At 29.7% G+C, this 144,179-nt stretch overlaps 10 protein-coding genes and 1 long non-coding RNA gene across 21 annotated transcripts; 3 read left to right on the top strand and 8 right to left on the bottom strand.

Moving 5' to 3' along the window:
- Nucleotides 1-31,146: 31,146 nt before the first annotated feature.
- On the bottom strand, nucleotides 31,147-47,335 carry LOC106694286 (uncharacterized). 10 transcript variants are annotated; one of them, XR_008403407.1, is made up of 4 exons: nucleotides 47,039-47,335; nucleotides 46,759-46,913; nucleotides 46,200-46,443; nucleotides 36,656-37,384 (listed from the first exon to the last, which is right to left on the bottom strand). XR_008403407.1 is itself a non-coding variant. In XM_053737470.1 (2 exons), the coding sequence occupies exon 2, from the start codon at nucleotides 37,332-37,334 to the stop codon at nucleotides 36,693-36,695; it is 642 nt and encodes a 213-aa protein (XP_053593445.1). In that variant the 5' UTR covers nucleotides 37,335-37,384; nucleotides 47,039-47,335; the 3' UTR covers nucleotides 36,656-36,692. The 10 variants fall into 10 exon arrangements, 2 of the variants coding, with proteins under 2 accessions (XP_053593445.1, XP_053593446.1); XR_008403411.1 differs by having other exon boundaries at nucleotides 46,200-46,336; XR_008403408.1 differs by having other exon boundaries at nucleotides 46,200-46,905; nucleotides 47,039-47,085; nucleotides 47,185-47,335.
- Nucleotides 47,336-50,177: 2,842 nt separating this feature from the next.
- On the top strand, nucleotides 50,178-51,569 carry LOC103574436 (transmembrane protein 147). Its single transcript, XM_008553882.3, has 3 exons — nucleotides 50,178-50,456; nucleotides 50,536-50,674; nucleotides 50,993-51,569. Exons 1-3 carry the CDS (start codon nucleotides 50,380-50,382, stop codon nucleotides 51,464-51,466), a joined length of 690 nt encoding a protein of 229 aa, XP_008552104.1. The 5' UTR covers nucleotides 50,178-50,379; the 3' UTR covers nucleotides 51,467-51,569.
- A 95-nt stretch (nucleotides 51,570-51,664) lies between these two features.
- On the bottom strand, nucleotides 51,665-60,089 carry LOC103574437 (DDB1- and CUL4-associated factor 8). The gene is made up of 9 exons (XM_014445228.2): nucleotides 59,258-60,089; nucleotides 57,944-58,300; nucleotides 57,659-57,876; nucleotides 57,220-57,587; nucleotides 56,986-57,151; nucleotides 56,624-56,923; nucleotides 55,261-55,380; nucleotides 55,069-55,185; nucleotides 51,665-54,232 (listed from the first exon to the last, which is right to left on the bottom strand). Exons 1-9 carry the CDS (start codon nucleotides 59,646-59,648, stop codon nucleotides 54,089-54,091), a joined length of 2,181 nt encoding a protein of 726 aa, XP_014300714.1. The 5' UTR covers nucleotides 59,649-60,089; the 3' UTR covers nucleotides 51,665-54,088.
- Nucleotides 60,090-61,733: 1,644 nt separating this feature from the next.
- LOC103574438 (protein claret segregational) lies at nucleotides 61,734-64,415 on the top strand. Its single transcript, XM_008553884.3, has 2 exons — nucleotides 61,734-62,086; nucleotides 62,357-64,415. Exon 2 carries the CDS (start codon nucleotides 62,357-62,359, stop codon nucleotides 64,406-64,408), a length of 2,052 nt encoding a protein of 683 aa, XP_008552106.1. The 5' UTR covers nucleotides 61,734-62,086; the 3' UTR covers nucleotides 64,409-64,415.
- Nucleotides 64,416-64,658: 243 nt separating this feature from the next.
- Nucleotides 64,659-66,734, bottom strand: LOC106694285 (uncharacterized). Its single transcript, XM_014445227.2, has 3 exons — nucleotides 65,731-66,734; nucleotides 65,014-65,647; nucleotides 64,659-64,691 (listed from the first exon to the last, which is right to left on the bottom strand). The coding sequence occupies exons 1-3, from the start codon at nucleotides 65,916-65,918 to the stop codon at nucleotides 64,659-64,661; spliced, it is 855 nt and encodes a 284-aa protein (XP_014300713.2). The 5' UTR covers nucleotides 65,919-66,734.
- Nucleotides 66,735-67,772: 1,038 nt separating this feature from the next.
- On the bottom strand, nucleotides 67,773-69,367 carry LOC103574439 (uncharacterized). The gene is made up of 3 exons (XM_053737557.1): nucleotides 68,815-69,367; nucleotides 68,534-68,734; nucleotides 67,773-68,224 (listed from the first exon to the last, which is right to left on the bottom strand). Exons 1-3 carry the CDS (start codon nucleotides 68,902-68,904, stop codon nucleotides 68,171-68,173), a joined length of 345 nt encoding a protein of 114 aa, XP_053593532.1. The 5' UTR covers nucleotides 68,905-69,367; the 3' UTR covers nucleotides 67,773-68,170.
- A 5,590-nt stretch (nucleotides 69,368-74,957) lies between these two features.
- On the bottom strand, nucleotides 74,958-81,521 carry LOC103574440 (transmembrane GTPase Marf). Its single transcript, XM_014445226.2, has 12 exons — nucleotides 81,113-81,521; nucleotides 80,023-80,341; nucleotides 79,419-79,545; nucleotides 78,935-79,328; nucleotides 78,742-78,849; nucleotides 77,786-77,939; nucleotides 77,580-77,718; nucleotides 77,185-77,498; nucleotides 76,799-77,094; nucleotides 76,559-76,726; nucleotides 75,700-75,896; nucleotides 74,958-75,617 (listed from the first exon to the last, which is right to left on the bottom strand). The coding sequence occupies exons 2-12, from the start codon at nucleotides 80,198-80,200 to the stop codon at nucleotides 75,413-75,415; spliced, it is 2,280 nt and encodes a 759-aa protein (XP_014300712.1). The 5' UTR covers nucleotides 80,201-80,341; nucleotides 81,113-81,521; the 3' UTR covers nucleotides 74,958-75,412.
- Nucleotides 81,522-82,885: 1,364 nt separating this feature from the next.
- On the bottom strand, nucleotides 82,886-83,374 carry LOC128667465 (uncharacterized). Its single transcript, XR_008403429.1, has 3 exons — nucleotides 83,277-83,374; nucleotides 83,119-83,187; nucleotides 82,886-83,017 (listed from the first exon to the last, which is right to left on the bottom strand). It is a non-coding gene; the product is annotated as an uncharacterized LOC128667465 (long non-coding RNA).
- Nucleotides 83,375-85,170: 1,796 nt separating this feature from the next.
- Nucleotides 85,171-87,394, top strand: LOC103574442 (esterase OVCA2). Its single transcript, XM_014445223.2, has 5 exons — nucleotides 85,171-85,535; nucleotides 86,523-86,688; nucleotides 86,760-86,954; nucleotides 87,017-87,163; nucleotides 87,232-87,394. The coding sequence occupies exons 1-5, from the start codon at nucleotides 85,509-85,511 to the stop codon at nucleotides 87,372-87,374; spliced, it is 678 nt and encodes a 225-aa protein (XP_014300709.2). The 5' UTR covers nucleotides 85,171-85,508; the 3' UTR covers nucleotides 87,375-87,394.
- A 2,838-nt stretch (nucleotides 87,395-90,232) lies between these two features.
- LOC103574441 (elongin-B) lies at nucleotides 90,233-91,463 on the bottom strand. Its single transcript, XM_008553888.3, has 3 exons — nucleotides 91,082-91,463; nucleotides 90,899-90,992; nucleotides 90,233-90,714 (listed from the first exon to the last, which is right to left on the bottom strand). The coding sequence occupies exons 1-3, from the start codon at nucleotides 91,082-91,084 to the stop codon at nucleotides 90,458-90,460; spliced, it is 354 nt and encodes a 117-aa protein (XP_008552110.1). The 5' UTR covers nucleotides 91,085-91,463; the 3' UTR covers nucleotides 90,233-90,457.
- A 44,565-nt stretch (nucleotides 91,464-136,028) lies between these two features.
- On the bottom strand, nucleotides 136,029-139,397 carry LOC128667438 (leucine-rich repeat and coiled-coil domain-containing protein PF3D7_0703800-like). Of its 2 annotated transcripts, XM_053737357.1 has the most exons (8): nucleotides 138,733-139,397; nucleotides 138,585-138,623; nucleotides 137,764-138,005; nucleotides 137,501-137,695; nucleotides 137,042-137,431; nucleotides 136,601-136,938; nucleotides 136,341-136,518; nucleotides 136,029-136,255 (listed from the first exon to the last, which is right to left on the bottom strand). In XM_053737357.1, exons 2-8 carry the CDS (start codon nucleotides 138,596-138,598, stop codon nucleotides 136,089-136,091), a joined length of 1,524 nt encoding a protein of 507 aa, XP_053593332.1. In that variant the 5' UTR covers nucleotides 138,599-138,623; nucleotides 138,733-139,397; the 3' UTR covers nucleotides 136,029-136,088. The 2 variants fall into 2 exon arrangements, with proteins under 2 accessions (XP_053593332.1, XP_053593331.1); XM_053737356.1 differs by having other exon boundaries at nucleotides 138,585-139,397.
- Between the last annotated feature and the right edge of the window lie 4,782 nt (nucleotides 139,398-144,179).

Raw genomic sequence — 144,179 nt, 5'->3', positions numbered from 1 at the left:
CTCTTGGTCAGTGTCGAGTCTGTTTTCGATAAGACCTTTACACATAATTCATTATTATGTGTCGGAGACGTTGAAGGTAAAGCTTCGATTATTGCTGTAAGATTTTGGTCGACCCCGTCGTCGACTATGATGCTTCTTCGATAAGTCGATTTAGTGCTTACAACAGGAGAACCGTTCCTAGTATAACAAAGAAATAGTTTGTAAGTTAGTTTTCGTGTTAGAAAGATTAAATACACCGTTAAGAGTAAGGTAGTAATTAATATTCCATGCAAGAGATAAAGTTGTAAATCTTCATGCGTTTGGATTGGTTCGATTAGTTGTAATTCTTGTTCTATTTGTTTTAAGTTGTAGTCGTAGGAAAGAAATCCATAGGAGTCGATGAGTGATACGGGCGTTGGACTATCGTCGCTGTAATTGACCGAGCTGAGAGGTCGATATTTGTGAATTTCAGGAAATAATTGTGTAATATTAAGCCCGATCTTCGGTTGAGGTTGTAGTAGGGCCGTTGAGTCTTCTGACCCATACAGGGTAGTATAACCGATTCTTGCAGAAAAACCAGGGCTAAGGGTGAGAGCTCCCATACCGGATATTTTTATGTATTCAGTGGAACTTCCATGACGTGAGACTTGAAGCAAGCTTAGATGAGGTATGGAGTATATCCATCCCTTAATTTCTTTTAAGGATTTCCAGAACAGATAATGAGTTTTACTCAATCTGATGTCACATCTGCTGAACGAATCGAGTCTTGAATTTGCGAACAAATCAGCTTCACATGAAGGGTGGATAGCGGTTTCGTATATTACAAAGTTGGGTTTGCATATATAGAGATTCCTTAGTTCTTGACATTGCTTAAGTTCGTCCTCTTGAACTAATGTGTACCATTCATGATTTGAGGACATCATCAGATAATCGGATCGGGGTTGTATATAGGCGGATCCTTTAGAATTATTTCCAAAAATTTGACGAACCGGATAAGGATGAAGTTTGTACAAATTGTATTTAAGTAACTGCACTAAAGGTAGGCGAAGTGTCAGAATTAGGTTATCCTTGTAAAACTTATGCTCGAACTTAATTAATTTGGAGACTTCCTCATTATACAGATCTTCTGTTTCTATTGGGATCCGGTACTGCGGATTCTTATTGAGAAACGTTTCCATAGCTTCAAAGATTCTTTTTGGGCTAAGAAGCTGTGGTGGGAATTTTCCAACCAGAACGAGGTTTATTGCTTCAATGACATTTTTCATGAGATTAAGATATTCCTCAAAATAAGCTTGAGTATATACGCTCCAAGCACTTAGGTGTTCAATATACCTTGAGTGTGATATATTTTGTTCAGACAATGGACCAGTCATATTCTTTATAGGCTCCGAAAATTTGTAGTAAGTCTTGTGTCGAAATGCTAGCTGTATCAGGTCCTCGTATATGTCAGAATAAATGATTTGCCCTTTATTTTCAGTCATCAACGCATCATCTGATTGAGAGGCGGAAATAATTTCATCGAATTTTCGGAGAAAGTCTTGGAGGAGGGATTTCACGCTTGGGTCTTTTGGCGAAGAACGGTTTTGTGCTTGGTCTGTATCAACCAATTGTCTTATTACTTCCATCTGCTTGAATAATTTTCGAGACATGCGCTTGTAGTCTTCGAGCCTAATGTAGTATCGGCATTCCGATTCTGCAATTGATGTCAGGCAATGCTGATAAAGTCCAAGAATTTCCATGTCTGTTATAGAGGGAATTCGTTGTTCCAGAAAGTCCAAGTTCATTACAGTAGTTAGTTTCCATTCTTCTGGAGCAAGGTAAACATCCTTCAAATGCTCATAATAGAGTCCTGCGCTGGGTTCCATGGGTCTTAAGTGGACTGCACTTCCCCTTACGTTGGACACAATGACGATGACATTTATGAGAATCCATTGTAATGCCGCCATGTTGTTTGCTAAAAGTAGTTATTTTAAATTCTTACTGTATTTTTGACGTTGAGAGAGCTTACACTAATCTTAAAATTAAATTAAAGAAGATGGGCATGCGGCATGCATGGGATTAGTTTGGAGGTTGTCGTGGATTTTCATTTGGAACCTGGAGTTCATTAGGGTCAGCTACTCCAGTAATGTTAGACTGAGTGTTCACTGTTCGGGTTCTAGGGGCAGCATAGATAACTTCCTTAGTGTGATCTGGCGGTGCATATGGCAAGTACGGATAGATAGGTCGAGCATGGTTTGCATCTTGACTTCCTTCCTTCTTTTGTGATGACTCTTCGTCCTCAGGTATATAACCTTTTCCAGTCTTTGGTAGATGTAGAAAAAGGTTGGTTACAGAGTCCCATAATGCTCCTATTAACCACACGCTCCATCCGTAGACAGTATGCAGCGCATAGCCGTGGATTAAAGTGTCCATTGCGAACTTTATCGCTTTGAACGTAAGGTAGACTCCAAAGAGTGTTACGCTGAATGTGCCTATGGTGTTGAAGAAATTATACACCTTTCCCCAGGCTTTCGCGAGAGACAGCCTAATGGCTTCTTCATCCAGTAGATTATTAATTTTGATATTGTTGTCAGCCACGAATTGACCCGTCGCACCTCTGGCGATAGTGTTTAGTACCGCAGTTCGTTCCAATGGGAACATCATGTAGTCCTTGAGCTTTACAATGTCGTTGTCTGAATAGATACCGCCTGTTGCCAATCCTTGGGCGGGAATATACTTCCAAGAATGATTTGTTGAAGCAGTGAGCTGTTCCGGATTGGGGACTGATGACAGTTTCGGATTCAACTCATACCATGAGTCTTCTAGTCGATACATTGGCGCTAATAGAGGATTACAGTCTATTTGCGTTCCAGTTTTGACTAATATGTGCGTTCGTGGCAACATATAGTATGTATCATTGCCTCGGAGTACCGGCAATTCTTGATAGCATTCTTTCGTGTCCCGTCGTCTTACATCAACAGCTATACATTTAGCGAATCTTATTACTTCGCCTGACACGTGCGCTATGTATCCAGGCTTCTTCATAAACTGGAATGCGAATTCGTCAGGTGCCAGTGTGGCTAGGATGAGTGCATTTTGTAGGACCTTCTTTTCGAGTTCACATTCTTGTCTGATCATGTCATGGTAAAGCATCATAACTTGACTCTGCACATGTCGTTCGAGGTAGACAAACTTCGTATTTACGTATGTGAAGAGGTCCATTGATTTTGTGTCTATGCGATTGGCGTCGTGGAAGAATTCACTATTGTCAGAGTCGAGTATAAAGAGTCTCGGATGTTCTGTCTTGATTAATTTAGTTGCACAGTTGGAAATATGACCTTTAGCTGTTAGTGCGAATGTTACACCTCCAGTAGTGACTGAATATACTTCCTCTCCAAACTTCCGGTTGGTACGATCTTGTATTTTATTTGCAGATCCTTCGTAGAGTATGGAGAACTTGCGTGAATTACATTGATCTGGAGGCAGTAAATCCCAGAAGGTATTTCCTCCTTCGATATCCATACACTTACCGCGTTGATATTTGCAGCGAACTCCAGATCTTAATATTACTTCGTTTTGATCCAAATTAATTGGAGTGTAGTAGTCTTGTAAAGTGAAGGTGGCATACCCGGTTACAGTAACATCTTCCCAGTTACCGTAAGCGTCGGAGTATGTTCCCCTATTACACCAACCACCGGCCGTAAATGAGCCTGCTAGGGTAATTGGGAATCTGCTCGTTGCGTTCTTTTGTATCCCTGCATGTGTTGCATCGCGATACATAAAAAGTCCGGTTTCATGGATGGTCTTACAAGTTTCGTGGCTCAATTCATGAACAAATTCCATGTTATTATTTACTTCTCCAAATAGATGATCAAGCTTTCCGCAATGATAAATAGTGCGTTGAATAGTAAGTTTGCATTGAATGATTTTAATGTTCGAAAAACTAGTGGATTGCAGTAACTGGACTCGGGTGTCTTTTATTGTAGGGTTCCCAGTAGGTATGTTGCAATCCTTAATATCTAGCAAGGATAGCGAAGTGACATTTATCGACGGAGTCCCGCAATCATAAGCGATGAATCCGCGTGCCAGTTGGATTACAGATGTTAACCAGAGAATAATCCTTGTAAGCTCCATAATGTTTACCTGTAGTAATTTATTTAACTAAAACGTGATGATTAATAGAACAAAATAGGAAGTAGTAATTGCGTTAGTCAGATTGGGTATCAGTGTTAGAGTTAGTTGAATTTCTAGTATTACATATTTTTAACTTATCCACATGCTTAAGTGATCGTTTACCCTTTTCATCCTCTATTATAGCTGTATTATTGTCTAATAGTTCAACTATAACATAAGGGCCTTTATAGTGTGAATCAAATTTACCTTTTCGTGGTTCTTTCATAGCATAAACCTGATCTCCAACATTCAGGGTACTGGGGTTCAGGTGAGCGTCATAGTAACGTTTAGATCGGTGTTTAGATTTAATTAAACTAGAAGCCGCGAATTGTCTCATGTCATCCATACGGTTGACTAGATCATGTAAATACGAACCATAAGTTTCGGTTTTATCAGGTGGTGGAAAGGAACTAGGTATACGAGCTCGTTTACCGTATATAAGTTCGAAAGGAGTGAAATTTGTGGATTCGTGTACAGAAGTGTTATATGAAAACATTGCAAAAGGAACGAGTTTGTCCCAGTCATCATATTTATTTACATAATGTTTAATAAATTCTGCCAACACGATGTGACTACGCTCTAGGGCTCCATTAGTTTGTGGATGATACCCTGAGGTAGTAACCTGTTTAATTTTAAAGATTTTAGCCAAATGATGAAATATTTTACCAACGAATGATCGACCTTGGTCGCTCAATATTACACGAGGTGATCCGAACTGAATTATTACATTTCGCGCAAGTGCATCTGCAATGGTTTCAGCTTTTATGTTAGGAATCGGCACAGCTATACAATATTTTGTGAGATTGTCTTGTACAGTCAAAATATGCATATTACCTGATGGTGTTAAGGGTAATGGACCAACTGTATCGATTGATATTTTATCAAAGGGTTCTGCTGGAGTGTCAGTGATTATCATTGGCTCCTTAGTCTTAATTCGGACTAATTTTTGCTCTTGACAACTTCTGCAGGTTCGGATGAATTCCGTGACGTCATCTCGCATGTTAGGCCAGTAGAAACGTTCACGGATTCTTCGATATGTTTTGGTGATGCCTTTATGACCACCCGTCAAACTTTCATGATACTCTGCAATGATATCTCGACGGACATCTTCATCAGGCATTGTTACACTTCCATGACAAATAGTCAGCGAACATTCACAGTCACTCAGGCATTCTTTGAGAAGGTCAATGACGATTGATTGGCTCAAGCCTTCCAGCATATCTCCTGGCTTTGAGATTCGTAATGATTTTATGTTATAATGGTTTAATACATTTTTGACAGTTTTTAGTACGTCTTTCAATTCTTGTATGGAAAATGAGTCAAAGTGGTTCCTTTTCAACACCGCGCTAAGAATTCTATGCTTACCATGCGGTGTTATAAGTACCTGATTAACTTTTGGCTTTTTCAATTTTAGATCTTGAGGATCTATTTTGTCTGTCTCTATCAATAGTCGTGAGGTAATAGTTGTAAACTCGCAGTCAGCGGAAATAAAGTGCAAGTAGTTGTCCCTGAAATATGTCAGATTTTCATTAGATGTATGCAGGGTTAGTTTACTCTCAATATTTTTCATTCCAGGATAAAACAATTCACAAGGAACAGTTTCAGCTACGGATTTTCTTCGTTCTAGCTGTGGTTGGGGTACTTCAATTTCTTCATCCGTATCTGTACTTGAAAAACTTTCGTTGATGGGTGGTAAATTAGCCCATCGTCTACTTGCTGATCCTGGCGGTATTCTTTCGTCAATTTCTGATCCTGATGTTGATCCTTCAGAAGTTACTGCGGGGGTTGATCGTCCTGCAGGATGTCGAAAGGTTATGCCAGATGGTCTGCCGGGCTGAGGTTCTGGTGCCTTACCAGGACCCTCAGGTCGTGGAGATTCATATGATGGATTTTCAGCACGTCGATCCCAATAGTAGTTTTCATTTTCTGATGACGGTCCAGGTGACATTTCGACAATATTTTTAGGTAGCGGTACCTGGACAGGTTCAGTTAATGAAGGAGTTTCTTCGTCTTCCTGATTATTCACATACGTCAATTGGTAATCAGTCGATCGAGTTTTTGTGGATAATGGTCCTGATTTATCAGAACTTTTGGAAGGTGGAATACGATTAGTTGTGAGGCTAGGAAAAGCACTACTTCTACCGTGAGCCACTGGTGGTGCTGGAGCCACTGGTTGAGTGGTCTGTGATTGCTTTGAAGGTCGACCAACCTTACGTGTTTCTGGCTGAGATATTGGAATTCGGGCTATCGTTTTTGCACGCTGGATTGGAGGCGGAGGTGCTAAAGAAGGGTTACTTGCTAATCTTCGCAACCTTACTCTCTCACCTATAGTGCTAGCGTTCGCTATTGCTGCATTTGTAGCGGATGATCGCAATCGCTCTAAATGCTTGGCGATTGAGCTAGATTGTCTGGCGGCTGTTTCAGACTTGGTCGTAGGTAATACCATAATAACAGGATTTCTTGACAATGCATCTGCATTTAAATTCAATCGTCCTGGCTTGTAATAGAAAACATACTCATACTCTCTGAGTCTTGTTCTCCATCGAACCAAGCGTTGAACAGGTGGCTTAACAGAGTCGATCCATTTCAATGGTTCGTGATCACATACAAGAGTGAATCTCCGACCGTATAAGTATGGTCGAAAGTGTAGAATACCATAAATAACTGCCAAACATTCTTTCTCAGTTGTCGTATAGTTTCTTTCGGCTGGTTTAAGAAGTCTTGATAAATATGCTATTGGCCTATCTTCACCAATTTTTCCTTGACTTAGTACGGCACCGATGGCGAGATCTGAAGCGTCAGTAGTAAGTATAAAAGGTTGAGAAAAGTCAGGATATTGCAGAACTGGAGATGTGCATAATGCTTTACGCAAGTCATCAAAACTCTCTTGTTGAGCTGTAGTCCAGATGAACGGATTATCTTTCTTTAGCAATTCTGTTAGCGGTTTTGCACGCCCCGAGAAATTTTCGATAAAACGCCGATAGTATCCAGCTAGACCGAGAAACTGTCTAATGTTTGTTACGGTTTTTGGTCTAGGAAACTTCTCGATGGCTTCTGTTTTCTTTGGATCTGGGCGCACACCACCATTGCCAATAATATGACCAAGGTATGCGACTTCGAGATTCAAAAATTCACACTTATCAGATTGTAGGACTAGATTAGCCTGAACTAGCCTATTAAAAAGTCGCCGGACACGTTTGCCATGCTCTTCGAGTGATGATGCAAAAATAACAACGTCATCGAGATATACGAAAAGTTCGACGTCTTGTAAACCTAGAAGAACTCTGTCCATAAGTCGCTGGAAGGTAGCTGGAGCATTTTTCAGTCCAAATGGCATTCTAGTATATTCATAGTGGCCATTAGGGGTACTAAATGCAGTTTTCTGCTGGTCTTTTGGATCCATTTTAATTTGATGGAAACCACTAGCTAAATCAAATACTGAAAAATACTTAGCTCCTCCGAGTCTGTCAAGAATTTCGACTATGTTTGGAAGGGGATAAGCGTCGCCTATGGTTTTCTCATTTAATTGACGAAAATCGATTACCATACGCCAACGTTTATTACCTTTGGAATCTGGTTTCTTTGGAACTATCCAAAGTGGTGAATTATATGGGGAAACAGATTCAGTTATTACACCGTCATTTAACAGCTTATTCACCTGTCGGGCAATTTCTTCCTTATGTACAGGTGGAAAACGATATTGTCTGACAGATATAGGAACTTCGTCGACAGTCGGAATAGAATGTGTCATCATCGTAGTAGCAGGAAGATCGTCTCCAGGGAGGTGAAAAAGAAGCGGAAATTCTCTGATAAGTTCATGCACATGCTCTCTTTCTAGTACGTTTAAATGATCAAGTCGGAGACTGGCGCATATTCGCTCAAATCTATCTTGATCGGTTTCTGGAACATCACTTTCTTCAGAATCATCAAAGAAATCTTCAGAGCTACCGTCACATTCAAAGGGAATAATTTCTTGAGGAGGTATAACTAATTCTATGTCATCTTCATAGGCATTAATTGCATAAACGCAGCAAGTATTATTATTATTTGTAACCAAAGCATTACCAATAAAGATATTCTCGCGAGTTTCAATGCGGGGCAAAAATCCAGTTTTCAAATCTGTTTTGCAGAGATTGATTGGAACTATTGTGCGAGTTCGTGCTTTTAATACAAGTATCGAGGGTTCGTCTTCTAATTGGAGTGTGGTTATTTGTGGTGTATCGAATGGGTCACCGTTAGTATTTTCGAGCGGAATCGGATGTATAGGTTCGGAATCTGCGACTATGGTATTATGATGAAAAGATATTTCAACCTTTTCATTTGTTAGAAAGTCAATACCAATTATTCCGTCAGTTGGAATAGGTAGTGGATTCTCGAGAACATGAAATTTCTCGGGATTTGAGAAGAATGTGATCTCTGTTGTACCCAGAGTATCAAGTCGTTCCGTAGTGATCCCTTTTATTGAAACAGAGTCCCAGGTATCAATTACTGTGCGAGGGGCCAATGCATCTTTTCTAATTACGTTTATGTCAGCACCTGTGTCAACTAGGAAGCGAGCTCTGCCGTTTCGCAACTCAGGGGCTGTTAGAGTGACGACTGGTCCTCTACCCTGGACTTCAGACCACATTATGAATTTTCGACTGTTAAGAATCTGATTGTTGGGGGACGCGCTTCCATGAGGTTCGCGCTGTTCGGCGTCGCGTCGTTCCGCCGAACCGCGTTGGAGTTTAAAGGCTCCTTGGGAGGTGCAGGGGAGTTTGGTCTCGAATTATTTTGTTGGTTTTGGGGATTACCGGAATTATTGTTATTCCCGTAATTATTTCTGTTGTAATTATTATAACCGTTATTGCCATATCTTTGATTATTATTGTTATTATTATTATCGTAATTATTACGACTATTGTAGTAGTTGGGGTTACTATTGTTGTAATTATTATTGGGACTACATTGATTGTTGTCTTGAGGAGGATAATTTGGGTAGTATGGTGGGTTATAAGAAACTGGAGGTGGATATGCTCCAGGGGGTGGATATTGGTATGGCATGGGGGGTATATATGGCATTGGAGGGAAGTAGCCCGGTGGAGGATAATATGGGTAGTAACTTCCAGGTGATCGACTTCGTGAACGATAAGGTTCTGAGCTACTACGCTCAGAATAATTACGTTTATCACGTGGTGTTGTCGTATCTCGCACCGGAGATCTACTATACGAGTTAGAAGATCTAGTATTGTCTTCGCGAGCGAATCTAAACGGTATTGTGTTTCGACGCTCCTCGTCTTGAAAACTGACCATTCGAGTTCTACGCGGTAGGTCAAGATTCGCGGATTCAGATTGCGCGTAAGCTAAATAATTAGAATTACGGTGAGAGCTACCTCTCAGGTCTTCCTCGAGCCGTAATGCAATTTTATATGCATCGTCGAGAGTACCAGGATTTTGGACACTTACTCCGTATATTAAATCGTCCGGTAGTCCGCGTTTAAATGACTCGAGTGCTAATCCGTCTAACATTTTCTTCATCGCAGCTACCTCAGCGTCATTGTTAAAGCTCTCGTTTAGTGCAGTTATTGCATTAGCGCGAATTTTCTTTATTCGGGTATAATAACTCAGGATCGACTCATTTTGCTTGAGTCGAATGGCTTGAATATCCGCGCAATATTGTGGATACGTTTTCTTAGTGGCGAAATATTCTTTAAGCGCGTCTCTAAGAGTATTCATTGTATTGATTGTCTTATCCGCGATCGCGTCTCTAGCTGTGTCCTTGAGCTTAGATTTTACTCCGTTAAAATAAGTGTTTACGAGATTTTCTGGTACGATTGTAAGGCCATTTTCTACGTCCTGTAAGAACGCTTGTAAAGGCATGTTTTTACCGTCAAAACTCGGGACTTGCATTAACGCTTGATGCAATGTCATACTTTCCCCGAGGGACGTGATCATTTGATCCGTAATGTTCGCGTGGCGGGTGATATTATGGACTTGTTGGTCTAAATCATTATTGTTAGCCTGTGGATCTAATCCATCATTGGCTGGTGGATTCATTTTGATTAATTACTTAGGAAAAGGTTATAGGAGTAATATAGAGATAGTAAAAATGAGAATTTTGGTAAATAGTACGAAGTTAGCAAGAAAATCTGCAATGGTCAAACGCAGGTGAAAGTTGCGTTAATCAGAACAAAAATTATTTACCAATTAATTGTTACCAAATTAAAAATAACGTTGAATTGAATTTATAATTGTCTCTTGTAAAGTGAGTAGTGTTTGAGATTTGTTAATTGCTTGAATGAAGTGTTGTGTCTGTTTGTGTTTGTTGATCTTTAGTTTTAGGATTCTTATCGACACTACTGGTGGGTGAATTATCTGTTTCCTGAATGTTTACAGTATTTGTTAAATTTTCCCTTTTTACAGGATACGGACCCAGTGATCCTTTATCCAGTATCGCTATTAACTTTCGTATCTGAAATTTTCTCCCGGCGCGTTTACCGCGTTTCATTGAGTGTTTGAAATGTGAGTAAAAATAGGTTTATTTTATGGAACTACAGTTATTTTCTCCTCCGAATCTGGATGATTTATTTCCTGATTTTGTAAAGTGTTCGTTGGATTTTGTAAAGATAACGGTATTGTTACGGGAGTGTATGATAACTCTCCCCTATGGTAAATTGCAACTAATTTTCGCAACTGATACTTTCTTCCAGCACGCTTTCTGCGTCTCATCAAATATTTCCAAGTTGTACGTGCAAGTCACCCTTCTCAATTGCTCCAATGATCAATTAAAGAGTAAGCGTACTACAATAACTGATCTTACGAAACACTACAAGCTCTCATGGGTTTTTGAAAATGAGTGGATGAGTGAATAATGAATGAATCGCCTGGAATCCGACAAAAAGTCTGCGGTCTCCCAATTGATTCGATGAAAGATTGAATAGAATCCGTCAAAAAGTCTGCGGTCTTCTAAACAACCGTGATTAATGAGATGAGTAATGAATAAATAATAACTGATCCAAAGTACCAAAAATAACTTGCGATTTCGGGCGCAAGAAGGTGGCAAGTTATTTGCACGTAAAACGCAGTAGTACTATAGAATGAAGAATCACTTTAGGAAATCACAATTTATTTTCACTGAAATTGATTCTAATTTTAATAATTAAATTTATCGATAATAAATTGATTTTTGTCTGATACTTGCATACGCGGGTCTAGAGGCGATAATCTATAATTAAATTTCAAAAATCTTTTAGGTATGTCGATTGATGTAAGTTTGTAGTTAATAGAACTTTGTGACCGATTTGCGTGTAAATATTTTTTTGTATAAAAGGGCACGATGGTGCGTCTTCTATGATTGCAACTAATCTTTCGATGTGATATTTAATTTTAGTTCGTTTAGTGCGTTTTAGTGTAGATGAGTTGGGCATGAACGTGTAGTAGTGATAATTTGTGTAGCTAGTAAAATTGTAGGTAACAATAAATTTGAATTTATTAAACTGAAGGTACAGCACTTTTCAACTAAAGCCTTTAATTTTTTCTTTTCGAAAATATAGTAAAGGTTAAAGATTTTTTTTTTTTTAAAGATAAATGAAAATAAGTTTTAAGAACAGAATAAAGAAAAAAAATTTATTGCACAAGAATTTTAAGGTAAGAGTCTTAGGAGTGATTTAAAGATTTACTCCAGGATTTTATTAAAAAGATTAACAGAAATTAGTATAGAAAAAGATTTCAGATAAAGTTTATAGGTTTTGACGTTCAAATATTTTTAATTTATTTAAATTGATTTCGATGCGTTTTGATTTTCTGCGATTTTTAGCGAAATTATTTAAAAAATTTGAGATAATTGTTTCGGTAATTAATTTCAATGATGGAGTTAAGAAAACTGAATCTGAGTTATTTTTATTTTTAAATGTTAGGAGAAAGATTTCGCTTTTTAAATTCAATACGAATGTTTTTAAATTTGTAAAAGAGATTCCTTTTGAAACAAATAGTGAATATTTTTATCTTCAATTTTGAATGGTTTTTATTTTGAAATCTAGGAAAAAAAAAAATTTTGTATTAAAAATTTTGAGGATTAAGATTTAGAAATTGAATACTTAAAATTACAAGTTGAAATCTAACTCAGAAATTTCAACAAGGCAGAACGTTTATTTTGTTAAAATTACAAGAATCGAATAATATTATAAATTTTTAGTGAAAAGAACAATTCACCAGCGTATCCCACCGCTGTCACCAAATTTTTCGACTGTCACGATCGAAGTGAGTGAAGGCGACGGGCGAAAGGGTAATTTTAAATCTATTATTTAATATCAGAATGCTGATTTTCCCCTTTCTATAACTCAGCCAAGGAGTTCGATTGAACCTCACGTGGTTAGTGTGAGAATATAGGGATTTGAGCACCGATTATTAATTAATAGATTAATGCATGGAATTATTTTTATTCTGTCATCCAACCAAGGAATTACAATCACGTGGCTGATATAAGAATGTTATAATTTCGTGTTGCTTTACAACTTATTTGTCTATTTGTACCGAGCGGATGTACTATAGACAGTCCCGTTCAATGACCTGCGTGGCGTTAGGGTAGGTCAGGGATTTTCTAAGCGAGAGGGATAGTGGGTCGATGAATATGGGCCCTCGAGAAGACCGTGTTCTTTCTCTGTCTTACTTTAAAGTTACTATGACTTAAATTACCAGCACTCGAATGCCAGAGAAAAGGACAGTAAATGAAAAGACAAATGTATACAAAAACATGTGTAGTATATTGACAGATTTTAATTTTACAAAATATTATAATAATGAACTTACCCCAATGGGTTGATATACCTGCACACACACTCACTTCAGATTCACCAATTTGAATCTTGTGTATACAAGAATTTACAATGTTTTACGGTTTTATCGAGATTTACAGATTAAATCTTTTCACGGGAATGCTATGCACGCTGAACCGATAGGCCGGCTTTGCTTTCTAGTGAATTTACGATGATATATATATGTTCTTTAAATGATTTTTATAAAAAGTATTAACTATTCCCGAACAAGGACTCCGATTGCCTAAGCGTTGGACGTCACGTGAAAGAGTTTAGTTAATTTTATCGCGAACTCAAATGATTTTACTCTAGGTATCCAACCTAGGAGTCCAGATGCCTAGGCGTAGGACCTCACGAGGAAAGGTTTTAAGAATAAAATTCAAGTCGCGTAATTTATATTTTAAATAAAAGAATCGAGTTACGATTATCGATCTAGGACCCTCGATTGCCTAAGCGTGGAGCGTCACGAGAACGAATTTTGAAATCGACTCAGTGAGTCTTACTCGTGGATGAATCCGATTATCGATCTAGGACCCCCGATTGCCTAGGCGTGGAGCGTCACGAGAACGAATTTTGGATTCTTACTCGCGGATAGATCCGACAAGGATTTTAGTTGCGGCGGTAATGACTTTTCGATGTTTAATAAAAGAATCGAATTTCGATTATCGAACTAGGACCTCCGATTGCCTAGGCGTGGAGCGTCACGAGAACGAATTTCGAAATCAACTCAGTGAGTCTTACTCGCGGATAGATCCGACAAGGGTTTTAGTTGCGGCGGTAATGACTGACTTTGATTATTTTTCCGGGGTTTTTATATGAAAAAGTTTGAAAGAAAAGTGGGGCCGAAGATGCCTCTTGCATAGGTTAAAGACGAAGAAGGCAATAATATAGAAGGGTTTGATTTCTTTTGGACAGCTGAGAATGACATTTTATTACGGAAGTTCTTGGAATTTTGTAGTAAACAGGATGTAAATAGAAAAATAAGTCCGTGGTGTACTGCTTAAAAATAAAGTAATGAATATATGATGACATTTGTGATCGATATATTACATACTCTAGGAAAATATAATTTTAAAAATAATACAAAATTGAGATGAAAAATCTTTAGTGATAAGTGAAGGAACGGAGAGGTTCTGTGGGGGACCATATAAATTTTTAGAGACTGCGTGTCTATGATGACATTTATTATCAATATTTTTTTTAGGTGATTCCGAGAAATGTAATTAAAATTTAAAATAGAAGAGCTTCCTATGGTGGAAAAGGGAAAAGTAAGGATCCGCGGGAGACCGTGAGATTCTGTAAAAACGATGTTTCTCCAAAATATATAGTGACATTTATTATCGATATTTTGGACACTTCTGAGAAATGCAATTAAAAATTAAAAATAAAATAAAATTAGAGATAGATTTCTATATTGGAAAAGAAATAGTAAGGATCCGCGGGAGACGTGAGGCCCATTGGTAACAGATGGTTAAAATAGAAAGGTCGTAAAAATTTGAGTTGAACTAGAACAGAGAAATGTTTTGACAAATTTATTGAGCCCTTTTCGGTGACTTTTATGATGACAAGGGACTCGGAGCCGCGGAAGATTCAGAGAAATCTTTTCGTGGGACATCTGGAAGACATTGAGTCGGTGGATTCTTTATAAGGGATCGGCCGTAGTGGTGCAGCTGTGCATAGAGAAAGAAAGACGTACTATTTCCTAGTTGCTTGTTCTTATCTACGTCTCTCTTTCTTGTAACTTGACCGCTCATACTCGCATATCTTTCTGTGGGAATTCAGAGCAAGCCCAAAATACGTCATAGATATCTATATATGGTCAACGTACGCATACATAACACACACATACATATGTACAAAACTCATGCACATATACGTATGTACGGATACCCCTGTATTATTGTATCTTTGGTGAGTGTGCTCCGAATTCTCCAGGTTAATTCTCATAATATACATATATATAAAAAAAAATTAACGAAAAAATTTTACTGATCTTAAGGTTCAGTTGAGTGGTGACTCAGGTGTACCGATTGTTACACAATCAATCAATCAATGATGAGGCATGAATTTTTTTCTATTGGACTGAGAAAAAAATAAAAAACTGAGATGAGCAGGATCTTCCTATTAAAATTAAAAGCTCATATTTGGTGAGAATTTTTTGAAGGTGTTTCGCAACCCATTTTTCCGTGACGCTTGTAAAAAACAAAATATTTGATTTTTTTAACCGACCCTAATACACGTTTAAATAATATATAAAATATTAGTGTTTTAGTCAAATTTAGCTAATTAACTTTCAGAGGTTGTTATGGATTTCAAAGTAAAAATTTAGAATAAAATATGAATTCTGATTATTTTTGTAATTTTAAAAATTTGCAAGCAATTCTTCTACATGTTTTATCGACTGGATTTTTGAGAAAGGTTTTTAAAACGTGTTATATAACCGAACTTTCATACAGGTTTCGAAAAAATTTTGAATTAAATTTTTTTGGGCCACAGTACAGCATACACTCAATGTAAAACGTTGTTCCGATCTTCTTTAATCTTAACTTTATTGGAAAATTCATTCGATAACTCTTTCAATCATCTCATTTGAATCTTCTTGACACAAAATTTCCTATTATAATTTTTTTAAATTCATTGGGATTATAATATTCTTATCTAATGGCTAAGGAACATGTAGCCATTGTGTTAAATTTCGCACCACCTAGCAATCTTTAGATCATATTTTTTTATGAATATACCAACACATCCATAACTCATTTACATTTCTGGTCCTAATATATGATATTATGAGGACAGTCCTCGAACTATCGGTTTAATAGTGAAATGATGATAACAATTTTTTTTCTACAGTACATAAAAAAAAATTCGATGCAGCGACTTTATAACATCATATATCACGTAAAAAAAAAACAAAAAAAGGTGGCTCAAACTATCGTGTATAAAAAAGTATAAACGTCTTTGATAGTTTGGAGCCGTCCTCAAAATATCGGACCTCAAAGTATCGGTTAGATATAAGCAATCTTTGAGCCAGTCCTCAAACAATCAAAGTGTCCTCAAAGAATCGGTTTAATCGGAGAATTGTCTTCAAACTATCGGTTTAATATGCATATATATATATATATATATATATATATATATATATATACCTTCAGTATAGTATATATAAGCATGAAAAAGTGATTTAATTTTTAATCAAGTGACCAGCAATTTTTTAGAACAAAACAATAATATGATACTGAAGTTAGCCGACGTCTCAATTTTTCAAAAAACGATTGATTAAAAAAAAAATAATGAACTAAAAATATCCATATGTACAAAGGAAATAAAAACTACAGGGGCAATTTGTTCAAATATTATGTTTATAATAATTTATCGTTTTTAAAAATATAGAAAAATTATTGGATCTTAAAATACAAAAAACATTACATCTCTTCACCACAGGGTGAAAAACTCATGAGCATCGTATTTCTGCTACTGTAAACAACATAAAATTCCTACAACAATCACTAAACCATTTATTGGTTAATATTATATCACATTATGCATATATACAGAATGTGTAACGATACGAAATGAAAAAATAAATAATCATGATGCATTATTAACTAAAAAAATCACGAGATAAAATAAAAAAAAATTAAAAAATATATGAAAAATTTCAGATAATTATGTACAACAATAAAAGCCAGGTAAGCAACCATAAGCTAGAAGAAAAAATCTTTAAAACAAAAGTTCGAATGATCCTGAAGTTAGCAGACAACTGACAACTTTCGAATTTTTTTTTTTTTTTTAAATCATCCAAAAATATAAAATCTAATAGTATGCACATGAAAAAAAAATTATAAAGCTATAGGTGTAATGTTTAGAATTTATAGTTTTTAAAAAAATTATTGGATATCGGCTAACTACAGTATTATTAAAAAATAATGATTTTTAAATACAAAATTGTAAATACAGAATTCCCAGTTAATTTTAAAGTGATTTTTAACAATTAAATTACAATAATTATCACAGATAATAAATAATTGCATTATTATTGTTACTGAATTTGCGAAAATCGAAAATTTATTGAAGCAATTTCAAAGCTGGTCACTAAATAGAAAAAGAAATTTATTTTAATAAAAAAATATGAACTTTTAATTTAGATTAAGCACAGCCATTCACATAAAATTTGATGGCTAAATAGAAAATTTTAATCGAATAAACGAAGAATAATAAGAGAAACTAACCTCCTTCTGACTTACTGACATCGTAATATAGTACCCTCACGCTTTTGATTCACCCTGGAAACACCCCGGAAACACGATGGAATCACGGCGGTTACACGGTAGGTTTTTTGTCATTTTATCACCGTGATTCCACTGTGATTACACGGTGTATCCACCGTGATTCCACGGTGGTTACACGGTGTACCCACCGTGATTCCACGTACACCGCGTAATCACCGTGGATACACTGTGGAATCTCGGTGAATACACCGTGGAATCAAGGTGGGTACACCGTGTTACCATCGTGGAAACACCATGTAACCACTGTGTATACACGGTGATAAAATGGCACAAACCCACCCTGTAACCACCCTGGATCCACCGTGATTCCACCGTGTTTCCACTCCCAGGGTGTTTCCAGGCTGATTCCAGGCTGATTTAAAACCGTCAGGGAAATTTAATACCAATCAAAATATTCAATGGTATTCAAAGAAAAATTTGTAAAGTATTGTGTGATTTAGAAAAATAATAGTTTTATAAGGAATAAAGAGAAATTAAATGTACAGACAGGTTACAACAAAACTGTTATGGCGTCAAGTGCTGAATCTGAGGCGCTTACATTTACAATGAGGTACATGGTACATTCATCTCGAGCAGTGCAGATCGCCGTTAGTCTTGAGCGCCTATTCGCTTTCTGCACAATGTATATATATATATATATATATATATATATATATATACATACATATAGATATTTATATATAGATATTTATATATATATATATATATATATATATATATATACATACATATAGATATTTATATATAGATATTTATATATATATATATATATATATATATATATATCTATATATATATATATATATAAATATATTGATGACGAAATTCCGTAGAGAAAATGGCGTCGCTTCATGGGGGTCTCGCTTTAAAGAGTATACTATACGCATGCGCAGACATGCGTATGCATACAAAAGTATAGCAATAAAAGAGAATTCAGAATAGTCTACATTCCGCAGGAGACATATGTACAGTATGTGTATATACAGTGTGGATGTGAGCTATATTATCTAGGACGATAATATAAAAAATACATTGGTGTACCTGCTATGTAATATATATTTATATTTAACATTGTTCTATTTATATTTATATTTATCTGTTTATTCGAAAGGTGTGAATTTAACAAGAAAAAGATTTTTAGATTTAAATTACAGGTAAGCGAATTTCATTCTCTTTATTATCTAATATAAAATGAATTTTCAAACTATTTGCCAGGTTACTTACCAAATATTTTGGTAAAAAAAAAAGAAAAATTAAATAATAAGGTTAGAGACCCAGTATCTGATCACTCATGCCTGTGTATATCCATATTTACTAAATTTTACAAATTTGAAATGATTTTAAATAAATTTTACATATATTTTCAAATTTGAAATGATTTATAATTCAAAATAATTTGAAGTTATCAAGTTCTTATTATTTATAATTCAAAATTAATGTTTAAAATAATTTAAAATAATTTGAAGCTATCAAGGTCTTATTATTTTTAATTGAAAATTAATATTTGAAATAATTCAAAATAATTTGAAGTTATCAACTTCTTATTATTTTTAATTGAAAATTAATAATTGAAATAATTCAAAATAATTTGAATCTTCAATATTGCAAATCTGCCCACATCGTTACATCACGTTGCTTTCGAGTATAATTTTCAAATAAATCATTATTAATTACATAGAATCATGAAAATGGAGCATTTAATTTGAAAATTTATAAAATTATTTGTAATGATTCGAATTATTTCAACAACCTTCGTTACTCAGTGCAGAATTATTTCCTCCTGAAAATCATAATAATCAACAAATTCTTGTTCCGAATTCTCGCGATACTAGTCATGAAAACATTAACGTTGAAGATAATGAAAACATTAATTACGATGATAATAATAATAATTTCAAAAGTAATAGCAATTTAAAGCAACCACATTCTTCTGCTGGCCAAAACGACAACAATTATAATTATTCGTTCAATGAACAAACTTTTCAAAATAAGCTAGCTAAATGTTTAGTTGATAATTAAATTAATCAATCGCAAATGAAAGCATTATTAGATGTTTTACGCACTCATCCTCAATTACAATTCTTACCGAAAGATCCTCGAACACTTGTAAAAACACCTCGCGAAAAAATAGTAACAAAAATAATAGCTCCAGGAGAGTATCTTCATATTGGTCTGGAATCAAAGCTTAAATCGTTAATATCACGTATACCATTAGAATCCATTCCTAATGAATTATTAATTTATTTTAGTATTGACGGAGCAGAATTAAATAAAAAAATTCAAATTTGGCCCATTCAAATTCGTATTATTAACTTACCTTCCTGTGAGAATCCCGAGCTCGTCGGTATCTACAAACGGGAAAGTAAGCCCTTAAATTTCGAAGATTTTTTTGAAGATTTTCTATCTGAAGCCGAACTTATTATTTCAAAAGGCGGTATAAATTTCAGTAATAAATTGATCGGAGTTAAATTTCGTTGTTTTATCGGGGATGCTCCTGCTCGCGCATACGTTTTAAATCATGTATCTCATGTCGCAAATAATCCTTGTTCAAAATGTAAGGTTGAGGGTTTAACTTATAAAAAATCGAGGCGATTTCCTAGTATAAATCATGAATTAAGAACGGATATAAAATACAGAAATCTACAAGATGTTGATCATCACAATGGTTTATCCGCAATACGTAAATTGCCAATCGACTTAGTTAACGATGTACCTTTTGATTATATACATCTCGTTTGTTTAGGTATCATGAAAAAATTCATAGAATCAGTAGTATTCGGGAAATGTCAAGCGGATAAATTGCAACAATTTGAAATTGACTTTTTAGCAAATCGTTTAACAACTTTACAAAATTATTGTCCTCGTGAGTTTGCCAGAATTCCGCAAGAATTAGATAAATATTATACATTTAAAGCTACCGAATTTCGTCAGTTATTATTATATACTTTAATTGTTGTATCCTCCGGAATAATTCGTGCTGATCATTATAATCATTTTTTACTTATTCATACATCAATGCGCGTATTATTGAATGAAGCTTCATCAGAAGAAGACGTAAATTTTGTAGAGGTAGCGTTGCAAAAATTTGTTGTAGATGCAGAAAATATTCACGGATTAGAATTTATAACATATAACACCACGGTGTTCTTCATCTTGTATCTGATTATAAACGTCATGGCTGATTGCAATCTACATCCGCTTTTACCTATGAAAATAGTATCAGACTATGCCGTCCGTTTGTAAGAAAATCTAACCAACCTTTACAACAAATTAATAAAAGAATACAAGAGCAAGCAAACTTTGAAACTGAAAATACAGAATATAATAACCCTAGTACTTCTAAAGCTTATGACACTCATGAAAATGGTCCGATAAACGATTTACTGCTAGCTGATTCAGAGCAATATGAAAATTTAAAGTCACCAAAGTTTTTTTATTCAATTCACAATAACGATAGTACAATAATAACGAATGATGAGCGAATTGGCTTAATTCAAAATATAATTTTCAAAAACAGTAAATATTTTTTTGCTGTTCGATTTTTCCGAAAATTAAAGCCTTTCTACTCTGTATTAGATCGGTCATCAGAAGACTTTGGAGTTTAGTTATGTACTGAACAAGAAAAATCCATTTCAATTATAGTATTTGATGAGATAAAGACTAAATGTTACCGAATGCCAATGTGGGTAAATAAAACCTAAGTAAAGTCCACATGTCAATGATGAGCAATTGAACAATGCATTTGTTGTGATAGAAATGTTATTATAAATGAAGAATGATTAAGTTAGAATTCAATGATTTATTATTTAAAAATGTAGATGCAATGATCAGCTAATATACGTAGCAAATATAGTAAATTGTCAACATTTAGTTTTTATCTTACAAATATTATAAACTAAATTATTTTATAATAAATTGTCATATTTTGTGATCATAAAATTATTTCTATTTAAATACAGATCGAATATCCAATAGTTACTCAAGTATTTAAAAGAAATATATACATTAGACTATGTGAAAACATAATTTTTTTTTTAATTAAATTATAGAAGTCACTTTAATAAAAAAAGAAAAGTTTTTCATAAAATTTCAGCTCTGTATTTCAGAAATTAAACTGGCGCAGGGGGGGGGTCCTTTTCCCATTTCAAATACTTAAAAAAATTCTCTTTATTTTTTATTCGTTAATTACCAGGATTTTTCTATTTTATTTCAATAAATGTTCGTTTAGAAAATTAATATATAAAAGTAGTCCTTAGGATTGTTCTGATAGAACTTATAGAAAGAAAATTACCGAGCTCTAAAGATACGGGAAATTAAATTATTGACAAAATTATTTTTATTTCATTTCAAAAAATTTCAATTGTACTTAAAATTAAAAATTTAGGTTCATTGCACCTATGCTCTTAAAGTTTATCATTCTTTAAAATTATATAAGACTTCAAAATTTTTTTCTCAATAATTCAATTTTTCCTAACTTTAGAGCTCTGTAACTATCGTACTATGAGCTCTATTAAAATGACTGTAACGATCATTATTATAGATGATTAAGTTTTCTGGAAGAACTTCAATTGCAAAATAACAAAAAAGAAAAATCCTACTAGTTAATGAATGAAAAACACAAAAATATTTTTATCCTCAAAATTCGATTTTTGCCCTTTAAGTTCTGATCTCTATAGCTTTTTTTCAATCAACTTTGAACGTATGACACAAGATACATTTTTTGTAGAGAATATAATTTTCTACAAGATTGCAGAAAACGAAAATCAAACAAAATATTTTTTTACACAGTTATTTACACAATGAAACAAAAAATTTTTTCTAAAACATTTGAAACGGAAAAGCCCCACTCCCCTGCGCCAACTCAATTTTTGAGATACATAGCTGAAATTTTTTGAGGATTATTCTTTTTAATTTAAGTAAATTTTGAAATATATCTAATAAAAAAAATTGGTTTTTCCTCAAACAGTTTAATATATATTTTATATAAGTATGAATTTAAAAGTTCGATGCTATTTTCAAAATATTTATTTGCAGCAATAATTTTAAAAAAAATCAAACAAATAGTTAAAATGAGAAAAAGAAAATTGTTTATTATTATGATAATAGAAATTAAGAAACAAACTTTATATTCATTATCTTTTCTATAAAACTGTACTGAGTTTCCTTGTTTTTGCTCTTTTTATTTTCAATTTTGATTGCATGTTTAAGTATCAGACAATTGCTGAGAAACGGATTTTAATTTGATTTTTTTTTGTTATTTTGTTTCAGTTCAATGACTATTGACACCGCCACAGCACTTCATACTTACAAAGGTAAAAAATTACGATGAATATATCCCATGTAACAATATGGTAGCAATCTTGCCCAAAGCTGTTCACCAGTACACTAATTGTCGAGATCTTTATATAACTGTGGATCTTGCTGCCGACACTGGTGCAAAGTTTTTAATTGCAAGTCTAGCCTAAGACTTAAAAAAAATTTAGTGTTAAATTGTATTTGAAGAATTGGGCAAGGATATTGAAGATATATTGCTCAAGGTGCATTGGTGCAATGACTTTAGCTGAACTTGCACTAAAAATAGTTTGCATATACTAACGCATATCTTGCGACGAATTTGCTCCAGAAGTGTCATAGTACACTGTCTGTCTCATTTCTTTCTATGTCATTTTATTCCCTCCATTAGCATATGATACAGGATCTTGGGGTAAAGTGATAGATATAGAAGAAAAATATATAGATAGTGTGATATGACACTTCTGGATCAGATCTGGCGCAGGATATGGTAGTGTCTGCAAGTAATTTCCGGGTCAAAAAATTTGATCTGATTTTAGTCTAACTAGACTGTATTTGTACTAATTAGTCTGTTATTGAACTTCTATAAAAATTTTGTACTGTTTTTAATCTACTCGGACCGAAAAATTTAATTCGATTTTAGTCTAGTTTGACTATTTGATGTGTTTTTGATCTTTTACAAAAATTTTAAGCTGTTTTCGACCTGTTATTTTAATAAACAATAAACGCAGTACACTGCGTTACGGGAAGACCAAACTAGATCAATTCTTGGATTTCAAAAAATTTTAGTTATGAAAAGCACAAAACTAGATTAAATCATGGACTTATAAAATTCTTATTCATAGGCAATATTTATAAAAAATATATCAAGTTGCAGAATTGATTATGTTTTGTTTACTATTTATTTAATATCTTTTGTTTAAAAATGTCGGCAGTTAAGGAAAATTTGACAGCTTAATTTTTAGTTGTCTTGACTGGATATTTATGGCATTGAATAAAAGTCATATAACAACTCTTAAAATGTCCAGAAATTTTTCTTATTTACTAGATAAAATCGAGAATACGTTGGCATTACAAAACATAAAAATTCTTGTGCTACGGAGAAAAATTTTGGCTCCAAATCTACCAATTTTTCAATGCTGTCGACCAAACTTGAAACAGAAAGTAAAGCATCCAAAAAATTACTATACTCTTATAAAAAATTATTATGCTGCATCAAAATTATTATAAGGCATGAAAGAAATTGATATTAAAGCTCATCGAAAAGTTTCTCGCGTATAATAAGTATTGCGATACAGCATAATTATTTTTTATAAGAGCACATTAATTTTTTGGATGCTTCACTTCCTGTTTCAAGTTTAGTCGACAGCATTGTAAAAATTGGTAGGTTTCGAGCCAACTTTTTTCTCCTTGTGACATCTTATTTCAGAAGTCCATTAGCATATTTCAGATACCAAGAAAATAGAAATAAATTAATAAATCTAGATTATAATAATTATTATTATTATTATTACTATTATTATTATTATGTATACACTGATAGAAGGATTTCTTAGTATTAAAAAAGATTTGTTAATATTTAACAAATTATTTCTTAACGGAGCTTTATTTAAGAAATATTTATTAATATTTAACAAATCATTTCTTAAACATCATTTTTTCGTATTTAATAAATATTTCTTAGCATCTAATAAACGATTTGTTAATATTTAATAAACGATTTCTTTCCATTTAAAAAATGATTTATTAGTATTTAATAAATCACTTTTTAACATTTAATGAATCACTTTTTAATAATTAATAAATGAATATTTTATATTTAATATATTTTTTATTATTTGAACCATTATTATTTGAAAATTTTTTTTTTATATTTAAGAAATTATCTATTAACTTATTTATTAAAATTTAATTCATAAAATCACACAGTTCAAGAATATATATCTATATATGTTTTTGCATGCAGCTACACACATTCATTAATATTTGTATTTATAAACAAAAATAACTAAAACAACCATCGTATAAAATTTTCTGTTCTTTTAATTTCAAAATACAATTTCATAGTAATTAACACTATAACTAGAATAAACAAATTAAAATTTCTTATATTAAACTACGCTGAGAAATAACATAAAATCCGTTTGATAGTACATGTGTTTTTAATGGTTTTATATTTGATTAAAATTGAACTGAATAAAATTAACAAGGCTTCCATATTTTCATAGTTATAATATGGATGACAATTTACAAAAAACTTCTGATATAAATATTATTTAAGTATATGAGAGCTTCAGTTGTAGGTTACGTTTAACCAACAATGCAAGCTAGAACGGAGTAAACAATATGACGTCGCAACGACACACACATATAGCTTTTTTAATACTTGTACACCACTACAGGCTCGTGTGTAGCCCTCTACCGACAAATTCGTCTAAGAAATATTTATTAAATATTAACAAGCCTTGTTTGGTGCTAACAAATATTTCTTTTATGTTAATAAGGCTTTGTTAGCATTAAAAATACTTCTTAATAATAAAGAAGTTACTTATTTCATTATAATATATATTGTTAATAATTACTAAATATTTGTTAAATCCAAAAAAGTCAGTTGAGAAAAATTTAATAAATCAATTTATTACTCCTAAACAAATCCTTCTATCAGTGTATTTATATAAGTCCTGTTTTTGTCCTAAAAAACAATTGAACACAAACTAAAAATTATAGCAAATAAAGTCTGTTTTTGTCCTTAAAAACAATTGAGCACAGACCAATCATTAGAATAAAAAAGTCGGTTTTTAGTCTAAACCCGATTTAAAACAGGCTAAATATCATACGAAAATAAGTCTGAATTTGGCCTGGATAATGACTAGTACGGATAAAAACAGATTAAATTCCTATATAAAATAAATACGATTTATAAACTTGAATTAAAGAAAAATATTTGAATTTATCATTTATTTTAAAACAGATCTAATTTTTTGACCCGGGTTGCTCAAGATATGCGTAAGTAACTTTACAAACTTACCTTGAGCAAGACATCTTCAATGTTCTTTTGTACGATATCATGTGCAAGTCCTAGTAAAATCTAGTCTTCAAATCTCGCATAAATATTTTGTGATAGATCGATAGGAACTTAAAGATGTAGACACCTAGGGGCATTTCTCGAGACAGTTTCATAAAAGAAGTACATGTCATCTTGGGCAAGTCTATGTAGTATCTATCAACAGATTCTTGTGATCAGTGCTTTGAGTAGCAACTTGTGACAGAAATTGTTACATGGGATTACTATTATATGCGAGTCCGTCTCTTAATGTTGTTATTGAAAGCTGAAAGATAAATGTTTTATTGAAAAAACTGTTGTTTTTGTTTATTAAAGACCAACATTTAATGCTATTTTGTTTCAGAAATAATTTGAATTTCAATTCAACACGCCGAGAAGAAAAATATGCCAGTTGTCTGGGGTTAAACCAGTGAACATAAAATCTTATACCTAATAATAAATGTATGCATATGAATAACGTATGTATATAAATTAGACCGATTCAAAAAAATGTCGTTTTTTTTTTATTTTTTTCATCAAGAACATGTTCAACAGTTTCAGTAAAATAAAAGAAGACTGCTATTAGAATTTGAGTTCTGAATATTAATATTAAGTACTCACGGATTGCAATTTTCTATATATTCCGTATAAATAACAAGGGAAAAAAGAATGTTAACTTTAAAATTTCATACCTCGGTTATAGTGTATTGTACAACAAAGCCGAGGAAACATTAGAGTAGAGAATTTAACGCTCTACAAAAAGGTCTATTATGATTTTTTTATAAATCTATCTGTTAAAAAATAATTTGAGCTTGAAGTCAAATTTACAGTAAATATCGAGATCGGTTTGCTTTCTTAGCGAAACTATGATATGTCTCAGATATGTCTCAAAATGACATTTTTTGAGAGCTTAATATTAAAATAGAATTAAATAGAAAGTTATGCAGAGTTTGAAAAAACTTTATGAAAGGTAATTTTTAGGGATTAAAATAGTCCACAAAAAATAATCAATAACATTTTGTGATAAGTCTGATGGTTTCGCTGGAAGAGTAAAAAGATTCAGGCATTTACTATAAAATTGAGTTCAAGATCCAATAATTTGTAAACAGATGTATTTATCGAAAAATCTCAAGACTCTTTTTTTGTAGAGCGTTAAATTCCATACAATAATTTGTTGTGGGCTTATTAGTACAGTACGCCGTTACCGAGGTATGGAATTCCGAACTTAAAAATTTTTTTTTGTTCCCCATGTTGTTTAAATGGGAAATAGAAAATCGTAATTAGAGAGTACTTAATATTATTATTAACGTCTCAAATTTTAACAGTCGTTTTCTTTTATCCTACTGGAACTTTTGAGTGTGTCCTTGAAAAAAAAAAAGATGACTTTTTTAAATTGGCCTAATGTAAATATGTAAATAATGTATAGTTGTAAGTTAATGTGAATATGTATATTTCTGATAGTAATATAAGTACTCAAGTCGCTTGGGTGAATAAATTAAATAAACATTTATTCTTAAATATAAATCAAATTAAAAAATTAAATTTTGTCAATTACATAGGTTTTAAGTATTAATAAAAAACGAAAATATATTTAACAATATTGTAATTAATTTTATAATAAATATGAAAAACACTTTTCTCTAAAAATGAATAGTTTCATAATAAAAGCTGTTATTTTTTTTATACCAATAAATAATTTCAAAATTAATAGTGAAAATAAAAAAATACACTGATAGAAATGTTTTTAATTCGACACTTTTCCCACTCATTGAACTCTAATGATTTTTCTTTAATTTAAGGAAGTCAGATAATTATAAACATGTATTATTTAAAAAAAATGAAAATACATTGCTTTAGATTTGACAATTTTTTTATTGATAAGTAACAAGCTAGGTTATTTTAAAAAAAAAAAATCGGTTAATTACAATATTATAGAAAAAAAATGTCAAGACTATGTGTTTTCAAATTTTTAATTTCTTGCAGCTTTTTTTGTTCCCAAATTTCTCACATTTTTAAGTCAAATTCTTTCTAGCTAACTAATACTGGAAACTTGCTGTCAGAAAAATACTGATAAACTTTTGACGGAAAGCTGTGCGCTATTTGTCAACCGAAACTGACTTCAACTTTTGCAGTCCGACTGTTGATAGAAAACTGCTCACAATATGCTAGAAAACCTTGATGACAACTTTCCGTCAACTTTTGCTGTTTTTTTTCTGCGAGTAGTTTGCCTTCAGATTGCGGCAGTAGATTGTCGCCATGTTTCTCAGTAAGTTGAAGGCAAATTGTCGTCAACAGCTGCTGAGTATAAAGTTGCCCACAAGATGTCGACAATTGGCGCGCAACTAGTGCCGTCAACTTTTCTGACGAGCAACTTGTGCTATCATGGTATAATATACGTCCGACTCATTTTTTTTAATCGTTTTTATTTTTTTATTTACTGTTAACCCATTCATATATGAACTTTATACCTCTCCTTATATCAAAAAAAATTCCTATAATCAGTACACCTACATTTTTCATTATCTTTAGCTCATTTATCTATACTTCAAACCATAGTCATTTTTTATTAAAACGTCGACGCTTTCGTGAACAAAGCGACCGACGTTTCGGTGTCGCTCGCATCCACCAGGGGATTAAAAACGATTTAAAACGATTAAAAGTTTGATCGTTTTTAATCCTCTTGAATCATCAATTGACGATTCATGATAATTAAAAACGATTAAAATAGTTTTAATCGTCACAAATCGTTTTGTTTAATCAGGGCTGATTGAATCTGATTAAATTATTTCAATGGAATCCAAGCGGAAATAAATCGAAAAATAAATTTATTGTTTTTTAATTCAATCTGATTGAAGAATTTTAATCGGATTTAATCCGAAAATATTAAATATTTGTTTCTAATAGAAATTCAATGAGTAAATCAGAATGCTCCCGGACAATTCTGAGTGACTGATTAAATTTGATTGAGTTTCTATCAGATTTAATCTAAGTTTTCAATCAGAAGATTACCTCAGAATATTCACCCAAAATTGAAAAAAGTGTAATAATTCAGCATTGAATTAAAGCCCGAATAAAAATATCTTTTATATTTCGCAACAGAACGAATTAAAAATAATACTGTCATTTACAATCAAATATAATTACAATTAAAAATTTTAATCCCAAATACTGGAATAAAAAATAACTTTTCAATGATTAATACCATGTTTTTCAACGGGAAAGTGAATTTCAAATATGAACTAGAAATAAATTTTATAATTTTTAATTCAAGTTTTTATATTAAAATTACTTTATAATAAATTATTTTTAAATATCCAGTATCTCAATTAAAAGTTCGATTAACAACTTTCAATTTCAGAGTCCTTCATTTAACAATCACTTTTTTAGTTTTTTATTCCAAATTTTTCAATTATTAATTGAAAATCTCATTTTCCATTGTAAATATTTCAATTGAAGAATTCACTAGCCTGTTTTCACTAGAGTACAGCACGAACTTGTCACTATCGTTGACTATAAATATTTATTATCTTTGAATGCCAATTTAATATCTACTTTATCAACAATATTCTATAGCTGAAATAGTTGGCACCACTGCTTATTCGGAAACCAAGTACACTTGACTTACCATTAGAGTGCAACTAAATCACAACGGAATAAACTCACATTCTCAACAACTTCAATATCGCAAAACTGTAAGCAACACTTAATGAATGACTTTATCATAATATGAATATACATCGCATTGATGACAAGTACAATTGATTTAAAGTTGACTTCGTTTTACATCGATTAGTATAATAGTCGTGTCGACTCCACCATTCATACCAACTTCGGATCCGTGACGATTTGCACAAAACTAGATTTAATGTCCCTAGATCGAGGTTGCTATAGTAATGTTTCCAACCTATGAAATAGTAAAATAGTAAGAGAGACTACATTACAAGAAAAATAATATTGAGTGTTTTCATGAAGTGTCAAAAAGTTAGAAATCTGAAATAATTGTTATCATATGTTGAAATAAAATAGTGTTCTTATAACAATGTTACATTTTTTTTATAGATGGCGAGTAAATCTGTAAAATTGAATAAATAACAAAATACAAATATTTTCGTGGTTAAGTCTGATAATTATATGTATATTCAATATACGTGAATTAAGTATATTGTACATTGATATAGTGGTAAATAAAGAAAAAAAATATTTACTGAATGTTTAATTCAATTGCTATTCATTTATAATATAATTTAAGTGGGTAATTTCAATAATATTAAATAATGAAATAACAATAACATAATTATTTTGTAGTTGTTATAGTGAAAAGTTTTTCATTAAAAAAATGACGAATAACTTCTAAACTAATACAATAAAAAATGTATTATAAATAAATAATGTCAAAGTCAGTTAATGAGAAAGTTGTTACGAGTTAATTTTTTGTTGTAGTTGTATTGACGAGTAATTTTAATTGATACATACATTTTGTAGTTATCCTAATAAATAAAACATTATATATATAAATTGTTTATATGCCATAAAAGTGAACATAACTGTTTAAATAACTAATAATAGTATTATTATTATTTTATTTTTTTAAATTTATTCATCAATTGATACTTAATGTAGTAGTATTTATAGTGGAAATTATAATCAAAGTAAATAACTTCAATGTTGGTAAAAAATAACATTATCGATAAATTATGTATTTTAACGTCTTTGGAATAAAAAATGAAATCTTTATTGACATATAAATTTCTTTAAATCGTAAAATATGTACATATATATGTATATATAAATTATAACTAAATAATTGTATTATTTATACAGTCGTAAATATATTTTACTTTAATATATACATTAAGTTTGTGACTAATATTATGCATTTCTCAAAAATAAACAATTTGGTGATAGTTATAACGTGATATTTAATGCAACGAGCAAAATTATTGGAAACAATGTTTTAAGCAATATACATATATCAATTTATTAATTGTAGTTTTACCTCTTAGATTACTTTAATGGCATTTGAAAATTTTGTAAACACCAATGGGGCAATTAAAATTTTCATATTTATTGAAAAATGTAAAAAATTATGAAATCCATAAAAAAACGATTGTTTATTAAAATAAAAAAAATGATACATCATTTATTTTATCAACCATTTTTATTTTTAATTTTAAGTAAATATTTACAAATATTGTAATATTTTAATCGAATTTTCGTACATGTTTCACTCAAATGTTTTGTTAACTTCTTAAATTTGATTGAATTTCAAATTTTTATCTTACGGTAAATAATAATTTAAGTTAATAATATTTCTAATTCTTTTAATTTTAATTTTTGTTTCTTTAATTATTCAAAGATATTTTTTCTTTACTTCTTAAACGAGTTTAACACCAAGTGTACTGTTTAATTTAAAACGGGTATTAAAATTTTTTTTTTTTTTTTTTTTTTAATATGTATTCAAAAACATCTTTTCGAGCTCCAAAACCGTATGAAATTTGGAAGTTGGTTTGTACGGTTAACGGTTCTTCGATTTTTTTCTTTTTTTTTTTTTCAAGATGAATAAGTGTATTTTTATTCAAAAAATTTTGTTCTTTCAAATGTAAATTGAAAATAAACCTACAAAAAAATAGGTCATACAGTTGTGTAATTTTGGTCGGTTTTTGAGAGTTGTCCGAGATTGAAATTTTCTTTAAAATTTCAATTTTTAGTTTAAAATAAATATTGATATGAGTTTTTTTTCTAAGGTACGAAATTGATTTAAAAAAATAAGATTTAATCGTTGTTTTTTAACTTACCGCTATGAAAATTGATAATTAAAAAAAAAAGAAAATTATTGGTTTCGGTCCAATTTTCAAAAATAAAGCTTTCATCAGAGCCACTTGAAAAATGCATTTTTTTGACGGTCTAATAGTTTTTTGAGTTCGAAGAGCCGAAAAATTTTCAAGTAATTATGTTTTCGAGCTCAAGGAGCTCAAAAACAGTGGGAAGTTTTGGGGCTGGTCTGCAGGGTTTACCGGTACACAGATGTTTTTTTCTCTTTTCTTCACATTTACTGAGTAACCGACGTAAAAATATAAGAAAAGTCCAAAACAAATAATTTTTTTATTTTGATGATGATTACTTTTTTTAAGAAACAAAACTCGTTCCTTCAATTCTTTTGCAAAACTTTAATTAATCACCCCGAAAAAAACGGTTCGATACATCAATTGAAAAATTTACAGGGTTATTGGGGGTACATCAAGCTAAAAAAAGAAATTAGAAACATTAGTCTTTTCATTGATATTTACAAAATAACGTTTAATTTACGAAAAAACTCAAAAAAGGTATTTTCTTTTGTATTTACTTCTAATGAGTGTTAAAAATAAAAAAAAAAATTTTTTTTTAAAAAATGATGAAAGGCTCTTATAAGAAATTTATTCTAGTTTTTAACGCCGATCTTCAATTTACTGTGCGATCATTAGTACCTGAAATATTGACTGTCAAAACAAAAAGGATCATTTTTCGTTTGACGGCTGATATCTTAGCGACAAGTTGTTGTACGAATCTCTAAAAAAATACAGATTGCAGCAAAATAAATTCGCTAACTGGCTCATGCATTGTTTTATCTGGAAATATTTTTCCACGGCCCATAGACTCTTTGGAAAAAAAAAATTTTAAAAACTTTTGTTTCGCGATATTTCTTATGTTTGCGCAATAGCTATAGCTCTAAAAAATTATTTATAAAAATGCACCAAAATAAGAGATTTTAAGCTACAAAATGTTATTTTTTCAATTTTAATACGATCATTTTTCACGGAGTTACAGCTTTGCAAAAATGATTAAAAAATTTTAAGAATTTTTTGGTTTCTTTAATTTTTGGCATGAGTATATCGCGTTACTAAAACCATAAGGGCGTATCTCAAAATATACGCCCTTTTGGTTCTGCAGAACCAAAAGGGCGTATAAAAAAACTTTTTTGCTTCAATCAATGTAAAAATGTTGACAACATTAGAATCTATTGAAAAAACGAAAGAAATTTTTTTTTTGTTTTACGCCTTTTTGGTTTTAAGAAAAAATTTTTTTAAAATCATAAGGGCGTATCCTGTTTTTTCGATTTATTATCAATTATAGGTAAGAGTAAGAAAAAAAATTGCCAGCGTAATAAAAATTATCATTCCACAATTTAATTTATATGAACAAATATTTATTTAAGTGAAAAAACAAATAAAAAATAGAGAAAAAATAAATTCATCAGGGTATTAGTCCTATACCATCTTCATCGTCAGAATCATCTGTACCTAAGAGTATGAAAAAATTTTTTTTAATTTTTTTTAGAACATAACTTGACAATAATTTATAAACTATTACCATCGCTGAAAATTAATCTTTAATAATATTGATAATATTTTTGAGGGACGGTGCCTGATGCACAAAAATGATTATGTCATTAAACTTGCTTTGATATATTGGTATTATAGAACCATAACAATTCTCCAGGAACAACGGTAATTGATTTTTGAAAATAAAAAGAAAAAAAAAAAACAGGAAACAGAAAATGAAACCTTGATTGAAAAATGAAAAAATGCACCTTTGAAAAATTGAGCAATCTAAATGTGCATTTTTTTAATTTGATTAAATTAAATTTCACAGCACTCATAGAATTTAGAATTTTTTCGTTCCCGAATTATACATATTTTTTACATTAATTGTTGAATTAAAAAAATTGTGACAAACTTAAGATTCGATCAAAATTAAATAAAGAAATTTGGTTTTTTATTCAAATAAATATCCGTTCAGATAAATTAAGTTGTGGAGTGATAATTCTTATTACCCTTGCAATTTTTTTTCTTACTCTGATCTATAATTAATAATAAACCGAAAAAATAGGATACGCCCTTATGACTTTAAAAAAATTTTTGCTTAAAACCAAAAGGGCATAAAACAAAAAAATTTTTTTTTTCGTTTTTTCCATAGATTTTAATGTTTTCAATATTTTTACATTGATTGGAGCAAAAAAAAAAAATTTTATACGCCCTTTTGGTTCTGCAGAACCAAAAGGGCGTATATTTTGAGATACGCCCTTTTGGTTTTAGTAACGCGATATTTAAAAGGGAAAATGTATTTTGGGTCCTGGTAAAATAAAGATATTTGTTTACATTTTTCAATATCAATAAATTTCTCGAATTAATTGAAGTATTCATTAGAGTATTGTTTTATTTTGTGGAAATATTTCAGGTCGTGTATGACGGTTACAGGATGAGTTTATCTTATTAAATTCTCATTTTTTATTTCCCTTCCAAATTATCAATCACTTAGTGATGATAGATTGTACTTGGCTGACACGGGCCAATTTAGTATAAGGAGAATCTATAATAGAAAAAATTTATAAAATATTTTTATTTTGATATTGAATTTTTATTTTGTCAACTATCAATCAAACTTAAATCCCCATTATTTAAAAAATGTTCAAAAAATTTCATACATGCATATATATCGTGTGATATACATTAGTGTATAGTAATGATATAAAATTAGGCTCGTTTTCGAAGAGTGAGAGTAAAAAGAGAGAACGACTAATTTTTTATAGAGAACTTCGGATAGTTGATTTGACTAAACATTATATAGGTAATGTACCAAACTAACTTTCACATAAACAAAGTATAGAAAATTTAATTAGTATGAGATTATAATTGTAATTACTATTACGATGACAAGATCAGATATAATTATCAGACGTACAGGTACGTACGAACCATTAAAAGTAATAAAATAAATACTTTTTAAATACATAATAGTTGTGAAATTTACAGGTTATTTTATGCACAATAAAATACAACTGACGAAACTAAATTATAATGGGACATGTATAAGTTATGTGAAATGAAAACCATATTTTCAACATTTTTTGATTTCATTAGAATTTTCAAGGCTATTAAATTATTGAAAGAAATGGTCAAAATATAAAGCTAAAGGTCATAAATTGAAGCATATCAAACAAGCTTTAAGATAATTTTTACTGGAATCGTTTATCAGTTTTAGTTTTAATGTTATATGAACTTAAATAGTGAATAACAATTGATTTTTTCAAACAACCATAATTTAAAAACTAATCAATCGATTCAGCCCATCTTCGAATCTGATCAAGATAATCGCTTATAGAATAATTGTAGAAAATTTCATTAAGCTCCGATAAGAACTGTAGGTGCTATCGTAATGATAAGAGCAGTGATAATCATCGGGATTAGAGGTACGTTTGATACATTACAAATAATAAAAAAAATACTTTTAAAATATACAATAACTATAATATTTACAGGTTATTTTGTGCACAATAAAATACAACTGACGAAACTAAATTATAATGGGACATGTATAAGTTATGTGGGATGAAAACCATATTTTTAACATTTTTTTATTTAATTAAAATTTTCAAGACAATCAAATTATTGGAAGAAATGGCCAAAACATAAAGTTAAAGGCCATAAATTGAAGCTTATTAGACAAGCTTTCAGATACTTTTTTACGGAAATTGTCTATGGGTATTAGTTTTAAAATTTTATGAACTTGAAAGTGGATAAAAACTGATATTTTCGAAAAATCATGGAAATTTCAAACAGCCATAACTTTTAAACTAATCGAACAATTTATCCCATCTTCGAACTTATCCGTGATATTCGCCCATAAAATAAATGTGAAAAATTTCATTAGGATCCGCTAAGAATTGTAGGCGCAATCGTGTTCTCAAAACTTGGTTCTATTACATATATATATATATATATATATATATATATATATATATATATATATATATATAATATAACCAGCTTTGTCATCATGATAGTGCCTACAATTCTTATCGGACCTTAATGAAATTTCCCATATTTATTCTATGAGCGATTGTCTTGATGAAGTTCGAAGATGGGCTAAATCGGTCGATTAGTTAAGAAGTGATGGCTATTAGAAATTTTCACGATTCTTCGAAAAAATCAGTTTTTTACTGTTAAAGTTCAAATAGTTTTTAAACTGAAAGTCATAGACAATTTTCGTGAAAAGTATCTAAAAGCTTGTTAAATACGCTTTGATTTTTGTCCTCGAACTTGACGATTCGAGTATTTCTTCCGATCATTTGGTGACCTTGAATGTTTGCAAAAACTTAAGAAAATTACTATTGACGATTTCAATCTCCCATAATTTATGTGTTTTACATCATAATCTAATTCCATCAGTTTCATTTTATAGTGAAGAAAATAATCTTTAAATTTCACTATTATTTTATATTTTCAAGGTACATTTTTTATTACTTAAGATGTTTCAAATGCGCATGCATGTCCTATGAATATAACCAGCTTTGTCATCACGATAGCGTCTACAATTATAATCTGATTTTAATAAAATTTCTTACACTAATTTACTAGGTAATTACCTTGATCAAGTTCGAAGATGGGCTGAATTGGTCTATTAGTTTAAAAGTTAAGGCTATTTGAACTTTTCGCGATTTTTCGAAAAATTAATTTTTTTATTATTCACGTTCATATAACTGTAGAAGTAACACTTATAGACGGTTTCTACAAAGAAGTGTCTGAAAGCTTTTTTAAGAAGCCTTTATTTTCACCCTTAAACTTAACACTCTTGAAAAATCTACCTTCCATTTTGACTGCCAGATGGCATTTTTGTTTTAATTGTACGTGTATAACAGACTAGGGGATCAGACTACAATCCAGCAATCACCAGAGTTAAACAGCATCAACATAGGTCATTAATTGGACGGGTGATCCCTTAGTACAATAATAGTTAACCCATGATCATTTTTTTTCTTCATTCAAATTTAACCGACATTTAATATTAATGAAGCCATTAAATCCTAATTAAATTACTTAATTAATAATTTACAAATATTGTAAATGAGATTTAAAACATGACTATATTCATTCATGCATTATTATGTATAATTATATTTGATTATATATTATCAGATCTGGTCAATTTTCAGATCTGATTATATGTGGAGTCATATATAATTAAATACAATATATAATTATACAAATTTTTTTTATCGGGGATAAGAATTTTTATATTCAAAATTATTTTTATTTTTTTTTTATAAAAATATATTTTGCATACTTTATTGTTAGTGTAATAAAAAATACACAGCATACTTTATTATTATATTATTTCATTTTCTATATTTATCTCCAAACCTTTGCCGTTTTTTGCAATGCCATTTTTTTCTTTTTTTAAAACAAATACATATGGAGTTGTTTGTGTAAAATTTGAATTTTCAAATATGTAGTAATTATATTTACTTTCTTTTTTTAAATTTTCTGAAAATGATAATTCTTTTTCGTTGCTGTTAACTAAATTTGAAGGTAAATCGATTACTTTAAAAGCTATTTTAGTATCATCGTATTCATTTAGTTTTCTTCGCACTGATTTTATTTGTTCTACTAATAATTCGGGGTGTTCATTGTCATTTACTATGCAATAATAGTCATCAACAGTAAGATTTTCTTCGTTCTCTTTTGTTTTTTGTTTTTTATTATCTTTTTTTTTTCCATCTGTATTTAATTCTTTTTCAGTTTCTTCTAATTTCTTTTCATTTTTCATCATTTCTATTACTAGATTAGTTTCGCTATCTTCTAATTTTTTTAAAGTTGATAATTCTTTGATTAGTGGTAACAAATTAATATTTTCTTTGCTGTCTGAGTTACTAATTTTTTCATCTATTTTTTGCCAAAAATAGCTGTATTCTTCATTATTAATTATAGTTTGACGTTTTTTTTCAGATGCTGTTAATTTTTTTTCCATCAAGTCTTCTAAATTGCTTCGTGCTTCTCGCAATAAGAATTTCAAAGTGCCTGAAAAAAAAGAAAGTAATAATTTTTCTTTCAATTTCATTTTTAAAGCCTAAAGAGCCCAACAAAATTAGACTATTGTAGACTATTCTTAGATTTTAATAGTTCAAGTACATATATGTTGGAGGATCAGCAGATAGTTGGACGCCATCCCGAGTATCGGCCTAATTATTATTGCCTTTCATTTTTATTTAAATATAAATAAATAATAGTTATATAATACGGTGATTTAGTGTTAAAGTATTGTTCACAAACAATAATAGCTAGATAAATAGTATAATACCCCGTGAAAAAATTTTCTGATCAAGCCATATATGACCTGATATGGCCATATTAAAAAATTTGATATATTCATATCTGACCTGATAAGTCCATTTTTAATTTTTGATATATTCTGATATAGTCTGATATGAAAATTGGCCATATCAAGCCATATCAACTTGATATGTCCATATCAAATTTGATATGCTTGCATATAATTTTTAACTTCCCCCTAAGAAAATCGACGATTTTCAAAAATTTCGGGAAGTTATTGTTTTCACCCCGATTTTCGAAAATCGAGTTTTCATCGGATGTCGACGTTTTGAGGTCCTAGGAAGCTATTCTGACTATTTTCAGAATGATGTCCGAGTGTGTGTATGTATGTATGTATGTATGTATGTATGTACGTACGGATGCAAATATCTATAACTTTTGAACGGATGAACCGATTTTGATCATCAAGGTGTCATTCGACGCGGCTTGCGAATATCTTGAAGCTGAAAAAAATGAAATTTGAAAAGAAATGGTGAAAAACGGTTTTTTCTAAATATTTTCGAAACGACTGACGCGATCGATTTCAAATTTTAATCAGCTCTAGAATTCAATAAAACGCGCCGATTGCCACGTCAACTATCAAAATCGATTGATTAGTTCAAAAGATATCGGCGTTGAAATGTTAAAAAAATAACATTTTATGTTATTTTTTCCGGATAAATCATAATATAACGTAACAAAATGTGCCTGATATCATACCAACTCATCTTTTTTATGGTTTCTTTTGATCATATAATGTCATCGAACTTGGTTTTTAGTTTAAATCATATTATCAACAAAAAAATCGATAAAACGTAGTTTTTAATATTTTTATCGGATATTTCATATTTTCTTGTTTCTTACATGAGTCAAAATTTATTTAAATCTTGATTTTGATCCTCGACATTGATTTCTGCCTCAATACACTTATTTTACAGAACATAATCAGGAACTAAATTTTAAAAACCGCTTCATTGATGATTTTCGATTCTTAAATTTTCAAACTTCAGCATAACAGGTAACCTGTTAGAGCTTGAAAGGATCATAAAAAAACAATTGCATGTGATAGCTTTTTCGAGCTCGAAGAGCTCGAAAATATATCTACACTAATGTTTTCGAGCTCTTTGAGGTCGAAAACAACGGGAAGTTTTGGGGCTGGCCCGCAGGGTCAACCGACAGACCGATTTTTTTTTATATGTCCTCATATGACCTGATATAACCTGATAAGGGTATATATATTTTGATATGCTTGTGAAAATAAATCTTGATCAGGTTTGATATGGCTTGATATGCCCTGATATGGGCACATATACTAGTGTTTTCGAGTTTTCCGTACACATTACGTTTGGTAAAATAATTTAAAAATGACCAAATAAGGTAACATTGTTTGGAAAAACCCGGTTTTATAATGATTTATAAAATCTTATGAAGTATGTTAAATATTTTAATTTACCGCATTTATAAATATTATAAAATATACAAACTTTGTTGAAAAATTTTTCCAATAAACTAACGAGACAAATTTTGGAATATCTAAGAGAATTTAAAATTTTTGTAATTATATAAAAATGGGTTTTTCCAAATATCTTTGAAATGACTGAACCAATCGATTTCAAATTTCAATCAGCTATAGAATTCAACAAAGCGCGTCAATTACAACATTAAATGCAAGAATCAGTTGATTAGTTCAATAGACATCGGCGCTAAAATGTTAAGAAAATAACATTTTTATGTTTTTTCTCAGGATCAGTCATAATTTAATGTACTAAAATATGTCCAAAATCATACCAACTTTTCGTCTTTAAGGTCTCTTTCGATCCCCATATAATTTCATCTAACTCGTTTTTTAGTTTGAATCATATTATCAACCAAAAAATCTGGGCGACGGTTGGCCCTGCGGGTCAGCCCCAAAACTTCCCGCTTTTTTCGAGCTCAAGCAACTCGAAAATATTAATGAGAATATATTTTCGAGCTGTTCGAGCTTGAAAATCCTATTGTATACGATTGTTTTTTTATGAGCTTTTCTAACTCTAACAAGTTACGTTTTATGCTACTCTTATAGAAGAATTCCTTTGAATTTGTTAACATCTAACAAATGGTTTATTAATGAACAGGCTCAAATAAATATTTATTAACAGTCAATAAATTATTTATTGGAAAGTATTTTCTTGCAACAAAAAAATTTTTATTAATATATAATAGATGATTTACGAATATTTAATAAATCATTTATTTGACGCAATTTGACGTATTTGAAAATCTAACTTCATTCTCTCAACATATAAATAATAAAAAAATTAAAAGAAATTTATTTTAAGTGGGAAGATGAGTATACTATAACCTGAATAAAAATGATATTTGACGAATAAAAAATTAAATTTTTATCTTCTGCCGCAACACCGATGCACCACAGTCGTTTGGAGGACAAAATCGCCACACGCTAAATTCTTATTCTCTGCCGTCATAGCCGCAACACCGCCGCAACACAGCTGCACGCTATTGAAATTTTGTTAAACTCTCTGCCGCAACACCGCCGTAACACCGCCACAACACAGCGGCCCCGGGTGAAAAAATTTATTTTTATTATTATTATTATTATTTCATTTGATTAAATAGAATAGAAATAATTGTAATTATCAAATATTTATTTAATTATCCGGAAAAAGAGAATTATATATGGCCATATATTAAAATTTCGAATATATACATAGCTATGTACTGAAATTTCAAATAAATTTTTAAAAAAAGATTTACTCGATGTTTTTTTTTTTTTTTTTTTTTTTTTCGGTCAACCATTTTTGTGATGCGGGAGTTGTGATCAATTTAATTTCTAACCGAGTAGAAATTTTCAAATTAGGGAAAAAACGCTAGAATTATAAACCGACCGCTCACGCTTTAGTGGGATTCGAACCCGGGACCTTACGAACAAAAGATCGATGCTTTAACGACTAGGCTACACTACCGACAGTGACTAGCAAGTTTACTTGTTCTATATGAGAAAATTCTTTCAAAAATGATAAAATATCTACGATTCGTTTGTCGAGTGGTGCGGCGGTGTTGCGGCAGTCATTATTTTATTTTTTCATAAACGTTGCAGCGATATTGCGGCGGTGTTGCGGCAATCATAATTTTATTTTATCATAACTTTGTTGCAGCGGTATTGCGGCGGTGTTGCGGAATTTGAGAAGTTTTTTCAGAAAATATTAATATAGTCCTATCGTGTTGCGGAAATTACAATTTTATTATTTTGTTGTAAGTTTGTTGCTGCAGTGTTGCGGCGGTGTTGCGGGCATTGAGAGCCCGTGTTGCGGCTATTTTACGTTTTTACTCGAGAATAAAAAAATTATTTTTATTGCATAATTAACAAACAGTTATTTAAAATTATTTTTATATTTCATACAAAATATGGCCGTGCAGCAACGTTACTACTATCCAGTTAGTCTCTTGCTAATATATACAACTACATATGATTATGTTCAGCCATCTATCGATAATTCTCGCTGAAGAATTATTTGGTAACTATTAAAAAATATTTATTTGTCTGAAAGAAGCTTCTCACAATAGATAAAATAAATCTAGTTTATTACTCTCAAATAAATCAGGAGACACGGTAGTGTCTCGCGCCAAGTACACGTTCAAACACATGTATATGTGTGAAGTGTCATGGCGCTAGCCTACCGTGTCTCTATACCGTAGACAGAACGGTATTTAGCTCCAATTTTTAAAAACTTTTTTAAAAAACAAAATATCTAGAAAATTCCTTTTGCAATCGAAAGATGATTGATTGTTCGTCATAAAATTATGAACCTTTACCCATTTTAGTTATGAGAACTAATTTAAATAATTAAATTAGGCCAGCATATACTATAGTACCCCCATTTTTAATCCTTTTACGAATTTTTTCATGCGAAAAGGGCACTGCCAGAGAATAAAAAGTTGTAAGAAACGCCATGATTCAGTAAATATTGAAATTTTTCTGTAGCAGTGATTTGTTTTTTCGCCACCAGCGGTGCTTCAGTCTGTATTTTTTACTATTCGCTATGAGTGTGACTGCAGCGCCAGACAAAATATGAACTACGGGAGGCTGTCAGAGTATGTTTTTATACGTATGTCAATAGCAAGAAACATAAAAATAAATAAATATTATAAATAATAGTAAAAAAAAAAGTTGTAAAAAATATGTGACAGTTTTATAGTAATTGCAGTTTTGTTTTTTAGCTAAACGGACCATCAATAAGTAAGTATAATGATAAAAAATAAAAAAGATTGCAGTAAGCATTTAGGTTAAGTTGTTTGAAATTCATATCAAAATCAAAATATGATACTAAGGAAAAAATCAAAATGAAAAATAAATAATTAAATAATAACAAAATAAATACTTTCACGTGTGCTTGCTTACAATTTCAGTAATCATAGCCTCCCGTAACTCCGAAAGTAACCACTGCAAACGTTTCAGTCAATTTGATTTCCCCTACCATGGCTTCACTCAGAGCGAATAGTTTCGTATGCAAATTTTTTATGAGCATAAATAAATTCGTTTCATAATCATAAATTTTATGGAAAATTCAAGGAAAATTTTATAAGTAAACTTTTGCTAAAGCAAACTGTGCTGTTAGGAATGCTTTTATATAGTTGCAAAAAAAACTTTTACGATTATGTAAAACTCATGTTTAACGTCCTTATGGTGTAGTTCTATTCGCTAAGCAGTATCAACCTTGATAGCCAAGCTGACAGCAAGCTAACGACAATCTATTGCCGCAACTTGTCATCAAGTTGACCGCAGAAATTGGCATTTCCTTAAATTAGCCGCAACTGGTTGCCAAGTTATAAGAAACTTGATAACAACTTATAGGAACTCTTCCAAAAGTTGAAAGTTGTCACCAATTTGATCACATTTAATTGACACTAACTTTTTCATTAGTGCTATGTATATATATTTATGTAGTGATCAAATAAAGTATAATGTTTACTTAGTGATTGCGTTGAAAATCCGTATGATTATCTCTAATTAAGTTATTATTATTGACTAAAACTAAATTTTGCGTCAAATAATACCCTTCATTTAAGAAATATAATTTGTTGATTGCTAAAAAATTTTGAATGTTGTATGTTCTCTCTAGTTATATTCGCGAGGTCCCTGATAGCCTCCAACCGTCAGTTAACTTCAAGCTACTGCCGTATCAGCCAATTCGAAGGAAAAGTGTTGGAGAGCAAACAGTTACCTTCAAGTTGACAGTAAATTGTCTGTAACTTGAATTCAATTTGACCAAGTGTTACTGTCAGACAATGACGTTAAGTTGACTGTAAGTTTCACTTCAAATTGATGGCAAGTTTTTCTGTCAAATTACGTTCAGACGGTAGTTGATTTGCATCAATTTGCACGCAAGTATTATCCAGCCAAGACTTCCCAGAAACTTATTGTTAAGTTACCCGTAAATGTTCCACTGCAGAACTTGCTAAGCAATTATATTCAGAGTGTGGCTTTTAAAGGTGGTACCAAAATCGTGTCATTTAGCGCGATGATAGGTACAGATGTTGTCATTAATGGCCGTATTCGGCCGAACTAAATCCTGTACGTGTACCTAATAAGATTTAGTTAAGATTTAGTCTAATAAGTATGCTTTGCTTCTACTATGCTAAATCTTAACTTAATTTACAGAGGACTTAATTCAGCTAAGCACGGTCAATACCTGGAATTACTAAACTTACCCTAATAGCATTGAAATTGATAGTAATTTGATGTTGAAATTACCTGAAATCTGCTGCCTGAATCTGCAGACAATATCACAGCAAAAGTTGAAAATAAAAGTTTGCGGTTAATTTTTCTTCAATTTTAAGATAAACTTGTACGAAAAAAAATGGTCGATAATGTTCATTCTTACCATTTCAGAAGGTATGCAAATTTATACGTAAAATTGTCTACAATTTGAGCGTAAAAATATACTTAACAATTTTTCAAGTCAAATTAACGATAAATTGACATAAAATTTGCCTGAAAATTAAAGACAACTTTTTTCTAGTCAACTTTTGAAGTGAATTTGCATTCAAATTCGGGCAGTAAATTTACGTCAAATTCAATAGTAAGTTGCATACAACTTGTCGTAAAAAATGGAAAAGTCCAAAGTTGACGGAAATTTGAGGAAAAATTCAACGAAACTTTTGTACAGTAAACTTTTGCTCAAGCAAATTGTGCTATTAGGGTTAGTTGACGTCTGCCGTAACTGCCCTAACGGTCACTCCAGATTGAAATCGACAGTAATTTGACAGTTGAAATTACCGAAATTTGCCGCCCGCATCTGCCGACAATTTGATAGCAAACGTTGGAAAAAAAAAATTAGCTGTTAATTTTGTTTTTTTATTTAGAGGTTACTTTTTTTGGCTACAAAAAAACCCTAGGGAAAGTTTCTATGAAATTGTTCTCAAATGTCTGTCAACTTCGGGCTATTCCGTTTTTGACGAGAATGTGCATACAACTTGCTATACAATTTGACGTAAATTGACTACCCGAATTCGAATGCAAATTCATTTTGAAAGTCGTATATGAATTATCGTCAAAAACGGAAAAGCCCGAATTTGACAGACATTTGACAAAAATTTCATGGGAACTTTTATTAGGGTTTTTTTCTAGTAAAAAAAGTAACCTCTAAATAAAAAAAAAAATTAACCGCTAATTTTATTTTCAAGTTTGAAAAATGTTCATGTTTGGAATAAAAAGTATGCATTTATAGACGATTCCTACCACGAACAAACTGTGCAAATTTAAAACTCCAACAAATTTCGTTTTTGACCGCCAACTAAATTGGTAGATTACTGAAGTCAATTTGGTAATTTTTTCTTGGAATCTGTTCGGATTCTAGTAAATTGTGAAATTTACGTCAATACGTGTGTTGTTCGTCAATTTGCTGTTGATATTTGTCGATAGAGATCAATAAACATGAAATTTTTCGCTGGAATGAACAAGAAATCCTGATATCTTGAAAAATGTTCATGTTTGGAATAAAAAGTATGCATTTATAGACGATTCCTACCACGAACAAACTGTGCAAATATAAAACTCCAACAAATTATATTTTTGACCGCCAAAAAAATTGTTAGACTACTGACGTCAATTTGATAGTTTTTTGTTAGAGTATCTGCGGGTTCCATCATTTGTAAATTTCAGTTCAATATATGTGTTGTTTATAAATTTGCCGTTGTTATTTTCCAATATACATTAATAACCACGGAATGGTCAACTTGAATGACTGAGAAATCCTATTATTTTGATACATATTCAAATATAAAAAATAAATTATATAGTTTTACAGGATTTGCATGACGGACAATCTCTGCAAAGCTTTATTTCTGTCGTTGATCATTTTTGAATGCTAAGTGGTGTACGAATTGTTTACAGCTAATTTGAAAGTGTTAGAACGGACTTTGGTTTGTTTCAGCCTGAATGAGGATTTATAGTCTATTGATATTTTATTAACGCATTTACAGTTATTATTTTTCAATAATATATTTAATTTTCACTGCACAAAAACATTGTAGAATTTTTAAAAATATTGATATTTAATAAGATTATTATATACCTTGAAACTATTTTCATTACGAAGAAACTGTGCTAAGGAGTAAACTTTTAGCAAATAATTTTGAATCAATGGACTACATATGCGGTTTTGTTTTCTTATTTAACTTTAATCAGAATTTCTAGATTTTTCACTAGCTTTTTTAGAATTCGCAGCTATTGCGAATCGATATATATCATTAATCATAAAATTCTCACTTCATAGAACCAAATTCACCGTATCATGGACATTGCATTCCAATACAGATATATACTTTCAAACGGTTTTCATTTCAAACAATTTGTCAAAATCTTTAATTTGCGCCGAGAACATTTCTATACCCCAACTCAGAAAATAACTTTTGCCAAGCAATTCTACAGTAACGGGGTAAACTTGTCTTTTCGTTTCGATTCGAATCAACTCAAGTTTTCCAGCCTACTTTTAGGCTGCTACTGAATTAACGATTTTTATGTTTCGATATAGATTATTATACACTAAGTTTATTTGGTTAGAAAAAAAAAAATTTCAATAACTTTTACTCTATCATTTTATCCCAGACAAAAAATAATGTATTTTTAAAGTATTCTCTACACCTACACACGATTTTAATTTCAAATGTGGCTAGATGAAAAATGAAATATATGTAATACAAAACAAAATCAAATTTACGACAAATTTCTCCTTTAAATATTCGCATCCAATTTACCATCTCATATTCCGAACATACATTCCAGTAAAATTGAATTTTTAACTTAACAATAATTAGCAGTCAAACTAACCATTAAAATGAGAACTATTTGAAATGAATTTTTCTATTAAAGTATTTTATGTATGGATAAATGTAACTATTGCAGACTTCCAAAATCTTCTAAATTTCCAACAAATCAATTAATGAAAATAATAGAATTGGAAACAATGATTTTACAAGTCATACATTTATTTAAAAAAGCATTTTTTAATATTACTATACTTACATTTTATTCATTCATCTCAAAATAAATAAATTCCGTATCATTAGCTACATCCACATTCACTTGTATTGTCATTTTTTAAATATAAATTTTTGCATAGAAATAGAGGATATATAATTTGCATAATTAATCACATTAACCTTAAACATGTTTTTGTTAGTTTAAATTAGCCAAGAAAGTCATTTCAGTTTTTATTATTCGCTATGAGTGTGACTGCAGCGCCAGACAAAATATGAACTACGGGAGGCTGTCAGAGTATGTTTTTATACGTATGTCAATAGCAAGAAACATAAAAATAAATAAATATTATAAATAATAGTAAAAAAAAAAGTTGTAAAAAATATGTGACAGTTTTATAGTAATTGCAGTTTTGTTTTTTAGCTAAACGGACCATCAATAAGTAAGTATAATGATAAAAAATAAAAAAGATTGCAGTAAGCATTTAGGTTAAGTTGTTTGAAATTCATATCAAAGTCAAAATATGATACTAAGGAAAAAATCAAAATGAAAAATAAATAATTAAATAATAACAAAATAAATACTTTCACGTGTGCTTGCTTACAATTTCAGTAATCATAGCCTCCCGTAACTCCGAAAGTAACCACTGCAAACGCTTCAGTCAATTTGATTTCCTCTACCATGGCTTTACTCAGAGCGAATAGCAGCTATATTTTAATTAACAAAATGATATTGTTCATCATCATGGCATCTGAAAAACTTTATTATTTTTCATTTGTCAAGATAACTACATAATTTATTATTAATTGAAATTATATTCATTGATGTTTCTACCATTAAATACTTAAAAAAAATCATGCAATTCATTTAATTTATCTACTTACCTTCACATTATTTATCAATTTTAAAACTACATTTTCCACATTAACGCCTACAAAATTGTTAAATTATAATTATCTTACTATTTAAGATTTATTAACTTGACTACTTATATTTAAAAAGGTAACCATTAAGTCATTATGTTAATTACTTAGAGAAAATTTGTTTTTTTATTAACACATCATTAACAATGTCTTCTCAACATATTTATTATTTATTTAATCAAATTTGACCATCAAATCGTTTTGTTTTCAAATGAAAAACAGAAAAGAGTTACAATATACCTTAACACATCAAAATCTAAATAATTTTGTAAATTAGTCAATTTCAAGGATTAGTTGCCATCTTTCAGAAAAACGTTACATTAATATAAACCCTCTACTTTATCTTAACATTATTCGGTAACAAGAATTATAGTTAGTAATATTTTTAATCTATAACATGTAAACACTGGATGGCAGCACTTGTATTATTATATGACGTCTAGGTCTCCCTTCTTAGTCCCTACTTGTACTATGTATATGCCTACGACTACCAGCTACCAACACTAGTCTAGTTTTGTGCAAATCGTCACGGATCCCCAGCTTCACATATAAGGTATCAAACAGAAATGATTAAATATATGTTCTCCTCAAATGTTTACTAAAATTAACAGCAATCGTGCCTAAAATAAATTGCCTCCTCGTTCTACGGAGATAATATTCAATTGATACTTTAAAAGGCAGAAAATAATGTATGTTTAGGACAAGTGAATGGCACCCGCATAAAAATATCGTCGATATATCGATAATTTAGTTCCTCAAACATCCACACCCTCTTTATTGTCCTATTTTTTTTTTCTAAGGGTGCGTTCCACTTGACGTTCACAACGCCATGCTCACCTGTTTTTAGTTAGGATTTTGAGCAGCGTTCGGAACCGTACGATAATTATCGTATCCATACGATAATTTCGTGCCTACGTACGATGTACGATAGCACATTATTATCGTACGCAGATTGTACGATAATTGCTATCATGATGCAAAATTTAAGAATTTATTTTATTTTATGCAATATAAAGTGCCTACTTTATGCAATATAAAGGCACTCAATATAGTTAACACTTTCAGAAGTTACATTTCCCCTGCTCGATTATTTTGTCCAATAAAATCTTGGAAAAATACCAGGAAATACAAATTCTCTATTTCTATTGGTTCTTATGATCCGCTGTGAGAAGTTACACCACCACCTGGATTGTAACTTTATTCTGCTATACATGTCTTCTCATTGGTTAGCATCTACTAATGCAAACAACAGAATAAGTTTGATATTCGATATTTCGAACATTTCGATTATGTTCGCACTTCATACGTATCGTATATTGTGTAGAAATGTTGGCAGTTGTTCGTCCGTAGACGTTCGTCATAATGATGGGAAAAGATAACTCTGTAGCTTCGAGATTTCTTGAAAAATGCCTTGGCATCTATATTTTTAAATGTATATGCCACTTGTATACGCAAAACGACAGCACTTATTCAAAAAGTTTCAAACATTTTTAGACATTGACATTCACAAAATTCTCCGCCCAGCGCAAATGCGGTTGTTTCAAGGATAATCGAACAGTGGCCTGCACTCGAATTATACTTTAAAGACCAAATGCTGACTATTCGATTAAAATCTGTTGAACAGATTGTTCAAGCTCTCAACAATCCGATCATCAAACTATTTTATCTTTTTCTGGACTATATACTACCTAAATTTACCAAACTGAATGAACTCTTCCAGTCATCGTCGGTAGTCGTTACGAGCCTCCATGATAGAATGTGTAAAAACTATCAAGAGCTTTTGGAAACATACATGTCCAGAGATTATATTTATCGGACTGATTTAAGCGAACTAGATCGATGCAATGAGTCGCATCGTTTACGACCGGAAAATATTTACTTCGGCGTTGAAGTCAAAAAAATTCTAGATCAGGTATATAGAGATTCGCAACAATGAAAAATTAAAATCAGATTTCACAACGACTTGTGTCGATTTTCTAATGGAAGGCTGTAAAGAAATTAAAGAGCGCTTCGATTTTTCGGATCCTGTTTTAAAATTAGTGTCAAATCTAAATCCGTCGAAAGCAATTTTGAGAAAGACCAGGGATATTGTCCCCAGTTTGCTTCCCTTGATGAAATCTTTGCTCCGCATTGCATCAATTGAACAACATCAAATAATCGATGACGAGTGGCGTCAATTACCGTCTTTTAAGCTCCCGGCAGATATTGATGTAAATAATCCGGTCGATATTTTTTGGGCAAAGCTATTGGAATGTGAAGAAGGAGATCAAGGAATGACCTTTAAAAACGTGTCAAAATTTATGCTCGAAGTAATTTCACTTCCACATTCGAATGCTGACAGCGAACGCATATTCAGCCAAATCAACTTAATTAAAACTAAGACTCGCAATAAAATGGCAATTTCGACGGTAAACGGTGTGCTCTTAGCGAAACAACGAGTTAAAGGTAAAAAAAACAATTGCACAACATATGATCCATCACAGAGCGAGTGCAGTCGCATGACCAAAGCATTACACTCTACAAAAAAAAAATCACAACTGAAATCACTGCCAGAACGGTTCAAGATTTGTATGGTGACACGGATGTAGAGGAATTTAATAGTATTTTGATGCCAAACGATTTTTAAGTGACATGGTGATAAATGAATATTTATTAATACGTTGATTATATTAATAGATTTTAAAAATATTATATTAAAAAAGAGTAATTTTATTTTCTGTTTTTATAAATAAAGTATATATTGATATATAAAAAAATTATTTCATTTTATTTGTCACTACCGTTTCATATTCATTTCTTCTTTATAAATACGAAGTGTTGGCGTATTGCTTACAGAACTTGCATGGGAACAGCGAAATTTTGTAAGCTAATTTCAAATTTGGCGCGTTTATTGAACTTATAGTGGAAAGGGAGTCTGTTCAGGTTTGTACCATGCGTAAAATATTTGTTCCATTGATTTAAAAGCGGTCACTTAAAAAAAATAAACTATAGAGTTATTGCATACATATCAATATTACTTATTTATTTATGATAGACATTATCTTGATAAGTACGATACTTTGGGTCCATGTACGATATTTCTACGCCCCTGGTACGATAGTCAGCTCGCTTCAAGTTGCTAACGCTGATTTTGAGGCGTTTCGAGTTTTGTGAACGCTTAGTGGAACGCAGCCTAAATCATCTCATATCTATTTTTGATGATTTGGAGTTTAACAATTAAATTAAAGTATATGTTTCATGTATAGTAGAAGTAGGTTATGATAAACTAATAATTTATTAATCTTAGTAATTATCACATAAAAATGACATTATATCACTTTGGTAATTGTGTAGCACTAGTCTATGTGCCATACCACTTAACATATAAATATTCTGGACTGTAAGTAAAAGAAAAAAAAAATTTTTAATTTAGTTGTATTGTACTTTTATCATTATCTATTAAAATAATTAATGTATAGGTCAGAATATGGGGCGTTTTGGAAATGCATTCAAGCTGGTGGTATTTATATATTTACTCAACTTGTAAAAATGTTAGCACTTGCTACATTTTTTCCTACTGCTGACAATGTTAGTCAAGAAGGTTTCGATCTTTTCGGGGTATGTATTGAAAAATTCAATTTATTCCTATAAAATTTTTAATTACTTCTAAATTCTAATGCAACAATCGCTTCGAATAATTTTTCAAATTTCTTTATTCCAAGTAATACATTCACCAAAAAGACATTGAAACGAAAACCAACTAATAGTTTCTTTAAATTACCTAAAAATTATCTCATAAATATGTTTCCCAGTTATTAATACATGAATAATATAAAATTCATTAAAATATTAAAACCCCCTTCTACTGTTGGTGCTTCTATGTCATTAATTACAATACATTGATTAATTTATTAATTGTTAATTTTTATCTTTCAGGAATTTTTGAAATACTCAATAGACTTAGCCGATCTTGTAGGAATATTAATAGTCTTAAAAGGAATACCGGGCAAAGGACATGCTAAAGTTTTAACAGCAGGAATCGGTTGGGCTGGAGCAGAAGTACTTTTAACAAGATTTTTACTACTCTGGGTAGGAGCTCGGGGCGCTGAATTTGACTGGAAGTATATACGAAAGAGTTTAGAATCAAATATATCCCTTGTCCAACATATATCAACAGCAACGTTGGTCTGGTTATGGTCTCGACATGATTTAAAAAAAAGTTTAGTACCATTGGTTATTAGTATGCTGTTGTTGACTGTATACAGACCATTGATATTAGATTTATTAACGTCATTATTACTTGCTGGGCCTTGGTCTTCCCTACTCATCAAAGCTGTAACAACTCTTTCCATGGGTGTGGTTACACTTCATATCTATGCTGGATTTGCTCATTCCATTGGAATTTTTTAAACATACCAAAACAATTACCTTTGATTAATATTAATTAATTACTGTTAAATTATTAACTCATCTATTGCCTCTTTCATTTTTTTAATTAATTCCATTAAAAATATTTAATGCATTGATTTTTTTTCACCTTTAAAAAACTTCGTAGTCAATAATCATTTACTAAATGCTTATGTATTATTAAGATTTTTTTTTTCTGATTTTTTTTTTTTTTTTCAAAAATGTATACATGTCGATTTATATATTATTATTTTTTGTTTTTTTAACTTCCCGCTAAGAAAATTGCAAATTTTTAAAAATTCGGGAAGTTATTGGTTTCAGTCCGATTTTCGAAAATCGAATTTCTAAGAGATCTTGACGTTTTGAGGTTCTAGGAAGCTATTCTGACTAATTTCACGATGATGGCCGAGTGTATGTATGTATGTATGTATGTATGTATGTATGTATGTATGTATGTATGTATGTATGTATGTACGTACGTATGCAAATATCTATAACTTTTGAACGGATGAACCGATTTTGATCATCAAGGTGTCATTCGACGCGGCTTGCGAATATCTTGAAGCTGAAAAAAATGAAATTTGATCGGTACGGCTTGTTCAGAGATATTCCAAAAATAAACGTTTTTCAAAAATGATTTTTTTGGATAACTTTTTATGTTCTCGATGGATTGATTCCAAAATCAACTGGGCTCTAAAGCTTCATAATCTGCTTCGAATGCCACCTTAAACATCAAAATCGGTCAATTCTTTCAAGAGAAACCGTTGTCGAAAGAATTAAAAAAAAAAAAAACTTTTTAGTATTTTGAAAATTTCTCAAAAACGACTCGATAAATCAATTTCAAAATCTGATCAGTTGTAGAACTCAATGAAATGCGTCGATTGCCAGCTTAAACGTCTCAATCGGTATATTCGTTCGAGAGATATCGTTTGAGAAAAAATGGTGAAAAACTTTTTTTTTCGAAAACAAAGGCATACAAAAGTATTTAAGAACTCGAAGAGCTCGAAAATGTATCTACAACAATTTTTCGAGCTACAGAAGCTCTAAATAGGCGGGAAGTTTTGGAGCTGGCCCGCAGGGTCAACCGACAGACCGATTTTTTTTTTGTTTTCCTTACAATAAAAAATGAAAATGGAAAAAATTTATTGTACAAACTAATCTTATTTCTAAAGCATGTATTCAAAATCTTGCAAATAATGTATATATATGTATATTAGAGTGGCCCAAAAAAACCAACTATTTTTTTTTTTCGAATCTCTTATGAAAATTTGTTGGTTTACGATGTTTTAAGAAGCCTCTTCAAAAATGAGCTCGATAAAAAATTTTCAAGAGGTCGCTCACGAATTTTGAAAATGTCAAAAATGATTGAATTTTGAATTTTTATTTCTAAATTTTTTTGTTTCTCGTGGCAATAATAGTTTATATTTGTGAAATCATGACTACGCTGAAAATATAAGCCCAAAATTTAAATATTTAAACGTCGCTCAAGAATTTTGAATGTTTCCGAGTCCTGTCTTTTGAAGGTTTTCGAGCGACCCTTAAATATTGATAATCCCTATCCTAAAATTTCCAGAGAATCGAATCAAATGCGACAAAAACCGCATAGAAACCAATACAGTCTATAGGATTCTATGTGGTTTTTGTCGCATTTGAGTGGATTCTATGGGAATTGTTGAATAGGAATAAAGCTTCTCGATTTTTTCACCACCAATTTGCATCACGATGAATGGAAATATAACCTGAGAAATAGAAATAATAAGTTATTTACATACTTTTTTATTTTTTAATTCAATTTTTAGGTTTTTTCGCTTTTTACAAAACTTACCAAATTTCATTGTTTAAGACTGTCCTGTATATCTTTGGTTATGCAAAAGTTATATTTTAGTGAAATGACAATAATTGAGTTATAAACAAATACAAAAACTTATTCAAAGTATTAGTCCAATATTATCAGTTAATATTCAAAATTCTTGAGCGCCGTTCAAATATTAAAATTTTGGGCTGAAATTTTCAGCCTAGTCATGATTTTACAAATATGAACTAATGCTGCCACGAGAAAGAAAAAATCCAAATTTCAATCATTTTTGATATTTTCAAAATTCGTGAGCGACCTCTTGAAAATTTTTTATCGAGCTGACTTTTGGAGAGGCTTCTTAAAACATCGTAAGCCAACAAATTTTCATAAGAGACTCGAAAAAAAAATAGTCGGATTTTTTGGGCCTCCCTTAATGTATATATATTTTTTTAAAATTTAATTAATAATCAACATACACTAAAAAATAAACGCTTTAAGTAATTCTATAATTGGTAGAAACAGTAATTACTTATTTTGTATTGGCATTCACTAAAAGAAAATATTATTTTTTTTTTTTTTATTTATGGAACATGAATAATCATAATATATATATTTGAAATTCAATTATTTCTATTCTCAGATTAATTCAAATACCGTTGCCTATATCGGCTATTTTCTTTTAACAGAATAATTAATAATGATAAGTATTTAAGTATAAAATGCATGAGAAAACAAAAGGAAAAAAAAATGTCAAACATCTTATTATGATTTGAAAAAATATACTCACGAGTAAATAACTCATAACTTTATAATTAAAAATAAAAATAATTTTACGAGGTTGTACACTGAGGACCATCCATAGCATCATCATCAGAGTGACTATCACTGTCTAATGATCTACTTGAGTTATTCGATGAATCAGAATTATCGTCATATGAACGAGCGTGTACTAATCTTCGAGCACGTGACGCAGGCTGTAATTAAAAAAAAATAATTGTTTTCTAATCAATTTAAATTCCAACAAAATTTTTTTTTAGTAATTTTAATTATTTTTAATTACTATCGCGGACTTAAAAGAATAGTCAGAGAAATTCATTCCAAAAAATAAAATTGAAATTAATTATCTAATTTTTAATATACATTTACTGACATCAATATATGACTTCTCATCAAAAAGTAATTTACACATCTACACTATACATATACGTATATATCCAAATGATAATAAATTTAAAAAAAGCTTGTGATGATAAAGCATCTAATGCTTCGCATAAGAGTCATGCAATAAAAAATAATAAATAGATATTTTCGATACGCAAGATTAAAACGAGGGTTTGCTTGTATCGCTAATGCAAGCCTCCCGCGAACCCTCATTTTTATCCTATTATCGAAAAAGCTTTTTTTATATCGTACATTTCTTCTATAAAAATTATCGTAACGCCCAATGAGTGAATGATTAAATAAACATTTTAATTCAAAACATATTAAATAATTTAAGTAATTATCCTTGAGTAAGGGCTGCGCAGGTTATTAGTTATTAAGAGGGGTTCGCACATTTTTCTCTTTTGCATTCGAGTAGACGAACAACATTTTCCTTATTGCACTCATACAGTACATGGAGGTTCCGTCCAAATTTTTCGTGCAACCGAACGAAAACTTTAAATAAATTAGACCGAGGATCGATAATAGATTACAAAGTAGCGCATCGAACCTTAGTATCTATCTTGTGATAAAAGCTTTCGTTCAGGAAAAAAAACTTGGACAAAATTATCCACAAACTGCTTTTAAATAAATAAAGTAATAAACTTACACTATATCTGCCGTAACGACTTATATGACGCAGAAAAACTGCAAGCATTCGTGAGTCAAATTGATCTGGTTCACGCGTTGTATCATCAGAACGTGTTTTCATATTAGTTTTAACGCACTGAAATATATTTTGTCTGTCTTAATTAATTGAAAATAAGGAAATATTAATAGCTTCAATAAAATAAAGACTTACAACATCTAAATTAGTCATTGGAGGTTCAAGTTCACAAGAAGGAGCCCAAATTTTAACATCACTATCTAAACCACTTGTAGCTAAGATTGGTACATAGGGATGTGGTTCTAAACGATTAACCTATAGACAGTTGATATATTATTATTATTTTTTTTTTTTTTTTTTTTTTTTTTTTAGTGAAATAATTCAAGTTAAAGTAATATATATTAGGGTGCTTCACTTCCGGCGAAAGTATTTTTTTCGTTGTTCATAAAGTAAAATATAGTTTTTTATGCTAAAACAAAGATCCTGCCAAGTTTGAGCTCCTAATTCCAATCCTGAGTACTTTCCATTTGATTTTAAAGATTTTCCATTTAAAATACACGTAAATTAAGTTACTTTTTTTTTAACTTTCTAATACTCAGCTACGTTTTGTGATATCGAAGCGGTTTTGGTCGCAAATTATAGGGCATTCGGTGTTCTTCAAAAGTGCCCGTAGTAACTTAGCTGTAATTCCAGCTGTTTCGCTTGTGTCCGTTGCGGAAGTCATTTTCCCTATGAAATTGACCTTTATTGGCTTGCAAAACGTAAACCAATGAAAGTACACTGAAAATGTTATCGGGAATTTTATAGAAAATTTTATTCCCTTCAAAAAAAGTCCTATGAGTCAAGTCGCTAAAGTCCATTGTTTCCGAGTTATAGTAATTTTAATAATTTGAAAAATAAAATATCCATTGTCATTCTTTTTTTATGATATTATATTTTTCAAATTATTAAAATTACTATAACTCGGAAACAATGGACTTTAGCGACTTGACTCATAGGACTTTGTTTGAAGGGAATAAAATTTTCTATAAAATTCCCGATAACATTTTCAGTGTACTTTCATTGGTTTACGTTCTGCAAGCCAATAAAGGTCAATTTCATAGGGAAAATGACTTCCGCAATGGACACAAGCGAAACAGCTGGAATTACAGCTAAGTTACTACGGGCACTTTTGAAGAACACCGAATGCCCTATAATTTGCGACCAAAACCGCTTCGATATCACAAAACGTAGCTGAGTATTAGAAAGTTAAAAAAAAAGTAACTTAATTTACGTGTATTTTAAATGGAAAATCTTTAAAATCAAATGGAAAGTACTCAGGATTGGAATTAGGAGCTCAAACTTGGCAGGATCTTTGTTTTAGCATAAAAAACTATATTTTACTTTATGAACAACGAAAAAAATACTTTCGCCGGAAACGAAGCACCCTAGTATACATATATATATATATATATATATATATATATATATATATATATATATATATATATATATATATATATATATATATGTATAATATATATTAAAATTAGTAAATAATTTTTATATTTATTCATACCACTCCTTGGTCATCTCCTGGCATCCACTGAACAATAGCTTCTGTACTTTTATCCCAAAAGAAAATATTTCCGCAATCAGAACCGGATACAATGAATTCACTTTTTGGTCCAAAAAAATTAACGCTTTTAACTGTAGCACTATTACGATGACCCTCGTATTTATGAGCGTAATCTCTCGTTGGATTTGGCGAAACAGTATCAAATAAATAAATATCATCATCATTATAGGAAGTAACTATTTCGGTTCCATTGTAATTATACACTGCTGATGTTACGTACGCTGATTGTCCATCTACAGACTGTATAAAAATTAATTTCAATAAATTTATAAAAATATTATGAGTAATTTATTTATTATTACCAAATTTCTTGGGCACAGTTTGTGAACAGGTTCAAGAACTCTTCGTCGGTCAAATATTTTCACCTTTTGGGATCGACCACCGACACAAAAATAATTACTATCACGTGGATTTATATGAATAGTATAAAGCAAAGTATGAGATCCATCTTCTTTAACCGTTAACAATCTATAATGATAATAATAATAATAACTAATAATTATTAAATTTATTAATTAATATTTTTAAAAACTAACCGAGTTGGTTTTTCAGCACGAATATCTATTGATAATATTTTTCCATCATCACCAACAGATAAAACATTATAAGGATGATCAAAATGAGTTGCAAGTCTTCTTGCTTCCTCCCGATGACTAGCCAACTTTTTATTTACACCTGTATTTAAATCTAGTAATCTAATTTGGCCATCGCGTGCACAAGTTACTATAAATGATTCATAATCAATTGGTAACCATTTAACTTCAAAAACATTTAAACTATGACCAGTTTCAAAAACACCACGTTTTTTTCCTACTGCCCAGTCCCAAATGACAACTTCTAAATCATCAGAACCACTAGCTAATCTACTTCCATCTTCGTTGAAGTTTAATGCATTAACACAACCCTACAACACAATTAAATTAATAATTGAAATAATAACTAAAAAAAAAATAAAATTTATTTCATTTTACATACCTCGTGCTCATCTAACTTGTGCATTATTTCAAGTCGCTGTACAGTACGTAAAGAACCATAAAATTTACGATTAAAAAATCTATTGTTACCAATCTCACGACTTCTCATCTCTGGTAACATGAACCACTTTGGTTTTGGTTTTGCTTTAGTCAATACTTCAGGTATTTCTAAACCTACTTCTTCTTCACTAGCTGTTGACCATTCATCTGAATCATCATCTAAAGTAAAATAAAAAAAAATTATCATCTTTATTTTATAAAATCATAAAATAAAAATATCTTTTACCTTTTACGCTACTTATCATATTATCGGCATCATCAGAATCAGAATTTTTATCGTGGTCACTTTTTTTTGAATTTTCTGATTCAAGAACATGTGACTCATCATCAACCGAGGAATCTAATTCTTGTGAACTCGAATTAGAGTCACGTGCTTTTTTACCAGACTTTGAATCCAAATCTTCATTATTATCAGAACTTTTTCTATAGTGGCGTTTTTTTAATTCTGACTTAGGTTTTGTGATTTTAACATTACTACAACTTGGCTCATCTTTATTGACATTAGGGGACTCAAGACTTTTATCATTATCTTTTGTTTCACTTAATATTTTATTAGAAGTATCTCCAGTATTATTTGACATATCTGTAAAAATAAAATCAACAATTAGATTTAAATCATTACAAATAATAAATGTGATGAATCTTAAAATAACTTTGTTTTTTTATTATTGCCCAAAGGACAAACACCAATTTTTTACACGAATTTTTTATCAAAATAAATTTTACATGTATTACATATTGGGTAATAATACCGAATATTGACTGAGTTTAATTTAATGACCGGGTACCTAAATACCCTAAAAATGGAAAGATTGGTGAATTTAATTAATGGAAATCAGAAATTCATAATTACATATTTTTTATGAATTAAATTTACCAATTTTTCCACTTTGAAAGGTGGTTTAGGGTACCCGGTCATTAAATGGCACGTGGTCAATATTTGGCACTGTTACCCTATACCGCTTTTATAGGAAAAAAAGTGATATTTTCATACCAATTTCTTGACAATAAAAAACTGATTTTCGTCTATTCTTATATCAATATATAACTGCTGAAAAAAATTTAGCAACAAAAACTTTCATCAATAAATAAATACTTATAAAAAAAAAATAATAATTAATTGATTTTACATCGATTAAAAAAGAACAGCTAAAATGGTTAAAATCTTGTGGTAATTTGGTAGATATTTGCTCCCAAAGAAATAAAATTTTTGTATAAAAGTATTCATAAAAAAAATGACTTATCAGTATGAAAATTTAAAAAATACGGTATTGTTTCGGTATAAAATCAAGAATTACAAAAGAAAACTAAAATTCGGCCATATTATCGGTTTTATTGCCTATTTTTTTAGTCTGACTAAATCGGCTAGAGAATATAATATAACAGGAAATTCATTACATTCGTTAGTTTAATATATATATTTTTAAAAATCTGTTTTAATGGATCGAGAAAATACCAGAAGTATAGAGGAAAAACATACCAGAAAATAACTAAAGATTTTCTTAAATCTAATAACAATATCACAATATTTTCTACATACCATCAACAAGATTATTATCATTGTTACTATTATCTGGTAGATTATTGTCATTAGTTACTAATGAACCATTGATATTATTAGAATTACTATTTTTGGATTTTTTATATTTTTTTTCTAAAGGTTCATTTTCTGTTTCACACTCATTACGTTCATCAATTTTGTTGTGATTATTACAACTAATATTATTTTTATCAATTGTTGTATCATCAAAGTCCATTGATAAATTATTAATAACAGTCCCTTCAACTAAAGAATTTTCATCGTTTTTATTTTCAAGTTCCATAGTTGTTGATACATTTTCATTTATTTTATTATTATCACAACATTCAGTACTTTTATTTTTATCATTGCCATTTTTGTTCGCTTCTAAATCATTATCATTCGTATCCATAATTATTATTATAATTAATCTATGTTTATCATTATATTTTAGTTGCTTTTTTATTTTTATCTCAATGAATTATTTAAATAATGTTAAAAAAAAAAGGAAACACTAACCAAAAAAAAATAAATTTTTTAATTACTTATAATTAAAAATAAATAATTAAACAGTTTAAATCTTTGATATTTTATTATACGGAATAACACAAGGAAAAATTGTTTGTAAATTAAATTTTTTTTCACAATTTACTTTAGACGCAGTTACTATTTACGTGTAACTAGAAAACTTTAAGTTTTAATTTTTAACCAGTATGGACAGGAATTATAAAACGAAAAAAAAAAAAAAAAAATATTATTGTGTTTACAAAACTTTCATAATAAAATTTAATATAATTTCTATTTTATTAACAGATGATTGATTTTTCCAGGAAATCACCCTGACCCTAACGGAACAAAATTTGTTTACATATTACGTATGACTTATACGTATGTAACCAAATGAGTCACCATGGTCTATTCTCATAAAAGCGACAAGCGAATTGTCGCGTCGATGACGTCACTATTAATGTTTGGCGGTTGAAAGGTGTAAAAAAATTATTAATTATTATTAATTAATTAAAAATGACTTTTTGCACAGAGCAATCATCATTCCTCATTAAAAACAGAGTGAGCAATTTTTCGGGACTAATCACGATAAAAATAAGCCCTTACAATTAGAGATAATGGGAACTTGAATTTTTGATTTTTTAATTACGATTAAGTAATTAACGGTTAATTATAGCAGTAGAGCAATTAATAATTTCGAAAGAGCAATTGATGAGTAATTTTTTGGCATTTGGGTTTTTGAAAAAAAAAAAATTATTTGGCGTCAACTAGTTTACGATGCTTAGATACTTTTAAAGAGTTTGTTAATCATACAATTTGTTTTTTTCATGTTGGTAACTGGATTTTTGTTTAATTAACACATTTTACGATTGAAGTGTGAGTGTCATATCAATTTAGAGTTTTTATTTTGATTTGTACTTCATTTAGTGTAATATATAAGCTGTGGAATGTATATACTTTGATATTGACCAATTTTGCTTTTAAATTTTTTTGCATTTGTTGCGTTGGCTACATTTTCGTTCGGATCTCTCTTAGAGCTCCCTTAAGTTGGCGGGGGGAATTCAATGTTTAGCAAATTTTTTCTAGCAATTCGTTTGTTCGTTTATTGTTCATCAATGTTCGCTATAAATAATTATTTGTTCGTTTTTTATTTTTTTTTAAATAAATTTTTTAAAATTTATTTGAAGTTAGCGGTGACTCTACTCATTTTCTATTCTTCTTATTTTTTTTCCATTTATCTTAATTTGTTTATTGATGCCCCACCAAGAATAGGGTTTGTACGTTTGTTTTTGTATTTATAATTGATTATTAAAATTTTAATTATGCCCGTTGATCTAATAGTAGTGTTGCGCATGCGCAAGTGTCTGCTCTAGGTTTAAAATTTTTTATTGTTTTCATTATAATTTATGTGTTAATTAAATGAGTAATCTTATCAAGTAATTATCAAATCCTGTTAATCATTTAGCACATCATAAGAGTATTCAGGTATTTACCGGAGAGTAATGTCAATCAGCCACAATAAATTTTATTTAAAAAATAAAAACCTAGAGTAGACGTTTGCGCATGCGCACAACTACTATTAGAACAACGAGCATCATTAAAATTTTAATAATTAATTATAAATATAAAAACAAACTAACAAACGCCATTTTTGGTGGGATATTAACAACGAATCAAGATAATGGAAAAAAAATAGAAGGGATTGAAAATGAGTATAGTCACCGCTAACTTCAAATAAATATTTAAAAATTTATTTAAAAAAAAGTAAAAAGCGAACAAATAATTATTTATAGCGAACATTGACGAACAATCGACAAACAAAGAAATTACCAAAAAAAATTCGCCAAAAATTGAATTCCCCCCGCCAACTTAAGGGAGCTCTCTTAGGCACCCAAAAACTGATGGTAAACTGGCAGCCATTTTGTCAACACTGATCATATTGAACTATCACATGACCCTCAAATTTTCAAACCACTCGTTAGAAATAAACCCACTTTATTGGTTGATCAATCATGACTAGCCAATCGCTGTGAATATTTAATAAGACCTGATATATTACACCATGTGACAATTTTTAAATAAAAACTCCAAGCGTTGTTTTTCATTCAAGTTTAAACTTGTTAGTAACGGGCACCGGCTTCAACCTTCAACTGCCACTCAGTTAAATATTCATGTACAACATTAACTGTTATCAAACTCGATGTATTGAAATTAAAATTTATTTAGATGTATAATAAATTTATCAGTGTTTTGTTATAATTGTATCGTGCCTTATGAATTATTTGTGCATTTAAAAAAGTATATTTCGAAAAACGTATACAGGAATAATTAATCAGCATCAAGGTTAGTTACTATTTTATCAACTAGCGTTTGAATCGTTTTATTGATTAATTATTCATTATTTTTGAGCTTATAAAATTCATAATATTTATATTTAATTTTCGATTTTTATATCATTGATATTTATTCGTCATGACCTAACTTTTGATGACACTAATTAGTAATTAGAGTTGAATTAAATTTATTATTTTATCACTTGAAATTAAGTAATTATTTTAAATTATGAATTTAATAATTTGTATAAGAATTAATAATTTTTACAAATAATTTTAGATGGAGTCACGTTTACCCAAACCAAAATTTGGTGTAAAAAAGCCAATAAATAGTACAAATGCCACTGCGAGTTCAAATAGTTCATTACAAGTGCCAAAGTCAAGTACAACATCAATGATATTATTAAAAGATCTAGGTAAATCTAAGACTGTAATTGCTGATGATCCACCAAAAGTTAACAAAAAAGAAAATAAACCACCAGTATCCCAACCACCATTAGCACGTGCTAAAACAATGGCTTCAATGGTACGTAAAAATACTATCGCTCAAGCTGAGCCAATGACTACAAGAGCAGCTGTGAAGAGACCTGGTACATCAACGAATCCTATACCTCCAAAACGACCAGCAATCAGGCCTTTGCCTAAAACTGGAGGTATAAATTCTGGATCATCATCAATGTCAAACAATGCTGGTGTGTCGGGTAAATCATTCAAAACAGCGGGAGTTAAAGCAGCTCCAACAAAAGCTGTTAGCAAATGGGATTGGAAAGGAAGATTTGAAATTGTTAATTCTGAATTGTTATCATTAAAAGGTAAAAATAAAGAATTAAATAAACAACGTGATGAATTGCAAAGTATTGTTAATGAATTTCAAGAAAAAGAGGATACATGTTCGCAAAAAATTGTTGACCTTGAAGCAGATAATATTAAATTGAATGAAGAATTGACGCTTGTGAAAAAAGACATGAATGAACTAACGGAAAGTAATAAAAAAATTGAAAGTGAATTAAAGGAAACTAAGGAGTCGTTGGAAAAAGCAACATCTTCATTAAAAGAGTACCGTGAATTGTGTACAAAACAAAGTAAAACGATTGATGAAAATTCCAATAAATTGAAAGATCTGGAGGTTGCTTTAGAATCTAAAACAAAGACTATTAATGAACTTACTGAACGTGTTAAAGATTTACAAAGCTTGTGTCATGAGATGGATAAAGATCGACGTGTTCTTCACAATACTATTCAAGAAATGAAAGGTAATATACGTGTATTCTGTCGAGTACGTCCAAGAATTTCTAAAGAATCTTCTAAAACACTTTGTGCTATTAATTACATTGATGAAAGTACACTGGAAATTGGCCGAGCTGATGGTTCAGATTCGATGAGCTGTAGTGGAAAAATTCGTGGTGTCAAACAAGAATTTTCATTTGATAAAGTGTTTCCACCAACAGCTTCGCAAGCTGCTGTTTTTGAAGAGCTATCTATGCTCGTTCAATCAGCACTCGAGGGTTACAATGTTTGTGTTTTTGCTTACGGACAAACTGGATCAGGTAAAACTTATACAATGGAAGGTACCAATGATCGTGAGCTTGAAGGTATGATACCAAGAACAGTCAGACATATTTTTGATCAAATGAAAGAGTTTGAATTGCTCGGTTGGGAATATAAAATAGAAGCAAGCTTTCTTGAGATTTATAATGAACATATTGTTGATCTTTTGGATTTCAATCAAAAGACTCATGATATACGGATGGCTGATCCCAAAGGTAATGATTTATATGTAACTAATTTACAAGTTGAAGAAATTCATAGCCCGGAAGAGCTTCATCAGTGTTTGAGAATAGCCCAACAAAATCGTGCAGTTGCTGCAACTAAATCAAACGAACGATCATCGCGATCGCATTCTGTTGCGCGGATCAGATTAATTGGTACTCATGCTGAAAATGAAGAAATGTCTATTGGTAATCTTAATTTAGTCGATTTGGCGGGATCTGAACGATTAAAAAATGAAGAAGCTGCTAGAACTGCTGAAACTAAAAATATAAATAAATCATTGGCTAATTTGGGTAATGTTATACTTGCATTGTTAAAAAAACAAGACCATATTCCATATAGAAATTCAAAACTTACTCATTTACTTATGCCTTCACTCGGTGGTAATTCAAAGACTCTTATGTTGCTTAATGTATCACCGCTTGATGATTGTTACAATGAAACTTTGAATTCGTTAAGATTTGCTAGCAATGTCAACAATTGTAAGTTAGGCAATGTCAAACGATCTAAAACTATGTTACAAAATCCTAATAATTCCAGCAATAATAATTTACAAGCCTAATAACTATTATTATAAATATTAAATTAAACTTTTTTTCTCTTCGATTAAATAATTATTAATAGAATAATCTTTAGTATTTTGTTTAATCTCTTTCTTAATTTCAATCTTTAATAAATGATTGAGATTGAGTATATAACCGAGATAAATATAACACCAAATTAAGAAGTACATCTTTATTTATGATGATGATTATTATTATTATGTGTATTGTGAATATTTTTTATTATTATTGACAATTTATGTTTTTTTTTTAAATTGATTTCTTCAAACTATCTTCTTCAAACTGAAGTAGAAATGGGTAATATTAAAAAAAAAATTCAAGTGTACAAGTAGGTATAAAAAAAAAATTAACATGATAATTTTAATGTTTGTCAACTAAAAAAAATTTTATAAAATAAACTAAAACAGTACTGCATTTTTATATTAATCCATTTTTTATAATTAGCAGTACAATTTTTTTAAAATTAATGATGAAAAAATTTTATTCATCAAAATGTAAAGATGGTAATCAAAATAATTCATAATAAGAAAAAAGTTGATGTATAATAAGTAATAAAACTGATAAGTAATAAAAATTATAATTTTAATAAAAATTTTTGAAATGCCGGTGATGAACTAATGATACGATTATTTTTTATTTTATTTATTAATGATCTGTTATTTTTATTATTATTTAATTCTGATATTGATTTTTTAGCATTTGGTTTTTTAAATTTAATTATAGAATTTGATTTACCTAATTGGGTATCAGTAGATTTGTCAAATATTATAGTTTTACTATTTGAATAATTTATAAATTTACCAATTTCTAAATCATAAGACTCAACATTATTAACAGAATTCCATGGATATTTAAAATTATATACTAAAGATTTATTATGATATAAACATATATTATTTTCATTCAATTTATTCCAATGGTAAATACTTTCATTATCAATTTTTTTAACTTGATTTATTATTTCCAATTGTTTTGAATAATTATCATCAGTATTTTCAACGTTGCGTGTGATTTCATTGATATTGTCCAGCATTTGTAATTGCCAATACAAATCCAATTCAATTTTGAATTTTTCAACTGGTAAAATTTTAATATTATTTGATATATTTTCAGATAAATTACTAAAGTCATCTCTCTTGTTTTGTGATTTGCCGTCGAATAATTCAATTGCTAATTTATTTGTATTACAATCATCAAAATTTAATGATTTAATTTTTATTAAATCATTACAATACTGTCTGTAAAAAAATATAATTAAAAACTACAAAGTAACTTTGTATTTTTTTTTTTTTTATATTTAATTGATAATTTAATGACTTACGTCCAAGTATGACGTGTATTTTTTAATTTCTGTTTTAATCTTGTTTCCATACATAAAAATATTCCAATAAATAGAGCAAACGTATAAGCATCTGTTAAATTGGAAACGATAGTTGTAAGAGAAATACATGGATAAAATGTATAAACCCATTTTAAAAATTTATTTTCATTAGATAAATTTAAATTCATTGTTTCAGGAATATTATTTGGTATTTTTGTAATTTTTTCTTCCTTTCATGATGATGGTGCTGATGTTCGCAAAAAAATTTTATCTGTTATACAAAGAAGTATCCATAGTCCTAAACTAAAAGTCAATAGTATTTTCCATTGAATATAAGTATAATTATTCCATTCTAATTGAACTAATTTCTCATGTAATTTTCTTCTTACAGCATTTTCAGAATCTTTTACTATATTATAATTCTTTGTTAATTTTTTAAAATTTTCAATTGAAAATTTAGTTTCTGTTGACAACTTATGAGATATATCATGTAACTTTTGATAATTAATGCTTTGGTTATTTAGACATAAAGAATAGTTTGAGCGGCTAGATAATGAGGAAGATGAAGAATTTAGCTGTGACACTTTCATTAATGTTTCTATTATATTGTTTGATGGCAAAATTTTATTTTTATATATTCCCCGATCCATTTCATTTGTAAATTAATATTTATTATAATTATTTCATTGTATAAAAAAAAAATTTAATAAACTATGAAATTATCAATAATTTATTTGTTGATATATTCAAGTTTTCAGTTTCGAGTCTATTTAAATTATTATTGTTATTACTACTACATTTAATTAAATTTGCAATTAATTATTTTGATACATTATTATGTTATCGAAATAGCTTAAATAAAATTTTTTTATAATTTGATGGGAAATTTGTATATACATTTTTATAATACAATAAAGGTATATCAATCATATTATACATTTATATAATCATCACTTTAATTGTAATACTAATTATCATTATAATTATTATTAATTACATCATATTTATTTGAATTTGAATTTTGATAATCTAACACTTAATTCAAGAAAAAGTAGCCGTATATTTTGCTTATACCATGAAATATTATAATTAAAATGAGCTTTCCAATTTTTATCTAAAAAATTTTTATAAAAAACAGACATTTCATCTGCAGTTATTGATTTATTGCCATTAGCTTCTAATTCTTTTTGAAATTGTTTTCGTTCCTAAATAAAAAAAATTGAAAATTAGTGCTGTACAATTTGGCCAACTAAACCGGCTATAGAGTTTAATCAGATTAATTAGTTTATCAGCCAGCTAGCTAATTTAAATTAATCGGTTAACTTAGTTAATCAGTTAAATTAGTTAACTGGTTAATCGGTCAAACAGTGAATTTAATATTTTGCTATTTATAAGCTAGGATTATGATTAAATCACATATCATTAACGTATGTTGAAACGTACAATATTTATCAGGTGATTAAAATTACTTAAATTATTAAATTAAGATTTCTTTTTATATTATGTCATCACAATGAAAATAATTATATAGTTTTAATAAATTCATTCTTCTAAAACCTATATTTAAATATTTAAATTTTCTTAATGATACAAAAAAAAAAACTTCAGCATAACAATATCATTTGAAAAGTAAACATGCAGATAAATTACAATCTAATAGTCAAACTGAAGATTTTGACTCCAGTGATTCTTATTCTAGAAGTGGCATCGATTCAAATGTAGATTCTTTTCCGATTCCAAAAAAACGAGTCCAAGTGTCTGAAAAAGCCATATTACAGCATGAGAGTACGCCATTGTTAAATTTTGTTCTTATAAATATTAAAAATAATATCAATCCTACTCAAAATCCTCTGTGAAAAGTGACTATAAAGTTTATAATCAGAGAAGAATCTGAATTTGAATCGTTGCCACTTCTTGAAATAAATGTCAAAATAATTAACACAACATTTTAATAATATTAAATTATTAATCAAAAAGTATTATCCGAACTGATTTAAAGAATTTTAGTGTGTTTAATTAAAACAATATTAAATCAACTATACCTCGAATCAGCATTACTGGAGTCCAGGTCTTCATTTTGACTGTTTGATTGTAATTTATCTGCATGTTAACTTTTCAAATGATATTGTTATGCTGAAGTTTTTTTTTTGTATCATTAAGAAAATTTAAATATTTGAATATAGATTCTAGAAGAGTGAATTTATTAAAACTATATAATTATTTTCATTGTAATGACATATTATAAAAAAAAACTTCAATTTAATCATTTAAGTAATTTTAATCACCTGATAAATATTGTATTTTTCAGCATACGTTAATGATATGTCATTTAATCATAATTCCTAGCACATAAATAGCAAAATATCAATTTCACTGTTTGACCGATTAACCGGTTAACTAAGTTAACCGATTAATTTAAATTAGCTAGCTAGTTGATGAACTAATTAACCTGGTTAAACTTTATGGCTGGTTTAGTCGGCCAAGTTGTACAGCACTATTGAACATTTCATTACAACAAAACATGAAAAAAATTCAAAAATACATAAATAATGACAGTTATTGTAACAGGCACCTAGTAATTTTTTTTTTATTTCTAAAAATACAAATTAAATGTTTATATGAAAATATTTTTAAAACTGGATTTGAAAAATTTCTTGAAGTTTTCATATTAATGTTTTGAAAAATTTATTTCAATAAATCGTTATTTTTTTTATAAAAACAAAAAAATTTTCGGATCCCTGCTGCTTATATTATCATAATAAATAAGTAATAAATTATGGGTATAAGAAAAAATAAAACATACTGTTATGAATTTCAAATTATGGTCAAACCAAAATTTTGTATTCCAATTTTGTGTTGTTTCTCGTGCTTCACGATATTTTTTCTCCAATTTAGTTTCATTTAGCGATTTAGCAAAAATAATCGTTCGTAAATTTGAAACTTCATCTGGTGGTCCGATAATATCTTTTTTTTTAATTTCATCTTTAAGGTTAGACACTTGCTGCTAAAAAAATTGACAATTAAAACATTACTGATTGTTACACTACACGACTTAAATAAATTTATTATAAATAAATATCTTACCAATGAATGTTTTCGCTTATTATTATAAAAATATTTCAATTGTTGACAACTATTTATTTTTTTAACGATTGGTAAACTAACATATTTCATTTTATTTATATCTACAAGCTATATTTATATATACGTACAGTCAATCTATATAATGAAAATAATTGCATTCAGGTTTTCGATCCAATCCATGGGTGATGGGTCTGACGCATACAGTCCACGTCACTTGGATAGCCTCACCTATTTTTTTTCAATAACTGATTCTTTACTCGCTGATATATAAAATTATCTGTATGTTTTATATTACTTAATTAAGACAAAACAAAATATGTTGTTAGTGTTCGAAAAACAAAGCGAGAATATCATGAGGGGGACATGCCACTGGTCGGCAGTTCGTCACATGGATAACCTCAGTCAAATTTATTGCGCAAAGGAATTAATTTGTTTCATTTTCGTATTATTATGTTTCAATATTATAGCGAGGTGAATAAATTAAAATCGATTTAAAACACCAAAATTGGTGACTATATAAAATAGGGCGCAATAAAATGTTAGGTATTGAAGAAATTAATAAAATTAATTTTTTACTTAATCAAAATTTTTTCCCATCTTGAAATCGCTAGAAGAGTGAATTGAAGTGCTAAAGTCATTAATAATTTCGTGTAAAACAATGAAAACTACTGAAAAAATTATAAAGGTCGAAAGAAATTCGCAACAACGCCAAGGGAACGTCGAATGATAATTTGCGCGGCATTTAATTCCATTAAGACTGTGAGGCAAATAGCGGGAGAAGTTGGAACAGCAGCATCTATTTCAACTGTGACAAGAGTGATAAGACGGGCAAAGCATCTAAAGAGAAAGAAATTGAAGAAAAAATCGGCTTTGAATCAAAAACACATATTAGCACGACTTTTATTTGCAAAATACAGTCCGCGGCACTTGGATATCCTCACCTATTTTTTTCAATATCTGATTCTTAATCAAAATTTTTTCTTCCTCCCGCAGATCATAAAAGTAATAGTTACATACATCAGGCCCATCTAAATTAAATTTTATCTCATCTGAAAAAATTACTTGTAGCCATTTATCTATCCAACCCATGTGTTATTTTGCAAATAAAAGTCGTGCTAATATGTGTTTTTGATTCAAAGCCGATTTTTTCTTCAATTTCTTTCTCTTTAGATGCTTTGCCCGTCTTATCACTCTTGTCACAGTTGAAATAGATGCTGCTGTTCCAACTTCTCCCGCTATTTGCCTCACAGTCTTAATGGAATTAAATGCCGCGCAAATTATCATTCGACGTTCCCTTGGCGTTGTTGCGAATTTCTTTCGACCTTTATAATTTTTTCAGTAGTTTTCATTGTTTTACACGAAATTATTAATGACTTTAGCACTTCAATTCACTCTTCTAGCGATTTCAAGATGGGAAAAAATTTTGATTAAGTAAAAAATTAATTTTATTAATTTCTTCAATACCTAACATTTTATTGCGCCCTATTTTATATAGTCACCAATTTTGGTGTTTTAAATCGATTTTAATTTATTCACCTCGCTATAATATTGAAACATAATAATACGAAAATGAAACAAATTAATTCCTTTGCGCAATAAATTTGACTGAGGTTATCCATGTGACGAACTGCCGACCAGTGGCATGTCCCCCTCATGATATTCTCGCTTTGTTTTTCGAACACTAACAACATATTTTGTTTTGTCTTAATTAAGTAATATAAAACATACAGATAATTTTATATATCAGCGAGTAAAGAATCAGTTATTGAAAAAAAATAGGTGAGGCTATCCAAGTGACGTGGACTGTATTTCCATACTCTTACTGTTTAGTTTTATGAGCCTGAAGTTAGCAAACACAAGAAAAATAAAATATTTGACAGTGGATATCTTTTAAATTATTTGAATTATAAACAATTAAATGAATGGGATAGAACTCCATCGAAATAAACTAGATGTGCTAGCAATTTTTTCTTTTTTTTAGCTTACTGTTTTGAATTTATTCAACAACAAAATTTTTAGCAAACCAACCTGACATTTCAAATGATCGGAATAACTTCATATTATATTACTTTCTTGATGGCACTATTATCTAATGGCGCCTTGGTTTTTTTTTTAAATCGAAAAAAAAATTTTGCATCTCATAATTTGTCAACAAATCGTTAAAAAAAAAAAAAAAAAAAAAACACCTCTTCGTTTTTTTATTATCTAGAGGTGCAATTTTTTTATTTTCGAAAATTGCTGTCATATTTTAAAAAGATGATAAAAACAAATTTTTCAAATTTTTTAACTAAGCATATGAGTGAAAAAAATTATTTTACAGATAAAACTAAACATGCCATCTTTTTCTCTTTCTAAGAGCTACGTATGCATGATTTAATTTTTTTTTTTCTATTCTAAATTAAGTCGTCAATATGCTCAGTCAATTAAAATTTTAAGTTTTAAATTTTATACCTCGTTAATGGCGTCCCAGGCGGCACAAAAAATTGTTGACTTTTTGTTAAATTTAAGGCAACAATTTGGTATAGTGTTACTAATTGTTAAGATAAAGTTAACAATTTTTTTTTGTGCCGCCTGGGTAGTTTTAGTTATACCGTTATTTACACATATTCGGTTTTTATCACGATTATAGAAACTTATGTCATATAATTTCTATACGTATAGGTCTCAATAACAGAAATTTATTACTATTATTATTTAAAATTTTTTGTCCCACAAAACTACATAGATCAATTTCATTGATTACAATTATTTTAATTTCTAAATGAGATTTTTTTATTTTTGTGTTTAATTGAACTACTTTAATTAAATTTTTAAAATGAAAAATAATAAAAAAATTTTTAAAATTATATTTTAATGATGACTAAAAGTTAAAGACAGCAAAAAATTTAGCAAAAAATATTATTCAAAAAATTAAAAATAGTACAATGAGCTTTAGAGGAAATCACTGTATTCATCATCAAAAGTTAGTATAGTCATTATATTGGAAATATTTAAAAAAATCGCTCTATCAGTTGACCCTGTAGGCCAGCCCCAAAACTTTTTACTGTTTTCGAGCTCTTAAATACTTTTGTATGCCGTTGTTTTCGAAAAAAAACGTTTTTTACCATTTTTGCTCCAACGATATCTCTCGAACGAATTGACCGATTGAGACGGTTGAGGTTGCAATCGACGCGTTTTATTGAGTTCTAAAGCGAATCAGATTTTTAAATTGATTTATTCAGTCGTTTTTGAGAAATTTTAAAAAAACCAAAAAAAAAAATGTTTTTAATTCTTTCGTTTACGGTTTCTCTTGAATAAATGAACCGATTTTGATGGTTGAGGTGGCATTCGATGCGGCTTATAAAGTTTTAGAGCCGATTAGATTTTGGAATTGATCCATCGAGGACATTAAAAGTTATCTATCGAAAATATTGTTGAAAAAATTTTATTTTTAGAATAACTCCGAACGCAACCTACCCATCAAGCTCAATTTTTTACAGTTTTTAGATATTAACAAGCCGAGTTCATCTGTTCAAAAATTACAGATATTGACATACGTACGTACGTACGTACATACTAGGGGGTCCGTTATTTACCAAACTGATTTTTTTTTTAGCGACGCCCCTTAAATTTTTTGTTTATGGCCTAAAAAAAATTATCAGACCCATATAAGCCCTTCATATTCATATTAGACCATGCCCCAAAGACCATATACATTTCCCATTTAAATAACATGGGGTTTCGGCGCGTTTTACATTTATTTTTTTTTCTCCTAAGCTAGTTAATCTACAGATATCAGAGATACGTATTTTTGTAGGAAATTGAACACTCTACAAAAAAGGTCTCCCATGGTTTTTCGATAAATTTATTGGTTTAAAAGTTATTCAAAGTTGAAGATAAACTTATAGTTAATTTTTTATTTTTTTACTTTGACCGCAAAATTATCATTATTTCTGTAAAAGTAAATTGTTTATTGCGAAAAATTTTCAATTTTAACTGTGTTATAGAAAAAGTTACTGTACGATTTGAACATCTGGGTCAAAAATAAAACTTGATTCAGGCTCACTTCGCCTTATTTTCTTTTGAAGTTATCGATTAATCGATAAGATCTCGGCTTTTTCGACTTAAATTAAATTTTTTTCAACTTTTGAACTTTTTTCGTTTTAGATTCAACTTATTTGTATTTTCTGGTCTTAATTTGAACTCATTTGTCTTAACTTCAAACACGATAATTATTTACCTTAATTTTCACTTGCTAAACCAAGTCGAAAAAATGTTATTTATGCGCCTTTCTTTCGCCTTAGTATATAAAAATTATTTCACCTTAGTTTTGACTTTTTCGCCTTATAATTTAAGTCGAATAAGTCTACATCAAGTCAGTTTCGACTTGATTTCAACTTTTTCCTCTTAAATCGTGACTAAGTAAGCCAGTTAAGTCTAAACCAAGGCGAAAACTCAATGTATTTTTAATCTTCGTAAAAAAAAGTCGAGTTTGTCTTGTGAAAAACGGCTCCAAATTTCGATTTGGTAAACCAAGTCTAAATCAAGTTTTATTTTTGACCCGGGTAGCATATGATTTTCGATCTTTGTTCTTGGCTAAAGTATTAATATATTCTTCAGTCAATTTGACAGCTCTTTCTGCAGTATCAATGACTATTTTTAGGTATATAACAATTTTCAAATAAAAATTTCCAAATTCCACCAAAGAATATTTAATAAAATCGAGTGTTGATCAATATGTAAAAAAATTTATTTAATCTGTCATATCCCTGCTTAAAAAATCCGATAGATTCTTATAGCTGTATGTATAAGGCCCTATACTTAACTATAGCACTTCTCATAAGCTCATTCATTCTTATAAAATTTCTATAGAAATGTATTAGGATCTATTGGATTCTATGAGATTTTCTAAACAGGGATTTTTCCCGTTAAATTGAAAAATTTTGTAATTAAATGAACACGTCACTCATATTATTCTTCAGTTATTTGAATTTTTGACGGTAATTTTTTCAATAACACAGTTAAAATTGAAAATTTTTCGCAATAAACAATTTACTTTTACAGAAATAATGATAATTTTGCGGTCAAAGTAAAAAAATAAAAAATTAACTATAAGTTTATCTTCAACTTTGAATAACTTTTAAACCAATAAATTTATCGAAAAACCATGGGAGACCTTTTTTGTCGAGTGTTCGATTTCCTACAAAAATATGTATCTCTGATATCTTTAGATTAACTAGCTTAGGAGAAAAAAAAAATAAATGTAAAACGCGCCGAAACCCCATGTTATTTAAATGGGAAATGTATATGGTCTTTGGGGTATGGTCTAATATGAATATGAAGGGCTTATATGGGTCTGATAATTTTTTTTAGGCCATAAACAAAAAATTTAGGGGGCGTCGCTAAAAAAAATCAGTTTGGTAAATAACGGATACCCTAGTACATACGCACATACTCGGACATCATCGTGAAATTAGTTAGAATAGCTTCCTAGAACCTCAAAACGTCCAGATCTGATAGAAATTCGGTTTTCGAAAATCGGACCGATCCCAATAACTTCTCGAATTTTCTAAAATTTTCAGTTTTCTTAGCGGGAAGTTAAAAAGTTTAATCAATTTTTTTTTAAATTCCATTTAATTTAAATAAGTAACCGGCCATACATTTTTAGTAAAATTAATTTTTGTTCAAATTGTTATATATAAAACGACGATGTAAGCTAATCATAATATTCAATTTATATAAAAGAGTTTATTTTGAATAAAAAATTTATTTATTTAAAATTGTATAAACTATTTAATTGATACGATTCATCTTTTTTGCAATGTCTTAAAGTAAATCATGTATTTTAAACAAACAACACTGTAATGAAAAAATCTACACTTTTAATATTTTTGTTTGAAAAAAAATTTATATATTTGAATGCTTCTGAGGAATATTCCAAGTATTTCAAAAACTTTTAATTTTTTAAATCTAAATAAATATGAAAAAATAAATCAATTATTAAATCTTCATATTTTAATTTATTTAATACAATATACATTCTTTTTAAGGATATTAAACGTATTTTATCGTGAATATCGATCTACTTCCTTATAATTTAAACAAAATTTTGCTATATTATAAATAAATAAAATTAATTAACAGAACTCAAAGAAAAAAAAAAGAAATCATTTTTCACGTTATTTAATTGTGGTTTTTTATTTGGAAATAAAATGAATGATTGAATCCAATTTAATTTCAATTTTCGTGAACAAAAAAATAGATAAGTCAAAAAAAGTGATTGATTATAGAAGGGTAACATAAAATTTTAACTTTTAATAAATAGGAAAGTATTATTTTCGTTTGAACAGTTATAGAATTTGAGTATAGATTTCATGAAACATATTAAATATTATAAATAATATAATCTAAATCCATTGTCGGTAATTTTACGACTAGAATTTATCGTAATAACATTCCATAAACTTATGTAATGTAACAATTGATTATACACGGTAATGATTATAATATCCTTCTTAAAAATCACTATAAACAATATAAGAATCTAAAAATCTTAAACTATAGAATTTAAAAAAAAAAATCTTAAACAAAAAAAAATTGATTGTTTAGTTTCATAAATTTAATTTAACGATTTAATATAAGCTGCGTCGAATAATTCTAGTTCGTTCGCGAGATAATTCGCTTTATTTCGTAAAACTTTAGCACTAGTGACTGCTGTTTCAAGTGACCTCAAAGTTTCAGTTATTTTTTGTAATTCAGAATTCATTTCTGTGTTTGATTCATCCACCAAGTGACATAAACGAGCAAAAGTACTCGATAATTCTCTGTAAAACATTTAATTTAAATTAATAACTTTCTTATTTTTTAACAATTATATTATTAAATAAAATATTTATTCTTTTTTACTGCTGAACTTGATGACTACAATTAGCAGATGTAAGGTCGACTATTAATCGTAATTTTTTGGTAGCATGAGCAACATATTGACGTTTAAATTCACGTTCCTTAGCTTTGTTCGTCCATGTAAGTCGTTCGTAAAGGTATAAAGATCCGTAAATAGCTCCAGTTACAGCAATTAATCTCCAGCCGACAGTTTTTAACATCTAAAATTTATTAAATAAGAAATTTTAATTAAATTAACTATAAATTTTTTTCAACTTCCCGCTAAGAAAATTGAAATTTAAAAAAAAAAAAGAATTTATTGGTTTCGGTCCGATTTTCGAAAACCGAATTTCTAACAGATCTTGACGTTTCGACGCTCTAGGGAGTTATTCTGACTAATTTCAAGATGATGTCCGAGTGTATGTATGTGTGTACGTACGTATGTAAATATTCTGTAACTTTTGAATGGATGAACCGATTTTGATCTCCAAGATGGCATTCGGCGCGACTTGTTAATTCCTACAAGCTGTGAAAAATAATTTTGAAATTTCTCAAAAACGACTAGATAAATCAATTCCAAAATCTGATCAGCTCTAGATTTCAATAAAACGGGTCGATTGCCACCTTAACTGTCTCAATCGGTCAATTTGTTCGAGAAATTTCGTTGGAGAAAAAAATGGTAAAAAACTTTTTTTTTTTTTTTTTTTTTTTCGAAAACAATGGCATACAAAATTATTTTCGAGCTCGAAATATTCGAAGAGTTTGAAAATGTATTCACGACAATGTTTTCGAGCTTAAGGAGCTCGAAAACAGTGTGAAGTTTCGGGGCTGGCCCGCAGGGTCAACCGATAAAGATTTTATTTTTATTTAATTAAACACTTACAAATCCAGCAATTATCAATCCACCCATGGTTCCTTGTGATGTAATAGAAGCGAATGCAATTCGTGATGCTAATGACCAATCGTCGTTACGTGGCGATAAATTTATTGGATTTGTTACATATTTTATTGAATCTATACTATCAGTTGGTGATGTTATTGATGGTGGAATCTATTAATGAATAAATAATCATATAAATAGACTACAATTTAAAAAAATAAGAATAATGAAACTTAGACTAACTTCTTGAGGATAATTTGCGATCGCTAATCTATTTCCTTGTTTTCCAGAAAATCTATTAATCAATGCCGTAATACCCCATGAAAATCTGAACTCTAAATCTTCATGAAAGTCAGCACAAAGATTTTCGCAATTAAGACGATATAATATTTCAAAAGGTTCTCTTCTAGGCAAAATATTTAAGCATAGTTGTCGTTTACTATCAGGTAATAAACTGGACATTCGATTGGTCATTTCTCGCTGTGATGAATCCATATTTGATGCTAATACCGAGCTCAATTGTGCCCTTAAATTAGAGCCTATGAAAATCATTTTTTTTTTTTTTAATTATGAATTTAAAATATAAATCACTTATTTATTTATATCTGTCATTAAAAATATTATCTTACCTAATCCACTTTCAACATATGAATGTAATTCACGTTTATAAACATTTAAAACTAGTGGTTCTGCATGAAAACGTACATTAAAATCATTAACAAGAGATGAAAGCCGCCGTATTTCAGCATTTAAAGCTTTTGACACACGTTGCTCAACATCTTCAACTACTCGATGAATTTTATCTTTCATTTCTTTAGTAACTAATCCCAATTGGTCTTCAGTATAATTAAGTTTATCGTTAACTTCTTTTTGAATTGCTAATTGTTCAATACGCATCTTTTGAGCACGATTCAATACTTCATCTAATGTTTGGCGGATTTCTCTGTAAATAAAAATAAAATGTGAACTTATTATCATTCTACACATCCATTAACTAATTTATTGAATAATTAATAAATCTTACGTAGCAATATGTTTGCCTCTTTGTGAATGTTGTTCGAATTTAGTTTTTACAGCAGATTTAGATATACACTCTTCAAATTTTCTTTCAAAATCTTGAAACTCAAAGTAACGATTTTGGAAACCATCCGCTAAAGCACCGTCTATAAATAAAAGTTTTATTTTATCAATAAAAAATTTATAATAATAATATAAGATTAAAATACATACTGTGAGCAGGTTGTCCGCGTTGTTCTTGTAAACGCGCTTGAAGAGTTTCTTTAGCAGAAATGAAAAAAATACGATCCTCAGCATCTTTTGGTGAATAAACTTTCAATTCACGTGCCAGAAAGTCAACAGCTATATTTTGATGTTGCGCTCTTACCTAAAATTCAAAAATTAATTATTAATTATCCATGTAAAGAAAATTAGTTCCGAAAATAATCTAAAAAGTTCATAATAGTGAACTTCGAAATTTAAGACAATTTTGAACTTTGAGTTGGTCATTTTTTTAATTTGAGAAAAAATTCAAGAATAGAAAAATTTTCAATCTCCAGACCTCGTTTTTGAAAAGTTCATATAAAAATCAAAAAAAGTTTCTTCACACAAGCAAAATAAAAAGCCGAATTTTTGTTGCTTTAAAAATTCTGAAAAATTAGTCAGTTGAAAATTCTCTTACCCTTCGATGTTTTAAAAGTTCTAAAAGTGGTCAACTCAAAGTACAGAATAGTCACAAATTCGGAAGTTCAGGGTTAAGAACCTTTTTGTAACATTTTTAGAACAAATTTTTTTCAGATGATTAATTAATTGTAAAAAAATTTATCGTTATATCATGTAAAGTATATTTTTTAAGCTAACAGCTAAAAATATATTTTAGTATATTAAATTTATAAAGCAGTAAACAAAATAATTTATTAAAATATATCATGCTTCATCGGAACAGTGTTTTTTTAATTGCTGTGCTTCCAATAAATAACTTTATTTCTTTATCAGAACTTACTTCTTTCTGTTCATCGACCAGCTAAGACAATATAGAAACAAAGCAATCTTTACTACATCTTTAGTATTACTATTTACTTTTTGTAATTTTTTTATCACTCAGGCTCTTTTACATTTCTTAATAATTATCATTTTCTACTTTAATTTCAAAGTTTAAATATTTTCTTAAATTTAAAATCAATACTTACTGCATCCAAAAATTCTGGCTCAGATACAGATGCATCCCAACGATTATTTAATATAAATATATTCGGTTTTGATAATCTCGTTGATACTTTATGGAAAAAATTTTTTTCCTATCAATATAAATAATTAATTTATATTAAGGTGTGACACCTCAAAAAATTATTATATTAATTAATAATTAAAATAAATACTCACAGTAACCATTAATGTCGACTCGGCATTAGCAACTAAAACAAAAACGTCAGCATCTAAACAATGTTTGTCGATCCATCCATCAAGTTCACCTGTTACATCAACTCCAGGGCTATCAACAAAAACAACGTCATCTCGTAAAAGAAAGCATTTTTCTTTTGGCCAAAATATTCGTACTAAATTGCTTTGACACAATTTTTCTTTACACAATGCATGACCAAGTTGACCAACTGACTGAACTGATTGTTTTTCGTTAGAACCATCAGTCATTAAATATGATTCACCATTTTCAGAACCCTCAACTTGTAAAAAACAATTTGTCGTGTGTCCAATACCACTTGGTAGAATTTTGTCACGTAACATGGCATTGATCACAGTACTTTTTCCATTACTTGTTCTAAAAAATATAAAATAATAATAATATTACTAAATTTTTACAGTTCGATAATACCTTTTAAAAGTATATGAATATTTAAAACATTTTTACCTTCCAAAAAATGCTACTTTCATGTGATCTCGCTTAAGAACATCACGTATTCCATGTACTCTGTTAATATAACTTTTAATATTTCCAACTTCTTCTGTACTAATGACATTACGATCATTTTGAAGTGCTGAAAATTATTTAAGTGATCCATAAAACAAATTTAATTTATAATAATTGTTAGTCAAAATTTTAAAGTGACGTATTTACAACTCTGTCATAAGCAATCCTACCAAAAGTAAAACTCTATTTAGTCAAAATCTACTTCAACGTATTTATTTAAATCTAAAAAATCCCTTCTCTAATGAAATATCTATTAAATTTAAAACTCTTTCAATAAAAAATTTTAAACTACTATTTAAAATCTCCATCATCAATAGTTAAGAGTTTATCAACTACTTTGAACTACAATCAAAGTTGGACCTTTTGAATGATATTATTTATTCTTGGTAGCTAATTTATTCTGGTAAACTTTTTTTATGAAAAAGTTTTTAAATACGGCAGGTATTTTATTTGCAAGATGATTTTTTAAATAAACATACTGCGGAAGAGTTGTGAACGCGCCATTAATTATAAATTAATTTGTCAAAATAAATAATAAACTTACTTTGCATAAAGTCAACTGTTTCCTTAACATAAACTTCTATTTCACCAAATATATCATTTATTTTTTTCTTAGCTTTCACAAAAATCTGAAGAGGAGAATTATCAATTCTGATATCATTAGTACGAAGTTGGCTGTCTCCTCCAATCATCGATACCGTTCGATTGATGTAGGCAGCCATTTGTATACGTTTATATTTATATATATGTATATAATTATAAATTATTTATTTATTGCTAAAGATGAACTAATTATCGCCAAGATACAGTGCGTTGCAATTCAGGCAGGGTACTGATACCGTGCAGACAGCATGCAGGATCAACTGAAACCAAAAAAAAAAAAAAATAAATAAGCAGTGTACATATATTACATATATGAAATACAACATTTACTATACATATACATATATAAATACTGAAGTAGTGTGAATAAAGCTTATGAATAAAAATAAAAATAAATAAACTATAGACATAAAGAAATCAAGCATAAAAGAAGTATGTTTATATCTTAGATATATACATGACTATAAATTATCTAATACTACTTATTTTACAGTAAATAAATAGTGATTATTCGGTAAATATACGTGAACAAATTGCACATAGACGTGCATAGAAAATTTAATTTTTAAATAATCAAATTCTAAATATATATGTATAAATATTTCAATAATATCTATATGTTCATATATATTTTTAAAAACATGTACAAAGCAAGATTTAACACCTGCTTATCAGACGGTTCATTACTATCTGACGATGATGAATTATTACTATCATTTATTCCAGTGCACGTTATAATATCCATTATAATACTGAAAAAATTTGTATTATTATTACACAGAATACTTACATGATATGTCATATGTTAATTTCAAATTAAAATTAAAATTGAAATTTTATAATGATGTAATTCTTAAGATTTGCGCAGTTACTATTTATAAATAAAAAATATATATTTATAAATGGCAATGTTACAATTTATATTTCTTCGTACATAACCTTATTTTCGTGAAATTAATTTATATGATATTTGTCTTAAAATTATTTTATTCGACTCTACGTTTATGAAAATAAATCTACAAAATATTTACCGTATTCGATGTTAAATCCTCGTGATTTTCAATCATAACCATCTCACTCCATTTCAGTAGTCACCACCAGTCATCACTACTAGTACTAGTATGGAGAAAAAATTTACAGCTTATCTTTTTGATTTTGAAATGAAATCATATTTATGACGACACTACACTAAAAATTGTCCCAACAAGAGATTTTACCTCGGGTGTGTTTTCGTTTTTTACTTTACTGGATGTGGACCTAGCTGTTCAATGTACAATCAGCGCCATGTATTCATACCGTACCTGGTTACAAGCGTACCAACGAACTTTTCTATGTAGCAAACTCTGTTTATGAATTTCTCTAATTAATATATTTCTATGCACTTATAATTACACAAAATAAATTTATGTTGTAATAGTTTTCCCTGATAAATTATATCCAAGTAAAATAATTCTAACTTGTACAAATAGTTACAAAAATATTTCATTTATAAAATATTTCCAAATGCGACATCTCTATGTAAAATAAGTATATGTAAATTTACTATAGGATAATAAAAATGTATGTTTGATTATTTACATCAAAAAACTTTTCTATAGCTGTACATTTCAATGCAAAATTTTTCTATTTCAAAATTTTTCCATCATAAAATAATTCTCAAACATACATCTCAATGAAAAAAAAATAATTAACACAATAAAATAAAAAATACATGTACAGTATCAGAGCAGGTAAGTATCGGCGTGAAAATAGACTAGGTTTTAAATAGTGGCGCTAAAACTGACGGTGACTTAGTCGTTGGGTAGAGGGGTGCATAAGAGAGATCCGAACGAAAATGCAGCCAACGCTACAAATGCAAGAAAATTTAAAAGCAAAATTGGCGGTATGACAACTTTACTCAGGATTTCTTTACTCGAGAGCCATCTGTACTCAAAAGCAGTTCTTGAACCACCAGTTTTGTTTTAAAACTGTACTCACCCTGATAACACGAGTTGATCGAGAAAAAGTTGGTCATTCATTAGTTTCCGACCAACTTGACGACAAGTTATCGACAACTTCAGCTTTTGCAACTTTTGGCTACAAGTTACCGCCAACTTTCTCAGAAAGTTGGCGGCAGTATGGAGCCGCAACTGGAATGCAAGTTTCTGAGGAAATTGAAAGTAAACTTACCGTCAACTTATGATCACCAACTTTTGCAAGCAACTTTTGCCACCAACTTTCTCAGAAAGTGATCGTCAACTTTTTGGATTTACAACTTTTGCCACCAACTTTCTCAGAAAATGTCCATCAACTATTGGAGGTACCAACTGTTGGCGATCAACTTGGTTCCAGTTGCGGCTGCAAGTTTCTCGTCAGTTTCTCGCCAACTTGGCTATCAGGGGCAATTCTCTCTTTATTCAAGGACGACTTTACTCAATGACAACTGTACTCAATGGCTCAGCCAATAAGAGAGCAGGCGTCGGTAAGAAAGAAGTATGTAGGTCGGTCATTATCATATGGCGCTGAGTGAAGATTCTAAAATTATCTCAGTATTTAATTAAGATAATGAGATATAATTCAAATATTATATAAAAAATAATTTATTAACAACTTTTATACAATAAAAATACTAAATGTATGGATGTTTTAATAGTTCTATAATTATTATAAGTTTATAATTATAAATTGAGGTATATTTATGTCTTTAATTGAAAAAATTTGTTTAAAAAACATAAAATTTCTATACATTAATTTTGAAATTTACAGGTAAGTTGTTTTAACAGCTAATTTAATAAATAAAAATAAAACTGCAAGGAATTAATGGTTGTTAAAATTTATTATTAAATAAAAATAAATATCAAATGGAATACAAAATAACACATAATAGAGAGATTCTTAAGGATCCTGCAAAATGAGGTTTAAATGTTCAATATTGCCAATATTTGGTAGCTGTTCACCTGCAAAAAAAGAAAAAAAAAGTAATAATTTCTATTAAAAATCTGGAAAGGTTCAAATATCTATAATTTTCAAACTGTCTACACGGAAGTTTTTGACTCACGTTGATTATCATTTAAAATTAAAAATATTGAATCATGAAGATCCCGATTCACTGCAGCGTGTAGGAATTCTTGTAACGTAGAATAGAGTATATTATCATTTTTAGTTAATATTAATTTTATTTCATTAATCGCTCATTAATTGGCTGAGTTGTTTTACCTTCCAGATCTTAAAGATGCTTGAAGATGCTGAATGCGGATGTCATGATGACGCTGAACTGATCGACGTTGACGATTGATATCAATTCCGGCATCTAACCGTCCCCACTGGATCTCTATATCTCTAATAATATTTTATAATTGTGCTATAGAAAAATAAAAACAAATGATTTATATATAATTCATGACTAAATTAAAGTTTGAGGAGCTATAATTTAGAGGGGTACTTTTCTTCTTGTACTTATATCAATTTCCCGCTGAAAATATGGTAAATTTTCTAACATTCGAAAAGCTATTCTTTTCTATTACAACTACATTGTTTTTTTTTTCTAAATTAATGTTTTAATTTTTTTTTTTTTACTCACAATAAAATTTCAATGCGATTATAATAGTTTGAAATCATTGCGTAGATTTAAAAAAAATGAAATTCCAGTAGTTTTGAATCACGGTAGATGTTTTTTATTGCCAATATCTTTCGAACAAATCAATTGATTATAGTGTTTAAAGAGGCAGCTGGGGCAGTTTTCCAACCTCTTACACTAAAAAAATTTTAGAATTAATCAGTGAAACGATTTTGATTGCATTAAAAAAAAACACACGCACACACTTCATTCAAATTTTTCCGACAAGTTTCTTTTGAAAAAATAACCCGATTTCAATCGCTAAGGCTACATTTGACGCGGTTTATAGAGTTTCAGAGCTGATTAGATTTTTGGATCAATTTATAGAATAAATTAAAAGTTATCGAAAAAAAGAAGAAATATTATAAAAATTTTATTTTCAAGATAGCTCGAAACGTACTGTACCGTTCAAGCTGCGTTTTTAAAAATAGATTGTGGGAATTAATGTCATATTAAAAAATAATAAAATATTTACATACGATAACATATGCTCAGACATTGTTAGTAAAATTAGTTAAAATAGCTTTTTAGGACGTCGAGACTTATTCAAAACTCGAAAATCGAACTGAAACCTTTCTTTTTTCAAAAATTTTCAATTTTCTTAGCGGGAAGTTGAAAAATATTTTGCTAACTAGCTGTTCTATTGTCAATAATATATAGGTGTGTTGAATTTAAGTTTATTATAGAAAAACCATAAATTATGGGAGCAGTTCCTTACAGGATAATTATAGGATCCATTCCCATTAACTATAGCAATGGTTTCCATAATACTATGAGAACGATTCCCATAATATTATAGAAGTGGCTCCTATATCCTTATGGGAATCGTTCCCATACTATTATGGGAATGATTCCCATAATTTTCTTTCCGTGTAGACAGTTTGAAAATTATAGATATTTGAACCTTTCCAGATTTTTAATAGAAATTATTACTTTTTTTTTCTTTTTTTGCAGGTGAACAGCTACCAAATATTGGCAATATTGAACATTTAAACCTCATTTTGCAGGATCCTTAAGAATCTCTCTATTATGTGTTATTTTGTATTCCATTTGATATTTATTTTTATTTAATAATAAATTTTAACAACCATTAATTCCTTGCAGTTTTATTTTTATTTATTAAATTAGCTGTTAAAACAACTTACCTGTAAATTTCAAAATTAATGTATAGAAATTTTATGTTTTTTAAACAAATTTTTTCAATTAAAGACATAAATATACCTCAATTTATAATTATAAACTTATAATAATTATAGAACTATTAAAACATCCATACATTTAGTATTTTTATTGTATAAAAGTTGTTAATAAATTATTTTTTATATAATATTTGAATTATATCTCATTATCTTAATTAAATACTGAGATAATTTTAGAATCTTCACTCAGCGCCATATGATAATGACCGACCTACATACTTCTTTCTTACCGACGCCTGCTCTCTTATTGGCTGAGCCATTGAGTACAGTTGTCATTGAGTAAAGTCGTCCTTGAATAAAGAGAGAATTGAGTACAGTTTTAAAACAAAACTGGTGGTTCAAGAACTGCTTTTGAGTACAGACGGCTCTCGAGTAAAGAAATCCTGAGTAAAGTTGTCATACTGCCGGATTGACAATTCATTTGTTTATAACAAAATTTAAAAAATTAATTTTGAGGTGCCAAGTTAAGGGAGCTGGCTTATTGTACCTCTTTCATATTTTTCTAATGAAAAATAAAACAAAAAAAAACAGACGACATCTAAACTCAGTGACAACTATATTCAATGACAACTGTACTCCATCATAGTACTTAATAGAAAATTTTCATAATTTATTTATTAGGAAAATTATAAAATGGTTGAGCAAAATAATAAATTACGGGTAAATATTTATTTTTACTAAAAAAAAAAAAAAAAAAATTTATCTGAATTGAATGAGATAATTGGGCTGCGTAACATTTGACCCGACGACATAATACCCGCGACAAAATACCCGCAAGATAATTCATCCCGGACATTTCATTCCCTCGACAATTACTCCAAATGAAGAGAAACGCAAATAATAAATTTTTTTAATTATACATTTTTTTCTTTTTTTCACGAAAAAATAAAATACTAACAACAATTATTATTAGTAATTACGAATTTTGTGTGTGTGCAATTGAAAAAATCGGTCTATTGGTTGACTTTGCTGGCCAGCCCTAAAACTTCCCGCTATTTTCGAGCTCCTTGAGCTTGAAAACATTATTGTGAATACGTTTCCGAGCTCATCGAGCTCGAAAATACTATTGGATGTCGTTGATTTCGAAAAAAAAAAAAAAAAAAAACGCTTTTTACCATTTTTTCTCCAACGATATCTCTCAAACGAATTGACCAATTGAGACGGTTAAGGTGACAATCGACGCGTTTTATTGTTCTAGACCTGATTCGATTTTGAAATCGATTGGAACACCACAAAATAGTATGGAAAATAGCGCCCTTTTTTCATGAATTTTGTGTGTGCGCAATTAAAAAGATATACCTACACATAAAAAAATGCGGGTATTTTGTCGTCGGGTATTTCGACGTCGGGTATTTTGGCATCAGGTCAATTTTCGTGTTAACAGATAATTGAAGCTGGGCTGTACTTATCAAATTCTCGAATTTTAGATTTCTTTTGATTTATTAATTGATTATCATTACAGCGATTTTTAAAGTTTCTGATGAAATGCATAAGACGAACTTTCTCAGAACATTTTCATTGGTCGACTCATAAATATTTAAAACGTAATTGGAAATCTAAAATCCGGAAATTCGGTTAATACTGATTGAATTATTTAATTGTTTATTATTATTATTATCATTATTATTAAAATATTTTTCTATATAGATTTTAGCAATTCATGGCTATCGACAATCGGGCGTTATTTTTAAAAGCAAATTAGGGTCACTTAAACAAAGCTTTAAACAAAAAATAGATTTTGTATTTGCTGAAGCGCCACACCAAGTTCCACCACTCTCAACTGATAGTAATGAAGAAGAGACCACCAGAGATAGTATAAATTAATTAAAAATTTATATTTATTTATAACTAAATTTCAATTTAATTTGATGGTTATTTTTTAAGCAAGAGGTTGGTGGTTTAATACAGCAGATCATACATTTATAGCAACTGAACCAAGTAATTTGTCTGTTGGTTTTAACGATAGTGTTAAAGTTATTGAGAATATATTCAAAGATCAAGGTCCATTTGATGGAATACTTGGATTTTCACAGGGCGCATCATTTGTATCTATTTTGTGTTCCATGCAACAAAAAAAACGTAAGTTTATTATATTTTTTTATAAATATACATACATGTAAATATTTTTTTCTTATTTTCAGTTGCGGATCCATTAATAAAATTTAATTTTGCAATTATGATATCAGGATTTAAGTCTTTGTGCGAACCACATGCTGTGTTTTATGATGAAAACTTTAATTTGCCAACGTTACATATTTGTGGTGAAACAGATAGAATCATACCTACAGGTAGTTTACTTCAATAAATATATAAATATAATGTGTTTCTATTATTTAATTATGATTTATGTTTACAGAAATGGCTAAATCTTTATCAGATTTATTCACAAATAAAAAAGTTGTCATCCATAAAGGAGGTCATTTTGTAGCAGGAAAAAAATATATATATAATGATTTTTTCGATGAAATGTATGCAACAAAAAATAATTCCAAAGTATAATAAATACAGTTTACATTTGAAATAAAGTATATAATTACTTACTATAACTAAAATTTATTTTTATAAAATTCAATTATTCGGAAGATGAATCCTTCAATTGAAACTTGATTTATGTCATTACTCTTGTACATAATTTATTGTATATTTATAAATTATTGGTTCGTTAGGGCTTTTTTTTAGAGCCAAAAATACTGTACAAAAAAAATCTATCAGTCAGACAAAAAAATTTAATAAATTTTATAGTCTAAATAATTGATTTATGCAAAAAAAAAAATCTGGAAAATAGTTGATCTTGCGGGCCAGCGCCAAAACTTTTCGCTGTTTTCGAATCGAAAACATGATTGTGAATACACTTTTGTGCTCGAAGAGCTCAAAAATACCCGATTCATTAATGCATCGGGTTTTTTGAGCTCGAAAAAAGTTATGCCTTGCCTTACGCTGCGACAAATAAAAAAATAATTCAGAAAAACAAGTAACTCTTAAACTTTTGTTTTCAACTATTGTTAATGAAACGCATCGATTCGGGTAGAAATAAATCTAAGTAACTAAAATGAAGAGTAAAAGAAGTTTTGATTTAGATCATAACGTCGAAAATATGAAATATACAAGAAAAAATCAGAAATCGATCATTTTTTTAGCGTTTTGTGGACAAAATTTCCTAACACAAATCGAGCGAATTAATCGACTAAAATGGTTCTAGCAGTATTCAACGTGTTTTAATATGCTCTGGAGATGATTCAATTTTGACTGATTGATAGACTCGTTTCAGAGATATTCATAAAAACATTTTTTAACATTTCTTTCTCCTAGGATATCTCTCGAACGGACGAACCAATTGAGATGATTCTTACGGCAATTAGCGCGTTGATTTTTAGTCCTGAAATCAATGTAATTGTAGAATTTATCGGCTGAGTCATTATGAAGATATTTGAAAAAGAAGCGTATTTCACGATTTCTTGCTCCAACAATATCTTGCGAACAAATTAACTAATTGAAACGGTACTTACGGCAATCGACATGTATTCTTGAATTCTAAAGCTGATTAGATTTTGGAATCGATTCATCAAGTCGTTTCTACAAACTTAAAAAAAAAAATTTTTTTTTTTTTTCATAGTTTTTAAGTTTCTTAGTCTACTCAATTGTATGATCTGAAATCCGCACGAAAATTAATGGCCGACGAGCCTTGTCGATTGTCGCAAGAATCATCTGAATCCGTTCATTTATTAAAATGTTATAGAAAGTTTACACACACATCTCTCTGGAAATGTCAGAATAGCTTCCCGGGACCTCAAAACGTCAACATCTAATAAAAACTCGATTTTTGAAAATCGAGATGAGGACAATAACTTCCCGAATTTCGTGAAAATCGTCTATTTTTTATAGTGGGCAGTTAAAAAAAATTTCATCAGACAAAAATTACAACTTATACTTTTAAAAATAAATTACGTAGTGTCCAAAGATACAGAAAAGACCTGTGTTCGGAATAGCCTACCCTGTGGCACGTTATCGTGATGCTCGCTTATAGCTTATCATATCCCGCACCTATTTTTGTACACTTATCTACGTCAAATAAATTAATAGATTTATTTTGATTTCATGATCCTATAATAATTACAAGTATAAATGAAGATAAAAAATTTTTGACTAAAAAAGTCTTACATTTATTTTTTTATAAATTAACCTTAATTTATTTGTGTTACTTGTATACAAATTTGGTTATTCTAAACTCATTTATAAGTGAATATTATTATCCAAGTATTTTTTTCCGTTGAGTAAAATTTTCAGTAGAAATACTTTACAATGAATTGCGATAGTAATTTAATTTATGTCAATATGAAATAATTTAAATTATAATGACGAAGAGTAAATGTTTCGGAAATTATAACCTTGGTTCAAAATTGAGATGTCCTGGTGCATCAGTGGTAGGACTTTGATGTGTTCTGAATACTCATTTTTTATTTATAACCGTAATAATAGTGCCTAGAAATACTATTCCTAGAATCAAAACTAAAAATTTTCTATCTCACACAATATTCTTTCGTTATAATTAAAATAATATTTTAACTTTTACGATTTTTTATGATATGGATTTATTTGTGACGAAATTATAACTCAAAATATTTTTGTAACGGTATGCATAAGTACGGCTCAGCTGTTTTTAAGGATAAAAATTCGAAAAAATAAATTTTGGTATGATGAAAAATAAAAAATTAGAATACATTTTTCACCATCGTAACATTTTTTTTCATCAACCCGCTGTGAAATAGACCAATTAAAAAAAAAATAAGTTTGAGATATCAATTCTTTGATTTTTTGATCTCAAAAATAGGTGAAGCCGTACTTGTACACAATTACCATTTTTTGAACTAGACTACTAGCAATTTAACTGTAACAAGTTCTTCTTATATTTTTCTTTTCGAAATGATTAAGTATCTAATATTGTAAAAAATTTTTGCTTAAAAAAATTATGGCTATTATTAAAACTTCTTTAAATAATTTTATTTTCAATATTTATAGTACTAAACAAAATCGTTAATTCAATATGAAAAATTTAATTTATTAAAGAAAGAAAAATGAATATTATTACAAGCAATATAGTCAGAAATCATTATCGGACTATTTTAATAGAAGAAAAATATAATAATAATAATAATAATTTAACTGAAAAAATATTTTCATAAAGAACAATAATGGCACAGTCAAAAACTTAAATGTCCATTCCTTATGTTTCAATAAATCATTCATCATTTACTTTTTATAAAAATCATAGTAGCAATTAACATTCACTTTTACTAGCACAATTCTTTTTTTTTACAATTAAAAATAATCAGTTATGTGAAAATTAAAAAAAGTTCATGTACACTTTGAATGTTTAATTACTGTATTTGAGTTAAATAAAATAAAATAAAACTTTTATTATAATTTAAATAAGACTGAAATAAAAACTTGATCTATTATTTTAAAAAGTGTGTTAATTTTAACATGAAGAAAAAAATAATATTGGTGTCGTAGACTCATTGCTCATAATGACAATGACAAATAACACATTGATCACTGATGATTAACTTTTTATTTTTAAAATTTCAAGATGCTTGCTCTTGTCCATTTGCTTCTTGTGATTTCATAACATCAGGAAGATCAGGTGGTTGAGAGTATGGAGTTATTTCTAATTTTTCGAATGTACCATTTTCTTGAAGTAATGCTAATCCAACTAATGCTGGACATTGTGCTTTAGCTGTTGCTGATGTTAATCCATAATCAGAAAGTGATTTTCCATCAACCATTTCAATATTTTCTTTATTAAAAAGTTGTTGATGTAAAGGAGGTATTTTCAATATTCCTAATGATAATAAACAAAAAATATTATGGTAAATAAATAATTATTTATGAAACGATTCAATTATAAATTAACTTAATAATCGTCTGACTTATAGCGATTAATTTATTCAATTGTTTTGCAATAATAGTTCAATGTTTAAAAAAAAAAAAAACAGGTATCAACACTTAAATAATAAAAAATTTACCTTCAATCATTTTTTTAAGTTCCAATACCGTTGTATTATCCTTGGCATCAGTAAAAATAGTTGTTTTTTTTCTTCTGATCATCAAAAAAACATCCTAAAATAATAAATTATATTATTTTGAGGTTAAGAAATAAATAATTTTTATACATATACTAAAAAATATAAATAGTTGTGTATGTTTACCATTATGATAAATTAATTTCAACTAATGTTATCCTGATGAACAGACAAATGTTAGAATTTATACTAAAATTTTTTAGTGTAATTTACGGCTCCCTGATTACTAAACCGTTTTAAAACAAGAGACACTCGACACTCAAAAAACTTGTCAGCCTTCTAAATATACATATATATGATATATACTAGGATTTATGAGTTTTGATCGCAAATTGTTCGTATCACGTTGCTATAAAAGCTAAAAAAAAATGATAATAATTACGTAATTTATTGTTAATAAATTTCTGATAAAAAAGTAAATGATGATAATTATAATTAATAATTGTTTCGACAGTTGATTATTTTTATTTATATATTTACGTTCAATTTTAAGTTATAAAAATAATATTATTGAAAGTGAATATGTTTGGTAACATAGATTTCTAATATAGTAATTGATGATAAAAAACGGGTTATATTGTCGTAATATACAACTTAGAGATGCGGAATGACCGTCATTTTTATTTTCGGTCAGGACACGGTCATAAGACCGTCTTGAGACCGTCACATAGTTTTAAAAAAATTATGTAATCACGAAGGATAGATAGATAGGCTCTTTCTAGCCTTCGTGTATGTAATGCAGGAATGACCGTCTGGTTTCAAATGGTCACAAATTCCGTCATTTGCATCTATATAAGATGTTTTTGACAGAATTTTTTAACAAATCATTGTTGGAAAATTGATGCAAAATTTACGGTCACATTAAAAACCGTCATGAATTTTGTCATTTGCATCTACATAGGTGTTTGTGACGAAAATTTTCAATTATAGTTTATTCTCAAATAAGAACTATAAAAGAATTCGATCATTTTATTACCGAAATTTACCGAGATATTTCAGTTTTAGCTTGTACAGGTAATCATTTTAAAGACCAATGAGAATAATGTTTTCATGTACTACTTTAAAATTGTCTTAAAATAACTTTCAACCATTAAATGATGCAATAAATATGAAATGACATAAATCATATTATTATTATCACAAAAGTTTGTTTATTTCATAGTAATTATTACATCTTTACCTTTAAGATTTCATACAGCTTCATATTTAAGGTTAATAACGATATCTTTTTTTTTAAATAAATAATCCTGTGACCGACCGATGACCATCCGTTAAATGATGGACTAAGCAAGCGAAAATGCTGCTATCTAGTGAATATATAAATACTAATTTTTAATGCTTAAAAGCTAAATGAAAATATATTTTATGCAATGGTTTAAATAATTAAAATTAATACAAACATTCTCTAAAAGATACAAAATATTATTTATTTAAAACAAAAGATATCGTTATTAACCTTAAATATGAAGCTGTATGAAATCTTAAAGATGAAGATGTAATAATGACTATTAAATAAAGAAACTTTTGTGATAATAATATCATGATTTATGTCATTTCATATTTATTGCATCACTTAATGGTTGAAATTTATTTTAAAAGACAATTTTAAAATGGTCCATGAAAAAATTATTTTTATTTGACTTCAAAATGATTACCTATACAAGCTAAAACTGAAATATCTCGGTAAATTTCGATAATACAATGATCGATTTCTTTTATAGTTTTTACCTGAGCATAAATTGTAATCGAAAATTTTCGTCACAAACACCGATATAGATGCAAATGACAAAATTCATGACGGTTTTTAATGTGACCTTAAATTTTGTATCAATTTCCCAAAAATGCTTTATTAAAAAATTCTATCAAAAACATCTTATATAGATGCAAATGGCGAAAATTGTGATATGTAATCGTTTGAAGCGTGACGGTCATTCCAGCATTACAGAACTTTTTTAAAATTATGTGACGGTCTCAAGACGGTCTTATGACCGTTTCCTGACCGAAAATAAAAATGACGGTCATTCCACATCTTTAGGCTTACCAGAATCTAGTCGTTAAGTTAGCCGAAAATGTTTTACTGCAGAAGCAGAACTTGGTCGAGGAGCTCGAAAATGTATCCACAACAATTTTTCGAGCCCAAGGAACTCGAAAACAGCGAAAAGTTTTGGGGCTGGCCCGCAGGGTCAACTGATAGACCGAATTTTTTTTTTTTTTATTTTGACCTTAGAAACTTTGGCATGCCATAGCTACTTAATAAATAACTTTTTTAAGAAAAAAAAAAAAAAAAAAAAAAAACAAAGGAGTATAGATATACATTCATCATTGAACAAATTATTTTCTTTAATCAGGGTCATAAAGTTACTTTTAAACCAAGTAAAGTACTCCTCGAAACAGGTATTTTTTTCTCAAGTTTTTTCCAATCTCCAAGAAATTGTAGAAATTCAAGAATGCCTCTACCCTCCATAATACATATACTATCTGTATATTGTACACTTGTTGACATTAATGCCTGGCTCCCTGCCTGATGGCTAAGATTCTATAGTCTGGGGGATCAGGCATTAAATGACAACAAGTGTACTTATGTATGTACTTCTAGCGCACCCTATAAAAAAATTAAATCAGCTGTCAGTTTATTTATTAGTTTTTTTTTTAAATTAATTTTGTTTTAAAGGTTAGTTTTTATATTTTTACTACAATATGAGAATTTGAGACGTGCAATTTTAGACTTACTAAAGATTTTTTAAAAATTATTCTATACATAATTTTTTAAGTTATCCTCTTGATTAAAAATTTCTGCTATATTTATTATCATGTGTGATCATAATCATACTGAATGTACCCCCACTTATCGTTCATGAATATTCTATTTAAGTATCTCGAACGTTAAATATTCATTTGTTTGCAAGCATACACCCGACTGAAATCACTGAAAAACTGATATGAAATGAATATTTCAGTTGGTTGGAAAACATAAATAACTGTAATTGTATAATTAATTGTTGCAGTTTTTAATACAAGAATTATGTCCTCAGTAATTGCTTAACTTTTTAAACGATATGATACATTTTTTAAATAAATAATTTTTCTGTGAGTATTTATTTATGTTTATATATTTATTAAACATATATTTTATAAACAATATAGTAATATTTCATTTAAAATTGACTATGATAGAAAAAATAATTCTGAGGTTATATAATTTATAATGTAATAAGAGCACAAAAGTGTTACCGAAAGGCGTCCACATTTTACCGAATAAATTATAGGATGACATGAATTGGAGTAGGTAATAGAATCGAAACAATCGCGTCTATTGCCTTCGAAAGTTCCTTAAATACATGCTCTCCTGATGCGGAGTTAGCCGGGGTGGATGGCTTTTCGTCTTTTGATGGGCAGGTGAGGAGTCTCGGCTAGTGTCACTACATGTATGTACTTCAAAATAGTTATTTCAATCGGTCGTTTATATATATTTTCTCTATACAAAACATAGAATATGTTCTCTTTTGATATCATTACATTCAATCTAATGTCAGATATCTATGTATTTTATGTATATATAATACATAAGGAGTATGAAGCCTCCACAAGGACTCCGTATTTCATGAATTCTTTATCAGGCGTACATATTATTACAGAAATAATAGTTCTCATTATTTGACGGAAAACGAACTTTATATGAATGAATGTTTGTGAGTTTTTTTTTACCGAAAAATAAGATAAAAACAATTACAGATCATAATTTAATTTTAATTGAAGTTCAATAATTCAAGCGAAATGATTAACATAATTTATTTTTATTTTGAATCAGCTGAACATTTATTAAGTTATTAATATTTACACAGCTTACATTCATCTTGAACAATAAATACTAATGTAACTGTTGAAGTAATTGATTATTATGTGGAAGGTCGATATATATTAAATAAATGAAGTAATTATAAAAATGTAGAAATTAAACAAAAAAAAAACTGATTATTAACAATCTGTGTAAAAAAAAAGCCATAAAACAAGTATTATAGGCTTTATAAAGGTTATTGAAGGTTAATATATTATTATATGTTAGCCACGTGCAATTTAAAATCAACTTATTGATACTAGGCGCTTATGATCTAGCAGATATTATTTGGTAGCTTAGTTATTTGCAAAGAAAACCTCATCGGAACACGTGGCCGTATAATCAGGTAAACATGATAACAGAAGAGTCTATAGCTATGCTCTGTATGCGCATACTCTCCTGATATTTACGCGCGCTCCTTATAGGGCTGTCGTTGGTGACCCGCCGTTCACTTTCTCTGTTTCCCACTACTTCATCATTTTAAGTAGGCTATTATTTTATTCTCCCTCTTTGGATGATTTTTTAGCAAAAGTTACAATGATAATTTATTATTCTATTTTAATTACACAATATTTACTATGATTTGCTTGTTAATATATTGATTGATAAAGTACTTATGTTATTAATAAGTTTGATGTAATTGTTTTATCGAGTTTTCGACAAATGTCGACAGTTTGAGGTCTTAGGAAATCGTTTTGGTTGTTTTCTAGATTATGTCCGTGACTGCGCATGCGCCCGTGTGTGTAGTATTTGCGTATATGAAAATGCCAACTTCCGAATCTCGACCTATTTCAACGCGTTTCAGATTCAATATTTAACCAAAGTCATTCATAACGATTTAGGTATTAGTTGCATTTAGTATGAGCTTGAAATTATTTGTCCAGTAGATTTTGAGATGTTAAATAATCATTTTACTAGTAAGACACTTTTCTACTGTAAAGAATAAGCTTTTATCAATTTTTTTTCTTGTTTTTATTGCTGATGATATTCTTGACTTAACTCTGTTTCAATTCGAATTTAAAATTTTAATAATAACCAGTCAACTGGTCGAATATAAAATACCCAAATTTCGCATGTACACATGTGTATAAATTAATTAAACAACTTGTTATTTGTGATATTAAAGATTTTTTTAAATCGTAGTTTAAATTTTGAAGTAAACTAATGTCGTGTCAAAGGTCGATAATGAATATTTTATATTTTGAAGATGATAATCAAATTTATTTATTTATCAAGATAAAAGGTAATATATATGGGTCATTCCATATCAATTCAACGACGTTGTGATGGTGATCCTCTTCGTTTTTTTTTATTTTTTAATATGTTTTCATACATGTAGAAAGAAGTTCATGTATGATCAGGTCTGAAATTAGACATGATCAGGCCTGATCATACCTGCCCATGCCTGTTCATGTCTGAAGCGTTAAAAACGTTCAGGTCTGATCATACCTGTCCATGGCTGTTCATGTCTGTTCATATCTGTTCATGTCTGAAGCGTTATATACGCTCAGGCCTGATCATACCTGTCCATGCCTGTTCATATTTGTTCATACCTGTTCATGTCGGATCCAGCCTGATATATGGGATTAAATTTCAAATCTTAGTTATAATTAAATATAACTAACTTAATTATAACTATATATAGTGTTATGCCTTAGGAATTTTTGGAATCTTCTTGAATAATAACAACACTCGAATTTTAATTTTAATAAAGTTTCACTTATTTATTGAGAAATAACACTGAAAGCTTCACTTTAAATGCATTACAAATAATATGATAGTAAATTGATTTGAATGTCTTACAACTATGATAATAATATTACTGATTATAGAAACTAAGGAATAATACTTCTATTCTATTTAAAACAAAGTTATTCTTAGTTAATAGTTCTGTAATTATTCTTATTTCTTTCGGTTCTTCTTTCTAACTAACTACCAGCAGCCAGCGATTGCAGGTGATGCTGCAACTGATATTATTACGCTCTGAGAAAAATTAAACAATAAGTAGTCATGCGGCCGATAGCGAGCGTACGAATATCACTGTCAGCACTATTGGAAGTGACCGTGAACCCTGCTTAAAAAATCCGATAGATTCTCATAAAAAAATTTTTATGAGAATGAATCGGTAAAGTGTCCTATCGAAAAATGAGAGTTCATATGAGAACCTATGAGAATATTCAAACCCGAGCATAATCCGTTAGAAACTTACCAAATCCTTCAACTTATGTCTCATTCATTTTTATATAAAATTTGTTGTACATGTTCACATTTTTATCGGAATGATTAGGAATGCGTCGTACTTATACATTTCGTAAAAAAATCAATTGGAAATATAGACATCTTGTTTTTTCTTGTTGTAAAAGAATGAATGGGAAAATAGTTTCATTTTTTCACGTAAATTCGTAAGCGACATTCTTATGGGAATCTATGAGATAATAATTTGCAATGCGTCAATTTCTTATAAGATTCTATGCGTACAAGTTTATACCACTCTTACCGCTGTATAAGAATGAATGAGAAAATAGTTTTATTATTTTTACGTTAATTCGTAGGCGACATACTTATGGGGTTCTATGAGATAATAACAAAAAAATGAGAGAAATATCGTATATTTCTGTTTCCTAAGATAATTAAAAATTATTTGGAGTAATTTAAATTTTTAATTTATTTTTAGTTGAATTGAATAAGAAAACAAAATCATTTATTTCTTTGTTTAAAAAAATAATTTAATTACTAGTTGACAACTCATTTTAACCCACTGAGAGTTATACAGTAGACTCTGGTTATAAGTTACATCGGACGCTCTACTCACTCTCACGTCAATTTCATTTTTTCCTGTAAGTAAGAGTATAGACAGAAATATAACTTATAACCAGAGTCTACTGTATATTATTTTTCAACTTCGGTAAAGAAGAAATCTTTAATTATTTTCCAACATGTGATGGGACTCGAACTGACGACCCTTCGATTGAAGCTCTGAAAACAGTTCAAGTGCTTTAGCACGCTCGGCCACCACATGCATTTGGAAATCGAAATTTATTCTTTTACTTAAAGCTATCTAGTACTATATATGGCCAAGACTAAGCTTAAAAAAAATTATTTTTATTTATTATTGAAATTTTGATAATACGATGTTCTCTTTATTTTTTTTAATAGTTTTAAATTCATTTGATGCATTTTTTTTAAGAAAGTTACTCAATTGTTTCTTTTCTTTTTTCATAATCTTAAAAAATGTCAGTTTTAAACTTCATTAAATTGATTAAATTACATGAAAAAACAGATAAAATTCGACTCGAATATTCCTAAAATGTTTTCCGATAAAAAAAAAACACATGGTTGTTTTTAGTATTTAAAAAAAATATAGCGTAAAAATTCATTTGTTTACAACAAATTGTTTGTTTAATAAACAAATGAAAAATTATTAAAAAATTATTTTTTTATAAAACAAGAGAACATGATAAATTATGATTTAAAAAAAAATAGTTCATTAATATTAATACTAAGCAACAAAAAAAATTGTTAATTAGCAAATGCACTTTTTAGCAATAAAAAAATTTTTTTAAGGGACGATTTTTTTCTTAAAAATCATTATTTTCATCAAGCATCTTATTCCCAAAAAAAAAATTTTTTTAAATCTTATTAACAATGCATTTGTTTATAATAATTATTTGAACGATGTTAGTAAAAATTTTTTTAAAATTATTGTTAAGTAGCTTTTAGCAATAAAAAAACAAAATAATAAAAAAAATAAAATTCCTTGATTGCTTTATTTACATTTTTAATTTTTCAATTCCTTAGATCGTAAATAAAAAAGTGAAAAATCGAAATTTTTTAATTTTTCCAACGGCGATTTTTTCTAAACCCTTTCAAGAACAGCTCTACGAAGTTAACAAAATCCTGGATTCTTAGTTTAGAAATAATCAGGGTTTTTATATAAACTTTGAACGAGTAAAAATAAATTAAATAACAAAAGCATAGTTAATTAAAAAATTGAGATAAAATTTTTTTTTCGGTGGATTATTATCAATCCATGTGCTTAGAAAGAAGCAAATTTTTTTTATTTCTTAATATTTATATTTAATCGGTTAAAATAATTTTTTTCGATTATGCTATTGATTCTATTAACGCGCGTGCATGCGCTGCAACCCGTTTTTAGTCCCATTTTCACCGCTAAATTAAAATTATAAATATTGTTGGTACAGTTCGGGGAGTCAGGACTTTTTTTGGAAATTTCCTGCTCTTTGAGGATCTTTTTACAGATTTTGGATATCGTAAATAGTTGTTGAACTATTTGTAAAAAACCAAACCAGTTTTTTTTCTTTTTTTTACTAAATTGTTAATGACTTACAATTTTTGCCAGGCCCAAATTTTCACTTTAATTTTTTTTTATAGATGCTATTTCGAATCGAATCAGACCTCAATCATAATTTTCGGTGGTCTTGGACAGATTTTCGTCAAAAAGGCACTTGTTGACTAGACTAATATGTTTATATGCGTAAATACCGTAACTTACATGAGACAACAAGTCATTGAACATACAAACGGGAATATGATGAATTTTATTATATTCTCATAAAATTCAATTATCAATGACAGGATCATTTTCTCATGCGTTCTGATAAAAACAGAAATTTTGTAAATTTTATTGATTTCTTTTAGAATCCAATTGTGACTGATAAAAATATTTTCGGATACGTTCTCATCCAAATGGGAAGTTTATAAATTTTATTATATTCTCATAGGATCTAATTATTAGTGACAGGATCATTTCCTTATACATTCTCATTAAAATAAAAATTTTGCTAATTTTATTAATTGAGGATTTACTTGATCCATTTTAGCAAAAGTAATACATTGAGTGAACATATTAACATTCCTACTCAATTCTATCAAACCTAATTCACGTTCTAAACACATTTCAGTTATCAAAGTATTTTCTTGCAACAATTTTTCTTGTTCAACAAAAAGTTGCATATTTTCATCAAAATTTTGGAAATTTGAGTTTATGTCAGCAAATTTTTTATCATACTCTCTAAAAATACTTCAGTTTTGTGCAAGGTTAATTGTAAAATGTATGTTTGATTTTTGAATAACTCCCCAATTCTTTTATTATCTTTATGAACTGCATCAATTTCCGAATTATAATAGTCAGCGTCATCCTGACGCATAGTTCCAAAAAGTATTTTAGTGATTTTGCCCACAAAGTCTAAAATTCTACTTTTATTTCTAATTAAGTTAGGTACCCCTAAAGCAGAAAATAGTTTATACTTATCTTGTCTGATACTTTCTAATTGACTTTTCAATCTTAAAATTAATCGTGTTTCTGTGCAATTATTTTGACATATTGAGTCAACTTTATTGATGCTTCTTAAGAGTTCCGATTCTTGAAATGATAGTTCATCAAGATTGAAATAGGATACAATATTTCTTCTATAGTCTTCTTTATTTTACCTTGTAGATCGGATAAATATTTTTCATATGTAATATTATTAGTCCTTAGTGATGATAAACCTTTAGCATTAAATCCAAAAACTAATTCAAATGGTGTGAACCCTGTACTTTCATGCTTGGAAGTATTATAATATAAATTTGTTAGATGAATCTTCGTATCCCAGTCGTCAGCGTTTTCATTAGAAAAGTGACGCAAATTATCTTTTAGTACTTGATGACTTCTTTCTAGACTGCCATTACTCTCAGGATGAAAACTTATGGTTGTAATATGATTAATTCCTAACATTCTTTGAAAATTCTTCATCAAATCGCTAGTGAAATTCGTACCTCTATCTGTTGGTATATTACGTGGAAAGTTAAAATAAGTTGCGTAATGTTTCAGAAATTCATCTATAACCGTAGAAGCAGTCATGTTCGGAACTGTCATCCCCACGAAATATTTCGTTAAACAGTCTTGAATTGTTAAAATATATTTATTACGTCTCTCTGTTAATGGTAACGGTCCACAAATATCCATTGCAATTTTATCATTGAAACACTTTGGAATATCTGTGATTATCATTGGCATTTTAGTTGGATGTCTGTTCACTTTATTCTTCTGACATACTGGACATTTCTTTACGTAGTTTTCAACGTCTTTTCTTAAAGTATTCCAAAAATAGTTCTGAGAAATTCTATAATAAGTTTTCTTTATTCCACCATGACCTCCTAGGATACTGTCATGGTTTTCTTTCAATATTTTTCCAATTTCTTAATTCTGAGGAATTATTCTCTCTTTATCATGCAGAATTATCAGAGTATTTGCTCTACCAAATATTTCTTTCCATGTTTTTTCTATTTCTTTCTTAGGAAGTCCAGTTAATTAAGCACACCCATTATGATCAACATGGAGTTCCTTAAATTCTTCAGCAATACTTAAGTATAATATCTCAAATATTTTTTCACGTAATTCTTCTTTTGTTGTGTGAGCATTCACCAATAATTATTTGAAATTCTCTATTTTCTTCACCATAATAAACTTCAATCAACCGGGATTCATTATTTCGGACGAAAGAAACATCAGCACTACCCTCAGGTATTGGTGAGTTCGTCAGATATAATTGTTTTCCTAATTTAATAACATCTTCTTGATTTCTGAGTTCTTCTGAGTGATCTTCAATTTGATGTTCCAAATCTTCAAGGTGATGATCTTCCTGAGAAGCTTGTACTTCTATTGTGCGTAATTGTTTATTTCTTTCACCACTAGTTCCTGGTGTTTCTAATTTTCTTTTAATTCCTTTATTCTTCTTAATCTCTCGAGATTGACTTCTTAAATTACTTGCTTGTGTTTCATTATCTTCTCGTATTCTTTTTTCAGAACTAGATCTAATCGTTTTTCTTTTTCTTTTACTTCTCACTGTAAGTTCTTCGGTTTCGTCTTCTATTTCTGATTCTGAAGCTATTAGATCATCAGCATTCATTCTTCTAAACACTAAGACAGGATTCCTGGATAGTGCATCAGCGTTTGTATTAAATTTCCCTTTCTTGTAAATTATTTCATAATCGTATTCTTCCAAGGTTATCCTCCATTTCAATAATCTTGAGTGTGGGTCTTTATGATTCATTAACCAAACCAAAGGACGATGATCTGTGATAATTTTGAATTTACGTCCATACAAGTATGGATGAAAATGTTTAACACACCATACTATTGCCAATAATTTCAGGTGGTTCCGGTCGTGAGACCTCCGTGGCTACTACTTTTGTATTAGTTTTGAAAATTAAAAAAAATATTTTTTTTCTACTAAAAATCATTAATTGCTACTTTTGTCATTATATATTGTAACGAATGTGAAACTAATGTTTTAAAATATTTGAATACCTAGAAAACAAATGCCTTTTTCTCTTGTTTTTATAAAATACGCGATTAAGTCAGTTAGTCATATACGGTAAATGTCCAAATACCGGAACGACGAAGGGTATATGATTGATTTTTATCGTTTTAAAAATATTCAAATAAATTATAAACCAATATAATTCATTACATCATATAGAATAGACATTTACGAATTCAAAAATAATCAAATAAGTTCATTTTTCTTAAATTTAATATAAAAAAAAATTTTTTTTCTATGACACCCAAAAGACCCAATACCGGAACGCTGAAATAGCCTTGTCCCAATACGGGAACTCGGTTGTCCTAATACCGGAACAGTAAATAAAATAAATTATTTTTTGCATTTATTTATGGTGAAAATATTAATAATTATTAAATAATATTAATGTAAAACGAGTATGAATGTAGCAGACATCAGAGAACTTTAAAATTATAAATAAATAAGATAAGTAATTAAAAAAATAATATTTACAAAAAAAGCACTATTAATTTCAAAATTTTTTGAATTCTCATTTTTTTTAATTTTATATTATTAATTATTTACTCGATTTATTAATAATTTTAAATTTGTCTGATGTCTGCTATATCACACCCATAATGTAAAATGTATTTAAAATTTAAAAATGATTGAATATTCAATGAAAATAAATATTTTGAACTAAAGAATAGAAACGAAATAAATCATTTGAGGTTATACTAGAAAAATAAGTAAAAAAAAAAAAAAATAAAAACAAAAATTTATTTTTTATGATTTAAATTAGAGTTTATCTATACTTGATCTATTTTTTATTACAATTATACATACCGCATTAAATATTAGGGCTCCAGTAATAATTAGTATTGTACTTGATTTAGCCAGTCCATCAAACTCATCGTTAATGTCTATCGATAACATTAATATGATTGGCTGTTCCGGTACTGGGCACGGGTTCATTTTGGTGTACCAATAGACGAACAGTAAAATTAATATAATAATACTATTTTTTTCATATTTTTAATATGTTTTCTTGAATTTTATGTCATTCAAGATGCATATACAAAAAAAAAATTATTGAAAAGTAATTCTATGCATTTTCTATAAGCTTAAGACCATTGACTGATTTCTTAGCAAAACCATTAAGAGACATGAAAAAGTCATGAATCCGAGACTATTGATCTAATTAACATTTTTTTTTCATATTTTAAATATTTTTATAACGTTCTCTTCTATTTTACGCGTCCCTCGGCGGAGTGTGGTTGGCGCTCAATAGCCGTTATGGCTCTCCGTTGGTTGAAAAACTGAAAATAAAATTAATAACGCAACAAAATGTCCCACCTGGAGATATCCTGAATCTCCCTGGATCCGTAGCTCTGCTCAGGCTGGGTTAGTCAACCTAGTCGGGCGCCAGTTCGTGTGCCCCACGAACAAAATTAACTCAAAAATAAAACCACGGAGAAGAATGAAATGAAAATAAAAATAAAAAAAAATAAATACAGGATAGCGAGTTGCAGATTTAGGAATAGGATAGCAAGAAAAAGATGGCAGTAATTAAAATAATAAAATTAAATAATATATATATATATATATTTGCGTTAGCAACCAGCACACACACTGCTCTCACAAAATGATTATCCACGTCTGACCATGGCAGCACGTGAGTTTCATGCCAGTACCTCGGCCGGCGCCATCTTTATATTTCTCTCTTGCTTTGACCAATGGAGTTTTATACTTGTCTCATGCTAATACGCAACTAGTACCCCCGCCAACATATGGGATGTTAAATGTGTAATTTCACTTGCCTCCCGCATTAGATGTCCATCTGTGTCCGAATTATTAGTTAAAAAATTATGCCTGCATAAATCAATCACTGATTTATGCGTGAAAATCCAGTAATTTATTTATAAATTAATAAACTTAGCGATGCCAATTGTTGCGCCGACGCACATGCGCCGACGCACATGCGCCGACCAACCACAATAATTACAAGCATATAAATAAAATGACCAGTTATCTCCCCAGCCCCATAAAATCTAATTATATTCTTAAAGTAATCAGTGAATTTTCCTGAGTTCATCGCAATTTACACCTAATAAATCAATTAAGTACAAGTAGCGTAATAATTAGAATGAAATCTTACATGTAAACAAAATAATCATAATATTAATGAGTGAAGAGACGTGTGAGCAGCGTGTGCTGCCATATGTTGCTCACCGACCTGATGTAAGACTGCCGCGATATTTAGTATCGTGACAAGCTTAGTTGCTCCAATTTCTTCCTGCTCTTCCTCCTCTGACATGCAGCTTCCTTCCTTACTCTCTTCCTCATTTCTCTTTATCTTATATCTCGCCAACACTGGTAGATGATCTGACTCTATTCTTTCCACCACTCTTACCTCTATTTCTTGCTCATCGCCTCTGTCCAGCGTCAGTATTAGATCAATTACTGATCCTAAGCTCTCTTCGTCTCCTCCGACCTAAGTTATTTCCCCACCTTCATCTCCTCTTGCTCTACCATTCCACACGCAGAGTCCTAACTCATCACACATCTTTAATAATTTTCTTCCTTCGCAGTTTACTATCTTGTCTGTCGACTTTCTTTTTTTCCTCACTCTGCCTTCGTCCTCTCCTGTTACGTTTTCTTCTCCGATTCTCGCATTAAAGTCCCCAATGATCATCACACTGTCGTCCCTGTTTGCACATTCTTTTATTTGCCTTCTTAGCTCCGTTTCTAATTTGCTCATTCCTACATTGTTGTACACTGTGATTATACTTTCACTTTCCTTACTTTCTTTTTCCAACTTCATTCCGTATTTCCATTCCCTGACTTCCCATTTTGGTTTGCAATTTTTTTTATCCTAATTATATGTCCTTCCTTCGTTCTTCCTCTTTGTTTCTCTCTCGTCCAGGCTTCACCCACCATTTGAATTCTTTGCTCAGCCTCTCACATGTTGTTGCCACCTTATCTTCCATCACCTATGTCTCTACTAGCACAACAATCTCGTTTTCTTCCATCAGTGTGGAAGCTTTTTCTACCTCATTCATACTTGCAACATTCCAAAACATTATTTTCTTTCTATTTTCTTGCTCTCTCCCTTTATTCTGGTCCTCCCTCTCTTGACCTCTATATCTCTTTCTGTACCCACTCTCCACTCCTTTTTCTCATCATTCGCCCACTTTCATAATTCCAATTCTCCTTTTTTTTCATTCCAACACCACCACACCTCCCCAGTTTTTATTTTCTTCCCCTCTACTTCTATTTCATTGCCATTACTTTGCTCCCATTTGGCTTTTCTTCTTATCCACCTATCGACTTTTAACTCTCTACCCGTTTCTTCTTCCCCCACCTACACTCCGGTCCCTTTCATTATCTTCCGTCTTCCCAGAATGTCTCTCTTCTCTTTCTCATTTGCACTCTCGATTATTATCTGTCTTCCTTTCTGGAATCTTACTCTCATCGGCTCAATTCTGACTTTCAATCTCCTTTCCATCACCTCCATAACATCTTCTTTTCTTCGGTACAGGCCATTTTCATAATGTATGTGTATATTTAACCTTTTTTGCTTCCTTTCTTTTAGTTCTTCCTCCAGCTCATTTCCATTGATTTTTTTTGGCTTTTCTTTAATGAGCTTTTCTTCTTCTTGCCTTCTCCATTCTTCATTTGTTTTGTCCTTCTCATCTTGTCTTTTCCTCGCCTCACTCACGAATCTTCCCACCTCATTTTCCAAGCTCCAGTCCCTCATTTCTTGAACATTCCTTTCATTCGCCCACGCATTTTCTGTTTCCTTCACTCTTGAGCCCCCTCTTTTCTGCCTTCATTCACTGTTACTTTTTCCTTGTCTCTTTGTGTCGTGGCTTCGTCGGTCGTGTTGCTTTCCTTCCTTTCTCTCGGCTGCTTTTGTCTTATTTGGTATGTTCGTCTTACTTTCTTTCTCCTTTTTTAGTTTTTCACTTAGCTCTATGTTTTTACAATACAATCCAACTATCATAATTTTTGTGGCTTGTATTGTAAAAACATAGAGGCAGCACTGTAATTAAGCGGAAGAATAAAGGAATAAATACTATAATTAAATCTTATTTTTTATTCTTTTACTATTTACGATAGTAAGATTGTAATATTTCTCATTGAATTTTATGCAACAAACTCTTAATGAAATTACGATAGTGAATAGTAAAAAATCTTTTAGAAACTGTAAATTTTCGAATCATATATTTGAAAGTTACAGATAATAAAAGTATAGTCCAGGATTACGTAATATTGGAATTTTTCGTCTAATTTTTTTTCCGTGTTCATATACAAAAAAAAAAGTTCGTGATTAATAAACTAGTGTTGTGAAAATATTTTTATTAATTTATGTTAAAGTGCGAGTATGCGTAATTACGTATGTGATAAAAATGTAAAATAATAGTGATCGAAACATCAAACGCCGGATAATGTTTTTATTTAAAAAAAAAAAAAAAAAAAAAAAACACAGTGAAGCCGGAAGAATATTTTCTTAGCATCAATTGAGGAATTGAAGTTGAACTCATGGAAAATTTTAAATTCGGAAAGGATTATTATTATTATTATTATATAATAATAATAATAATAGTTAGGTAAAATTAAAAATGAAAGAAACATCATTTTATCAAACACAAATTAACTAAAAATATTTTAATATCTAACCGCTCTTTTGTTTTGTAATCGATGAACGTTATTAATAAACCGGGTATATTTAATGATTTTGTGTTGAAGAACGATAGATAAAAAAAAAATTTGTATAGATAGTCAATTGGAAAATATTTTTTTATTGTCCTGTCGGTGCTATGTAATACCTCAAGTATTTTCTCGAGTCAATGAATATAGTCTTACACGAATAAATAAAAAAATTTTGTGAAGCTGCTGAGATTATCATAATAAATTAAAATTTATTTAAAAAAAAAAAAAAAAGTTAATATTAACGAAAGTAATTAATAATTTTGTTAACTTCAATGTGATTGGGAGGGTCCTTATGAAATTGAAAATAAATTAAATAACGTAGTTTACAGAATTAGGAAAATATAAAATCGTGCATGTAAATCGTCTTGCAACATATTGCGATCAATAAGAAAAATAAAAGAGAAGTCCGACTGGGGCCCTGAATGATCTCAACGTAGGCGTTGTTAAGAGTTCCCGGGATTCAGTAGTCAATTAGTAAGACTAGGATATCTCTTTCAAACTGATAGAATTGAAAGATTTGTCTGGACGACTTACTAAAGACTGGTATAGTCCGTAAAAGAAGTCTGGCAGTGGAACCTAAATGGCCACACTGTAGATGTCGTTGAAGGGTTCCCGAGATACTGAAAGAGGTCTGGCTGGGGCTCTGAACGATCTCGGTGGTAACGCTATTTGGGAATTCCCAGGATTCTATTAGGACTGGAAATGTTCTGGGTTTGATTACTGATTGCGGAGGGAAGTCTCACTGAGGGCCCTGAGCGATTGGTCGTTGCAGGGGATTCCCGGGATTCCTGGGTCTTTGATGAGAGATTGGATATTTCTTTTGGTTTGAGTGAGCTCAGCTCGACTCAAAAGTCTGAATTCTTAGGACTTATCATTGGTCAACAGTATCCTGACTGGAGCTTTGGCGCGATACCGACATGGTCTGGGTTCGATTCCCAGTTCGGGCTATCTATATTTTTCTCAATTTATTTATAAATTGTCTTATTGAGAAGGTTTGCATGTTTTAGGTTTCCACTAAATTAAATTGGTCATCAGGAGCTAACTTCGTCAGCATTTCTCTTTTGTTGATGGCCACGACTTCTGAGAAATAGATGGATACCCAGGAGCGTTTCCGAGGAATTTACTTTAATGAAAAAATTAAAAGAAATTAATTAATTGAAAGAAATTAATTGAAATTCGTTGCAACATGTATTATTATTATAGCTAGAAAACAAATGCCTTCTTCTCTTGTTTTTATAGATGCGCGACAAAGTCAGTTAGTCATATATTGACAGCATAACAGCATACATCTGTATATCAATTAACTATATCTCTCTTTGCCTTTCTTTTACTGCTGTTAATTGTGGTGTTATTATTTCTGATATAAGTGTGTTATCATTGTAGTGTATAAGTAATATTAATTATAAGTTGAAATACTACAATATTATTTTTTCCATCGTTTTTATAGTAATTTCTTAGAATTCTACGCAATCAAAGGATTTTTCAAATAGCTCGTAAAATTTGTTTGCTTTTTTTGACTAAATTTTGTTCGCTAAAAAATACGTTTTTAAAAGTTAACAAATTTAACCAGCTATTTAAAGAATCCTTTGATTGTGTAGAATTCTAAGAAAATACTGAATAACGATGAAAAAAATTATATATAATGACAAAAGTAGCAATTAATGATTTTTAAAAAGAAAAAAATAATTTTTTCAATTTTCGAAAATAAAAAGAAAGTAGTAGCCACGGAGGTCCCACGACCGGAACCACCTGAAAAGTTGTGGAATAGATAGAAGTTTGTTCTCACAAATTTTTAGGGTAATCAAAATATGCATGTTTTTTAAAGAACGACTTTAAAGTTTTAAAACTCAAAAATCACGCGGAAAAATTTTTCCAATAAGTTATTTGTATTTTTTTTTCTGAAAGTCCATGAAAAAACGAAACTTTTTTATACTTTGTTTTTTTATTTAAACCATTATTCAAAAAGTTATAAGCAAAAAACCATGAAAAGAGCGGTTTTTTTGAAAATTTCATATCTTTTGAACAAATGTTCAAAAAAATCTCAAAATTTAGGAGGATGAGTTTTTTGATGCGTACTAAAAAATATCAAAAAATTACGGAAATTAGAGATTAAACTTTTTAAAACCGTCCGATTTGGCGTGGAATGCCCCATATACACTAACGCAAAAAATTTAGGAAACAGAAAAATTTTACAAATTTTTTAGTGATTTTTGGAAGACTGTAACTTTGTGAAAAATAATCTCATTGAGATTAAAAACAAAGCATTTTATAGCTTGAAATCTCTAGTTTCGGTGCATTTTTATCGAAATTTTTTAAAAGCTTCTGTTATTGCGCAAACATAAGAAACACCGCGAGACAAAAAATTCCTAAATTTTTTTTTTTTTCCAAAGAGCCCACGGACCGTGGAAAAATTTTGTCAACTAAACCAATGGATAGGTCATGCAGCAAATTTACTCAGCTTTAAATTGGATTTTTTTAACGTCGTAAGATGATTTGTCGCAGAGATATTAGCCTTCAAACAAAAAATGATCCTTTTGGCTTTGATCATCGATATTTAAGGTACCAATAATCGAATAGTAAATTTGAGGGCGGCATTGAAAACTTGAATCAATTCCCTAGAAGATCCGCTTATCATTTTTTGCAAAAAAAATTTATTTTTAACATCCATTAGAAGTCAGTAAAAAAAATCGGTCTGTCGGTTGACCCTGCGGGCCAGCCCCAAAACTTCCCGCTGTTTTCGACCTCAAAGAGCTCGAAAACATTAGTGTAGATATATTTTCGAGCTCTTCGAGCTCGAAAATGCTATCACATGCATTTGTTTTTTTATGATCCTTTCAAGCTCTAACAAGTTACCTGTTATGCTGAAGTTTGAAAATTTAAGAATCGAAAATCATCAATGAAGCGGTTTTTAAAATTTAGTTCCTGATTTTATTTAGTAAAACAAGTGTATTGAGGCAGAAATCAATGTCGGGGATCAAAATCAAGATTTAAATAAATTTTGACTCATGTAAGAAACAATAAAATATGAAATATCCGATAAAAATATTAAAAACTACGTTTTATCGATTTTTTTGTTGATAATATGATTTAAACTAAAAACCAAGTTCGATGACATTGTATGATCAAAAGAAACCATAAAAAAGATGAGTTGGTATGATATCAGGCACATTTTAGTACGTTATATTCTGATTTATCCGGAAAAAATAACATAAAATGTTATTTTTTTAACTTTTCAACGCCGAAATCTTTTGAACTAATCAATCGATTTTGATAGTTGATGTGGCAATCGGCGCGTTTTATTGAGTTCTAGAGCTGATTAAAATTTGAAATCGAAATTTTTTTTTTTTTCGTAATTCGCCAATATTTTCGAGTCTATTCGATCAAATAATCTGAAATTTTCAGGAAAGTTGAAGGCCAACAAGCTCTTTCGATTGCCACCTCAACCATCCAAATCGATTCATCAGTTCAAAAGTTACACAGAGTTTACATACATACACACACACACACACACACACACACACACACACACACACACACACACACACACACACACACACACACATATATACACACACTCGGACATAATTCTGAAAATAGTCAGAATAGCTTCCTAGGACCTCAAAACGTCGACATCTGATGAAAACTCGGTTTTGGAAAATCGGGGTGAAAACAATAACTTCCCGAAATTTTTGAAAATCGTAGATTTTCTTAGCGGGAAGTTAAAAAAAATGAATTTTTTTGGGTTTTTTAGAAAATCAACCACTACTTTGTAAATATCAATGAAAAGAGTAATGTTGCCAGGGGCGTTTTTTAGCTTAATGTACCTCCAATAACCCTGTCAATTTTCAAATCGATCTATAGAGCCGTCTTTTGGGGGTGATCGATCAAAGTTTTGCTAAACAATTGAAGCAACAAGTTTTGTTCCTTTAATTGTGTAATCATAATCAAAATGAAAAAATATTTTTTTTTTTTACTTTTTTTTTCATTTTTGCATTGAAAACTTAGTAAATGTGAGGAAAAGAGAAAAAAAACGAAAAATTTTCGAAAAATGTTAAAAAAAAAAACCAAATAAATCAAAAAAATTGAAATTTTTTTTTTGGGGAGGAAATTTTTTTTTTGTCATTTTTTGGAAATTTTTTGTTTTTTTTCTCTTTTCCTCACATTTACTAAGTTATCAATGCAAAAATGAAAAAAAAAAGTAAAAAAAAAATTATTTTTTCATTTTGATTATAATTACACAATTAAACGAACAAGTTTTTGACCACATAAAACAAGTTTAATTTTTTTTGTTTTCTTTGACTTTTGAATGCGAATTGAAGAATTTAAGAACTGAAATTAGAAAATTAAAAAAATTATCGAAATGGTAAGTTAAATAACGAAAATAAAAAATTAAAGAGAATCAAATTATCTACGAAAAAGTATTCTGTTTTTTTTTTTTTACTATAGGATTAATGGTTAATACGAAATTGAATAAAATAATTTGAGTTAAAATTTCAATGATGATAGATCTAAGTGTCATATTTAAAATCAGTCATAAAAACTTGAATAAAAAAAAATTGAATTTACACACTTGAATTGAAATATTTAGATTTTATGAGTGTTACACAGCAATAATATAAATTTAATTAGTTTCATAAATTTGCTAATAAACACAATAGTTAGGATTTTAAGGAATCTATTAAAAGTAGGAGAACCCATGCAATAGCAAAATTTCATTTGATGAGTGGTAAGATAAGAAATTTCATTGGTCTAGACACAAATATAAGATTGAAAATTAAAGCTTATTCGAAGAGCTTTTAGATGAATTTTATACAAAGTCGATAAGTTATAATATTCAAAAAATATTGGAGAAAGAATAAGTAAAAATATGAATTTATGACATTCTGAAAATTTGGGATGCTATAACTTCTAAACTAATCGACCGATTGAGCTCATTTTATAACTTGATCGAGGTAGTCACTTACAGAATACGTATACTAAGTTTCAAAGCGAGTGGTTTAAGGCTGTGGTAATAATCAAAGTGACAACCTTCATAAAATTATTTTTTATAATATTTTGTAAATTTCTAAAACCATTTTTCTATCAGAAAAAGTGGTCAAATCAATGAGCTGCATAGTGAAAATTGAAGGCAAACGAGCGAGCTTTTAGATAAAACAAACACAAATAAGCTATGGATGCGAGCGACACCAACACGTTGGTCGCTTTGTTCACGAAAGCGTCGACGTTTTAATAAAAAACGACGATGATTTAAAATATAGATAAATAAGTTAAAGATAATGAAGAATATAGGTGTATTGATTGTAGGAATTTCTTTTTAGACGAGGAGAGGTATAAAGTTCATATATGAATGGGTTAACAGTAAATAAAAAAATAAAAACGATTAAACAAAATGAGTCGGACATATATTATACTAAGCGTGTAATACGTAAGATCGCATGACCGCTGACAAAGCCAATAGCGATATTATCGACACATAAGGGTACGACGATGAAATCAGAGATGGCGCAAGGACTACGGAATTTCAGTCAAGAAAATAATTATAAATTTAACATGATGTGCAGAGCTGTTGATCGATTGCGAGAAAAAAAGAGTCGTCGTTTTATTGTGGGCGTCGAAAATAACGACAAGCATGAAAGATACGAATTTTTTTTTTCTGTAAAAATTTTGTTTTGTTTTTTTTTTTACTTTTCCTCGCCAATAAATATGCAATCTGGTTTCGAAATAATGCTTTCGAAAATTGTATCGCAAGCGACAAAAAAAAACGTCGTCGCTATAATGTAGTGAGCGTCGAAAAAAGACGTCGGCTGACAATTTACTAATTTTTCATCTGTTTAATTTTTGTTTTATTACTTTTTTTTTCTCTCGCTAATAAATATGCGATATGCGTTCAAAATACCTGCAATTGTCGACACTACAGATGTCATTATCTTGCGAAAATTCTAAAATAAAATTGTATCACAAGCGAGAAAAAAAACGTCGTCGTTTTATTGTAAGCGTCGGGAAAAACGTCGGCTCGACGTTTTACTAATTTTTCATCTATTTAATTTTTGTTTTATTACGTTTTTTTCTCTCGCTAATAAATATGCGATATTCGTTCAAAATACCTGCAATTTTCGGCACTACGGATGTTATTATCTTGCGAAAATTCTAAAATGAAAATAGTGTCGCAAGCTAGAAAAAAAACGTCGTCGTTTTATTGTAAGCGTCGAAAAAACGTCGGCTGAAAATTTTATTAATTTAATATCTGTTTAATTTTTGATTTGTTACGTTTTTATGCTCGCTAATATACGTGCGATCCGCTTTTAGAATACCTGCAATTTTTGGCACTACGAGTATTATTATCTTGCCTGGATTACGAAATCAAATCGGATCGAGAGCGTGAAAAAAACGTCGTCATTTTCTTGTAAGCGGTCAAAAAAACATCGGCTTAAAATTTTACTAGTTTTTCCTTCGTTTAATTTTTGTTTCATTACTGTTTTTTGCCTGCCAATAAATATGGAATCTGCCTTCGAAATACCTGCAATTTTGGCACTATGAATGTTATCTTGCCGGAACAGCGAAATCAAATTGTGTCGAGGGCGAGAAAAAAACGTCGGCGTTTTATTGTAAGCGTCGAAAAAAAACGTCGGCTGACAATTTTACTAGTTTTTCCTTCGTTTCATTTTTGTTTCATTACTGTTTTTTTGCCTGCCAATAAATATGCAATCTGCCTTCAAAATACCTGCAATTATCAGCACTACGGATTTCATTATCTTGCGAAAATTCTAAAATAAAAATTCTATCAGAAGTGAGAAAAAAAAACGTCGTCGTTTTATTGTAAGCGTCGGAAAAAACGTCGGCTAGACATTTTACTAATTTTTCATCTCTTTAATTTTTGTTTTATTACGTTTGTTTCTCTCGCTAATAAATATGCCATATGCGTTCAAAATACCTGCAATTTTCGGCACTACGGATGTTATTATCTTGCAAAAATTCAAAAATGGAAATTGTGTCGCAAGCTAGAGAAAAAAAACGTCGTCGTTTGATTGTAAGCGTCGGAAACACGTCAGCTGAAAATTTTATAATTTCCCATCTGTTTAATTTTTCATTTGTTACGTTTTTATGCTCGCTAATGAATAAGCGATATGCGTTCAAAATACCTGCAATTGACGGCACTACGGATGTCATTATCGTGCGAAAATTCTAAAATCAAAATTGTATCACGAGCGAGAGACTAAACGTCGTCGTTTTAATGTAAGCGTCGGAAAAAAATTCGGCTCGACATTTTACTAATTTTACATCTGTTTAATTTTTGATTTGTTACGTTTTTATGCTCGCTAATAAATAAGCGATATGCGTTCAAAATACCTGCAATTGTCGGTAGTACGGATGTCATTATTTTGCCTGAATTGCGAAATCAGATCGTACCTTGATTAAAAACTCCGATTGAATCCGATTGAATCTGATTGAAACTCAATCAGAATTCTATCAGTTTCAATCGGAAACGAATTTTCAATCAAAAATGTTCGGGAGCGTTTGAGGCCTCCGATTGAATTTCAATCAGATTCAATCGGAAAAAAATATTTTTTATTTTCTGATTGAATCCGATTGAAATATTTCAATCAGATTCAATCAGAAAATAATAATTTTAATTTTCGATTATTTTCCGATTGAATCTGATTAAATCCGATTGAAATCAGATTTAATCGGAAAATAATAATTTTTTAAAAACTACTTTCCGATTGAAACCGATTAAAACTGATTGAGAAAAATTCAATCGGAAAATAATAATTTATTTTTCGATTTTATCCCGATTGATCAATTTTTTATTTCTCCGTGTAGAATGTCTACTTGATTTTAAACTATCTTCCTGATGAGCTAGATATAGCTAAAGTCCTTAGTAAAAATGAAACGAGGCACTGAATTGAGGCTAGCGTCGCTAGAATCAATGCTAACGGTAGATGACAGACGAGGCGGCCCTCGTTTATTTTTAATAGGGGTATGCGTATTATCTATGAGATACGAGTAGTTTAACATTAGACAGTATAAAAATTGTAAGCTTAATATAGTATAAATCCTTTTTACTGTAGAATGTTCTACTGATTGTATCTTATAAACAGTGCACTTTAGCGATATCACCCTGTTTAGAAAATCTCATAGATTCTCATACGTTACCATAGAGATTTTATGAGAATGAATGAAGTCTATGAGAAGTGCTGTATGGTTAAGTATAGGGCCTTATACATATAGCTATAAGAATCTCTCGGATTTTTTTAGCAGGGAAGTATAATAAACAATTCTGTAGAGGATGAAATTTTCTGAAAGATATAGAATTTTATCTGTCTTTCCAATTTAATCAATTTTATAAAAAGTTAAAACAAGCATTTTTCAGGATTATATAAAAACTTTTTTTAAAAAACTGTATTGATTGAGTTTAAAACTATCACAAAAATAAAAGGAAACATCAATAAAAAATTATATATATATTAAGATAGTTAAAAAAAAAAAATTTTTTTTTTTTTTGGTATCCCAAAATTGACAGTCTACCTAAAAATAAAAATTTCGGTACCAATCCAAGCTCTTAATAATAATACTACAGTTTGTGTCAATCAATTTTTCTATTTTCTATTTAAATAACACGGGAAAAAAACTTTTTATTTTTTAGAATTTTCTAACTTACAAGCCAATCAACGAATTATTATGCACGATAGATATTTTTGTAGGATATTGAATGCTCTACAACAAAAGTCTCATCATTTTTTGATAAATCTAACTGTTCAAAAGTTATTTGAGCTTAAAGTCAAATTTATAGAAAATTTTGAGATCTTCTTACTTTTCCGGCGAAACTATCAGTTTTATCAGAAAATCTCATAGAAACTTTTTTGTAGGTAATTTCATTTCTCAAAAATTATTATGAATAAAGTTTTTTAAAATTTCGCTTTTTTTTTCTAGTTATTTTTATTTCTATGTCAAGCTCTTAAAAAAATAGTTTTCTGATTGATTTTTTATAAATTCTAAAATATATTTTTTGTATTTTAACTTATATTTTTTAAATAAATTTTTTTCGTGGGGGGTTTTTAACGCAAGGATTTTCGTATGCTCCAACTAATAGAAAAAAAACTTGCTTGAACCAAGAGAAAAATTTCTTAGGAGAAAAGATATATGTAGAGGAGAGGAAATTCACCAGTCCTAGGTAATAGCATTGGGAGTAGTTCGGTGCTCGCCACTAGATAGCGCCTACCACTTGTGAAGTGTCCCTGGTAAGAAACGTAGTTCAGACGTATTGTATTCCAGACTTGGAAGCAATTCTGACACGAGCACTCCTCTGTTCTTTGACAGAGTGACAAGTGTCATTTTTAGTGGTAATATAGTATATCCTATATTACTTCATGACATGAAATCTAATTGTTAATATAGATTCAACGTAGATTTTAATATATTTGATTTTTTAATTTTTTACCATTTAATAATATATAAAATTATTTTTTCCCGGGAATCGATAATTTTTTATTAATTTACAATCGAAACCTTCCGGAAATATCTGATTAAATCCGATTGAAACTAATTGAAAGTCAATCAGAAATTTGCGATTGACTTTTTAATCAGTTTCAATCGGAAACTTCCGAATGATTCCGATTAAAACTGATTAAAAGTCAATCGGAAATTTCTGATTAACTTTCAATCAGAATCATTCGGAAGTTTCCGATTGAATCCGATTGAAACTGATTGAATGTCAATCAGAAATTTCCGATTAAATCTGATAGGACGTTTTCAATCAGTTTCAATCGGAGTTTTTAATCAGGGTATCGAGAGCGTGAAAAATACGTCGTCGTTTTATTGTAAGCGGTCAAAAAAACATCGGCTGAAAATTTTACTAGTTTTTCCTTTGTTTAATTTTTGTTTCATTACTGTTTTTTGCCCGCCAATAAGTATGCAATACACCTTCGAAGTACTTGCAATTTTCGGCAATACAAATGTCATTGTCATGTGGGAATCGCGAAATCAAATTGCATCCAGAGCAAGAAAAAAAACATCGTCGTTTTATTGTGAGCGCGGGAAAAACGTCGACTGAGAGTTTTACTAATTTTTCATATGTTTAATTTTTGTTTTATTACGTTTTTTTCTCTTGCTTATGAATATGCGATAAGCGTTCAAAATGCCTGCAATTTTCGGCACTACAGATTTCATTATCTTGCGAAAATTTGAAAATCAAAATTGTATCACGAGTGACGACATTTAGAGCGAGAAAAAAAAACGTCGTCGTTTTATTGTAAGCGTTCAAAAGAACATCAGCTGAAAATGTTACTAGTTTTTCCTTCGTTTAATTTCCGTTTCATTACTACTTTTTGCCTGCCAATAAATATGCAATCTGCCTTCAAAATACCTGCAATCGTCAGCAGTACGGATGTCATTATCTTGTGGAAAGTCTAAAATAAAAATTGTATCAGAAGCGAGGAAAAAAACGTCGTCGTTTTATTGTAAGCGTCGGGAAAAACGTCGGCTCGACGTTTTACTAATTTTTCATCTATTTAATTTTTGTTTTATTACGTTTTTTTCTCTCGCTAATAAACGTGCGATCTGCTTTTAAAATACCTGCAATTTTTGGCACTACGAGTATTATTATCTTGCTGGAATACCGAAATCAAATTGTGTCGAGGGCAAGAAAAAAACGTCGTCGTTTTATTGTAAGCGTCGAAAAAAAACGTCGGCAGACAGTTTTACTAGTTTTTCCTTTATTTAATTTTTGTTTCATTACTGATTTTTGCCTGCCAATAAATATGCAATACGCCTTCGAAATGTCCGGAATTTTTAGCGCTACAGACATTATTATCTTGTGGGAATCGCGAAATGGAATCGCGTCCAGAGCGAGAAAGAAAATGTCGTCGATTTATTATAAGCGTCGAAATAAAGTTCGGCTGACAATTTTACTGGTTCTTCTTCGTTTAATTTTTGTTTCATTACTGTTTTTTGTTTGCCAATAAATATGCAATCTGCCTTCGAAATACCTGCAATTGTCAACACTACGGGTGTCATTATCTGGCGAAAATTCTGAAATAAAAATTGTATCAGAAGAGAGAAAAAAAAACGTCGTCGTTTTATTGTAAGCGTCGGAAAAAACGTCGGCTGAGAGTTTTGCTAATTTTTCATCTCTTTAATTTTCGTTTTATTACTTTTTTTTGTTTGCCAATCAATATGTGATTTATTTTCGAAATACCTGCAATTTTTGGCACTACAAATGTTATTATCTTGCCGAAATAGCGAAATCAAATTGTGTCGACGGCAAGAAAAAAACGTCGTCGTTTTATTGTAAGCGTCGAAAAGAAACGTTGGCTGACAGTTTTATTAGTTTTTCCATTGTTCAATTTTTGTTTTATTACTGATTTTTGCCCGCCAATAAATATGCAATACGCCTTCGAAATTTCCGGAATTTTTAGCACTACAGACGTTATTATCTTGTGGGAATTGCGAAATCGAATTGCATCCAGAGCGAGAAAGAAATGACGTCGTTTTATTGTGAGCGTCGAGAAATACGTCGGCTGAGAGTTTTACTAATTATTCATCTGTTTAATTCTTCTTTTATTACTTTTTTTTGTTTGCCAATAAATATGCAATTTGTCTTCGAAATACCTGCAATTTTTGGCACTACAAATGTTATTATCTTGCCGAAATAGCGAAATCAAATTGTTTCGAGAGCAAGAAAAAAACGTCGTCGTTTTATTGTAAGCGTTGAAAAAAAACGTCGGCCGGCACTTTTACAAATTTTTTAACTTTTAATTTCTGTTTTATTACTTATATTTCCGCTAATAAATGTGCGATCTGCTTTCGAAATACCTGCAATTTTCGGCACAACGGATATTATCATCTCGCGAAAATTTTAAAATCCAAATTGTTTTGCAGGCGAGAAAAAAGACGTCGTCGTTTTATTGTAAGCGTCGAAAAAAAACGTCGGATTTATTGTAAGCATCGGAAAAATGCCGATTGAGAGTTTTACTAATTTTTCATCTATTTAATTTTTGTTTCTATTACTTTTCTTTTGCTCGCAAATGAATATGCAACCTTGCTTCGAACCACCGGGAACTTTCAATATCACGGACGTAATTAATTCTAGATAATTACCCAGACAGGTAAGTACGACGAGCCCAGGCTTGGCTCAGGCTTGGTTCAACTATGTTGAACTCTGGGCCAAGTTTGTAAGTCAGCCTTGTTCCAACTTCGGTAGAAGTCTGGAATGATCACAGCGTTTCAAGCCTGGTTGCCAGCCCTGACCCATGCTTGCTTGCCAGACTTGGCCCATGCTTGGTTGCCAGACCTGGCCCATACTTGGTGGCCAGATCTGGCTCATTCATCGATAAAACAAATAAATTTAATTAAAAAAAAAGTTTTATTATTTTTAAAGTACTAGAGTTTGTGATCATTAACGTTTAAACTACTTAAGTGAAGTAAATGATGTGAAAAAAACTCGGTGAAAATTATTCTGGGCTCTGGGCACGAACTGCCGTCCTTCTGATTGCAGGGTCTGAACGCTGGCTACTGGACGAACCTACTAATTTTGAATTGAAACTTTTATATGTTCTACTTATTCATTTTACTACAACCATTCGGTTTTATGAAAAATGAAGAGCAATTTAATTAATATTTTCGATTAAGAAAAAAAAAATAATTTCGTATTATTCATATTATCATTACATAATTTTTTTAAATAAAATTTATTAAATTTAATTGATTATTTATCAAGAACCCATCAGCTTAATTATCTTAATCTACCACCATTATTAAAAAAAAACATTTATTATAAAAATTCATGAGTTATTTTTTAATTAAATAAATTTTTGTATGTAAAATTATAAAATTACAGTTGTTGATTGCAAATAAAAACGAACTAAAAAATGTATTAATTATTAGTTGTAAATAATTTTAATCGGAATGTTTAAATATTTATTCATTAAAACTTATTTTAATTCAAAACTAAATAATTATTAATTTAAAAAACCATAATAATAAGTTGATTGAATAATTAATAAAATACTTGGATTAGCCAATTCTGGCCAAACCATGGGTAACTATAGGTATACCCGAATTTGGATAATCCTATCTTGGCCCAAGTCTGGGTTGCCATCGAATGATCAAGGTAGAGGAACCTAGTCTTGGCTTAATCCTCTTTTATATATCATTTATTTTAATTCACCAAATTTTTCCAGTAAAATATCCCATCAAGTAATAGACTTCTTTCTCGAGTAACTGACGCTATCCTTTTCTACTTCGGGCGTCCCGGTCTATCTCTCTCGATTTCGTGTCTTTCTACCTTCACGTTAAACTTTAGAATTGATTTCTTAACAAAATTTTACTGACATCAATTTATTCTACTCAATTTTTATTTATTTAAATTCTCAATGTTTTCTTATCACTTTCACAGCACTTGATTATGGAATTAATTCTCAGTCTTACTAGCTATTTTATATTTTCCTTATTGGCTAATGTCGACTAAATTCTAATATAGCAATGACTCGATAACGGTTTTAATTTCTGGCTTCCTGCCGAGAAATTTTTCTTTAATTTATAATTACACTGATTAAAATTCTGGCCTTTCTGCCGAGAATTTTATTCCGACGGACCGCGTTGTAAAAATTTAGCAAAAGAATTCTGTCTTCTGCCGAGAATTTTATTTTATACTGAACGACCCGGAAATGGCGACTGTCCACGAATAATAATTTCTTACTAATTACGGAAAATTAATTGTTAATAAATTGTGGCTACTGCCGACAATTTATTTACCTCTTTTTTTTTCGTGGCGTTCTCGCTTCCTCTCGCAGTCTTTCCCCCGATTTCTTTGTCGTCGTCGGTTTTCTCCCAGCTCTCCTTTTGTTTTATTATTAAATCTGTGAAAATTCAATACAAATTAATTATCTTTTCGAAACTGTATCGGCTTCCTGCCGGATACAAGAAATTCAATCTGATTAATATAACTATAGCTTCAGGAAGGTTTCACTCTAACCTCTCCAGAGCTTGTATAATTACCTTGTATTTGACGTGCAGTTCCTGCTGATCTTGTTGCCGGTCCGTCCGACTCTGTCTAAAATTACCTCGTGCACTCACTAATATCTAAGTACGAGACCCCTCGGCAATTTTCGTAAATTTTCCCTCTCTTATTAATGTGTAATTAGGGAGGGAGGATGAGCCTCCAAAATTGGCGTTTTCCGGGGACCAGTCGATAAACTAGATCACGGGGTCAATCGATTTTCGATAATTAACCAACCGCGGGAACTTCAAGGACAATTTAAATTTAAATTATTTGAATTAGTTTAATTTTACTCCGTTACACATTAATATGAAAATAACTAGAAAACAATGCGGAATTTCAAAGAACTACATTCAAAATAATTTTTAGGAAATAAAATTGTCTATAAAAAAGATTCTATGAAATTTTTTGATAAGTCTGATAGTTTTGCTGGAAAAGTAAAAAGATCTGGAAATTTATTATAGATTTCAATTTCAGCTCTAATAACTTTTGAATGGATGGATTTATCAAAAAATGATAAGAGACCTTTTTTGTAGAGCGTCAAATTCTCTATAAGACTCTGTTATTCTATTATTCACACTATGCTATAAGACTTATTTATATAAGGTGCGAATGCTGAGCTAGAAAAATAAAAAAATAAAATATTTTTTTTCCCATGTTATTTAAATGGGAAATGGAAAATTAGAAATCGGCACCTCTAAATATTAATATTAAGAGCTCTGCTTTTAAAATATACATATTAGGGTGGCGCGAAAAAACCGACCATTTTTTTTTCGAGTCTTTTATGAAAATTTGTTAGTTTACGATGTTTTAAGAAGACTCTTCAAGAATCAGCTCGATAAAAAATTTTTAAGAGGTCGCTCACGAATTTTGAAAATATCAAAAATGATCAAAATTCGAATTTTTTTTTTAGAAATTTTTTCTTTCTCGTGGCAACAATAGTTTATATTTGTAAAATCATGACTATGCTGAAAATTTAAGCCCAAAATTTAAATTTTTAAACCTCGCTCAAGAATTTTTAATGTTTCTGAGTGCTATCTTTTAAACGTTTTCACCGACCCTTAAATATTAATAATAAAGCTTCTCGATTCTTTCACTATCAATTTACATGACAATGAATGAAAATATAACCCGAGAAATAGAAATAATAAGTTATTTACATACTTTTTTTTTTTATTTCAATTTGTAGTTTTTTTCGCTTATTCAAAACTTACCAAATTTTATTGCTTAAGACTGTCCTGTATATTTTTGGTTATGCAGAAGACATATTTTACTGAAATAACAAGAATTGAGTTATAAAAAAATTCAAAAACTAATTCAAACTAATAGTTACATTTTATCAGTTAATGTTTAAAATTCTTGAACACCGTTAAAATATTTGAATATTGGTCAGAAATTTTCAACATAGTCATGATTCTACAAATATAAACTATTGCTGCCACGACAAAGAAAAAATTTAGAAGTAAAAAATCCGAATTTCAATTATTTTTGATATTTTCAAAATTCATGAGCGACCTCTTGGAAATTTTTTATCGAGCTGATTTTGGAGAGACTTCTTAAAACATCGTAATCTAACAAATTTTTATGTGAGATCGAAAAAAAAAAAAAATATTTGGTTTTTTTGCGCCACCTTAATACATATATTTTTACATTTAGTAGAAAACTAGTTATCCATATTTTGATTTTCAGAGATTTTTCTTTTCTCGAAGCTATGCTATCCGATAAGATCTAATGGCCGATATTGTATATATATATATACATATATATATAAATGAATAAGGTGGTTAAATTACGAAGCATGTGCACTACACTCGTAAATTCCACTCGACTCTCCTCAACTCCCCCCACTCTTTAAAATATATGAGGCTTGCTATGCAAGCAATTCCACTTCTCGCCTATTCTAAACTTTCACTCAATGTTTCTTCTCTCGCGCTACCTCCCCTTTTCCGCCTCAAATCGTTCAATTTTAGCCTCCGTAAAGAAGTTTCACTTCAAAAATGGAAAAATTTTTTCTCGTGATGCGCAACTACTTTTGAGTCTACTTGATTAAATTATCTGAAATTTTTAAGAAAGTTGATAGCCATGAAGCTCTTTCGATCGCCGCAAGAACTATTCAGGTTGATTCATTAGTTAAAAAGTTATAGACCGGTTACACACACACACACACACACACACACACACACACACACACACACACACACACACACACACACACACACACACACACACAAACACACACACACACACGCGCGCGCGCGCGCGCACGCACTCGGACATCATGCTGAAAATAATCAGATTAAGTTTCTAGGACCTTCAATCGTCGAAATCTGATGAAAACTCGATTTCCGAAAATCGTGGTGAAAGCAATAACTTCCCGAAATTTTTGTAAATTATTGATTTTCTTAGTGGGAAGTTTAAAATAGTTTTTTTTTTGACACAGTCTAATATATAACAACAGCAACAACAATAAAAACAACAACACTAACAGCAAAATACTTAAAATCCTTTTTTTAAGTATATATGACGGGAATTTTAATTGGACCACTATGAATGATTGTATTCAAAAACATTATTTTAAATTTATTTATTGATTTTTGATTTTCTTATTTTATCTTTTTTTGAGTAACTTTGCGTTTTTTTTCTTGTACATTAGGTAGTATTATTCTTCTTTTACTACCCCTTTCTTCACTCACGTTGTCCTCTTTTTCTTGATCTGTTTCACCCCCTTTTTTAGATTGAATTTCTTTTGTTTTATTATTCCTATATCGATCATCCCTTAATTTTTTTCCGATCTATTCCTTAACTTTTTAGAATTTGAGGAAGTTTTCATCTCCTGCTTTCAACCCCGAATTATTCCTTTCACATTTCTTGCATAATGCTAAAAATTTTTATGAAAAGCTCGTTAAATCAAGGAAATTTTTTTAATTTATACTTACATAAACGAAAGAGAAAATGAATTAAGTAGTTATATAGCATACGTATAATAGCTTCTATTTCTTCTTTCGTTATTATCCTGCGAATGCCTTGGCCCTTCTCTAATCCTAAGCCTAATGTTACTTCCTTGTCGGGCCGGTGTGACGATTATTCGTCCCAAGACAATTCATCCCCGCGACAATTCATCTGTTGACAACTCTACCCCGGCAATTCGTCCCTCGCGATTATTCATCCCTACGACAATTCATACTTTTAGAAATAATCTATATATTATTATTCCTTATCACTATCATTTTCCTGAAAAATGAGCATTCGATAATGAGCGGAATTGTTGGCTTATATTTTATTTTTTGATTATCATAATGATTTATACAAAGAAAAGACTTTGTATTAGGTGTACAAAAAAGTTCTACCCGTTTTTTGTCAAAAAAAAATATATTTAAAAATTTTAAATAAAATACAAATTTTAATCAAAATAACCACCATCAGCATCTACTACCCTTTGCCAACGCTCAGGCAACTGATGGATCCCACGGCGATAAAAGGCTTGATCTTTTGTCGAAATGAAATCATCTATTGTTTTTTGCATTTCGTTTTCATTTTGTAAGTGTTTGTCAGCCAAGTAATTTTGCAATGAACGGAATAGGTGAAAATCACACGGTGCAAGGTCTGGTGAATACGCCGGGTGCGGTAAAACTTCCCACTGTAAATCATTTATAGTGTGGTGGACGATTGAACTTCTATGAGGCCTGGCGTTATCATGCTGCAGTATCACTGGTCGAGGTTTTTGTCCCGCAAATCGTCTTTTACTGTTGATTTCATCTGCTAATTTTTTTAATTGACAACTGTAGCGTTCTCCAGTAACGGTTTCTCCTGGTTTGAGTAACTCATAATATAGCACGCCCCACTCATCCCACCAAATACAAAGCAATATTTTTTTCCCAAAAACATTACGTTTTGGTGTTGATGTCGTTGGTTGTCCTGGGTCTACCCAATGTTTTCGACGTTTAGGATTCTCATAGTAAACCCACTTTTCGTCCCCTGTTACAAGTTTCCACAAAAAACTTTTTTTTTTTATGTCGTGAAAGCAACGACAGGCATGAGTCAACTCGTCTCTCTCGTTGTTCTGGAGTTAATTCATGAGGTACCCATTTTCCTTCTTTTTGAATCTTACCTAAAGCATGTAATCTTTCAGAAATAGCTTGTTGAGTAACGTTTAACTTTTTCGCAAGTTCTTGTTGTGTTTGTGCAGAATCTTGATTCAGTAATTCTTCCAATTTCTCGTCACTGATTGTTGAAGGTCTTCCAGAGCGTGGTTTATCATTTAAATTAAAATCTCCGTTTGTGAATTTCCGAAACCATCTTCGACAAGTACTGTCATCAATAACACTGTCACCATAAGTTGCACAGATTATTCTTTGAGCTTCAGCAGCACTTTTTCCTTGATGAAATTCATATAAAAGACAATGGCGGATATGCTCATTACTTACTTCCATTTTTAACTTAATAAAAAATATATATATCGAAGATTAATATATTAAAAGTTTGATGAATTTAAAGAGTACAAACAGCTGTGCATGTACATATACGTATTCATAGCTAACCTATAAATAGTTGTTAGATAACTCCATCTTTGAAAAACGGGTAGAACTTTTTTGTACACCTAATATTTATATTTCATTAGTATTTTATCAACACTAATTACCTGAAAACAAACGCTCGAAAATGAGCGGATATCTTAATATTTTTAATATAAAAAATTAACCCACTCTGTAGGTGTTAGCATGTATTGCCACCTGTTGTTGGATGTAAGAGGCTTCTATGATTTCACGATTTTATCGTAGTGTAGTTGTCTTGTCCAGATGTTTAAAAACATTATAACAGTATTTTTTGTAATACATAATTGTGATAATTTTAAGTCCAATGTATTGATAGTCATAATGACATTAATGTGTTCCGTAATGAATAGGTAACTACAATGGATTTAGATAATGAATGTTGCTATTAAGTTGTTCATTACTTAAATATAGATCTAAGTTTGTCAAAAATAAAGTGTTCATATTTTGATAACAATGTTTAAGTTATTGATATTTATTTTTTTATTGTTCCGAAGTCGGGTTTCATATTTGTTCCTTTCCTTGTTGGAACTAATTGTTGTGAATGTTGTATATTTTAGGGATGTATTGTCGGGGATAAGTTATCTTAGGGTGAATTGTCGTCAGGATAAGTTGTCGTAAGGGGTGAATTGTCGGGGATGTATTGTCGGGTATGAATTGTCTTGGAACGAAAACGCAATGGACCGTCGGGCCAATACATTTCCACCACTTTTTTGACCCGTTGCTGCAGATTCGTTTTATTAATTGCACTGGCCAACTGTGCTGCCGGTACTGACTTGTCCGGAAGTATCTGTATCTGTAAAAAATATCGATAAGGTAAATTATTATTAGTGAACGGAAAAGCATAGTAATTTTACATCTCAATCGCAAACATGTTGAGTGTGTTTTACTGTCACGTTTTGACTCTCGGCCCTTTTACTGACTTTAAATCCTCTTTACCGTTTTCATAGTCCCCCAAAGTTGTTAAAATTATATACCATTTTAAAGGGCATTAATCAAGGAACATTTTTAATATAATATTTAGTTGATTTTTAGTAAGATAAATTGAAAAAAAAATTGATTTAGTCCGAAGCCCCCAGTGTGTCAATTGCGGTGTTCGGACTCGTAAAAAACCGATAATTGGTATTTAAATCTTTTTTGTTTAATTTTAATCAATAAAAAACGTCAAACTTATTCATGAAAAATTTAGTTGTCATTTTTTATTACTGTTATTGCTATTTTATGCATTTTTCTCCTTCAATTTCTGGCAGTAGTACTGATGGGACAATAGAAAAAAAAAAAAAAGCTTACATCTAAAGCAAGAAGTCAGAATATTTTAAATAAAATTCTATACTGACAATAATAAATGAGAAATGATTTAATAATTTTAAAGTTTAATCGAAATCATATTAAAAAAAAATGAATTGCCATTCTGAAATTGTAACAAAAAAAAAAATTATTGATTAAAAATAAATTAAGTGATTGAGGTGTGCACTTTTGGATTTATCCATCATTTATAAAGTCTGAGTTAGATATTATAAAGTAGTTAATAGATGTTTGAATGTGAAGAAATCTTTTGATCTAATTTCATAAAATACCATAAACTTTTAGGTAACTGTATAAAATTTTAGTATTCTGAAATTTTACAACAAAAAATTCATAGATTGCAATCTTTTTAACTAATCTTACCTTATTTGTAGCTCGATCTAGAGGAGGAAAGTCTACGCCTGTCAAATATTTTTTTTTGGGTTCTATTGCATTTTCCGATCTATATTCATTCAAATTTGTGTTAATTACATCACAAATTTTTGTTCTTAAATCTATGAATCCACATTGAATTTCATTCTTGATTAAATCCACGCCATTATCGCTTGTTATTTTCTCTAATTGTGCTCTCAAGTTTTTAATACTAGCAGCCTGTATTTTCACAATGCCTTCTTTCATTTTCAACCGATCTTCTAGATGTAACTTTTTTTTTTTCAACTGGTCTATAATGTCAGCATTTATCGTAAATGTTTCGATGACTGTTGGCATCTTACGTTTCTGGGAAAGAAATATGATCAAGTCTAAATTTGTTGACAAATGGTTTCATTAAATTGTTAAATATAATTAAAAAGTGAATAAAACAAATTTTTAACCGAGAAATGAAACTGGGATTGACCAATTAATTTTTTATTCAGGCCAAAGAAATTGTTCACAAAATTTAAAGCATAGTAGAGTTTATTCTTATTATAGTAGCTATCCCTCAGAATTTTTATGGATTTTTAGCTCCAATCATTTTGGAGGTACAGCAAAATAAAGTAAAACATTTTTTTTTATTTTTATCTGAAATTTTTTGTTTGAATAATATTAGATTGTTGCCTAATACAGTAATCAGGAATTACTTTGGTCATAGTAAAAACTTGATCGTTCAGTGCCAAAAACCCATGTTATTTAAATGGGAAACTGATATCGCTGTGCGGCACGGATTAAAATCAAGATAGAGACCTAAGACTTGGTGTTTTTTTTTTTTTTAATTAATCTGGAACCACAGAAGCCTATGGGAGTGTAAAAATTTGAAAAAGTTTAAAATAGGGATCACCTTAATGTATTTATATTGAAATGAGATATCGATTTGGTTAATTCTTTTAGGGTATTTCTAACTTAATCCTGCATCATTTTTAACTAACGAAACTTTTTCTTAAATATGTGTGAATCTGATCATTTTTTATTGCTTCTAAATTCTTTTACATACCTCTTTTGAAGAGTGATCTTCACTCAACGGCTCGTTTGCGATCTGGAAAATTTCCCGATTTAAATTCTACACATCGTTATACTTTATTTAATTATTGTAAATAATTTTTTCTTTTTATGTTTTTACCTGTTGTTGTGGTGGATTCGATGTTGTAGATAAAAAACTATCTTTAATGTAATTAGGGTCCGACACCGTTGGGTGTAGCTCATGATTATTCTCTAGGGAAGTAGCTAATTTTTCTTCCACATCAGCAACGTTTTGCAAAGTTAAATCCTACATTTTTAAAACTTATACATTAATTACGTTGTTGACACATTTACTATTGAAATTCTGTAAAGTCTATTTTATTTGAATAATTATTTCCATCCTGATTCAAAATTTTTTAATTTTTATGGATATGTCTCCTTTAATCATAAATATATGTCAATGTCATAATATATATATTACAGTGGGTCCAAAAAATTGGCTATTTTTTTTTATTCTCTACATAGAGAAAAATTGATTGCTTAGCGTTCCACAAAAAAATCTTTGAAGATATAAGCCCTTTATATAAATATCAAGTACTTCCTGATTGTGATTTTCTATTACCCATTTAAATAGCATGGGAAAAAAAATTTTTAAGTTTGGAATGTCTGTAATGACGTACCGTATAAATATGCCCAGGATACAATTTTGTAGGATATTTAACGCTCTACAGAAAAAGGACTCTTATTATTTTTTGATAAATCTATCTGTTCAAAAGTTATTTAAGGTTCAAGTGTAATTTATAGTAAATTTCGAGATCTTCTTACTTTCCGGCGAAACCATCAAACTTATCATAAAATGTCGTTTTGCTTTTTTTGTAGATAATTTTATTTCCTACAAATTATCTCTGACAAAGTTTTTTAAAATTCAGCATTGTTTTCTAGTTATTTTCATTTTAACATCATGATCTTAAAAAAAAATAGTATTTGGATCGATTTTAACATCTTGACTTTAAAATGAAAATAACTAGAAAACTATGCAGAATTCCAAAGAATTTTGTCAGAAGTAATTTCTAGGAAATAAAATTGTCTACAAAAAAAGTCTTATGACATTTTGTGATAGGTCTGATCGTCCTGCCAGGAAAGTAAAAAGATCTTGAAATTTATTATAAATTTGACTTCAAGCTTAAATAACTTTCGAACAGATGGATTTATTAAAAATCATAAGACCTTTTTGTAGAGTGTTAAATTTTCTACAAATAGGTATCCTGGGCTTATTTGTATAATACATTATTAAGGATATTTCAAATTCCAAACTAAAAAATTTTTTTTCCCCATGTTATTTAGATGGGCAATAGAAAATCGCAATCAAGGAGTACTTAATATTAACATTAAGGGATCAAATTTTAACTAGCGTTTTCTTTTATCCTACTGAAACTTTTGAGTGTGTGCTCTTGAAAAAAAAAAAAAAAAAGTCGATGTTTTTGAATCGATCTAATATATATATGAGTCGCCCTCGAGCTGCCATTGTCTTTGATTTGGCTCGAATAATTAGAGTTTCGGATAATTCGGGAAAGTAAAAAATCTTTCAGGAGATGAACAAGCGGATAATAGCTTGTTGGGAACCCGAAAGAGACAAGTGGAGGAAGCACTTTACATAGGGTATGGGAAGAAGTTGCACCCCACCATTAATCTTACGCAACCATGTGGATCAGGACCAGAGCTGGTAGTCTGGTACCACGAGGGGCCTTTCCAAGTCCACTGCCTCATAGTATTTCAAACTATGATTTTTCGACCAATAGTAAACTAACTTACAGAATTAATTATTTGCTTATAACAATAAATAATAGGCGAACGATAATAACTATTATTATATTACTTGTTAGATTAATATCTAATTTTTTAAATTCATTTAATAAATTTGAAATATACGATTTAAATAGAAATTAGTTAGACTAAAATTTAAATATCTTGACTAGATTTTTAGATTATATGACAGAGAGATTATTCTTGCCGAGTCTGGTCGCACCTAGTATTATAGTCGAATAATAGGGCGCCACTGGAAGATGGACTCGGCCTTCCAGAACCGGATGTTACGATTTTACTTTAATTAAATTAGATTAATTTATTACTCAGGGTCGTTTGTAATATTTTGTGAGTGAGAAGAGGAACTGTAGAATAGGCTGAAATAATGTTACTCCAAATTTTTAATTATTTTAAGCACCTTGCTTTTATTATATTAACCTTATGACAATAATTATTTCTTATGACAAACTAATGTACTTATGACAAACTAATGTGTCCCCTGGACATTACTTATGACAAACTAAATTTCCTTATGACAAACTAATAATTTTCTCGTCTCCCGGACGGTTACTTATGACAAACTAATATGCGCCTCCTGGACGTTTTTCCACGCCCACACACCCACAATAAAATATATCTCGCCCCCTGGACGGTAAACCTTAATATTAATTTAAAAACCATCCCCTGAATGTATAATTATTGTCTTACGCACAACAAGGGCGGAGAAACAATTATTAAATTAGAGGGGATACTGGTCCCTCTAAAACTCATCATAATTTATTTGTTAAAATTTCTTTTTATAATTTTGTGATAATGTCAAGCTAAAAAAATCATAATAACATTTAACCGAAATTTTTTTATACGTGTAAAAAAAAAAAAAAAAAATTAAATCAAAACAATTTTAATGTTACTAGAAGGGGCCCTTCAGACACCCAGTATTTAATTTTCGTTCACAAACGACGAACCTGGTCATATTTTGGTATCCATAGATGAAACACAAACATAAGTTTATATGCCTGATGACAGTAAAAATTTAATTTTTTAACCCTCTAGACGTAAAAGATTAAAAGTTATTTTTTGTTTTCTATTATTTTCAAAGATTCATATGTTGTTCGTATCTTTAAGCCATCATCGATTTTTCAGGGTGTATATCAAGTTCTGATTTAGAACAAAATTTTTAAACATCAATAAATTTTTTTGTGACTTGATAGTTTTTTTAATTATACATGGTATAAGCTGTTTTGTTAGTTATTCAATACTTAATATTACAGAAAAATGATTAAGTTAGATGTGCTTTTTTTTTATTAACAATGTTCGCCTCTATGAAAAAAATTTATAAAAAAAAAATATATGTTAAAATATAAAAAAATATATTTTTTATATAATTTTTTTATATTTTCATAATTATATTTTTTATAGATTTACAGTTTATTACTAATGTATTTTTTTTGTATTATCATACCTATGTTTTTTGTATATTTATATAAATGTATTTTTTATATAGGAGAAGGGAAGGGCAAAAGGGGGTAGGGTCGATTAAACGGGGTACACTCACAATTTTATAAAATAAATGTCATTTATTTTAATGTTTTTTAAACATTCCAAAATTACTTTTGTAAACATAATTGAATATTATTTTGAATATTTTCTGTTAAACTTTTAAAAAAATCTAGTTTCCGTGAAATAATTGTGACGAGTCACAAAATTTTAAATTTTAAATAAAATAAATAATTAATTTTTTTTACTTTTAGAAAAAAAATAATTTTTTTTTTTTAGTTAATTAAAAGAGAAAAATAATAAATAATAATTTTAAGTATATACATATATATATATAAAGTGCTCGTGGAAAAAAAAAAGAGAAGAAAGAAAAAATTTCGTGGAAACGAAATAAAATCAATAAATTCTCGGAAGCGAAGACCGGGAAGAAGAAGAGAAGAAGAAGAGAGAGAAAGGAAGCGTGAGAGGGAGAGAGAAGATGGGCGCAATTGCTTGCAAAAGCAATTTTAGTACCAAGCGCCACCGCCAGGCGAAAAAGGGCGCTGATCAGTGTTCATTTGAGGATAGTTATAGTAGAAGGCTTAAAAGCCAACTCAAATGCACACGAAATCAGATCAGCTCACTACTCGAGAATATCGTGTAGAGAGTAAAAGTACCTTCGGGGAAAAATACTCAGGAGCTGGCAGTTGAAAGCATTAAAGCTAGGAGAAATTCTAGCTAGCAGCAGAGCACTCCGCAGTATACGAGGTATACTAATAGCAGAGCAGTCCACAGTATTCGCTATGAGTGTGACTGCAGCGCCAGACAAAATACGAACTACGGGAGACTGTCAGAGTATGTTTTTATACGTATGTCAATAGCAAGAAACATAAAAATAAATAAATATTATAAATAATAGTAAAAAAAAAAGTTGTAAAAAATATGTGAGTTTTATAGTAATTGCAGTTTTGTTTTTTAGCTAAACGGACCATCAATAAGTAAGTATAATGATAAAAAATAAAAAAGATTGCAGTAAGCATTTAGGTTAAGTTGTTTGAAATTCATATCAAAGTCAAAATATGATACTAAGGAAAAAATCAAAATGAAAAATAAATAATTAAATAATAACAAAATAAATACTTTCACGTGTGCTTGCTTACAATTTCAGTAATCATAGCCTCCCGTAACTCCGAAAGTAACCACTGTAAACGCTTCAGTCAATTTGATTTCCCCTACCATGGCTCACTCAGAGCGAATACGGGGTATACTAACAGCGGTAGAGCAGTCCACAGTACACGGGATATACTTACAGCAGAGCAGTGCATAGTATACGGGGTATACTACAGCAGAGCAGTCCACAGTATACGAGGTATACTAACAGCAGTAGAGCAGTCCACAGCAGCAGCCGACGGGGTATTCTTGCAGTCAAGGTAGAGAGCAGTGACGTACAAGATATACTAGCAGCGGCAGCCGGAGCCAAGCGAAGAGGAGCTGAGTATACTGACAATATACGGGGTATATTGGTCACAGCGGCAGCGTACGAGAATACGGACAATATAGGGGTATATTGGTCACAGTGGCAGCGTACGAGAATACTGACAATATACGGGGTATATTGGTCACAGCGGCAGCGTACGGAAATACTGACAATATACGGGGTATATTGGTCACAGCAGCAGCTACAGCCAAGTACCAACTCCACGCAACACTATTGTAGAGGAACGAACAACGGAGCAGGGGAGACCACACCAGCCAAACTCCTTACTCAACAATAAATTAATATTTTTTTTCCTTATTATTATTTTTTTTATGTACTTAGTTACTAAGCCATTTTAATAGAAAAAATATATATATATATATATCTCAATGAACAAAAGCTCTTCTGGTCAATATTAATCATAGATAGTAACGTCATCACCCTTATATCCTCTTAATCCTGGCATCCGACGAGCCAATCCGCAATAAGATCCAAGGGTTGTTGTATTTTAAGTTAGAATTTTAAGAAGTAAGTTAAGTTGAAACGTTACATAATGTTAATGGCTTTTGATTTATGATAAAAACCAGTACATATTTTTTTTCTTCTTTTGCATCCAAAAATTGTGTAAAATGTAATGTTTTTTTATGTAAATTGCTCATAAAAAAAATTAATTTGATCAAGTTTATAAGGTGGATAGCCACTGTAAAATTTCAAAAAAAAAAAAAAAAAAAAAATTTTTTTTCATTTTATTAAATCAAAGTTTATATATTCAAAAATATGTATCTAGAGTATTATTTGAAAATTCGGAATATTTTTTGAGTTATAGTCATTTTTGTGACAGCGCGTCAACTGACCGTTGCATTAACTGAAAACTTTAAATGCGTTTTTCTCGAAACTACTCTTTTTGAACTGGTGGCATCTGTAATTTGCATAAATATGAACCGATTCGCAACTTTTTTTTATCGTATTCGTCTATTCAGTGGCTAAAGTCGCACATAAAGGATTTTGAAAATTTTGATTTTGAAGATTTTTTAAGGCTGTTTAAATCCAAAAAAATACGAAAAAAAAAACGAAAAAATTTTTAATATGTCGCCATTTTCTTTCAAATCCAAATTTTCAAAATCCCCTATGTGCAACGATAACCACATGAATACAGATTACAACGCGACTTGGTTTTTATGTTTCAGATAATCCGTTTTAGGTTAGAGATGACACCGAGGTGGGGGAAATTTGTGTGGTGCTCCACAAAAATGTTTATAACTTTATAATAGCATGATATTTTCTAATAAAAATTTAGGAGAATTATCTCTAATGTATACTTTATAAAACAAAAAAAAAACCCGATCCCTAAATTCCTTTATTATCCCAGTCAAAAAAATTCCCGAAAATCACCTATTTTTTCGATCCTCGCAGTGGGTATCCCCCTTAATATGCAATAATTTTTTTTTTCGCCTTTTTTAGGGGTTACCTTATTTTGCTTGCCAAAGTGAAAATTTTTTTGTTTTAACGGCTACTGAAATTTTTGTTTATTTACTTCGCATATCATTAAGAAAAAAAAGATTTAGCGTATTTGAGTTCTCGGAACCATAGTATTTCCTTAAGTCTTCCGCTTTGCCCCCCCCCCCAACCCTATTTTAAGATATATGTTTAATATATTTAAGAAATATAAAATATATACGAAAATCGGCCAAGAGTTAGCTATTTAAAATATATTTTTTATACATATTATATATATATTTATATATTTTTTATGTATTATTAATATATTTTTTTTATATTTTAACAAATATTTTTTTTTTATAAATGTTTCTCATGGAGGAGGTAACCAATAATAAAACCATTTTTTTGTTTTAAATCATAATTGTGATTGTGGTGATGGCCAAGGTTTTTTTTAACGGTTTTTTTCGGTAATATGAGCTAGGGGTTAAAGAAATCGAGCCCGTTTCGTTCAAAAATGTTGCAATCAATTGTTTATAACAATGTAGTTGTTTATATCGTAATAACTCACAAACCGCTGATTCGATGGGGAAGTTTATTTGTTCAACTCTAGCCGTTCACCCGAGCTTTGGCGGTTCTCGCAGCGCTATTTCATTCACTGCTAACCAGCCCCAGTTTAACGAAAACCCAGCGCGGATAAGAAAATACGAGGAAATAGTTATTCGCAAAAATGATATTTTAAAGTTTATAAGATTAAAATTTTTTTTTTCAAAGCATTTCAATTTCTTTTTAAATTTACTATTTCTTTTCTAGGAGTACAAAATACGCAGAGGAAAATTTTTTTTTCCAATAACTCTCGTTAATTCAGCTATCGAGCTCAAGCTAGGCTCAAAGTGAATGTCTTCCTATTCCCTATAACAGCATGTGCATAATTGGGTAAAAATGCACATGTTAATAATTGTTTGTCATAGACACATTTTTTATACTTTGTTCTGTTTAATAGTATATTTTTCAAAACTTTTACACGCCATATCTCGATAATTTTTTAACTGTTATTGAGATATTTGGATTTAAGGCTGAGCGCAGCGTTTTTTATTCCACTTACATCAATGACTATAAGCCAGGTGCAGTGAGAGCGTATAGTCTAGTCAACAACCCGACTAGAAATTTTTATGTGAGACCTATTGGGTCCTCTGTGGGTTGCCCTATAGGGTCCACACATAGGGATGTCACGCAAAGACCTTTCTGGCCCTGATTGGGCAATCCCACTTGTGCCCCAATGGGGAAATCCAAAAAAGGTCCCATTAAGGCATTACCACTTGTGCCCCAATGGGGAAATCCAAAAAAGGTCCCATTAAGGCATTGCCACTTGTGCCCCAATGGGGAAATCCAAAAAAGGTCCCATTAAAGCAATACCACTTGTGCCCCAATAGGGAAATCCAAAAAAGGTCCCATTAAGGTAATCTTTCTTGAGCCCCTATAGGGAAATTAAAAGAAGATCCCATTAAGGTAATCTTTCTTGTGTCCATGTGAATAAATCCAACAAAGGTCCCATGAAGACATAATCCTACTTGTATTTCTTAAAAAAATCACAAAAAGATCTCATTAAGGCATCCCAATTTCAGTCTTAATAGGAATATTCCAAAGTGGCTCCATAAAGAGCATTTTAAAGTAGATCCTAATAAAAAAATTAATTATCATAAAAAAATTGACAGGACTAAATTTTTTTCTGTTATTATTAATTTTAATATCATAATAATAATAATAATAATAATAATAATAACATTAGATTACTTAGTACATATATAACCAGTAGAATCTTTTAATATAGTAAAATCATTTACTATTGTTTAAGTATAAAAACGATATTAATAAAATTTATTGATCAACTTCATTATCTGCAGGTTCCTCAAGTTTTTTCAGCCTCAGTAAACGATGACCATCCCAGTCTCGAGCATTTCGAATCGTTAATGACATTGCATCCAAAATATCCTTATCAGTGAGATCATTTCCCGAAGAATTTTTCAGTTTTTGTCGCATAACCTCTATAAAGTTTGATAAAATATTAGTAATAATGAAAAATAAAATTTCTTCAACTCATCATTAATAATTAATCAAAAAGAAATTTACCTTCTATGCATTTGTAAAATTTAGTATTTTTAAATACTGGTTTTTTCTGTTTAGTCAGGACGGATTTAGATGGAACATATAAAATGGCTAATTTTCTTGAAATGTAGACTTTAATTAACGTCGTCATATTCTTATTTAAAAGATTATTTTTATTTATTAGTTGAGACATGCGTTTTATCTAAAAAACATTATATTGCTCGATATAAATTATATGTAATAAAGTTAATAATAATTATATCAATTAAATCGGATTCACTTACGACTTGCTTACGATAAGTAGGACTAGATTCAAGTTGGTTATTAAAATCAATAAAAGTATCGTTATCATCGATGGGAAAATCAAATTTTTTTATTTTTTTACCAGTATTTTGATTTTCTCCGTCAACATTATTCGGTTCATTAATTTCATCGCCAACAGAATCATCACCATCAACACCGTCGCCAAAACATTTCTTTTTTAAGATGTTTTTTATCTCCTTCGTGTCATTAGCTAGTTGATTAAACTCAGCAGTAATTTGAACAACAGTAGAGTTCAATTGGCTAATTTGTTTACTTATGCTCGTGAAAAATGTAATAACATCCATATTTTTTATTGAATCTGTAAAAAAAAAAGTTATAGGATATATGTTTCACAATTCGTTAAGTTTAATTTTCTCGATTTTGTTTTATTTTTTTTTTTCATTATAATATTCAAATTTTACCTTTACAAGTTACAGGCGTCTTCTTTATCGAATTTTTAAACTTATCAATTTTACAACTTCGCGTAGGTGACTTAGTTGTAAGTGATTGCTTCGAATTTGAGTCATCGTGTAGACTGCTATTAAAACTACTGTTACTGCTGTTCTTCGCAGAATTATGTAACTTCAACTTCTTATTGTTGAATTTATTTCGCGGTGACACTCTTTTCCGCTTCAGCAATTTTGATCGACTGGTTGGAGGTGAAGAGTCACTAGTTTCGTGTGATAAATCCTGGGTTGATTGTCGAAAAACGTCATTATTATCATCACTATCCAGGTCAAATGATCCATCATTTTTTTTCCCCTTTCTTTTATCATTTAATTGCAATGAAGAATTTTTTCTCCCTGAGGGCTCTACAGAAAAAATTAGAATATTCATTGTCTGTATTATTAATTTAATTATTTTAATATTTAAAACTTTACCTGTATCATCAAATTCTACTTCAAAGGTGTTCAATTCTTTTTGTAAATTGTCGATATTTTTTTTATTTGACTTCATTTTTAATAATTTAAGATCTTTCGAGGCCTGTAGTTTAGCGGAATCTTCGTTCTCAGTCGTAAAAGCATACAACTCTTTGTTTAATATTTTCAAACGTTCTTCAGCTTCTTCATATGAATCTGTAAAATAAATATACCATAATAATAAATTTTCTGAATAATACACAGTAATAAATATTTAGACATACTTGCTCTTCCGCGTATTTCAACATTATAATCAGGCCATTTAGAGGAAGGCTTAGCACAATTTTTAACCATCGCTTGAAGCTTGCTGTAATTCGACTGATCAAATGGACCAGGCATAAATTTACAACGACAACTGTTATTCTTGCCAAAGAAAATCCAATTAGCCGGGACAATATCGATCTCTTCAACTTTTCCGTCTTCTTTGGTTTTGGAAAATAATACCAAGTAAAATCGCGATAGTTTCCTAGAAATAAATAATCAAATTATTATCTGTAGATCAACAGTAAGAAAAGTTAATTATTTTTGACATGTGCCTATTTAATGGTTAAACAGAAAAGAAAAAATTTGTATATCAAGCAGCATATTGGTTATGAAAATAATTTGTATGAAATTTATACAAAATTAATTTCATAATCGTATATATTTAAAATAGAAGTCGTGACACTTGAAGTAAAATTTCATTGAGCTAGACCAACATCTAACAATTTTTAGAAAAATACTTTTATAAAAAAAATTTTTTTTAAGTAATTTGCAAGAAAAAATTTTAAAATAGCTTGATGGGATTTTAAAAAATATTTTTTTATAAGAATTTACTTTTTGAAAAGTGTCTGCTTTTGTTGAGTCGCGTATCTTAAAATACAAATAATCTATAAATATTATCCAAGTATGAAAATACAAAATATTTTTAATTTATATTTTTCAAAAAATAAAAACTATCATTGTTCGTTAAAATTCTATTGTTTATACACAGAAAAACTGCCTGAAATACTCTAACAACTAATGTTTCAATTTATTCTATGCTTATTACTTTTATAATACTTACTTGTCTTCAGTCATTTTCAATCACTAATGCTGGTATCACCTTTAAAAAATTAAATTATTTTCTTCGAGAATTTCATTTAATATTAAAGATTCTTAGTATTAAATTTATTTTAACAGTATATTATAAAATAAAAATAATTTAAACTAACAATCACAAGTAACCTGCTTTAACTTGCACTCGCGTAACGTTTGCCTTCCGTACTTAACTTAAAACTATCGTCTTTTGTTTGGTATGAAAACCACCATCCATCGATATACCAATACGTAATACTTAGTTTCTTCACAGTACACATGTATATAAATGACACAGGGTGTCGCAGAATAAGAAGCAACTGTGTGCTACACTATTATAATGGGACGTCGTAGTCAATTAAACACATATATGTAATATATAATTATTATACTCTTAGAAGTTTAAATTGATATTAAAAATTTCTATTATTTATATTATTTTAACAATATTAAAAATTATAAATGCACAGTTTAAATCAACAATCACAAATAACCTGTTTTTTCTTACACTCACGCTTCGTTAACCTTCCGTACTTAACTGAAAACTCTTCGATTGTTTAATGTTATTATACAGCCATCGGTCTATATATCGATATACAAGCGCGTTATCCTAAGTTACTTATTTACACTACACATATATACAAGACACAAAGGATCATATAAACAACTGTGTGCTATACTGTGGAGCGTCACTAATTTGATTTAAATAAACTATAAATATATACATCGTAAATGCATGCTATGTTTGAGATTGTTTTTTAATATTTAAGATTCTCAAGATTTATTTTACTTTTATAAATATGTTCGAGAAATATAAACAATATGAAAGATAACCTAATAATTATACTGGCACATGCGCAGAAGTACTGAATTCTTCATTTTAATTAAAATACTAGAATAAATTTTTCTTAAATTACAACTTTCAAAACATAAAATTAATAAATCATTTGATCTAAAATAATTTTATTAGTCACTTACCGATCACAAATACCATGGAAAAAATAATTTTTTCTCTTTTATTTTCACTCGAAGCATTTAATTTTCACGTTACGATTGCCCACTGAGGCCCCACACAGGTCCCAATCGGGAAAAAACTGACGAAAATTTTTTTTTCTATCTTGGGCTTTCCCGTTGAGGTCCAATGCAGAGCCCAATTGGGAATAACTGACCAAACTTTTACTTTTTATCTGGGTTCTTCCCATTAAGGTCCAATGAAGATCCCAATCGGGAAAAACTGACCAAAACTTTTTCTTTTTATCTTGGGCTTTCCCGTTGAGGTCCAATGCAGAGCCCAATTGGGAATAACTGACCAAACTTTTACTTTTTATCTGGGTTCTTCCCATTAAGGTCCAATGAAGATCCCAATCGGGAAAAACTGACCAAAACTTTTTCTTTTTATCTTGGGCTTTCCCGTTGAGGTCCAATGCAGAGCCCAATTGGGAATAACTGACCAAAACTTTTACTTTTTATCTTGGGTTTTCCCATTGAGGCCCAATGCAGATCCCAATTGGGAAAAACTGGTTAAAAATTTTTACTGTTGTTTTGGGAATTCCCAATTAGGTCCCACACAGAGCCTGAATGGGAAAAACTAATTACAAATTAATGAATTATTTCTGAGGATTTCCCAATTGGGAACTGATTGGGCCCTCATAGAAATTTCCCTATTGGGAATGCCTCCTTGGAACCCAATAGGGTCCAGATATATACTCTGGGTATTCCCGAAGTAATTTCTAGTCGGGAACATTTCTTAGATTTTTAATTTTTTGTTAACTTTAAAAAATTATCATGAACAAAATAATATACTTTTATTGCGTGATCTTGTTAAGCATTTATATTAGAAAGGCTCTACGAAGCCAAAAATTCATAGAGTTTACATTGTTGTTTATGAAAACGAAGATTGGAAAAAATTAGTAAGTTAACAAAAATGAAACTTTTTTGGAAAATTCACTTAATAATTTTTTTCTAACGGGGATTTATTTTTTCAAGTGTTGAGATGTTACCATAAGTTATTTAAATTTTTGAATTACTACTTGTTACTATAAGAAAACTATTTTATGGGGTACTCTCTCTCTCTCTTTCTCGCAGCAGTGCGCCCATACCGCAACGACCACGCAAAGCTCTATTTTTGGCGTTAAATTAAAATCATAAATAATAGAGGTAGAGTTCGTGGAGTTGGCACTTTTCAATTTGAAATTCCCTCCTTTCTAAGCGTCTTTTTTCAAAATTTCGAAAATGTTAATAGTTTTTAAGTGATTAACGGAAAACTAAATGCCACTTTTTTTTTAATTTGTTAAAAATTATTGCAATTCTTTGCGTGCTAATATATCCTGAAAATACATTTCTCTAAACGTCATTCCAAATCAAATTCGCAGTCATTCATATAGTCCAGTCAATGTGCACAAAAAAACGGTGCAAGATCGTAGTCAATGTCAGTATAAACCGATTAAAAAAAAAATTTTTTTTTCAAAATGCTGGAAAAAATTTAAAACAAAAAGTTGACAAAAATTTGGTGTGTACAAATTTTTTTTTTCTGAAAAAATTAGATGTAAAATTGAATATCTCAGAAACTATTGAGAAGTTATCGAGACAAATTAGTATCATTATGTTTGGAATTTCATAACGAACAAAATGATTTCTGATCGGAGTCTCTACGACAAATAATTGCTGAGATAAAAATTATTAAGCCACGAGAAATGAAAAAGCGCGTCATTTTATCGCCACGCGTGTCAACAAAACGCTATAACTCGACAGCAAATTAATATTTTTACAATTTTTTTTTCTATTTTCTTAGTAAATCATGTATCAACCATAAAAAGAATTGGTAACTTCCAAAAAAATGATTTCGAATTTAAAATTTTAAAAGAGCAAAAATCAATTTTTGTTAAATAAAAAATAGAAAAAATGAAAAATAAATAGAATGACCTAATGATAGTTTTGTTTGAACAATTACCCAAACAATTACGGGTACAGACGGTTAAAAAAAATTTGTTTTTTCATAAGAAAATGCGTTTAGAAAATTTTTGGAATTTATCAACAATTAAAAAGAAAATATATATTTTTTTTTGATACGACAAAACTTCATCTCGCGAAATTCTGAATCTAATGGTATATACGAATTTTGGTCGACTTTTCGAAATTTATCCTTTATAAATTTTCGGTATGACTGAAAAATTTTTTGCTGCGGGACATCCAATATCTTCACGGATTGCTAGAGAGAGAAAGTGGACATAAGACGTTGTGTCTTTCTCGAAAGGATTACGTCTGTGCGTATCCACACGAACAGATTATGATCTTTTCTTTTATTTTTTTTTTTCGTATCCAACAACTGAAATTCTCTTTTTCATCATTTCTCTTTTCTCATTTTGTTATGAATAATATTATCAAAACTTCAAAAATTTCGTTCCTACAATATAGGTATCAAAAGATGGCAAATTTTCTGAATCGGAAAAATAACTTATCGCGTAGAGAACTTTTTTTCAAAAGTTTATGCAATTGTTTATAAAAAATGGTTAGGAAAATAGTTTTCACAATGCAAATATCTCTCATAACAAATTAGCTTTTGTATTGTAAAAAAAATTATGGTTGAAAAAATTTACGGTACACAATTACATTCTTTGTTTATAAAAAATTACTGTCTAAAGTTTAAATATTTTTTTTTTCAAAATATATACCAAAATATTAATAAAATCATATTTTGCATATAGATAATATTTAAACATTTAGACAGTAGTTTTTTATAAACAAAAAAATCCTAATTCTGAAAATTATAAAGGAAAAATTTTTAAAAATCGACCAAAAATTCGTATATACCAGTCGATTCAGAATTTTGCGAGATGAATTTCTGTTGTATGAAAAAAAAATATTTTTTTTTTTAATTGTTGATAAATTTCGAAAATTTTCAAAACGCATTTTCTTATGAAAAAACCATTTTTTTTAACCGTCATTACCCGCGAAAGTTTGGGTAATTGTTCAAACAAAATTATCATTAGGTCATTCTAATCATTTTGCATTTTTTCTATTTTTTATTTAACAAAAATTGATCTTTCCTTTTTTAAAATTTAAAGTTCGAAATAATTTTTTTGATAGTTACCAATTTTTTTAATAGTTGATATATGGTACACTAAGAGATTAGAAAAAAAATTTGTAAAAATATTGATTTGCTATCGAGTTATAGCCTTTTGTTGACACGCGCGCGAATAAAATGACGCGCTTTTTCGTTTCTCGTGGTTTAATGATTTTTATCTCAGCAACTATATGTCGTAGAGGCTTCGATCAAAATTCATTTTGTTCGTTATTAAATCCCAAACATAATGATACTAATTTGTCTCGATAACTTCTCAATAGTTTCTGAGATATTAAATTTTACATCTAATTTTTTTAGAAAAAAAAAAATTTGTACACACCAAATTTATGTCAACTTTTTGTTTTAAATTTTTTCTAGCATTTTGAAAAATAATTTGTTAAAATCGGTTTATACCAACGCTGACTATGATCTTGCACCGTTCTTTTGTGCACATCGACTGGACTAATATTTTTAAGAGCTTTATCTATATTTTTTGTGTTTTCGAACTTGCTGACAATACTGTTTAAATACCACTCTAATATACAAATACATGCAGTGATCTAGAATTTGTTTTAAATCAGCTATTCTCCTGGGAGTTTAATATATGCAGGCGAGCCTGGGGCACGATGGCCCACCTTATCCGCTTTTTTATTGTTAGTGGTCTTTGAGCACTGAATACGAGATGTTTCAATTTATCCCGAGCAAATCTATTAAAATACTCCAAAAATTAAAAAAAAAAATAATTTCGAGATACAACGGACTACTTGAAGAAAAAAAAAAAAAAATTTAACAAAAATAAACAATTAGAATATTTTTGTTTGCCAATGGTTTTTTTTCTAATTTTACCTGCATTGAATAAATTGATTATAATTTATCAATGTGAATGATTAAAAGAAATTCACGTTTCGAAGAAATTGGTTTGTTTCTGAAATACTTTTTTTTAAATTATTTTTTATCATAAAAAAAATAATTTAATTATTTCAAACTTTCGAAACATTTCATTTTGCGACACATGAATAATTTTTTAAATGAAACTTTTTGGGGCGTATAAAAATAAAATTTTTTGGTCGGGATAAATGCAACGATTTGAAAATGAAAGTTCGTAAATTTCTGCACCGAATGCACTTATCGCGAAAAGGACAGTAAGTCGGTATTTAACCAGAGAGAGAAAAAGAAAGAACTATACGGTATGTAATGCAGGGTCTATTTTTGTTCTCTTCTTTGTGTCATCATCCGTTGTTCCATTTAACAAAACCCAAGAGAGATAGATGAGTGCGAAAGAAGAAGACAAAAAGTGTACGCGTGCGTGAAATCGAACGACAAAGACGAATAAATTGTCAGAAATAGAAAAAGGTATCCACCGATGTACGGGCATGAGTGAGAAAAATATATCATTTTTATGTGAAAATTAAATGAAAATAAGTCGATAAATTTTTTTTCGAGTTTTTTTGGATTTTTCTTTTTTTTTTTAACCCACGTTTAGAGGGTACTTAATGCAAAATTGCCAGAATTGTCGAAACA

The sequence above is a fragment of the Microplitis demolitor genome, chromosome 3, assembly GCF_026212275.2.
Source record: "Microplitis demolitor isolate Queensland-Clemson2020A chromosome 3, iyMicDemo2.1a, whole genome shotgun sequence".
Lineage (NCBI taxonomy): Eukaryota > Metazoa > Arthropoda > Insecta > Hymenoptera > Braconidae > Microplitis > Microplitis demolitor.
Note: the sequence above shows the minus strand (reverse complement) of the source record. Positions and strands in the feature narration are given on the sequence as shown.

What these genes read in the sequence shown, in the direction of transcription:
- LOC106694286 (XM_053737470.1), bottom strand. Translation starts at nt 37,334, where the DNA reads ATGGAAAAAAAATTAACAGCATCTGAAAAAAAACGTCAAACTATAATT.
- LOC103574436 (XM_008553882.3), top strand. Translation starts at nt 50,380, where the DNA reads ATGACATTATATCACTTTGGTAATTGTGTAGCACTAGTCTATGTGCCA. An exon ending in ACATATAAATATTCTGGACT is followed by an intron (nt 50,457 to 50,535) that starts GTAAGTAAAAGA and finishes ATTAATGTATAG; the next exon opens with GTCAGAATATGGGGCGTTTT. An exon ending in AAGGTTTCGATCTTTTCGGG is followed by an intron (nt 50,675 to 50,992) that starts GTATGTATTGAA and finishes TTTATCTTTCAG; the next exon opens with GAATTTTTGAAATACTCAAT.
- LOC103574437 (XM_014445228.2), bottom strand. Translation starts at nt 59,648, where the DNA reads ATGGATACGAATGATAATGATTTAGAAGCGAACAAAAATGGCAATGAT. An exon ending in TATGATAAGTAGCGTAAAAG is followed by an intron (nt 57,877 to 57,943) that starts GTAAAAGATATT and finishes ATTTTACTTTAG; the next exon opens with ATGATGATTCAGATGAATGG. An exon ending in GTCGTTACGGCAGATATAGT is followed by an intron (nt 54,233 to 55,068) that starts GTAAGTTTATTA and finishes TTTTAATTACAG; the next exon opens with CCTGCGTCACGTGCTCGAAG.
- LOC103574438 (XM_008553884.3), top strand. Translation starts at nt 62,357, where the DNA reads ATGGAGTCACGTTTACCCAAACCAAAATTTGGTGTAAAAAAGCCAATA.
- LOC106694285 (XM_014445227.2), bottom strand. Translation starts at nt 65,918, where the DNA reads ATGAATTTAAATTTATCTAATGAAAATAAATTTTTAAAATGGGTTTAT. An exon ending in AATACACGTCATACTTGGAC is followed by an intron (nt 65,648 to 65,730) that starts GTAAGTCATTAA and finishes ATTTTTTTACAG; the next exon opens with ACAGTATTGTAATGATTTAA. An exon ending in GTATCATTAGTTCATCACCG is followed by an intron (nt 64,692 to 65,013) that starts GCATTTCAAAAA and finishes TTTCTACTTCAG; the next exon opens with TTTGAAGAAGATAGTTTGAA.
- LOC103574439 (XM_053737557.1), bottom strand. Translation starts at nt 68,904, where the DNA reads ATGAAATATGTTAGTTTACCAATCGTTAAAAAAATAAATAGTTGTCAA. An exon ending in ATAAGCGAAAACATTCATTG is followed by an intron (nt 68,735 to 68,814) that starts GTAAGATATTTA and finishes CAATTTTTTTAG; the next exon opens with CAGCAAGTGTCTAACCTTAA. An exon ending in ATAATTTGAAATTCATAACA is followed by an intron (nt 68,225 to 68,533) that starts GTATGTTTTATT and finishes AATGTTCAATAG; the next exon opens with TGCTGTACAACTTGGCCGAC.
- LOC103574440 (XM_014445226.2), bottom strand. Translation starts at nt 80,200, where the DNA reads ATGGCTGCCTACATCAATCGAACGGTATCGATGATTGGAGGAGACAGC. An exon ending in AGAGGCAAACATATTGCTAC is followed by an intron (nt 77,499 to 77,579) that starts GTAAGATTTATT and finishes TTTTATTTACAG; the next exon opens with AGAAATCCGCCAAACATTAG. An exon ending in TGTAGTCATCAAGTTCAGCA is followed by an intron (nt 75,618 to 75,699) that starts GTAAAAAAGAAT and finishes AATGTTTTACAG; the next exon opens with AGAATTATCGAGTACTTTTG.
- LOC103574442 (XM_014445223.2), top strand. Translation starts at nt 85,509, where the DNA reads ATGGTTGAGCAAAATAATAAATTACGG. An exon ending in AGAAGAGACCACCAGAGATA is followed by an intron (nt 86,689 to 86,759) that starts GTATAAATTAAT and finishes TTATTTTTTAAG; the next exon opens with CAAGAGGTTGGTGGTTTAAT. An exon ending in TTCCATGCAACAAAAAAAAC is followed by an intron (nt 86,955 to 87,016) that starts GTAAGTTTATTA and finishes TCTTATTTTCAG; the next exon opens with TTGCGGATCCATTAATAAAA.
- LOC103574441 (XM_008553888.3), bottom strand. An exon ending in ACTTAAAAAAATGATTGAAG is followed by an intron (nt 90,715 to 90,898) that starts GTAAATTTTTTA and finishes TATTATCATTAG; the next exon opens with GAATATTGAAAATACCTCCT.
- LOC128667438 (XM_053737356.1), bottom strand. An exon ending in CTACTTATCGTAAGCAAGTC is followed by an intron (nt 136,519 to 136,600) that starts GTAAGTGAATCC and finishes AATGTTTTTTAG; the next exon opens with ATAAAACGCATGTCTCAACT. An exon ending in ATTTTACAAATGCATAGAAG is followed by an intron (nt 136,256 to 136,340) that starts GTAAATTTCTTT and finishes CAAACTTTATAG; the next exon opens with AGGTTATGCGACAAAAACTG.